Raw genomic sequence first — 143,593 nt, 5'->3', positions numbered from 1 at the left:
TGAAGAAATAGGTTTTAAGGAGGGTTTTGAACAAGTTGAGGAAAAGGTTGAGGTGGAGGGACTCTGGCGTGGAGCTCTAGAGAGCGGAGGGTGGGGTGGTGGTGCAGAATGGTGGACAAGCAAAGTAGGGTAAAATGGGCGGGGGCGTGAGACATCTCAACGATGTGATAAGATGCTATATCAAATGCAAGGATTATTATTATTATTAGAGGCAGAAACAACTGGAATGTTTAAAAAGGAGATTACTGTACTGGGGACAAAGGAGGGGTTGGGGAAGAGGGATGTAAAAGCTCTGCTATGATCTAATAAATTAGCGGAGTGGGCTGATGGGCTGAATGGCCTCCTCCCACTCCTATATTGCAAATTGAAATTCAGGACATGCAGCTCAGTTCTGTCAGCATTCGATATAGTGAAGCCAGACTGTGCAGAAACAAGGCAGACATTGTAGATGCAGCGAGTACAAAGGTTCAGATTAATCCCGAGTTCTGTTTAGGTTAAATTACCCTTTAAAGATGAAATCGAGATGCTGGAAAGTTACCGTATTTATTTCACCTCCAAGATCAACTGCACTTATTGATTTTTTCTGAACATAAACGTCTACTGGCAGCTGTGGATTGCTGAGACTCTAGTTACCAATCACTTGCCTGAATAGTCTCTCTTTTTCACTCTCTCTCTCATTCTGTCTCTCTTTCTCTTTCTCTACAGTTAATATCCCAGGAGTTCCGTATAATTGAATTAGTTGCACTCTCAGCTACCAGCTGAAATGCTAAATACTTCAACTTATAGTTCCTTCACGAAAAGCCAATATCCAGATCCTATTAGAATCTAACCATATTTTTCTGTTTTAAGTAGATTGCTTTGCTGTGCTCTGTACCTGTCACCCCTCGCTCCACTGCAATGTCCCGTTGACCTCAAGTGTATAGAGTTAAACTCAACCCAATTTCTTTCTTTCTCAGAACACTTTTCTTTTCAAAACATTTTTTTTGCTGGGGCGCCTAAACACAATAAGTCAGTGCGTTGGCCACTGCAGACGATCAGTGAAATGCAATTGCCATTGACCGCTGGAAGGTTGTGTGACCATGAACAAAGAAACTCAATAAAACAGGATTGAAAGAATGTGTCTGGGGCAGATTTTGTTTTGTCAAAGCAAATGTCATGACTATTATTGTGAAGGACACAGAGAGAGAGAGAGAGAGAGAGAGAAGATAGAACATAAGAACATAAGAATTGTTAGACGAATGCAGACCAAGTTCCGTCCAATTCGCCATTCACCATCTTGGCAGTCACTTGCAGATGCCATGTCCCAATCTATACACTGTGTCTCGAGATATTATTTCCTAAAACAAATCTTATCTAATTTGCTTTTGAAAGAATCAACACTTTCTTTTCCCACCATCTCCCAAGGGAGCCTGTTCCATACATTTACTACTCGCTCACTGAAATAGCACTTCCGCAGATTTGTTTTGAATTTACCCCCTTCAATTGCAGGCCATGTCCTCGCCGAGGTGGACTAGAAAGAAAGATTGGCAGGTAAAACAGCTAATGAGCAATGGGAAGCCTTCAAGGAGGAGATAGTTCGGGGACAGAATGATTGAGGGGATGGAGGAGTTGGATTATGAGGAGCGATTAAGTAAAGTGGACATGATCATGCTGGAAGAGAGAAGGTTGAGAGACGATATGATAGTGTTTTTTAAGATTCTAAAGGGACTGGAGAATGTAGACCATGATAAGCTGTTTTATTTTGTCCAGAACAGTAGAACCAGAGGACATGGCCTGCAATTGAACAGTTAAATTTCCCAAAAGAGGAAAGATAGAGGATCCAAACCTCCCTGGATGAGTAAGGAAATTGGAATTAAAATAAAACAGAAAAAGGAAGCTTATGATAAATGTCAGGTCCAAAATACAAAAGATAATCAAATAGAATATAGAAATCCGGGACAAAATACATTTTCACTTAGAAAAATATGGGTTAATAAAGGACAGTCAACACGGGTTTGTTAAAGGCAAATCACGTCTAACAAACCTGATAGAGTATTTTGATGAAGTAATGGAGAGGGTGGATGAAGGTAGTGCAGTTGATGTAGTCTATATGGATTTTCAAAAGGCATTTTGATAAAGTGCCATAAGAGAATTGTAAGCAAAATAGAAGCCAATGTTATTAAAGGGACAGTGGCAGCGGATACAGAACTGTCTGGGAGACAGAGAGCAGAGAGTGTGGGGAACAGTTTTTCTGACTGGAGGGAAGTGCAGTGGTGTCCCCCAGGGTTCGGTATTGGGACCACTGCTGTTTCTGATCTATATAAATGACCTGGACTTGGTATAGAGAGTACAATTTCCAAGTTTGTAGATGATACTAACCTAGGAAAAGCAGTAAACAGTGAGGAGGATAGTAACCGACTGTAAGGGGACATAGACAGACTGGTAACACGGGCAGACACGGGGCAGACATGAAGTTTAATGTGGAGAAATACAAAGTGATGCCTTTTGGGAGGAAGAGTGAGGAGAGGAATATAAGCTGATGGGACAATCTTAAAGGGGGTGAAGGGACAGAGAGACCTGGGGTTCATATCAGTAAATCTCTGAAGGTGGCCGGACAGGCAGATACAGCTGTTAAAAAAGCATCCGGGATACTGGGCTTTATAAATAGGGCATAGAATACACAAGTCAGGAAGTTATGATGAACCGTTATATAAAACACTGGTTAGGCCTCAGCGAGAGACTGGGTTCAGTTCTGGGCCCCACACTTTAGGAAGGATGTCAAGGCATTGGAGAGGGTGTGAAGGAGATTGACCAGAATGGTACCAGGAATGAGGGACTTCAGTTATCAGGAGAGACTGGAGAAACTCCTTGGAGCAGAGAAGGTTAAGAGGAGACTTAATAGAAGTTTTCAAAATTATGAGGGGATTCAATAGGGTGAACCAAGAGAAACTATTTCCCCTGGGGGGTGGGTCAGGAACCCGAGGACACCGATTTAAAATAGTTGTTAAAAGAAACAGGGGGAAGGTGAGGAGAAATGTTTTCACAGCGAGTTGTTGGGATCTGGAATGCATTGCCTGAAAGGCCGATGGGAACCGATTTGATAACTGTTAAGAGAGAAGTAGATAATTATTTGGGGAGGACAAGTTTGCAGGGCTCTGGGGAGAGAGCGGGGGAGTGGGGTTGATCAGGGCTATGGGAAGAGAGCGGGGGAGTGGGGTTGAATTGGAAGCTTTTTTCAAAGACTCAGCAAAGACATGATGGGCCGAATGGCCTCCTTCTGTACTGTATAATTCTATGATTCTATGAAGAGCAAGGAGGAATATCAGCTCTGAGTCACAGTGGGAGGTGAAGCTTGTTTGAATAAGAGCACAAGGATGAAACCAGTGGATTTGCAGTGAGAGCAGAGAGAGAGAGAGAGAGATGTGTCCAGATTTAGATTGAAACTGTTAAAGTAAATAGAAAGGCAAACTTTGAAACGTCCTTGTATTGTCTTGTGTTTAATATGTGTATTGCCAGTCCCATGAACGTTTGCTGCTGGTTCTTGCCTCATGTGGGAAGAGTGATGAATAGTAGTGGGGCTGACAGCGTTTATGTCCCTCTATGCTCGACTGACCTGGATATGATTTGTGCCAGGTAAAATGAACTAGCTGAAGTTATACCAAAGACAAGAAACCTTAACTCACATAGAACTCCATCTCCCATTTGCTCTTTCACATGCTCAGCTTCGCTTAGTAACAGACAGCACCGTAACCAGCTACTCCACATTGCTGTCTACAAAATACATACTCCATACACTTCACACTAAATCCTGTGAAGCGATTTGAGATGTCCTCCTGATGTGAATGGAGTTACACCAATTGCGAGGGTTATAATTATTTCTAAGATCAGTTAATACAGCAGGAGATCGAGCCCTGGGTTCAAAGGGATGTGGTGTGTGTGTGTGTGTGTGTGCATTCAATAGTGTTGAAAACAGAAAATTCATAAAGGTGTACAATTTTAAATGGGATCGAGATTATAGTAGAATAATAGGTTTACAAAAGGCAATTTCAGACAAGACATCAGGAGGTTTATTTTTCCCCCAAAGGGTAATTATGATTGGAAATCGGGAAGGGTGCTTGAGACAAGGATACTGGACTCAGTTCAAAAACTGCTTGATGCTGTGATGGGAGGGAGGATGGGTGTTCTGGAGGGATGAGATCAGATGAGCTGAAGGGCTTTCTTCATCCAAACCTCTTGTGATCTTGTGAGTGTATGTGCAACTGAGTGAACGAGAAGGTACATTTACACGAGAACGATTATTGAGTCTGTAAATTGTGTTTTAACACAAGATTGCAATTCAGATATCATTGAGGTGGTATGTGACCCTGTTGTGCTGAGCTGGCGGGGAGGACAGCCTGAAAAGGGATTAAGTGAGAATGTGACGCATATAACAAAAATTAGCTTTACATTTTCTGAAGCAACCAATTCCCTGTGTCAGAACCTCATTACCCTGCCTGGAGAACGTGTAAGCATTGCAGCTTGCAGAGAATCTCAATTTCCATTGTGCTGATCTCAAAGGTGTTTAACCTCACAAAGGCCTGTGGTGTGTTTTATTCCACAAACCCCAGTGACGATTATTAATAATAATAATTTTGCATTTGATGTAGCATCTTATCATGCCATTGAGACGTCTCAAAGGATATACTATAAAGTACAGTGACTGTGTGTATTTTGTGGGCGAATGCGGCAGCCAATGTTGCACACAGCAATGTGCCACAAACTGCCGTGGAGTAAGTGACGCATTGTATCTGGGGGATTGTTGGCCAGGACACTGGGAGAGAGAAACTCCCTTCTCTAATAGGAGCAAGTGCTGCACTTGCCCACAGACTGGGGACCATGTGGGGGTGCGCTGTGAATATGGAACAATAGCGAAACTGACACGGGAGTGGGGCACACTGTGCGAGCGAGGGCAGTGGGGGGAACATTTACGGGATTCCTAAGTGCCTTCTATTCCTCGTTTGAGAAATGTGTTTAGAAACACCAGACTGAAGTATTTCACTTTTAGTGTCACTCATAAAATATACAGTCAATTGGGGAGGACAAGTTTGCAGGACTATGGGGAGAGAGTGGGGAAGTGGGGTTGATTTGGATAGTTCTTTTAAAAGAGCCGGCACGGACACGATGGGCCGAATGGCCTCCTGTGCTGTATAATTCTATGAATGTATGATTCTATGAATTCACTTTACAGTGTAGTCGGTGCAGCGCTTTGAGGCATCTCGATGACACGTGATAAGGCGCTATATCAAATGCAAGGATTATTATCATTAACAAGTGGCAGAGAGAGTGAGGAAGATGGAAGCTTATTAATTACAGCAGAAACCCACAGGAGGGTAGAGTTCTCTGTTTCTCAGTCAGTGGGCTGTTTAAAGTAATTATAGTCATTACACCTTTAAAAGGCTGTGGTTAAGAGAGAGGCAGTGGAAAGTCTGTGAGCACTACTGTGGGAATCTCCCACTGAGGCTGGAGGTGAGGCACAATGGCGAAATAGTACGGCTATCATACTACAGGAAGTGAGGGCAGCCAGTCTAGTCTAGTCAAGCATACATAGAGAAACTGTACAGCGTAGAAATGATACAGTAATGAAAACATATACCACACAGATTGTCCAAATTCATGATCCTGGAACTCCCGAACTGAAACCCACAACACTCCACCTTCAAGGCCCATCTCAACACCTTCCTCTTCGAACGCCGCTTTGGGTCACCCTCATACCCCCACCCTCCTGCCCTCCACCCCTCCTGGATGCTGGATCCATGCAAATTTGCAAGACTGAGGTGGATATATATGTGTTAGGTCCAGGGATCAAGGGATATGGGGTAATTGGAGTTGAGGTGCAGGTCAGCCATGATCTTATAGAATGACGGAACAGGCTGAATGGCCAACTCCTGTTCCTACAAATTCTCCTAACCAGACAGCATCTCAGTCAATCGCTGCAAACCCAATATATGCAAAAAGACCATGATGGGAGGTATTGAGCCTCCGCATCTTTCATTGTTGTCTGTCAAAGAAACAATAAAGTAATTTTGGACCAACTACAGTGTCAATTAAAAGATAAGGTCTTGTGTCTAAACCTATTATGGTCAAGATTGTTTGATAAATACACTGAAGGTGTTCAGAAATGAATCAGCGCTGTGATATTGAGCAGTCTGCTATCGATCTCAATATCAGACCCAAAGATAGATTTACGCAGCTTCTCTCTGATTAAATGGTTGACCAATCTTCAAGTCTCCCAACAATTACATTGTCTTTATAGCTGGTCAATCTGAGAACTTTCATTTACTGCATCACTAACCCTCCCTCAACTAATCTGCCAGCGAGTATCTCTGCCATCCTGAACAGAAGCCTAAAGAGGAGGGTGGGGGTTGGTGGGGGGAAGAGACACACCGAGTAATACCTGGAAATGTAGGGAATATAACATGAAACATGTGGAGGGCGGTGGCTTCTGGCAAACTCTGTTCATGTGGGTACATATTTCACCCACAAAATATACAATTCACTTTACAGTATATTCTGTGAAGAGCTTTGAGTCATCTCGAAAACGTGATAAGGTGTGATATCAAATGCAAGGATTACTATTATTATTACAATACACAAAACTAGTCATCCCAGGAAGAAAGGAATTTCCCCGCACTTTCCAGCAGTCTAAGTGTTAAAGGTTTTACAGTGCCGTCGAGACTAATATATATGTTCACTGAAGGGTGTTTAGGAAACATTCTGTGCTTTGTAGGCCAATAAATTTGCAATCTTCAGAGCACCAACAGTTCTGAGCCATTTATTTCTGCTCTGTGGCAATTTCATATTAGTAATAAACTCAGATCATAAAAAATATTGCTGACCCAGTGTTTGCGCACAAACAAAAATTGGCAGCAAGCTTTGGAAGTGGTGCATGAGGACTGAGGAGATGGGACTGAACTGAGTTTGTCAGCCTCACCCAAGGCGACCTGTAAAGTGGAGTAGTCACCTTGGCTCAGTTGTTGGCATTCTTGACTCTGTGGCAGATGGTTGTGGGTTCGAGCCCCACCTTAGGGCTTGAGTTCAGTATATTCTGTGAAGCGCTTTGAGACGTTTTGAAGACGTGATAAGATGCTATCAGGGATTATTATTATTATATTATTCACAGTCTAGACTGATGCTCCAGTGAGGACTGCTGGGAGGAGAGTGACATCTTTGCATAAGACATTAAACTGAGTTTGAAAGAAGATTTATTTTCCAAGAGGGTAATTAACGTCTGGAACAGGTTGCCAGGAAGGGTGGTTGAGGCCAGGTAACTGGACACGTTAAAAAAAAGCTTGATGTTAAGATGGGAAGACAGTAGTATAGTGAGTATTCTGGAAGGATGAGATGAAATGGGCTGAAAGATCTTCTTCATCCAAAACAATCTTCTGATCTCTTGAGTTAGAGCTACCGAAAAGGGACTTTCATTTGGTGTTTTAGCCCAAAACCCCCAGTTTACAATCTACAGTATGGAAATAGGCCATTTGGCCCAACTCGTCTATGCAGTGTTAAACTCCACACAAGACCCCACCCAACCTAATCCCCCACTTCCTAGCTTTCAAGCGCTCTGGGACACTGCCCTGCGTGGCACTAAATAAATGCAAGTTGTTGGTCTTCTTCTGTACCTTCTCTATTCCCTTTGTATTCATGGCTGGTTCTAGGACTTCGCTGTGCACAAATTGACTGCTGCGTTGCCTACAAAAATTATAGTCCCCTCACATAACAGGAATTAGTTTGAGATATTAAGATGTTATTGCCACTGTATCAGATGCAAAGATTATCTATTATTCATCCAAAGGTTATCCAAGACTAATGGATCCGAGCTTCCCAAAGGAAACAACAGGCTTTGATCAGCGCAGTTGGAATGGAGATCTGATATTCCCTCCTGCACTCTGGCTATTGGCAGGGACAAGGCAGCAGCATATTGATACAGCATTTTATAAGTTCACAGACTTGGCAAAACAGATGTGTATGGAGTAAGGAAAGTTGGCCAAGGTTTTGTCCTGCCTGGGATTCGAACCTGGGTCCTCTAGCTTGCCAGAGGAGCTCTCTAACTCCTACGCTACAGGACTCTGCCAGATAAGCTAGGGCCTTGAAAAGAGGGGGATCTTTATAAATATATTAAATGGGATTCAGAACAACACTTTCAGATGTGCCGAGGCAGCAGAACAAAGGGGCATAGGTTCTTGATGATAAAAATTCTCTTTTGAAAGTTATCCTATTGGTGGGACTTGCTGTTTACATGGTTTCGACATGAAGTCTCCTCTTTAATATATTCAGTGGCTGTGAAGCCTGGAAGAACTGTCTGAAATATAGATGAAGCAAGCATAAATATTCAGCGACAATTCAGAGGAGACAGGGGTTGACTGAAACCCTCAGGAATCAAGTTTGTGTGATCCAATCAAATGAATATTCAACCAGCAGATCGTATTAACCACATCAACACCTTCCATCTGCTGAAAGCCTTTGCCTATTAAAATAACAACAAGAAAATAAGTCTTGCATTTGATCCAGTGCCTTTACCATCTCAAAGCATTTCACAGATAATTACCATCAAGTGTAACCACTGCATTTGAAGGCAAACGTGGCAGCCACTTTGTGCACAACAATGTCCCATTCATGACCAATTGATCTGGAGGATTGTTGACCAGGACAAGGGGAGAACATCTTTCTCATAATTACAACAGACATCTACAAAATACAAATCACTACACTTTATAGTAAAATCCTGCAAAGTGATTTGAGCCGTCCTCCCAACAGGAAAGACACAATATAAAGCGCAAAAACATTCTCTCTAATAGTGTAGTGTCCCGGGATCTTTAAGGTCCGGCAGGCAGGCCCACACCTCTGATAGTGCTGAACTCCCCCAGGACTGCACTGGAGCATCAGCCTGGAATGTGAGCTTTTAACATGGAACTTGACCCCAAATTTGTAAAACAAAGCTGAGAGGGGCTAATGACTGAGGCCTCCAGACACCTAACGTGGAAACAATAATAAAATGTTTTGAGGGAGAAGAGAAAATTCTACAGACAGTCATTAGTGAGTTTATGCCCAAATAAAATAAAAATAATATTTACATTTGACCAGTGCCTTTCACATTGGGAGGCCACTTCAAAGTGCTTCACAAGATATATTCTAAACTATAGTGACTGTGTATTTTGTAGGCAACGCAGAAGCCAATTTGCGCACAGCAATGCCCCACAAACAGCAATGAAGCGAGTGACTAACTTACCTGGGGTATATTTGGTTGGCACACTGGGAGGAACTCCCGTCACTTTTCGAATGCTGCCACGGAATCTTAACATCCTGAGCAGGCAGTCAGTTTAACATCTCAAAGAAGATCAGACGGAGGTTCAGGAGACAAGGCGAGTCTATATGAAACCAATCACTTTCCTGAAAGAAAGCCTTTCAGATTTTAACTGACAAAATCTCCTATTCTCCCCCTTACCCCCCACCCCCCCCCAAAAAAAAACACAAAAGTTTGGACCTTGACACAGGAATATTTTTACTCGTGAAAGTTTTTCCCAATTTGCACTTAATCTGGAAATCAAGCACTGAATCTAATCCTATCACCTGCATCGGTGGGTTTTACTGACAGACACTTGTGTACTGTAATCACCAGGAAATGTTAACCAAATCTGATAGAAACTCACAGCACTGTTTCATATATTCATTAGAAATATAACAAGGAAGCTCATACATTAGTCCTTTTCATTTTGGTTTAGCACAAATCCACATTTTAGCTGCAATGAGACAGGCAGAGGATATTTCTGGACCTGTTTCTGTTGCTGACACAGCAAGCTGGAGAGCGCGATTGCAACCGAATGTTTCACTGACTTTTAGTGTAAGCACTAAGAACATAAGAATTTGCTGGACAAAAGAAGCCCAAGGTCCATCCAGTTCACCTTCCATCATCCTGGCAGTCACTTGACATGTCATGTCCCCAAACTATATACTGTATCCCCAGATATTATTTTCTAGCAGAAATCTATCTGATTTGTTCTTGAAACAAACAACACTTTCTGCTTCCACCATCTGTCTCCCGATTCAAGACTGAGATTGATAGATTTCTTGTAGATAAAGGGATTAAGGCATATGGGGATAAGGCGGGAGGTGGAGTTAGAATAGATCAGCCATGATCTTATTGAATGGCGGGGCAGGGCTGGAGGGGCCGAATGGCCTACTCCTGCTCCTAATTCTTATGTTCTTATGTTCAATTTCAGGCTGTGTCCTCTGGTTCTATCGTTCAGGACAAGATAAAGCAGCTTATCATGGTCTACATTATCTATTCCTGTAGCTCAGTGGTTAGAGCACTCGCTTTGCAAGTGAGAGACCTGAGTTCAATTCCAGGCAGAGGGCCAAACCTTGGGCAAGTTTCCTTACTCCACACAGAGCCTAATAATAATCCCTCCTAAACAAAAACAATAATAAATTGGTAATTTTCAATCTACGACTGTTTGTGGGACATTGCTGTGCGCAATTGGCTGCCGCGTTCGCCCACAAATATACAGTCAATTCACTTTACAGTGTGTTCTGTGAATCGCTTTGGGACATCCTCCCGACGTGAAAAGCGCTATATCAAATGGCAAGGATTATTATTATTATTATTCCCTTCAGAATCTTAAAGGTGTATTATATAACTGCCCCACTGCAGTCTATGTCAAGCCTACATCACATTATACACCTCACACAACGGAGCTGTCACCACATCCTTGCCTTTCCCTGTCTTTTTAAATCTTTATTCTCCAAGTACAGTATTCCAAATGTCATGATTGTCAAGTGGTTTTCAGTCCCGTTCAGATCATCTTCCTCCCGTTCTGACGGACTGTAACGCTGCAGCCTGTGACAGCTGCGTTCAGAGGACATTGAAAAGCTGCTCAGTGTGTGCGTGTCCTACAAAGAGAAGAGTCACTTTCAGCTTCTCTTGTGCTCTTTCTGTCAGGCTGGATTTACAGATGGAGGCAGTCGAAGGTGTCAACCTGACACTCTCTGCCTCCACGCAGGTTCTGAAATAACTTGTATTCCCTGGCCAGAGACCAGATGACAACATGTGGCTCACTTTATACACATGTCATCTGACAGCTGCCCAGCAATACACTGAGTATTAGCCAGATACAAGTGAGATATTGCCACTCAAGACTGACTAGCAAATGATCAGCATTTCTGGTGGAGAACATCCATTCAGGTAACCTACTCGCCTTAGAGGGGGTGCAACGTAGGTTCACTAGGTTGGTTCCTGGGATGAGGGGGTTGACCTATGAGGAGAGGTTGAGTAGACTAGGCCTATATTCTCTACAATATAGAAGAATTAGAGGTTTTCTTATAGAAACCCAGAAGATTCTTAAGGGTCTTGACAGGGTAGAGAGTGTGAGACTGTTTCCCTGGTTGGAGAATCTAAAATTAGGGGTCATAGGCTCAGGGTTAAAGGTCAGCGCTTTGGAACTGAGTTGAAAAAACATTTTTCTCTCAGGTGGTAGTGAATTTATGGAATTCTCTACCCCAGAAGGCTGTGGATGCTCCATTCTTGAACATATTCAAGACTGAGATCAATAGATTTTAAAAAACTAAAGGGATTAAGGGATATGGGGATAGATAGGGCAAGTAAATGGAATTAGGTTAGAAGATCAGCCATGATCTTATTAAATGGGGGGGCAGGCTCGAGGGGCCGAATGGCCGACTCCTGCTCCTATTTCTTATATGTTCTTATATTTTCCAGGTTCAGTTTGAAGGTCTTGAAACAGATTTATTTTGCTTTCCTTTGTCTTTTTTAAACCTTTTTAAATCTCTTCCTAAATGTACGGTCGAAGAGATGGGCCTTAAGGCGGTTTTGAAGGTTGGGAGAGGCTGATGGTGGGGGAAGGGGTCATGGTGGAGAGTCTCCGGGATGGAGTTCCCGAAAGCTGGGGATAGAGTAGCTGAATTCTCGCCTGTTAAAACTGCGGTAATCAGATCGCAAAGGCAATTTGGGGTTGCTCATAAACAAAGCTTTTCTCATCCCTGGGTGTTCTGGCGTAAGTACACATTACATTCTACCTGGTGGGAAACTGCAGTGTAGAATTATTTAACTGTAATTAAACAGTCAGTGTCAGTGATCAACACTCAGCATGCGAAATTCTGATGTGAAATAGCGTGACTGGGAGCAGACCCACAGACATTATTAATACCAGAGTACAGCCATTAACAAGCACTTCACCACTCGCGCCCCCCTATTTACTCGGCTTTGCTGATCTGTAAATTGCTGCTTTACACAAAACTGAATTCCAGGAACTTTGGCCCCTTGTTATTGACCCAGAAATAGCGATAGAACTGCGTGTGTCTGCAACCACCCGCGCACTTTCTTTTGATGGAATTGCGCCCATTGACACTTGGATTCAGCAGGCGATGAGAAAGCACTTTTTGAGTGGGGATTCCTACCACCTGTGAGGTTTTCTTCTTCCCCTCGAACAGGGAGCACTTCGACCTGACCTACCCGCCTCACCATCAGCCAAGTGACCCTGGGGCAAATTCAGGTTAATAATAATAATAAGCCTTACATTTGATGCAGTGCCTTTCAACTCAGGAGGACACAAAGCACTTCACTTAGGGACCACAATACCTGCTCTCAAGCACAAGCAGGACTTGTGGTGAAAGCTGGGGTCCTGGTGTCTCGGTGCCTTTTAATCCTTCCCTACTTCAGATCTCGAGCACAGTCCTTTGTATTTTATAATAATCAGTGATGTACAGTGTAAAGCCTTTTCAGTGGAGTCAACCTGTGTTACTTATCGCTGCAGTCTTACCTGGCTGCTTTAAAGACGTTTAAATGAATAGATGTATCTCTGCTGTGAAATCTGTTTGAACTCATTTTACAGCTATAACTCTCTCAAGAGCCCCTGAGCTCGGAGTATGAATTAAATGACCGTCCTTATTTTACCATTTGTTCCTGCAAGTTTTGGTCCATTGGGGGGAGAACACAGAGATCACAGTTCAGCTGTCATGTCATTTCACCCACGGAACATAGTCACTCCATTTTACAATATATTCTTCCACAAAATATCACCCACAAAATACACAGTCCATTCACCTTACAGTATATTCTGTGAAGGGTTTTAAGACGTCTCAAAGGCGTGATAAGGCGCAATATCAAATGCAAGGATTATTATTGTTATTATTATGTGCTGCTCCTCACTTCTCTACAGTATTAAAAATCAATGCTAATGGGATCTAGAGCCTGGTAGCTATTATAACTGTTTGCTTTGTGCTGCACCAGCTCGCAGTGCAACTGCAGGACGTAACATGGGGTGTGAGGAGAGAGACTAACCCCTGTTGGTCATACACTGCACTGTTTAAAACAAATTGCCACCTTAAAGTGAGTCTAATCTGTGCTCATTCACTCCCTTCTAACCCTGTGGTGCTACAGTAGATGCTGCTGTATTGAGGGCCCAACACAGCTTTACAGGCCCTCAATCTGCTGTTAACTTGTGCTGATCTCTCTACCCACAGAGAAAACGCTACACATGGTTGGAATCAAACTGCATGTCGGGAGCATCGCTATCCTTTTGATCTGTTTTATCTGCTGTGGGTTGAATTTTAGAATGTTTGGCCATTCTCTGCCCATGAAGTTCCTCTCAAGCCAAACCCCCCAATGCAATAGACAAGCCATCTGGTAACTGCTGCTCGGAAGCCAGTAGCTCTGGTTTGGCAGGTTTAGTGCTGCCCTAAGGCTGAATGGCCTGACTTCACAGCGCACACAATACTTTACCGTCAGCTGTCCTTTCTCCAACCAATATCTTGCTGAGAGCTTAATATCCACAAGGGCTTTCAGGGAGCATACTCTTTAATGCATTTATTATTAAACCGTCTTAACACGCTCTCCAAAGCTTGGAAAATGATATAAATAAGTAGAACAGTGACAACTGAGAGAAGTTACAGGAAAAGAGGCCAATTTGTGCATCCAGCTATCCTCGTGCCAGCTCCTCCATAGGATATTCTGTGAGAAGTCCCAATTAATATCCTTTATAGTTGGAATTTTGGATCACAGAATTCTTCCTAACTGTCCCTCAGTAACAGCTCAGATCATATTCTGAATCACTAATCCAATAACATAGATGCAACTCTCTGAGTTGAAAAAAGAAACTTCAGATCACAAAGTGCATTGTCTAATCTACAATCTACCAGCTCAGGTCCCAGTCTCCGAGCAGCTTCACTTTATATTTCCGATGGGAAATTTCAGGTTCTGCAGGAAAGACAGAATTCTGTGTCCGTTCAAATGAAAACTGTTATTTGAACAAGTTCAACAGAAGTTTGATCTGTGGTGTCCCAGCTGAGGTGGAGAGCGACAAAAATTGTTTGTTCTCTAGTCTACTTCTGCTGCTTATCCCAACTATCAACCTCTCTGGAATCTGGGGGAACCAAACCGAACCAAACCAATAAAACCTAGTAATCCCATCACTATTTCATTCACTGCAACGTTCACACTGGCAAATCATTCTCCCGTCACATAAATAGTGCATAATTCTTGTCAGGCCTCAATTATCAGAGCAAATATCAGGGGCTTTGTGGCGGAGAGCAGCCTCCCATCTGCTGGCAGTCCACATCATTACTGAGGGAGCACGTGGGACACAAAGGGAGGTTTGTCAGACTAGAACTAGACCAGATGTACGGTGAAACACAGGCAGTTGTTTTGAGTCTGACAGGGAAGTGCATGCTTCTGTACTGGGCGGACAAGGATTCAGTTGTGTTTACAGAGTAACCAGCGCTCTGCCTATCAATAGGCTCTGTGCTGTCAGGTAGCTCTGCCTTTCCTCTCATCCCATTTTGAAAGCTTTCATCTCTCACTAAAATGCAGATTTTAATTCAATTTCAGGGCCACCTCTTCATCTCTCTCTTAGACCCTTTCATTATGTGGAGAATAATAGGATATCAGGACCTTCCTTTCCTCTGTGAATTGCATACTGCAATCCCCTGGAGGGTTTATGTGGTTTAGAATGTGTTGGTTTGGTTTCATGAGGTTGTTTTGCTCAGAGCTGAGCGATACGTGGAGCCAAACCAACACAGTCTAAACCGCATAAACTTAAGACTACAAGGAAGCGTGCTAAAAATGGTTGCCGGCCATAGGAACATAGGAACATAGGAACAGGAGTAGGCCATTCAGCCCCTCAAGCCTGTTCTACCATTCTATAAGATCATAGCTGATCTGTACCTCAACTCCAATTCCCTGCCCTTGCCCCATACCCCTTGATACCCTGACCTAACAAATATGTGGAAGGTAGTAATTTCCCTACACACACACACAAACACATGCGCACCGGCTAGGACCACTCTAGGGCTACAGGGCTTTTTGGCTTGCAGGGTTAACAGGAGCCATGTGGGAAGAATCCTTGCCTTCAATAAGACATTTTTATACAGGTTTAGCATTACCTAGAAAGGAGCAATGCTGAGAGCACACACTCCTTACCTGTCATCTCCTTAAGAACTTAAGTCAAGCTGTCATTGGAAGGCAATGAGCACATAATACAGAAGCCATTCTGGAGCTGTTTGGAGAGAGACATATCTAAGCACAGGGACTGACACAACACACACACACTGATGATGGGCATGGTCAGCCTCCTTTAATTAAAAAGAAACATCTCGGCAGTGGTGGCAAGCTATGTGCTGTCCATGCTCCCTGGGCAGACACCTCTACCTGGACATTTAATGATAGCTCCAGGGAGCCGAGCTCCTGACTGAATCGAAACTCACTGCTCTCCAACTTCACGCAGCAAACCAAACCCAGCTCCTCTGCACAGTCCCAACTGTGAAAAAGAAACTCATTTGAGTTCATCTCTGTTCCTGGGTCAGAGGTGATTCCCGGGCAGAGCGAAACATTGCTCAAGTTTCCTCACTCCACACGCCTTTGTTTACCTAGCAGTCAGTAGCAACCCGGTTGTCAGTTGATTGGCAGATCACTTTTCCGAGGGTAATAATCCCTTCACAAAAAAATTATAAATAAATAAATAAATAATAATTTGGTCACTCAATCCACGACTGTTTGTGAGACGCAAACAATTGGCTGCCATGTTTCGTCCACAAAATATACAGTCAATTCACTTTACAATAACAACAACAAGATTACATGTGTATAGCGCCTTTCATGTAGGGAGGACGTCCCAAGGCCCTGGACAGTGACAGCATTTCAGACCCGAGCTGGGGTCAGGGAGGGAGAAGGGAGGGGATGGGGTGGCCGATGGCATGGTCGAAGAGGAGGGTCTTGAGGCAGGACTTGAAGGAGGCTAAGGAGGTGGCGAGGCGGAGTGATTGAGGGATGGAACTCCAGAGGTTGGGGGCACAGTGGTTGAAGGCTCTCCCGCCAATGGTGGGGCGGGTGGGACGGGGGACGTGGAGTAGGCCAGAGCCGGCTGAGTGGAGGGAGCGGGCGGATTGGTAGGGGGTTAGGAGGTCGCAGAGGTAGGGTGGGGCGAGGCCATGGAGGGCTTTGTAGGTGAGGACCAGGATCTTGAACTGGATCCTCTGAAGGATAGGGAGCCAATGGAGTCGGGCGAGAATGGGGAAGATGGGATCGCGGAGTTTGGTGCGGGAGAGGACACGGACTGCAGAGTTCTGGATTATCTGCAGCTGTGGAGGGAGGAGTTGGGAAGACTCATATTGAGTCTGGAGGTGATGAAGGCATGAACAAGAGCTTCAGCGCCTGAGAGGTGAGGTAGTGCCGGAGTCGGGCAATGTTACGGAGGTGAGGGAAGGCAGAGCGAGTCATGGCTTGGATGTGGGCAAGTAAAGATAGTTTCCTGATAGTTTCACCGCTGGTTCCTGACTGGCGGTGAGTTGAAGTGTGCGACTATGGAGATTGACGCTGCCGGAGCCTGAGGTGCTGAGGCGCTGGTGTGAGCCAATCAGGAGGGCCTCAGTCTTGTTCACATTCAACTGTAGGAAATTTGCCCTCATCCAGGACTTGATGTCCGACAGACAGTCTGTCAGGACAGCAGTGGGTCTGGAGTTGAGGGTGGAGACAGAAAGATAGAGTTGGATCATGTCCATTATGTCATCCGCATACGTGTGGAAGTTGACCGTGTCACCAAGGGGGAGCATGTAGATTACAGCATATTCTGTGAAGCGCGTCTTCGAGACGTCTTAACCCCTTCACAGAATACACTATAAAGTGAAGTTAAAGGATCCCATGACACGAGTCGAAAAGAGAAGGAAGTTTCTCTCTCCCGTGTCATGGCCAACCATCCAACCGCCCACAAGTGTACGGTCAGTACAGTTTACAGAAAACTGTGAAGCGCTTGGAGCCATTTGGGGGGCGAGTTACAGTGAGGGGACATCGAGAGCTTGTTGTGGTGTGACTGAAGACAGAGTGTGAAGGTGCTTCCTGTCAGGGCTTCCACAGCAAAATGTTCACGTAAATGGGCAAAGCTGCTCCTGCCATGGCAGATAAACACTGTAACTTGATGCTTTGTGAGCCGAGCAGGATGTTTTACATGGTTTATCTATTAATAAGTGAGTCACAAATAATGCATGTTGTATTAGAGGGTTTTGTAATGTGTGTTTCTTGAATCTGTTAAGTTTATTATAGCTGTTTTCATTAACAAATGGGAGCAGTGAGTCCTTCCAGCTGGTCTCAGTGAAAGTGACGGAGACAGGTCTGATAGATTTCACAGAGAAAGTCCTTCACCGCATAAAGCCTCACTCGTGCTTTAATTGGAATTGTACCGTTAGACTCTTAACATTAAACCAAAGTGGAAATCTTAATTTGACAGATCATTTTTATTAGTGATTTAATGACTAATTGAATATTCAGTCAGATATCATCAGTTACTTGTCTTTTGCCCAATTATGACTATCTGGTTGCCTCCATTGAAAGCTGCATAACATAAGTAAATGAGTCACCTGCTGTTTAGTCCAGTGCAGAGAGACCAGGGCCTGGTTTAACATTGCGTGGCTGTTTGTGGGATATTCCTGGGTGCAATTTGGCTGTTGTGGTTGCCTACTAAATACACAGTCACTACACTTTGCAGTAAATTCTGCGAAGGATTTTGAGCATTGATATGAAGGGACTGAATCAAATGACCTGCTTCATGTCTCCTGACTTTCAGCCTATCGGCCCACACTCTCGGGAACACCATCCCAATGTCCGTCTGGCTCGCAGCTTCCCTCACCTCTTTCCGGGGGTAATAATCCCTTTTAAAAAAGTAATAATTTGGTCATTCAATCCACGATGGTTTGTGGACACTGCTGTGCGCAATTTGCTGCTGCATTTCGCCCACAAAATATACAGTTAATTCACCACTTTACAGTATATTCTGTGAAGCGCTTGGAGATATCTGAAAGATGTGATAAGGCGCTATATCGAATGCAAGGATTATTATTATTATTAAATGTGTCTCCGTGAGCTCCCTGACTACTTTACTTCTCACTGTTCTGTTTAACGTAATGAAAGCTAAACTGCCCAGTCACCTTCTGAGCTTGAGTCCGTGTCTGCTCGTTCTGTATTTGTTGATGGTGTTAAATGATATTAGGGTTTGGTTTTATTGTTGTCGTTTAGGGTTTGAACACCTCAGTAAGTTCTCCCCAGAGCCTTGTCTTTAATGTGAACATGGCATAACACTTAAATTATATGGCGCATTTCACATTTAGATTCGTAACACTTTTTATTGATTCTGGAAGACACGAGAGTGATGGCCTGCGTCGCTATATCATCAGTTAGCCTAAGTTTAGTTTTATGTTCCCCGATGGCAAATTTCTGCAGTGTAAACTGAACTTTAAAGATCAGGAAAGCCACTGGTCAAACCAGTGCTAATACTCATTATTTTTTTCAAGCGATTATTACCCCCAGAAAACCGATCTGCCAATCGACTAACAACCGGATTCCTACCTACTGCTCGGTAAACAGAGGGGTGTGGAGTAAGGAAACTTGCTTAATGTTTGGCTATGGCCAGGAATCGAACCCAGGTCCTCTTGCTTGCGAGGCGAGTGCTCTAAGTACTGAGCTACAGGACACCACGGCAGCTAATAGCTTCCAATTGCTCTACTGTGAATTTTAAAAATCACCAGCGGATGATATTGTGGAGTGAAGTCCTGGCTTGGCAACTGATTAAGTAATGCTACGTCCCATAGGGCACATGAGAGAACCTCTGCCGTGTGACCCTGGTGACTGAATTCAGAGGTGCCTGTGCAATTCCCAGCGATCCATTAAATGCAGTTTCACACGGACGCAATGAAATCAGCTCGGAGGAACCGAATAAAATGCGATCTCTGACTTTTCCTTTGTCGTTGTGCTGAGGTGCTGGGTGTTTAGCTCTGTACATCCACACAATGACATCGAAGGAGCTGCTTACACTTTTTATCACCTGATCCGTACTTGTTCCACATGCAGGAGTCTACCCATCTTCATTGGTCTCTCCTCTCAACACTCACCCCCCCCCCCCCTTTTCCTTTGTGTTTGATATAGCGACAATAACATCAATATATATATATAATACATATATTTATTTCATTGAACCCTTGTTGTGGATACATATATCATATATATATATATATCATAACCAGTGAGACATCTAATAGGGTGTTTAGGAGAAGCAACTTCATGCAGAATGTGGTGAGAATGTGATTGAAGCAAAAAGCATCAATGTAAGAAATGATTCACACACGAGGGAAAGGCAATAGAGGAGTGTAGGACAGGGGAATTGGATGGGTTTGGGCTGGTGTGGAGTATAAACATAAGTGAGGACGAGTTGTTTCCGTGCCTCATCACTCTGTGTAACTCTAAGTAACTCTGTCTCCCACCCGCCCTGGGGTTACAGCTCTCAAAACATCATTGAACACTTGTTGTGGATATCAAGAGGGAGGACAGAGAGTTCTGAAAGTCACTGTTTGCCAAAAATCATCTCCAACGGAAATTGTTTTATGTCTCAGAAGAGACCTTATAACAAAGACTTGCACTGTATAGAATGGTGTCGTCCTTCGTAAATATCAAGCTGTCTCAAAGGCACAAAAAGCAATAACAAGGTTCCCAGGACGGCTGGTTTGCTGAAGGCAGTTAAAGTGCTGCAATTGGCATCAGATCTCCTGGGCTGAGACAGGAAAAACAATAATCCCTGCACTTGACATAGTACTTTTCACATCAGGAGGACATATCCTGATTCCCGGCAGGGTGAAACCTTGGGCAAGTTTCCTCACTCCACACGCCTGATAATAATCCCTCAAGAAAAAAAGGAATAATAAATTGGTCACTTCAATCCATGACTGTTTGTGGGACGCTGCTGTGCAATATTAGCTGCCGCATTTCGCCCACAAATATACAGTCAGTTCACTTTACAGTATATTCTGTGAAGCGCTTTGAGATGTCTAGAAGACATGAAAAGCGCTATATCAAATGCAAAGATTATTATTATTATCTCAAAGCGATTCACAGGATTTTACTGTAAAGTGTAGTGACTGTGTGATTGAACACAGCAGCTAATTTGTGCACAGCAATGTCTCACAAACAGCAATGAAGTCAAACGATCAATTTTATCAGGAGGATTGTTGGCCACGACACTGGGAGGAACTCCCTTCTCTTCGAAATATTCCAGGTCTGGACAGCTTGAGCAAAGCCTCTTGAGATGTGAACTGAACAGTTTTGGCAACAAAGCAGGGACGGCTGTTTAATTTTGGAAGCCATTTATTTGATCGTGGAATCAGAGAGAGATTCAATTCATCTCCCTCATTGGATTGTACACAGGACAATTAATCCTCTCCGACCATGCATTGACCTCACAACCAGCAGAGGCTGTCAAATAAATAGAAGCAATCTGGTCTTTAATGAACCTCGGCCATTCATCAGAGCAGAGGAAAGGCTATGATTACAGGCTCAATGTAAGCGTCAAGGACAAAGCTGTCTCTTTCTATCTGGGAACGTTCATGTCTTGAGATGGTGGGACCCTGTACAGTTTTCCTGGGGCAAGTAGCAGCTCATCAATGCAACAACAACAACAACAACAACAACAAGATTCCATTTATAAAGCGCCTTTCACGTCAGGAGGACGTCCCAAGGCGCTGCACAGTTAAGGAGTCACACACTCAGTGCATCAGAGAAGCTGTCACGCACAATTGTACTAATTATAACAAGAATACATTGAGGTGCACATGGCAATAATATAACTGTCGGCTAATCCAATTTATCTTCACAACTTCTGTGTGCCCTCCCCCCCCCCGTCCCCCCACTCCCTCCTACCCTCTTAGAAGTATGATACCTTTAGCTTTAACTTAAGAGAGATGAATTTACCTCAAAACCCCCAGATCGACGTGGCACTTGCTGCAGCTTCACTCGTCTCAGTTTGCCAGTCAAGCATTCAAGACAAATCGCGTCTCCCAGAAATCTGCCGTCCTTGGCAGTCTGGCGCCCAAGGCAATTGCCGCCCTCAGCAGCTCCTAGTTTGCCCATAGCTAGGCCCCTGGACCCAGAGGCGAGAGTGCTAACAACTGAGTGAAGCTGACACCTCAGCTAAACCTCCATCTGTTAACTAACCACGATCTGCATTGGAAGCTTGAGTGCGTGTCTGGCTCACTGGCTCACTTTCACACCAAACAGTGTCTTTATGCCCTGAACTGTCCAAGGAAGAGCTGGACAGTTTGTGCTTATTTTGAACAACAGCTTATTAGCCTCAGACCAGAAGCTGGTACAGCGAGTGAATCACTTTAATAAGTTATGCAAACACGCAGAGGCTCAGAAATCTATCCTCTTATAAACATAAACAAGCTTTTTGCAATGACCTTGTTTGTTTGTTTAATGGATTTCTGAGGTAGACAGAAGGCTCTTTGTCAAGACATGAAGGTCAGTGCCAAAAGAGCCAGAGCAGTCAATATTACCTGTGGCTCCATGTAATCCCAGAGGCTGAGGGGCTGGTGTCTCAGAGGCAGCAAAGAATGGAGTCATTTGCGATGTTTCCTAAAGACTTCCTTGTGCTGATTATTTGAGCGGGAAATTGGGATTCGGAAGATGGCTTCATTCAAGGAGCAAAGTCTGGGATTGAGACAATGGAAATAGCATCAGATTGTACTCTGTAACTCACCCGCTCTGTCCTTGCTCCCAGCACTGATGTTCTCTCCATTGGCTCTGCTTGAATCTGCCACCCTAGACAGCAACTGTCATGGTAGCAAGAGGAGAAGACAACACACAATAGTCCTTTTAGGCATCAAGTCCGTATTAGTGTTTTTTTTCTCCCATGAGCCAATTATCTGCCATCCCTCACTTCAATCCCTCTGCCTCACTTCCTCTTTATCTCTCTTTAAATCCCACCTTCAGACCTGCTCTCCATTCTCTTTCATCTTGCACATTGCAGAACCTGTGTACTTGGCAGAAAATGGTCTTTGGTTACAAAGAGGTTATTATTTTGTTCTGTGGATGATTCACCTTTCTGGATTGGAATGCATGGAGGGACGCACCTTGCTTACCTAATTCTGGAGAGTACTGAGCATGGGTTAGCAAGAGCTTGTGGATCCCACATTGGGGTATTGTTGAAGTTCAACCAGATGTAACCGCCGTTGAGAGCGCTGTCTGGAAAGCTTCCCATTGCTTGTCAAGCTCGGACCACCCTACCCGTTAGACTTATTGTCGTGGTCTGAATGCTATCTAATCATCAGTTCCGAATTCCCCAAGCAGTCTCCAATGCAGGGTTATTATCACGTCAAGGGCATGTTAAAGATTCCCAACTCAATCCTTCCTCTGAATGATGCACAGGACAATGGAACCAAAGCTATTGAATCTCTAGTTTCCAAAAGCAAGCTCTTTATTCATCAGGCATCATGGCCAAGGCAAATCAGCAACATCATTTATCTACACGTCCATCAGTGAGCTCCATATTATGCAAATAGTGGAGGAGCTCTAGCAGAACAGCTGGTGTCCTGACAGCTGCTATCTAATAGGTACAAACTCAGTCTGAGGACCCAGGAAAGAAACAGTAATAGTGCCACTTTAATCCTCTTTGATCCATTATAGAAAACCATCACTGACTGAATGATAATACTTGGATGATTGTGGGCTATTATCTGTTCCAGTCAAGTCTTCTGTGGGGGATAAAAGACCAAATGAAACCCATTTCATTCCCTAATAAACAGTTAGAAAAATCACCACTGATAGGAGAGTGCCGTATATCTAGCAATACCTCAAGCCTTGGCTCTCACCAACCTGCACCTAATATAATATTCTCTGGAATTAGGTAAGCAGGTCAGCCCCTCCAGGGAGAGAGTTTGCGGTCAGTGCTTTCAATGGCAAGCTATGCTATCTGGTTACACTCCAGCAGTGCGCCAATGCATACTCTGAGGTCCCATAGCATTGGCTCTCACCAACCTGTGGCTAATACTCTCTGGAATTAGGTATGCAGAGTGTATTCCTCAAGGGAGATGGTGGGCATTCCGTTCCAGACACAGGGAAATGTCCATTTGTTGATGGCATATATAAGTGGAGCGCTCAGTCTGGTTTGGACATTCTTAGTATGGAATGTATCCATACTATATCAAATCCAAATCAATAATCCTGGCATTTGTTCTAGTCTTATCAAGTCTTCCATAACCCAGTTCCTCTCGCTTGTAAGCTGAGTGCTCTAACCAGTAAGCTGCAGGACTCCACAATCTAACCTTAAAGATCATTCTCACTGTGTAACAGGACCCAGATGCTTCCTCACCAATTAAGAAATTAACATTTGCGAAATTGAGAATTAAGTGCATGGATCATAAATTGGACCCAAAGCGAAAAAGGCTTCTTAAAATTATCATAACTAATAGCGGAGCCTGCGTCTGAAAATTCAGCAGTGGACCATTTTGGCTGGTGATGAAACATTAACGTTCATAAGGTAATGCAAGCATAATGCAGTTAGCTACAGCTATAGTGAGACTAGATCTGATCAATTCCCACCCACATGTTTAACCTGATCCTCAGTACTGCAGTAATTGAGTGCGAGTCACACCTAAAGCACAATAGCTACAGGTCTCACTCAGATTTCAGGGATATAATAAAGTTCTGCTCAGTAAATAGCCCTCTCACCTCTGAGTTAGAAGGCTCTGGGTTCATGCCCATGGCGGGACTTTGAAACTCACACAGTTTAGGCTGAAACTCCATTGCAGTGTTTCGGAAACACTACATTGCTGAACTTTGGATAAAATGTTAAACCGAGCTTCAGTCTGTTCAAGTGAAGGTTAATATGATGAATCATAGAATTGTTCAGCACAGATGGAGGCCATTCGGCCCAGAGTGTCCTTGCTGGCTCTTTGAAAAAATTCAACCCCACTCCCCCGCTCTCTCCCCATAGCCCTGCAAACTTGTCCTCCCAAAATAATTATCTACTTCTCTTTTAAAAGTTGTTATCGAATCAGTTTCCCAGCCAGTTCTGTATCCGCTGCCACTGTCCCTTTAATACCGTGGGCTTCTAAATTTTTCTTACAAGTCTCTTATGTGGCGCTTTATCAAATGCCTTTTGAAACCATATAAACTACATCAACTGCACTACCTTCATCCACCCTCTCCGTTACTTCATCAAAAACTCCATTTGTTAGACATGATTTGTCTTTAACAAATCCCTGATGCTATTTGAAAATAGAAGACACTGCACTTACACTACATCCTGTGAAGCTCTCTGAGATGTCATCCTGACATGAAAGGCGTTACACCAAATGTAAGGATTATTATTATTACTCTTCAAAAAGTGCAGCTCTGTAGCAGAAAGTGCTTCTTCCAGAATCTTTCATCAAATGACCTCTCCCAACAACCCTACATTTACATTTCAATCAAAACAGAAGATTAGCTAAAATCTCCATTTCAATTGGGCTGAAGCAGGGTTTGCTATTGACAATACCTCCTAATTGAATGATACTACTCGGCATAATTTTCTTGAAATGAACAATGAAGGGATCAGCGTTTATTCCCATCAGGACTGGCATTTTTTTTGCCATTTACATCACCCAAGTCAATTTCATTAGCTCCAATCCCCTTATGAATGCAGCTAAGGAATCATTCATCACAGACAATCCCTTACAGTTAAGTGACATTATTCGGCAATACATAAATGTTATGTTTCAAACATAGGAAAAGGAAGAGGCCATTCAGCCCTTTGAGTCTGTTTCTGCAGTTTATGAGATCACAGCAGATAATTGTTAAAGGTCCATGGCACTGTTTGTAAAGTGTTTCTTCCGGTGTCTCCCCAAATAAAATTGGTCACTCACTTCAATCTTCAATCTTCAGTCATGAGAAGATTTCTCAGCGTGGATCTTATCGAGGTGCATAACATTTTAAATAGGATTGAAAAAGTAAACTCAGAACAATACTTTAGGATGCACCAAACCAGAAGAACAAGAGAACATAAGGTTCAGTGTTGCAAAAGGACAATTTCAGAACAGACCCCAGGATTATTGACTTTGCGCAGGAGGTAATCAACTACCAGATCAAGTGGGGCTGGGAAACTAGGACTCATTTAGCAAACTGCTTGATGCTGTGATGGGAGGAAGGTAGGGTGAGCGGTTGCTCTGGAAAGATGAGATCAAATGGGCTGAAGGGCCTTCTTCATCCAAACCAATCTTGCGATCTTGTGCCTACCCCTTTAAGCAGATGGAGCGTGGGCAGGTCTCCCTAACGCCTGACGTTCCTCGCTTCACTAAAAACCCTTAAAGTGGCGTTATCAACTGCTCAGTTTCCCTCGATGCCTACTTTTTTTCTGCCTAATTGTAACCTGCCCAAATGTTTTAGTAAGCTTCTGACATGGAGACACCGAGTTCAGAGGGAGGTCACATTCTTTAGGCATTAAATGGAATGAATTTCCATTGTTTTCTGTGGAACTTTTAACCTAATATTCCGTTGGAGATTTGGAAACTGGTGATTTTTTTTTTGTCTCACTGCTTTCATCAATGTCTTGGCCGGTGCTGTGACTCTATGCCAAATATCGATCATATATCTGGTTCTGAATTAATCTCACCCGCAGTTCCTTAACCTGACATTTTCCGCGTTTCAGCTTTTAAGAATAGGCTATCAATACGCTCCAAGGCTTTGTTTCCGTGTCTCTCAGTCATTAATGGGTGATTAATGAGCCTGGGTAAGGGACCCAAGGTCTCACTGGATCACTGACGTGGACAAGAGTTGAATAACAAACTTGGGTCCAAACGCAATGTCTCTGAGCCTCAATTTAATGCTGCACTGTAGAGTCCAGAGCGGAGGGGGCATAGTCTTAAAATTTGAGCTGGGTCATTTGTGGAGTCCTGTAGCTCAGTGGTTAGAGCACTCGCTTTGCAAGCGAGAGACGTGAGTTCAATTCCAGGCAGAGGGCGAAACCTGGCAAGTTCCTTACTCCACACAGAGCCTAATAATATTCCCTCCAAACCCAAAACAATAATAAATTGTCATTTTCAATCCACGACTGTTTGTGGACATTGCTGTGCGCAATTGGCTGCCGCGTTCGCCCACAAATATACAGTCAATTCACTTTACAGTGTGTTCTGTGAAGCGCTTTGGGACGTCTCCGACGTGAAAAGCGCTATATCAAATGCAAGGATTATTATTATTATTATTATTATTATTTAGCAGTGAAACCAGGAGGCAGCTTTTCACCTAAAGGCGTCGGAAATCTGGAACTCTCTTCCCCCACCAAAAGGCTGTTGAATGGATGCTGAATCCATTCAAATTACCAAGACTGAGGTGGAGATGTTTGTTAGGTCAGGGGATCAAGGGATATGGGGCGAGGGCGGGTAATTGCAGTTGAGGTACAGATCAGCCATGATCTTATAGAATGGCAGAACAGGCTCGAGGAGTTGAAATGGCCTCCTCCTGTTCCTATGTTCCTAATGCACATGTGGAGCAGAGTCCTCTTCAGTTAGAGTTTATTTTAATAATAATAATAATAATTATATTGCTACTATTATTATAATACAAGAATAGCTTGTGTGAAAATAAATCAAATGAGGGAGTGTGTGTGTGTGTACTGCTACCTAGTGGTCATTTTAGCCGCCATAAATTAAAAGAAAGTTTTTATTAAAAAGAGCAAACTTTAGCCTAAAACTCAACTTATATAATAATAATCCTTGCACTTGATACAGCGCCTTATCACATTTTCAAGACATCTCAAAGCACTTCACAGAATATACTGTACAGTCAGTTGTCTGTCTGTTGGTGACATCATCCGCAGACATGGGCTCAACTTCCACATGTATGGGGATGACACCCAACTGTACCTCTGCCTCCACCCTCGACTGCAGGACAACTTCTGTCCTGACCGAATGTCTGTCAGACATCAAGTCCTGGATGAGAACTAACTTTCTTCAGTTGAACGTCAACAAGACCGAGGCTCTCCTGGAACTCCATCCCGCAGTCCCTCCGTCTCGCCCCCTCCCTCGCCACCTTCCAGATCCATCTCAAGACCCTCCTCTTTGACCGTGCGTTCGATCTCCCTTCGTCCGCCCCCGCCCTCCCCCTTCTACCACCCCGACCCCCAGCTCGCGCCCGTAACTCAGTCCGTCCAGCGCCTTGGGACGTCCTCCCGACATGAAAGGCGCTTTGCAAATGTAATTTTGCTGTTGTTGTTGTATATTTGTGGGCGAAACGCGGCAGCCAATTGCACACAGCAGTGTCCCACAAACAGTCGTGGAACGGGTGACCAAATTCTTATTTTTTTTTGAAGGGATTATTACCCCTGGAAAAGTAATCCCCCAATCAACTAACAACTGGGTTCCTACTTACTGCTCAGTAAACAGAGGGCTGCGGCCTAAGGAAACTTGCCCAACGTTTCACCTTGCCCGGGATTCTAACCAGGTCCCCTCACTTGGCGTTGAGGGTTCTAACCGCTGAGCTACAGGACTCCACACATCTGGCGAACGAATGGTCTGGAGACCGTTTTGACAATCATCTTTGATGCTTTACTCATTCTTCCAGCAAACACTTATGGAAAATAAGTCCTGTGAGAGATTGTTCATTTCTCACTGAGGGAACGTTCCCTGTTGAGCAGCAGGGTCAAAGCAATTTCTGAACTGGCTTTGCGTTCAGTGCTTGAGGGACAGTTTAGTCAGGTCTAGACTTACTCTATTTGCTCTCAGCAATTCGGAGCCTCCGGCACGTGGCAAATTGTTGAATTCAGTCTCAGCTTTGAAAGACATTTCGTGTTAATGCAATTTGAGGAGGAACCGGCTTCAAAATTGAGAACGCAGCTAACGGTTTTCAAAATTCCGCACGTTAAGAAAATAAAGTAAATTTATAATAATAATCCTGATCACCTTATCCCCGCCTTCGATGTTTTGTGGGTGAAACGCGGCAGCCCACTGCGCCCAGCAGCGAGTGGCCCACGCACAGTCGTGGAGAGAGTGACCCCCAATAGTTTTTTTTTGAAGGCAGATGATTTAATGACGGGAACGCGGAGAGTGGAGTTTCACCTCTGCTTTATGCGGAGGCAGTTGATAAAACTAAATAATGAAACTTGCGAGTGGTCCGTTTCTGGTTCCCGAGTGCTGGTTCGGATATGTTCAGTTATAAATGTTTCAAGCTCATGTGAAAGCTTTGCCCAGTGCTCCTCGTTTTAAGTTTATTAGCCCGAGCGTGAAATAGAAACCGAAGTGGCTGGGAACACTCAGCAGGTCAGGCAGCATCTATGGAGAGACCGGAAAAGTTAACCCACTTTCCTCTCTCCGTAGATGCGGCCTGACCTGCCGAGTGTTCCCAACCACTCTCTGTTTTTATGTCAGGTTTCCGGCATGTGCAGTATTCGGCTTTTTTTTTATTAAACCGAGCAGATCTTTTATTCCCCTTTCCCACCTTTGCTCCACGTTGCGTAACACCCTTCCAGCCCCAAGTATCTCCCTTTCGGACAACCTGCCCCACGCATTCCTCGTGAGAATGGAAGCCAGGCTGCTTGATGTTCTGGACGAGAGCTGGACGTTGGTCAGAGTTGGGACCCGGCTGCCCGGTGTGAGAGGTTTGCTTCATTGCAGATAAAAAGAGGAAGAACCAAGTACGTTGTCTGCTGAAAACACGTAGTCCTTGCTTGCAAGCGGACCTCCCCCGCGAGGAGACAGGGAAGCTGATGGCCTCTCATCTTCATTCGCTATTGTATAAAGGATTAATGGAAAAAAAAATGCAATAACACGAGGCCCAGAATCCAAGCTCGTACCTGGCCGGTCAGCAAACCCGGTGTCATTCGGCTTTTAGATAAAAGACTAAAGCTTCAAAAATTGCAGCTTCAGAAGTGCCCCAAAGTCAAAACATTTTGAGATGCTCTCGAGCACAGAATGAAGCTGCGCTTGAGGGGACGGTGTGGGTGGGGATCAGCGCAGTCAGAGGGACAGGTCACGAAAGGTTGATATGGAAATGTGTTTAAAGGTGATGTGGTAAATCCGCCCGACTCCGACTCTGCTCTGACGCCTGGTCCCCGGCAGCTCAGCGCAGCTCAGCTCAGCTCAGTGCAGCTCAGCTCAGCTCAGCGCAGCTCAGCTCAGTGCAGCTCAGCTCAGCTCAGCGCAGCTCAGCTCAGTGCAGCTCAGCTCAGTGCAGCTCAGCTCAGCGCAGCTCAGCTCAGCTCAGTGCAGCTCAGCTCAGCTCAGCTCAGCGCAGCTCAGCGCAGCTCAGCGCAGCTCAGCTCAGTGCAGCTCAGCTCAGCGCAGCTCAGCTCAGCTCAGCGCAGCTCAGCTCAGTGCAGCTCAGCTCAGTGCAGCTCAGCTCAGCGCAGCTCAGCTCAGCTCAGTGCAGCTCAGCTCAGCTCAGCTCAGCTCAGCGCAGCTCAGCGCAGCTCAGCTCAGCGCAGCTCAGCTCAGCGCAGCTCAGCTCAGCGCAGCTCAGCTCAGCTCAGCTCAGCTCAGCGCAGCTCAGCTCAGCGCAGCTCAGCTCAGCTCAGCTCAGCTCAGCGCAGCTCAGCTCAGCTCAGCCAGCTCAGCGCAGCTCAGCTCAGCTCAGCTCAGCCAGCTCAGCTCAGCCAGCGCAGCTCAGCTCAGCGCAGCTCAGCCAGCTCAGCTCAGCGCAGCTCAGCCAGCTCAGCCGCAGCTCAGCTCAGCTCAGCTCAGCGCAGCTCAGCTCAGCGCAGCTCAGCGCAGCTCAGCTCAGCGCAGCTCAGCTCAGCGCAGCTCAGCTCAGCTCAGCGCAGCTCAGCTCAGCGCAGCTCAGCGCAGCTCAGCTCAGCGCAGCTCAGCGCAGCTCAGCGCAGCTCAGCTCAGCTCAGCGCAGCTCAGCTCAGCTCAGCGCAGCTCAGCGCAGCGCAGCTCAGCTCAGCTCAGCGCAGCTCAGCGCAGCTCAGCTCAGCGCAGCGCAGCGCAGCTCAGCTCAGTTCAGCATTGTGTTCCCCCACATTATACACACACAGAGGGTACACAGCCCGGGGGCGGGGCTGAGGGGCGGGGCCTCGGATGAGGGGCGGGACCGAGGGGCCGAGGGTGGGGTCGGGGGAGGGCTGAGGGAGGGGTCGGGGGGAGGGGCCGAGGGAGGGGTCGGGGGGAGGGGCTGAGGGGAGGGGTCGGGGGGAGGGGCTGAGGGTGGGGTCGGGGGGAGGGGCTGAGGGGAGGGGTCGGGGGGAGGGGCTGAGGGTGGGGTCGGGGGGAGGGGCTGAGGGGAGGGGTCGGGGCGATGCAGGAGGTCAGGGCTGTGCCGGTGGAGTGGTGTCCCGGGAGCCGTTTATTCTGTGGGGGGGAGTGGGCTCCTGGTGCAGCTCTGTGGGGGGGAGTGGGCTCCTGGTGCAGGTGGTGGGGGAGTGGGCTCCTGGTGCAGCTCTGGGGGGGGAGTGGGCTCCTGGTGCAGCTCTGGGGGGGAGTGGGCTCCTGGTGCAGCTCTGGGGGGGGGGAGTGGACTCCTGGTGCAGCTCTGGGGGGGGGAGTGGGCTCCTGGTGCAGCTCTGGGGGGGGGAGTGGGCTCCTGGTGCAGCTCTGGGGGGGGGAGTGGGCTCCTGGTGTAGCTCTGAGGTGGGGAGTGGGCTCCTGGTGCAGCTCTGGGGGGGGAGTGGGCTCCTGGTGCAGCTCTGTGGGGGGAGTGGGCTCCTGGTGCAGCTCTGTGGGGGGGACCAGTCCTGTTGTCTCACACGGCATCGTGAAGGGCCGAGGGGTGTGTCGCTGACGGTGGGAGAGGAGGGCGGTGGGAGGAGGGCCTTCACCGTTGGACGCTCTTCCCTCTGGTTTCAGAGTCCCTTTGAGCAGATGAGCCGGAGGATGGAGGACCTCGCGGGTGACCGAGGTGCGCTGAAGGAGACGCTGAGATCCGGCTCTGGCCCCGTCGTTCCCGCCGACGCATTGGTGTCAGGTACCGAGGACCGCGCTCCGCCAGCGAGACCGCGCGGCGCCCGGCCGCTCGGAGCTCAGAGCCCTCTCCTCGCTCGCGAGAGGACCTGGGGGTGGGTTTCCCGGGCGGGGCCCCAACCTTCTGCAGGTTTCTTTACTCCGCATTGACCGGCGTTAGGCCGGAGCCCGGGTTTGCTGCTCGATCGGCCGACGGCTTTTCCCGGTGGTAGTAATCCCCCGGAAACAAACTCACCCACAAAGATACGGCCAATTCGCTTTACGGTCTAATTCTGTGAAGCGCTTTGAGGCGTCGAGATACGAAGGAGCGATATCGAACGTAAGGATTGTTGTTACGTACCTACGGCCAACGTTCTCTCCTTCCTCCGCGCCCCCTCCCCTCCCTCCCCTCACCCTGACCATCTCCCCCCTCCTCGCTCCCTCCCCTCCCTCCCCTCACCCTGACCATTCCCCCCCTCCTCACCCCCCCCCTTCCCTCCCCTCACCCTGACCCATTTCCCCCCAATGCTCGGGTCCCGACCCAACTGTCCAGCGCTTCGGGACGTCCTCCCGACGTGAAAGGCGCTCTATAAATGGCATCTTGTTGTTGTTGTGTTGTAAAGCCGGGAGTGTCCCTGATGGTTTTTCTCCCCCCCCCCCCCACCCCTCCCCCCCCTCACCCCCCCCCCCCCCCGCAGTTTATTACAGTGCTTATGTGGAACACGCCAACGAGCCGTTCGACTCCAACGTGCACAGGAAGGTTCCGGGCTTCATGAAGCTGGGCCGAGGTGAGAGCCGGACGGACCGCGTCGCCGGCGCCACAACGGCAACAACTTGCATTTTGCGGAGCGCGAAATAAAGTGTGGAGCGAGAGCGCCACCCGGCGGCCCGGCCCGGCATTGTAACGCCATCTTCTCAGCCCGACGGCAAGTACGGTGTCACTCGCTGTCCCTGGTGTCTGAGGTACCGCCCTGTGTTGCAGATATCACGCTGGTTGGCATGGAACTGGGGGTGCGGACCATGAGAGAAGGAGAGTTCGCCCGCTTTCTCCTGAAGCCGGAATATGCGTACGGGCGGCTCGGTTGCCCCCCTCGAATCCCGCCCAATGCCACAGTCCTCCTGGAGCTGGAGATGTTGGGTTTTCTGGATACTTCCATCTCAGATGAATATTTTGCCCTTTCACAGGCAAGTGGGAGGAATAATAATAATAATAATAATAATATTGATCCTTCGAGAACGTCTCAAAGCGCTTCACAGAATATACCGTAAAGTGAATTGACTGTATATTTTGTGGGCCAAACGCGGCAGCCAATTGTACTCAGCACCGTCCCACAAACAGTCGTGGATTGAGTGACCAAATTCTTTTTTTTGAAGGGCTTATTACCCCCGTAAAAGCCAATCACTGACAGCTAAGTTTCTACTTACTGCTCGGTCAACAGAGGTGTGTGGAGTAAGGAAACTTGCTCAACCCTCCCCTGCCCGGGAATCAAACCCTCGTCCTCTCGCTTGCGAGGCGAGTGCTCTTACCACTGAGTTACAGGACTCCACATGGTGGGGGGGGGGGGTGCAGGTTACCGGCAGAGCTGTGGGGGTCTGTATATGGGGATGTGAGGAGGGCTGGGGGCTGAGCTAATAGTCGATGGGGTGGAATGAGCAGGGAATTGGAATTGGGGTGGTAGAAACAATGGGCTGGTGCCGGCTGACTCCAGCTCAGGTCTCCTGTTCCAGGAGGACCAGACCAGGTTCCCGCTGGACAAGCTGCTGAGGGTGGCGGAGACGCAGCGGGAATTTGGGAATTACTACTTCAGAAAGCAGCGATTTGAGGACGCCAAGGATAAGTATAAGAAGGTACTTGAGGAGCTCCACCGGGGGTACGAAGTGTGCGGGGGAAGGGGGCAGCACAATGTCACCCCCCCCCCAACCCGCCCTGACCCCTCACCCTCTGCAATTGACAATCAACACAAGCTTTCCGCAGTGATGAGGGCGCGACTTCGTCATTAGGTCGAGGCTGACAACCCCACTTCCTGTTTGCTGCACCAGCGAGCAAGTGGGGTGGGTGGGGGTGTGGTGAGAGCCCTGGGGGGAGATGCTCAGCGCTGGGTGTGGTGGGCTCCATGCTCTTGTGTGTTTCAGGCCCTGGCTGTGTTCTCTCACCGACACCCGGAGAGCGAGCAGGAGTTGGAGAGAGTCCAGGCCTCGAAACTGCTGCTGTTCCTCAACATGTCCCTGGTGGGCCTGCGGCTGAACGCACCCAGACGTGCCCTGGTGTACGGAGAGCGGGCGCTGGACATCGACCAACATAACCCCAAAGCTTTGTTCCGCTGTGGCCAGGTCAGTGCAGGCTCCAGCTGTGTTAGTGACAGAGAAGCCCCTCGTGTTAATGAGCTCAGGCTCCTCTCCCCGTCGCGGAGTGAGAGGTCACCAGGCCGGTGAGTAACCGAGCCTCAGAATAGGAGTCCTGTAGCTCAATGGTGAGTGTTCCCGCCTCGCAAGTGAGAGGCCTGGGTCTGATTCCCATGGAGTCCTGTAGCTCAGTGGTTAGAGCACTCGCCTTGCAAGCGAGACACCTGGGTTCGATTCCCGGCAGGTCAGGACGTAACCTCGGGCAAGTTTCCTTACTCCACACGTCTAATGATAATCCCTCCAAAAAACAAAAACAATAATAAATTGGTCATTTTCAATCCACAACTGTTTGTGGGGACGCTGCTGTGTGCAATTGTCTGCCGGGTTTTGCCCACAAAATATTGTCGGTTCACTTTGCAGTATATTCTGTGAAGCGCTTTGAGACGTCTCGAAGACGTGATGAGACGCTGTATCAAATGCAAATATTACTATTAAGGCAGGTAAATGGGATTGAAAAATCTGGTGATGTGCTGAGCTCCCCTGCCTCCTGCCTCAAGCCTGGTGTCCTCTTTAATCCTGATCCAGGCCTGCTTCGAGATGCTGGAGTACAACAAAGCCAGAGTCTTCCTGCTCCGAGCACAGAAACGTCAGCCCTTCAACCCTGACATCAACCGTGCTTTGGTCAAGCTGGACAGGTAACTCAGGCAGCCAGAGGGGTGGAGGGCTCTACCCCTGCCTCCCCCCACCCAGGTCACTGTAAGTCCAGGCTACACACTCCCCATCACTGTGAGTCCTGGGTTTATGCTCCAGTAACTGCCCTCTTCACTCATTATCTACACCAGAATCGGCAGAGATGCTGCAGCCACCTGATCTCACTCTGACAGTAGGGGGCGCTCATGCTCTTCACCACCATCTGGGGCAGGAAGAGAATGTGGACAATATACCCTGTTCAGAACATTTGGTTTAAACTTGAACCAGAGTCTGCGTCATCTCCACGCAGAGCCGGACCTGTCCCTGCGCAGCCAAAGGAAACTGAGTGACTCGGAGACCACTCAGTCAGGTGGCCGTTTCCTGAGGTGGGGCAGGAGGGTCTGTGTGAGATTGTCGGCCAGTAATACTCTTGTCTCTTCAGCTCGTATCGGGATTGGAGCCAGAAGGAGAAGAACATGTGCAGCAAGATGTTTGGTTCCTCACAGGCACAGCACGTCCAGGATTAAGGTGAGGCCCGAGAAGAGTCTACTCTACAGTAACAATCTTTACATTAAACACACCATCTTTCACGCTGGGAGGTTGCCTCAAAGAACTTCACAGCATTCAACTGTAAAGTGTAGTGACTCTATGTTTTGTAGGCAAACCCAGCACACAGCAATGTCCCACACAGAGCCATGAAGTGAGTGACCAGTTCTATCCGGGGCACTGAGATGATTCTGGAACACCACTGGATCCCTTCCCAGCTTCCTCCTTTACAGCTCTGTCCCTGCAATGAAGCACATGTACTTTCTATATTTAATTCCTACATGCAGCTGTGTGTGTGTATGTGTGTGTCAGAGGAGGAGGAGGTGGAGGGGGTCATGAACTATAATATTTCCTATTTGAAAGATTTGATAAACTTGCTTGTGAACATCGGGACAGTTGGAGCTACTTTGGTTAAATATTTAGTTCTCGAACAAACCTCAGACTCTCCCTGTCTCTTTCTCTTTTTACGGATTGTAAATGATTATTGCCACATTTTTCCTTTGATCCTCAAGTGAGAAATACACAGGAGAAACAGTGCTTTCTATTCCAGGCGTCGAACTCTCCCAGTACTGCTGTCACGCGCTTAAATGGTTAGGGTTTAGTCTGTCAATCAAACTGTAATTCAACATGTGAGTGTAACAAGATGGGTAAACAATGCACACTCTGGGGTCCCAAAGCCTTGGCTATTGCCATCCTGTGCCTAATAGGCATTTGCCTGCAAATATACAGTCACTACACTTCACTGTAAATCTTGCAAAGTGTTGGGAGATGCTCAATGACGTGATGAGGTGCTGATTAGTTGACAGGAATCTAGGAAGAAGGGAAGGCATGACAGAGGAGGAAGATGATGTACAGTTTTGCTGTGTATATTAGTGTCTGATGTATATGGTCTCTTGTTAAGGCTGCAGGAATGACATCTCTGGACAATGGACAAGAGGAATGGAACCATATGAGCAAAATACTGAATCAGTTCCATACACGTGTTTAGCCCCAGTGTCCCTCTGTCACCTTAAACCCAGGACATCTAAGTTTCATCGTAGTACGTACTTTCATAGCACATTCACTCTATACTTGGGCCTATCGGAGCAATTGCTAACACGAGTTGTCTTTGTGTGAAGGAAGTGCAGGAATGAGCACTTCATGCTGTTTGCAGCTCTGTGTGGATGTGAGGCACAGGGTAACACAGTCTGCATCGTAAATATCAGGACCACAGGGAGGTACCGAGGCCGGACATCACCACTACAGCCACAGATGGGCAACTCCTTAAGGGTACTGGCCAAGAGCATGCTCCAGGGATACATTCCACCCATTACTTCAGTGACAGTGCAGTGTAAGTAGCCGATGCTGTCTGGCACGTTAGCCAATGATCAGCTTCTATAAGGTGTCAAGAAAAAGGGATACTGTGTGTGCAGGGAATATAGACCATATAGTCTTTGTTTTATACACATGTGCACCCCAAGACTGGTGTACACGTGTTGGTTTGGGCCAGGCATTGCTGGGACCCTTGTTCCTTTAGCATCTGTTCAATGTACAAGTGTTTATTGACTTGATATAAATGCCACAAATTGAGGGAATGTTCCTGTGCACTTCATGTTGGTGTTATCTGTCCGAGACCCGCACTCGTGTGGCCAGAGAGCGTGAACTCGGAGACGGGCGCGACGCTATCGTTCTCGCTTCTGTTTATTCCTTTTGGGAGAACGTTTGTGTTTGAGGTTTGAGTTTGAAATAAACGGTTGGCTGTTTAGACTGGTCTGGCTCGGCTAAATGTACTCATTCCAGGGTCTGCGTAACACGATGTTCCTGAGTGGTTTTAGCTGGTTAAACTCCAGCCCCCCCCCCCCGCCCCCACCCCCGCAGACACATAATAATAATAATCCTTGCATTTATTATATAGCGCCTCAACACATCCGCGAGGCGTCTCAAAAGCGTTTCACAGAACATACTGTAAAGTGAATTGACTGTATATTTTGTGGGCCAAATGTGTGGCAGCAGCCCACAAACATTATTATTAACAACACAAAACAGAAGACAGAAAGGGTCGTGGACCCGAAACGTTGACGCACTTTCCTTTCTCCGTAGATGCTGCCTGACCTGCTGAGGGTTCCCGGCCACTTCTGTTTTTGTTTCGGATTGCCAGCATCTGCAGCATTTTGCATTTTGTTTTATTATTATTATTATTCACAACTGAAAGGGTTAGCGAGTAAAAAAAAAAATTATTATTAGTTTCTCCCACTGCATAAAATAAACAATATTAAATAAAAGCTGTCGGAATGTGCGCAGAAGGCTACGATAAATCAGTTGTGAAATAAAATGCTTTCCCTCAGCCAGCTCTGTGATATCCTCAGACTTTATTTAGGAAAGTTATTTATGTAGGATATCCCACTTAAGCTGGGAAGCTGGGTTCTGGCGAAGGTTTGAAGAAGGATGACTGACAGGTAGACACAACATGGAGGGGTGCAGGCCTGGCGATATTACAGCTACAGTCGTTACCTTACACACACACAGTCACTACAGTCTACAGCAGCAGTGGACCACCTGTAGCCCGTGGGCTGGAAGTGGCCGGCAGAGCTGTCAGGAGAAGCACCCCCAACCCCAAACATTTGCGCACGTCTCGGTAAGTCCTATTGTTTCTTGCTTTATGCATATATCAACAAATATTCAATCAACAAGATTTATTTTGTTGGTGGACCATGAAGCTTAGCCACCATTGCTGTACAGTGAAACCCTCACAGTGAAGTGATTTGAGGCATATTGACAATCTGATAAGGAGCTATATCGAACACCGGAATTATTAATGTAACTTGTAATGTCATTTCATGGGTTTTCAGACACAGTCAACCACTGCCTGATTCTATTCCGTTATATACCTCCTGACATGACAACCAGTGATATTGGTTAGATTTGGAGTTTCTGAAGGTGGGCAGTGTATAAACTGAAAGTTTGTTTTGATCAGCCGGGCGTCTGACCCGTGTGGGAACCAGATCAAGCTTAACAGTATCGAAACCAGACTGAGAGTTCACATATCTACGCCACCCTACACATGAAATTGTCCCTGAATCTGGATTGGAATGCGCATTCTCCCTGGAAGGAAACACCTTCTGTATCTCGTTGCAGAGAGTATTAGGCCCAAGTTGCCAAGGTTTGGAGACTCCCAGAGCCTGCATTGGGATAACGTTCTGGGTTTTATCCATCTTACACTTGCATAGCTTGCTATTGTGAGCACTGCCTGGCAAACCTTTCCCACATCCGCGCCATGACCGGCACTGCCTATCACCACCTCCGCAACATTGCCAGACTCCGCCACTGCCTCACCCCTCAGGCTGCCCCAAACCCTCACTCACGCATTTGTCACCTCAAGGCTCGATTACGGGAACTCCCTCCTCATTGTCCTTCCCCTCTTTCACAAGCTGCAGATCATCCAAACCTCTGCAGCTCGTGTACTCTCGCGCACCAGGCTCCGCGACCCCATCACTCCCACCCTCGCCCGACTCCACTGGCTCCCCATCCCCCAGAGGATCGAGTTCAAGGCCATCCATGGCCTCACACCCTCCTACCTCTCTGACCTGCTGACTCCCTACCAACCTGCCTGCTCCCTCCGTTCATTGGGCTCTGGGCTGCTCCATGTCTCCCACCCTACCATTGGTGGCCGGGCTTTCAGCCGCTCTGCCCCCACACTCTGGAATTCCATCCCACGGTCCCTTCCCCTCGCTTCCTCCCTTTCCTCCTTCACGGCCGGTCTCAAGACCCTTCTCTTCGACCGTGCCTTTGGTCTCCCTCCCACCTCTCTGCCTTCCCTCACTCCTACACCACCCCTCCCCCATGCTCGGGCCCCGACACCTGACTGTTCAACATGAAAGGCGTTCTATAAATGTAATTTTGTTGTTGCTTGTCTAGCTGGGACCATCCTACACATTGCTGCTGGGCAGAATCCCTGTCCCCTGTGCCTGTATGGTCTGCCCAGCACGGGAAGCAGAGTGAGAGGCTTTCATTGCTCACCTGAACCCCTGTTGTATCACAGATAGTGACGGCAATCATTGTTTTGGATTGCAGTGCGGATACTCACACCGGGAGGTGTTGACAGTGCAGTGATCTGATGAGTTTGTGTCTGTGAGCAACTCCAGCTGTGGCTTTAGCTCCAGCTGTGTGTTAGTGCTTGGCAGTACCTTGTGCCAAAAGGTTTCCGGCTGTAATAAAAGCCACAATAAAAGCTTTGCTCCCAGTTTGTTATTTCTGAATGTAAATTGATTACTCTCTTGGACTGGGTTCAGATGCTCAGAGTTAAACAGTATCATTCACAAGATGTGAAAGAGCTGGAGGTGGCAACCCAGAGATTCTATAATAATAACAATCTTTGCATTTGATATAGCGCCTTATCACGTCATCAAGACGCCTCAAAGCGCTTCACAGAATATATTGTAAAGTGAATTGACTACATTTTTTGTGGGCAAAACGCGGCAGCCAATTGCGCACAGCAGTGTCCCACAAACACAGTCGTGGATTGAGTGACCAAATTATTATTATTATTTTTTTTGAAGGGATTATTACCCCCAGAAAAGCGATCCGCCAATCGAGTAACAATCGGGTTCCTGCCTACTGCAGGGTAAACCGAGGGGTGTATGTGTGTGGAGTAAGGAAATTTGCCTAAGGTTTCGCCCTGCCCGCCTGGGAATCAAACCCAGGTCCTCTCACTTGCGAGGCAAGTGCTCTGACCACTGAGCTACAGGACTCCACATTATTGTAGAAGACTGGACTGGAGTAAATCTCTCAAATTTTCCTCCCGCAATTTGAAATTAACTGAGCCCCCGCTCCCCCTCCTCCGGTCACTGGGCGTCACGTGTCTGTATGTCATTCACACGTTGATGGTCTGTGAGAGAAAAGAGAAGCTTGTGAACTCTTGATGTGAAGCTATTCCATGACTCATTGGAAGGGAGATGGAGTAGATCCCAGCACACCTCTCTCCAACCTGGGAGTGTAGAGTGTGACTGTAGAGAGAGAAAGCTTTATGGAGTGTAGAGGGAGCTTTACTCTGCATCTAACCCACGCTGTAGCTGACCTGGGAGAGCTGGATGGACAGTAGAAGCCTGTAATGGAAAGTCTCCCATTCCCCATCACTGCAATCTCTCACCTTGAGGCACACACAGTTCTGGTGAGTATGTCCATGTCCATGGTTAAGAGCAATAACCAAGGATTCTGTCCACAGTTAAGCGTTTAGATGTATTGACGTTAACCTCAGAGATCTGCATTGGGCTTCACACTCCCAGGAACACCCAAGTTGCTCCCAGAACAACTATTTTAAGACTTCACAGCATCGCTCCAGGTTTACTTTCAACCCTGCTGATGTTTTCATTAGGTTCCCTTTAATTTTCTAATGTCTTTGTATGCCCGCCAGTAAGCTTAATAAACACACTGCCTGCGTTTTGCTGTCGCACTCCCTGTAACTGTGTGTAAGTTACATCAAAGAGAACAGAAATAACAGGCAGATCAGGTCACTTGAAACAGCCCCGATAATATATACAAGTCATTGTGTTTGTCCGTTTTGACACAATCCTGAAAGATATTTCTGTGAATAAGAGCAGAAGCTGCTGAATGGAAAGTCTTCTCTGTGGGAAGTCGGAGCCTTTTCCCTCTAGCAGCCTTCCTATTAGATAGTCTTGTGTTATAACAGGAGCTTCTTTTAGGTGTGGTTGATGGCATCATCTGAGCTTTTCTACTCCAGCTCCCAAGTATTTCGGTGTCAGCTCAGTCGGTAGTACTCTCACCTCTGGGCACAAGTTTGCAGGTTCAAGCCCCAGTGATGGGTTGTCAGAGGTGCCGCCCCTTCAGATGAGATGTTGAAGCAAGGTCTCTTCTGCCTGTTCGGTGGATTTTAAAGACCCCATGACACTATTTAATAATAATGCTTGCATTTGATATAGTGTCTTATTACAGTGTTGAGACATCTCAAAGCGCTTCACAGGGTATTCTGTAAAGTCGTGACTGTGTTTTGTGGGCCAAAAGAAAACAGACTTCTCCTTGTGTCCTGGCCCCAGATAAAATTAGTCATTCACGAGGCAGTTTGTGGGATATTGCTGTGTGCAAATTGGCTGCTGTGATTGCCCACAAAAATACTCAGTCACTACACTTTACAGTAAATCCTGTGAAACATGTTGGACATCCTGACGTGAAAGACCCTGTATCAAACACAATGATTATGAAGGGGGCTGGGACAAAAGGCTTGATCTAGTAAAAAGAGCAAAGCAAATACCATGGACTGAATGGCCTCCTTCTGTTCCCGTGTTGCTAACCACCGAGAGGAGATGAAGTCACAACTTACATTCTCTGAGGGAGAACTATAACATTCTTGTCAACTTTTCTTTATTAAAATAGGATGCGGGTGGGTGCCAGCACAAACACCACACGTGGAATGCTGAATGGTCGAGGCTGCAGCAACCCACAAAAATTAATAACATTCCAAACATCTGCCGAGCTGGTGAGGACTGTGCAGAACCTCCCGCCTGCGTGTGCATGGCTGGAATAAGGGTGGCCAGAATAGATAGATAGATAGATTTCTGATAGAAAATAATATCTTGGGATACAGTACATAGTTTGGGACACGACATGTCAAGCAACTCCCAGCGGTGGAAGGAGAACTTGATGGATCTTGGTCTCCTTTCGCTGAGCTGTTTTTATGTTCTAATAGGATCACGGTTACGAATGGGGATAGGTGAGTGGGGTCACCTTGGAGCTTACCTGGCTAACCTGGCTCCGAGGTGATGTGCTTGGCATCAGAATTGAATCAATCCTCTATGGCGGTCTTGCTATTCTAACGCCCTACAGATGGCAACCCAGCCAGCCTGGCTCATCGGCAAAGCTTGGAGAGATAGGAATTCTTCCCACTCAGCTCCTGTTAACCCTGCAAGCCAATGTCCCAATGGGTAGGGTAGGGTGGTCCTAGCTGGACAAGCAGTGGGATTCCCCTCCCGCCCACCTTGAAAAACTCTGTATCAAATGCAAGGATTATTATTGTTATTAAATTAACGTCAGGGCAAAGACTTTGGTTTGAAAGTGTACCATCCCATTTTGAACTCGAAGAGGAACATTATTGTTGGTTTCTGGGTAATCTGTGGGGGAGAAAGTGATTAAAAATTGTTTCTGCAACTTCTGGGGCACATCAGGAATAAGCTAAGCAGATAACAAGAGCTCGCTTTGAAATAGCCAAACCCGATGTGACAGAGTGATGCGGAACTGAACGTGTAGCAAAGCCTTTCTGTTGTCAGTGTGCAGTTAGTTAGACATGATGTCCTTTACTGTATGTTCACTCTACATCGCCTTTGGTTACAACAACTTGCATTTTTCTTGTCACCCAACATCTGAATTAGCGCGCAATATTTGGAGATCCATTTCAATAATAATAATAATAATCCTTGCATTTGATATAGCGCTTTTCACGTCGGGAGGACGTCCCAAAGCGCTTTCACAGAATATACTGTAAAGTTAATTGACTGCATATTTGTGGGCGAACGCGGCAGCCAATTGCGCACAGCAATGTCCCACAAACAGTCATGGATTGAAAATGACCAATTTATTATTGTTTTTGGTTTTGGAGGGATTATTATTATTAGGCTCTGTGCGGAGTAAGGAAACTTGTCCAAGGTTTCGCCCTCTGCCTGGAATTGAACTCAGGTCTCTCACTTGCAAAGCGAGTGCTCTAACCACTGAGCTACAGGACTCCTTTCAAGGAAAAGAAAGAGGAATAAGATTTCCAACAAATGTTCTCTCACCCAGAGAGCAAGAGGTTTCCTTTCCTAAGTCTTCAGTCACATATTGGAGAGCATTCTGATATCCCGACCCTCCGGCCTCATGTATTCAGTTGTTGGCCAGACTGTGAAGGTTGCCTCAAGACGAGCAACTGCAACAAACGCCTCAGTTCCTGGTAACCAAGTCTTTCATTGGCATCAGGGTTTTCAGAGATTAATTGAGTTACTTTGGTCCCAGATGGGATACCTTATCCAGAGTGTTGGGTTACAAAATCCTATTGCAATCAGTACTCAAGAGTCGTGCATCTCACTGGAGACCGAGGTCACAGGGTAGCTTCTCCATGTTGGAGTCAAAAACTCAATAAAATAAGGCACAATGTCAAAAGGCAATATTACCAGCTAGATCCACTCTATTGCCATTGCCAGCAATGACTCAGACACTCAGCAGAGGACTCGGTTGAAAAAGCTCCTGTAGAGTCCTGTAGCTCAGTGGTTGGAGCACTCGCCTCGCAAGCGAGAGGACCTGGGTTCGATTCCCAGGCAAGGTGAAACGCTGGGCAAGTTTCCTTGCTCCACACACCTCTGTTTACCCAACAGCAAGTAGGAATTTGGTTGTTAGTCGATTATCGGATCACTTTTCCCTTAAAAAAAATAGTAATTTGGTCCCTCAATCCACAACCTTTTGTAGGACACTGCTGTGCGCGATTGGCTGCCGCAACAACTTGCATTTACATAGTGCCCTTCACATGGGGCAGCGTCTCGGAGCGCTAAACAGTGGTAGAGCCTGACGGGAAGCTGGGGGGAGAGAGGAGGTGGCCACAGTCAAAGAGGAAGTTCTTCAGTTGTGATCTAAAAGAAGGAAAAGGGGGGGAAAGGAGGAGGGTTTGGGGGAGAGAGTGCCAAAGCTTTGCGGCTTAGTAGCTAAAAGCACGGCCAGTGATGGTGGAGCCGAGGGGTGAGGGACAAGCCAGAGCCGCTAGGAAGTGAATGAGCGGTTCAGCAGCAAAGCAGACTTTGATTTTAGAAGAACTCAAAGTGAAATCAGAAGGAAAAAAATCGGGCTGGACTGTGAGCAAGAAATTTAAAGGGGTTTAATGTTCCTTGTTCTTTTGGCTTGTTTTTGGTGTTTGCCAGACCGCGGCCTGTCCTGGCCTGGGGCTGAATGTGTTAGCTGTTCCCGCTGCCGTGCCCTGTGTACAGTACAGTAACAGAGACGGCTATTCTCCACAGAAAATTCCACAAGAAATGTCTGGGTGCTTTCTGCACAATAAGAGCAGGTTGTGAATGTGGGATGACATCTGGCTGGGAGGGAGCAGGCAGAGAGATGAGGAGTTTGATTGAAAAACCTTTGTGGAGCCTCCATGATGGTTATCAGAAGCTGAAATCTTTCCTCCACGTAGCACCAGCACATCAGCTGGTACAATAACTATCAATGTGAAAGCAGCCTGTGTACAGGGTTGAAGCATCACGTGTGTGTAGATATGTGTACACACAGACAGATCCCATCAGATATCTATATTCAGGACAAAGGCCTGAATCTCTCATTCTTCACATCCACCTGAAAAGACATGACAACATGGGTGGGAATTGAATTAAATTGAAAAAAAAACTCCCCATGTTTTTTGTTTGGTGGCTTGAAATTTACAGCCTTGAAATTGAAAGGCTGAAAGCTCTATCACGGCACGAATCTACCTCATCATCCATCAACAGCACGGCCCCGGGAGGTGAGACACAGCAGCACTTGGTCTCTAGGGGAAACAGCACAATATTTGGCTCTGGAATTCATCTCTGCACCTCAATGAAAAGATACTTTCTATACATTGTGTTAATTGCTTTGGCCTCAAGTTTGGTTTCATTTCCTTTATCTCCTGAAGGTCCCATCTGCCATCACCAAGTCTGTTCTCGCATCCTCCTCTGGATTCTCAAGACCCTTCTCTTCAACTGCGCCTTCAGCCACTCTCCTACACCACCCTTCCTGCCCTCCACCCCTCCTGATCCCAACCCCCAGCTCCACGTCCAAACCACTGATTGTCCAGCGCCTTGGGATGTCCTCCCAATGTGAAAGGTGCTGTGAAAACATAATTTGTTGTTGTTGATACAAGACACACAAAGGTCTGAAACTCCCTCTAGTTTTTGCCCACAAGTCCAAGATTTTACTTCAAGTCTAAGATCGCGCAGAATTGTGGAAAATCTCATCCTTTGCATGAGACGTTAAACCAAGTCTACCTGTTCAGCTGGATGTTAAAGATCCCATGGTACTGTTTTCTCTTTCCCAGTCATGTGTATGCGTGTGTGTGCCCTGCTGATTCTATTCACACCTTAAACATATTAATCTTTCTGTTCCAGAGTTTTTAATATTTGTTTAATTTTTTTTAAAAAGAGCCCAAAGCTGTGCTGTTTACACAGAAAGTGACTCCTTTCATGAGGAAGCTGGCCGTGTTTCTGTTTTCGCAAAGGGAGCCAGTCTGTGTCAGCCTGTCTCCCGCAGTGATCCTCCAACACAACCCAGCACCTTGAGCCGGCTTTGAAACCGTGTGCTGGGAGGCGACCAAGATTAACCGCTGGTATGAGCCTTAAATATAACCGCACCTCATCACTCACCCCCACCCTGTGATACTAGTGATCGAGCACTCACCCCGCAAAGCAATCCTTCAATCGAATAACAACCGGGTTCCTACTTGCTGCTGGTAAACAGAGGCGTGTGTGTGTGTGTCTGTGGAGTAAGGAAACTTGCCTAAGGATTCACCCCACCCAGGAATTGAACCTGGGTCCTCTCGCTTGCGAGCGCTCTTAACCACTACACCACAGGACTCCAATATTCACCCAGCGCTGCCGAGTGGCAGTTATTAGCAGTATTATTCGGTGTTGAGTGAGTGTTTATTACCGAGATTGCCAATAAAATCTTTCCTGCTGAACCCTGGGATGACTTTAGCTGTAAGTTAAACATTGGCAGCCACCGTCACAATAAGTGTTGAAATGGAGACAAGATGGGATTGCGATCCCGACTCTCTACGTTACACCTGGATTGGGAGCGAGCGATGTGTCCTGTGAGGACATGCTGAGGAAGGGCTCAAAAGCCTGAAGCCCTTCTCTTCACACAAAGCCCTCGCTGTCTCAATCGAACAACCCACAGCTTCTCGGGACCAAAACAATCGCTCTGTTCGACCATCGCTTGGGCCTCAGATCACAAACACTTCCGCTCGGAATGTTTTCAAAGGAGAAGTGAGTGTGGAAACATTCTACCCTCAAATCTGTTTTGAATTACACAGCAGATCCAGTAACACATTCTCTTCCCTTTATTAAAGCCTTCCCAGGCAAAAACACATCCTTTTCAAAGCCTTCTCCTCCATTTCTCTTGTGTTTAACTATAGACTAAGTATAACAATCGCCACTGCCAAATCGGAAGCAATATAATCAGATTGGAAACACTTCCAGTTGGGTTGGACTTGAAACTTCTATTCACTATCAGAACATGTCACCATTAGAAGGCCTCTGAGCAGGCAAGGGACTCAGAAAACTGCTGGGATGTGTAAAAAAAACTCTTTAATTCAGAAATTGACTTTGGAACGTATCACACCTCTTATGAGCCTGGTGTTAAACTCAATACCTTGCTTCCATTCCCCCCCCACACCCTCCCAGGATTACTTGGAGAGTCAAAGCCAAGTGTCTGCATGAATAAGGACACAGCCTTGGGTTACACGCTCAATCCCAGATCAGGGCAGGGCAGGGAGCCATTAACATTACCAAGAGTGTAAAGCCATCTTCATCACATCAGCCAAAAGCAATCTTCATTGTTGAAGGAGGAAAAGCTGTTTTACATTTTTTACATTTTTTGGGAGTGGGTTTGAGGAGAGAACGGGTGATATAGTAACACAGGATTGTACATCGCCATTGCAATCAACCTCACTGGCCCCAGAGTAAAAAAATAACTCCTGCACCATCTCTCGCGTCCCTCTGATCATTTCTTGCCATGTAGCTATGTAATTCCCTTTTATGATAATAATAATAATAATCCTTGCATTTGATATAGCGCCTTATCACAATGTTGAGACGTCTCAAAGCGCTTCACAGATTATACTGCAAAGTGTATATTGTGGGCGAAATGCGGCAGCTAATTGCGTACAGCAGTGTCCCACAAACAGTCATGGATCCAGTGACCAAATGATTATTTTTTTTCAAAAGGAATTATTACGCCCAGAAAGTGATCCGCCAATCGACTAACAACCGTGAATTTCTACTTATTGCTAGGTAAACAGAGGCGTGTGGAGTAAGGAAACTTGCCCTAACGTTTCGCCCGGCCCGGGAATCGAGCCCGGATCCTCTTGCTTGCCAGGCGAGTGCTGTAACCGTGGAGCTACAGGACTCCAGATGAGGGAAGGGATTATCGTGCTCCAAGTCTCTGTCCAGCGACAATACTGCTGAACAGTCCACATGAACTGACGCCAGGTAAGGACAGGAGGGGACCTGGCTGTGAAAACCCCAGTGATTGCCCAGCCTTCTGACACTCACTGTCACACGTGAACAATACCCACGGTGTGAGGTAGCAGTGGTGACTGTGGAATTCCATTCCAGCAGAAAGGAAACAGAAGTCAACCGCCTCTGAGGGGGATTTTGGCAAGAAAGACGATCGAACGGAAGGCATTAAAAATAATATTATTCCTTGCATATGCTACGGCTTCTCCAGAAAAGTTGGAACGGCTCAAAGTGCTTCACAGTAATGACTTAAGTGTAGTGACTGAATTTGCCAATATGCCTTCGGACGCACGCGCCTACACAAGCAGGGCTCGCGTTTGCTTTTGAACGAGCTCTGGATAGTGTCATTCCAGGTCGTGCTAACAGCACCCAGTGCCAGAGGGCCTCCTGCACTCCTTATCTCACCGCCTCGCAGAGTCTGAGGCACATTCACTCTATGCGCTTCAATACCATTTGTCACTAAATTGGCATTCTCACTTAAAGCTTGAGTAATGAGCACTGGCCGGTGAAGTGGAAACCTTTCACAGTGAGGGGTGATTTTCTTTCTGAGATTGAACCATATTTGCTCAGATCCAATGAAAGGGAGACTGACTGAGAATGTACTCTGTGCGCAACCTGTGTTGTGCCCGTCTTGAGAGCCCTTTGCTGACTGCAAGTCCCTTGCCAGCGATTTTAACCACTGAGAAAGAAGATTTCACCCAAAATCTCATCTTTCAATATTAATAATAATCCTTGCATTTGATATAGCGTCTTATCAGGTTTTCAAGATGTCTGTAAGCGCTTCAGAGAATATATTGTAAAGTGAATTGGCTGTAAATTTTGGGCAAAACGGGGCAGCCAATTGCACACAGGAGTGTCGTGGATTGAGTGACCAAATTATTTTTTTTAAGGGATTATTACCCCCAGAAAAGCGATCCGCCAATCGACTAACAACCGGGTTCCTACTTACAGCTAAGTAAACAGAGGGGTGTGGAGTAAGGAAACTTGTAAACTTTGCACCCTTCCTGGGAATCAAACCCAAGTCTCCAGCTTGCGAGGTGAGTGCACCTTATTAAAACACCTTGATGTTTTGTAAACACTCCCCAGCAATCCTCCACACCCCCCCCCCCCCCACCACCACCAGCGGCACCCTGAGTGAAGGATGTTGCACTCAGACACGAACCTCCTCACACTGATATCTCCTTCCTAAATTGTGCTCAAATTGCACTTGTTTTAACTTAATAATCGGCCCAACGTGGAAGTTAACCATTAACCTGCAGAGTGACCCTCTGCTTTTTGCACTCTCTGAAGCGATTCTGACAACGATTTACGTCCACTTCCTTCAAACGTGCCATGTGCAGAGTTGGACGGATCCCAACAACTAGATATGTAATATTTGATACAGGACCTCGCAACTTTCTACTTGAGTGCTTGCTGTGAAAGAAGCTTGCAATGTGGTCACTGTTAATGAATAGCTACAGTTCTCTAACTCCCCTGAGTCTCTTATACATCAGCGTATCAATCAGGCACTGGCTCACTTATATTGGTGTATTCCTCTCACCCAAACAATGAACTGAAGCCTCAAATTATTAATAATAATCCTTAGATTTGGTATAGCACCTTTCACATCAGGAGGATGTCTCAAAGCGCTTCACAGGATATACCGGATAGGTATAGGAAAGTGTGTCCTCCTGACGTGAAAGATGCTATAACAATGCAAGGATTTTATTATTATACTGTAGAGCGATTGTGTGTTTTGTGAGCAAATGCAGCAGAGAATTTGCACAGCAATGTCCCACAAACAGCCATGAAGTGAGTGAGGGTGATTGTTGGCCAGGACACTGGAAGAAACTCCCTTTTATGGAGTTTAACGTCCAGTTGACCAGACAGATGAGACCTCGATTTAACATCTCCTATGAAGAATGGCACCTCCAGCACTGCATTGGAGTGTCAGCTGAGATATGAGTTCCAAGTCGTGACATGGGGCTTGAACCCACAACCTTCTAACTCGGAGGTTAGAGTGCTGCCACTGAGCCGGGTTGACACACAATTGGGCACGTGTTTACTGTTTCTGAACTTAACGTCCTGCCGTGGGATTGTTGGTTTAATTGGTGATTTTCTCCTTGGCTGCTAACCGTTCATGCCTGCAATTAATTGGTGATTTTCGGCAAGGCTGGTAATCTTTTCCATCTGCAGTGAATTCACAACGGAAACTTGAAACTGAGCCGTGTGGTTAGAAACGCTGCCTTCAACACCTCCAGACAAAGCCATGTCTTGAGCAAGCACTATTAATATTCTCAGATCATTAACCCAGTTGTTGTTGTTGTTGTTGTCACTATTTAATAATTATAATAATATTAATGCTAGCATTTGATATCACACCTCTCACCTCAGGAATCGGATGTCTCAACGTTCTTCACAGGAGTTACTGTAAAGTTTAGCGACTGTGTATTTTGCAGGCGGAGCCAGCAGCCAATTTGCACAGAGCGATGTCCCACAAAACAGCTCCGAAATGATTGACCAATTTTATTTTGAACCAAGGCTGGAGCAGGCAGGTGACCTCACTGTGACTGTCTGTCTGCAATGGCTGTCCAATAGGTGGAGCAAGTGGCAGTGTCCCCGGGGCGGGGGGTGCGAGGCATGGCGAGGGGTTGTGGTTTGAGTTGCGAGCTCGCGCCCGTGCTGGGAGCGAATGGAGTTGGGACCTCGGGCTCGGGTTGCAGTTCAGGTTACAGACAAGAGGAGAAACTCTCTTTTCTTTGCCTTTGAAGCATCGGAGGAAGCCGCAGAGGCTCGGGTGTCAGCCCTCAGCGCTTCTCAGACAGCAGATAAACACCTCTCAAAACAACTTCAATGAGCAAGAGCGCTTGGCACCCGTCAGTGCTGGTAGGAGCAGCCACTTGGCACATGCGGTGGCCTTGCCCCTATCTTCCTTACGCATTCCAAGCACAGAATGTGTCAGGTCACTGGATTCAGATCTAAACTTAGTGCCGCTCCTTTTAGTTTCTCACTCGGAGCCTGAATAATAAGTCAAATGAGCAAGAGCTTTGATCTTGGTCTCCATAAAAATAAGGAATGTTTAGTGAGTGAGCTCTGGGAGAAAGATTGAGCTACACAAAACAGCCCAAATCAGAATTGTGGACATGTTAGAGTGAATGTAATAATAATAATCCTTCCATTTGATATAGCGCCTTACCATGTCTTCAAGTCGTCCCAAAGCACTATATCAAATGCTATATTGAATGTGTGGCCAGTGACCCAGGACCATTGGGCCAGCTCGCTCCAGCACTTGTGTTCAATGGAATCCGCTGAGCAACACAGTGAAATCCTGGGGAACACTAACCCTAACCCTAAGACATTTCGCTGATGTGATACAGAGCTACATCAGCTGTAAGGATTATTACTATTTTTTATCCCATGCAATATCCCTGCCCTTGTGGAATGAGGTTAGAGCAGTTAGCTCAGCAGGTGAGCTAACACCACCTTAACTCAAACAGCTGAACAGTTACAGGTGTCATCCTTCAGATAAGGCGTTAACACTGAGGTCCTGTTCAGACATCAAATATCTCATGACAGTCTTGGAAAACAGAAGGAAGTTTTTCCCGGTGTCCAGCGGCTGATGAATTGATCATTTATCTTGTGGCTGAAGCACTGTAAAGATGTGAAAGGCGCTATCTAAAGAAAGTGCAAGTCGTTGGCAGTAGCTGTTTGTTTGAACACTTGCTGGTACAAATGGCTGCCACATTTGCCTGCAAACAGCCACCAGACTGGATAGCAATTAAGTGTGAAGAGGTTAGTGTTGTTTTGATGTGATAAATACAACTTTGAGGCTGTTTCTCTGTGAGATTCTCGGGGCAGCCGTTTAACTGGAGTTCAATTCCTTTCATGGTTTCTGTCTCCCCTTCCCCGCTGGGTGTCTGCCATTCCTCACATGACAACCTCCACAACCATTTACTGCCCAACAGGGAAGCACATCCTGTCCTGTTGACCCCAGTGAATGGAAAGTGCGCTTGTTTTCTGTCGTAACTCTAGATAGGACAGCAGTCATCGGAATACTGTTGGAGTCCTGTAGCTGGTGGCTAGCGGGCTCGCCTGGGCAAATCGCGGCAGCCAATTGCGCACAGCCACAAACAGTCATGGATTGAGTGACCAAATTATTATTATTATTTTTTAAATCGACTAATAACTGGGTTCGTATTTACTGCTCGGTAAACAGAGGCATGTGGAGTAAGGAAACTTGCTCAACGTTCTGCCCCGCCCAGGAATTGAACACAGGTCCTCTCGCTTACATTCATAGCCTGACTCCTGTCTGAAATATTTCCATTTACACTTACCGTTTGTTTCCTTTCTAAGCAAATTCCAGTGTCTTACTGACCCACTTGATCCATTGCCTGATCTGTTGCCATTGTGTGGACCTGCAGAGAGGTAACTCCTTTGAGACAGACCAACAATTAACATAGCTATGCCATGGAGGTGCCAATTGGAAGATGTGTTAATTTTCTGATCCAATAACAACTGCAATTGTTAAGGTTATACGCTGCAGAATGCCTCACCGGAGGAGCAAAGCAGCCCGTTGGGATTTTATATGTTGGTAGTGAATAGGATGTGATTTAGCCCATTGGAATTCCATGCAATAGAAGCTATTCCAGTGAATACAATTCCAATGAATTAAAACTTTTCCCTTTCATTTTCTATTTAAAGGATGTGAAAGCGATTGAGATTCTAATGTTTTGACTGATTGTTCCACGGTGAAAAGTCTCTAGCGGGAGTTACAAACTGGGAAGTTAGGAGGGAAAAGGGAAGCAGTGAAGAATGTTTAAGATGCAGTGTTCCTATTTACTGCCAGGTAAACATAGGTGTGTGTAGTAAGGAAACTTGACTAAGGTAATAGAGATGGTTCCATTGGATAAGGAATGACTGTTCGCACTTGTGAATTCAACTTCAGATAAATTCATCCCTGGTCTCAGCCGTATCGTGCTCCAGATACAGAATATTCAAATCCACATGACACTCACCCTCACATTCCTGAATCGTGAAGCACACGTGTCAATCCTGGGCGAGGGGCAAAATCTTCCCAATCATCCGCGTGTTGGGATTGAGTGATTGAGCCAGTCAGTGGCCAATCACTAGCCGTCAAACCCCTTCACCCACAGAGATACTTTCAGCCTCTCAGTCGGAGTTAGTCTCTGGTATGTTGTGCTGTGCTACTTGGGTTGGATTGTTGAATGAGTGACTAAACTGGCTGCAATGCTGAGGTTTCTCAATCGGGTGACTCCATCCATGGAAATCCTGATCTAAAGACAGTCCTGATCTCAGCATGTTCCCAGTCCAAGCATAACACTTGCTGGCAGAGGGATCTTTGGGTTTATCAGGATTTGACCAGATCACCGCTGATCCAATTGAAAAACATTGGGTTCCCAACCAGAGTGTACATTAATGATAAGGTCAGATTCCTCGTTAATCATTTAATTGCAAAAACATCTTATTTGGCATGTTTGTACACAGCTTTATATTCAGTCACTCTGCTCCTAATCTCTGTACTTGCTCCATGCTTCCCTCCACCTCAGCCCCTCTTGATCTATCTTTAAATTCTTCCTGAAGACTTACCTGTTCGCCTATGGTCACCTCCCCTCTCCCCTTTCGTTCCCTCAGAGTCCAACCCCGCCATTGTGCAGTGCTCCAAGGCTCGATCTTGTGTGAAAGGCGTTGTATAAATGCAGGTTTATGAATTTTCCACAGTTCTGCACAATCATTAATTTTAAGGCAAAATGGATTTACAGCCTAAGGCTAGGTGGAATTTTGGGCTGTGGTCCATGGCTGATGGTTTATGCCTATACCTGGCAGACATCCCCCTTGTGTAAAGTCCGCTCACTGCTTGTTCACACTGGTTGTGATATGCCTTTGGCAGAGCTTAAATAAACCACGTTCTCTGCTTAATGTCATCTAAGCTGACAGGTATGAGAGACTCTCTGAATGGATGATACTCTTTCAGTAAACATCTGCAAGTCAAGTCTGTGCTTCAGGAAGGGAATTTCTTGATCCTCAAACACAGGGCCTCCCCAGTCCATCTATCAGGGCTGTGTCTGTAGAGAGGAAATCCAGTTTATGATAGAGTAGCAACAGTGCCAGGCATCCAGAGCGAAACCTCCAGTGACAGAGGGCTGGAGGGCAGATATAATAATAATCCTTGGATTCAATGAAACACCTTATCACGTTGTTGAGACGTATCAAAGTGGATTGACTGTGTATTTAGTGTACGAAACGCGACAGTCAATAAAGCACCTTATCATGCCGTTGAGACGTCTCAAAGCGCTTCGCAGGATTTATTACACAGTGTAGTGAGTGTGTATTTTGTAGGTCAAAGTGGTAGCCAATTTGGACACAGCGATGTGCCACAAACAGCTATGAAGTGAATGAGCAGTTTTATTCTGGTGACTGTTGGCCAGGTTCCAGCAGTGGAAAACTCTTAACTTTATTGTTAAATTGGAAGCCAATTTTCTGCAGTTCTTAAAAAAACACAGCTTCCAAAATCAAACAGTCATGGATTGTGTGACCAATTGCGAATCAGATATACACATAGATGAGGATTTATGCTTCTCGATGTCCTAGTATCTCACCCAAAATGTAGAATCACATCCTGTTTTCTCACTTCAAGACATGAGGGTTCAAGTCTCTTCGCTGTGATGGCTATTAAAGGTTTCAGCCATCATTGAGCTCACACTCTAGGCTGACATTCCTGCGTAGTACTGGGGGAACGCTGCACTGTAAAAGGCACCATCCTTCAGTTGAAACCAGAGATACGATGGAACTATTGGAAAAGAGAAGAGAATTTTCTCAAAGTCTCGGCCAACAATCCTCGAAATAAATCAATCAATCATTCACTTCACGGATGTTTATGGGAGTTTCCTGTGCACAAATTAGCTGACAGATTAGATGACAGAATATATACTCGCTGCACTTGACAGAACATTCACAACATTTTGATATTATAGCCACGATACCATAAACAAGCATTGCTATTATCAGGCTGACTAGGCCTGGGTGGCAAGTCAAAGGCTCTCCTATGCGATGAGAGATTGAATGAAAGTTGAGTTGTTCAGGATCAGAGGTTAGACCAAATGGGCCGTGTGATGCATTGTGGTGGAAAGCACCAGCACAGACTTGATTGGCCAAATGGCTTGTTTCCAAGCTTTAACGTTCTTCGATTCTAAGTGAGCTTTCTTTCCTCCACGCACATGCCTCTGTTTGTCTAGTGGTAAGTCAATTGGCGGATCACTTTTCCGGGGATTTAAAATCCCTTCCAAAAAAAAATAATAATAATAATTTAGCCACTGAATCCCTGACTGTTTGTGGGACGCTGCTGTTCGCAATTGGTTGCTGTGTTTCGCCCACAAAATATACAGTCAATTCACTTTACGGTATATTTTGTCAAGCGCTTTGAGACCTGCCCGCTCCCTCCGTTCAGCGGGCTCCGGCCTGCTCCATGTCTCCCGCCCGACCCGCCCTACCATCGGTGGCCGGGCTTTCAGCCTCGCTGCCCCCACACTCTGGAAATCCATCCCACATTTCCTTTGCCTCGCTTCCTCCCTCACCTCCTTCAAGGCCAGTCTCCAAACCCTCCTCCGATCGTCATCCTCCTACCTCTGCCTTCCCTCACCCCTCCCCCATGCTCGGATCCTGACCCCTGACTGTCCAGCGCCTTGGTCCTCCCGACGTGAAAGGCGCTCTATAAATGTCATGTTGTTGTTGTTGTCTCGAAGACGTGATAAGCCGCGATATCAAATGCAAGGATTATTATTAATATCTCGTCCCAGCCCAGGCTCATTGCGAATGCTCTGGACTCCAAAGCCCAGGCTCACAGGGTGTCCTCACTCCCCAGCCCAGTGTGCCTCCAAAGATCTCTAATGAGCGTTGGCTTGTGCAGGGCAAGTTCCTGCGTACAGCACGCCAAAGAAAATGAAGTCTCGACGAGTCAAAAATATCAAGCAAGTAATTTTTTTTATATGTGGGGAGTGGGGGGGGATAGTTTGTCAACATCCCGAGTATCACGAGAGAGATGGGAATGTGGGGAAAGGTTGGAGTAGCTTGAATGTTTCCAGGGATACCTCCCCCCAAAAGGTCAGATGTTAAACAAGCACAAATTAATATCACCCAAAAATGATCAGAAATGTTCACTGAGACCCCCCATCCCCCACCCCCCCCCCCCACGCACCTTTGCCGCCTTCCCAATTTCCACATTTCCACCGATAGAGTGATAAACACGAGCAGATTGGCTCTGGGATAATTTTCCAGTCTCCTGAAAAGACATAAAGGAATTCTTTCAGTTGGAGCCAGGCTCCTGCTCCTAGTCTCTGTTATTTTTGGCCTCTGATGTTTGCTCCATTGCTGCTCAGACCTCCTGTGTCATTTCAAAGCCCTTTTTTTTTGTTCGCTGCCTTATATAGAGGTTCGTGTGATGATTAAATTGCAGCAATTTAACTGTAACTCGTTGGATTTCAAGGCCTGTTTCAATCTTTCTTTGGCTAAACAGGCTGCCATATAATGTCCTAATTCTTCCAAACGTGAAAACTCATGAACTGGTACATTGGCTGATGTGAACGGGTGGATACAATATACCTCCTTGTTCTCTGGAAGGGGATAGCTTTACTGGGGCCGACTTTCCACAAACTCTATGGAAAAGCTTGCCTTTGCTTCACACAGCTCTACTTACAGGGTGAAATGTCTCCAATGTCAAGAATATTAGGTCAAATTGAACAATAAATAAAACCAACTATTCCTATGACTTTTTGCCAGAAAAACTGCGCAGGTATTCTGGAAGGCTGGCGTCAAATGGACCAAAAGATCTTCTTCATCCAAACCACTCTCATGTTCTTGGTGAACATGGAAGTATCTTCTGGTGATGGTAGCAGTTAAAACACACTCCTTTAGAGAATAAGAGATCCAAGATTCAACCTAGTCTTAGTCTTAAACGTTAAGATCCTGATGGATTATGGAAAATTCTTAATTTTTAATTTGAATCTTAATCTCTGTTCGCCCACAAATATACCGTCAATTCACTTTACAGTCTATTCTGTGAAGCGCTTTAAGACGTCTAGAAGACGTGAAAAGCGCTATCTCAAATGTAAGGATTATTATTATTATTATTATTATGATTATTATTACCTAGCAGTAAGTAGGAGCAAAGGTGTTCAGTAAGCAGGCCTTTTGAGGGCCTGCATCCACTAGGAAAGAGAAAGGAATTGAACTCCCTTCACTTTTTAAATCGTGCCGTGGGATCTTTAATGTCCACCTGGATATGCAGATGCGAGGAATGGCATTAGTGCTACCAACAGAGCGAGCCTACACACAAAGGCTCAAGACTGAGCCACCTGCCTCCTTTCTCTGCCTGAATGATTGTGTTTCAGGAGCTGGCAACGAGGGTATCTGGCCGCTGTATATAATGCAGTTTTTCACCCAAAAGCTAATGGAAATCTGGAACTCTCTCCCCCAAAAGACGGTGGATGTTGAATCCATTTAAATTTTCAAGACTGAGGTGGAGATGTTTGTTAGGTCAGGGTATCAAGGGATATGGGGCGAGGGCGGGTAATTGGAGTTGAGGTACAGATCAGCCATGATCTTATAGATGACGGAGCAGGCTGGAGGGGCTGAATGGCCTCCTCCTGTTCCTATGCAGTGTCTGACCGCTGTATAGAGTAGTTATTTGGGGTTTCTGTGCTGACAGACTCTGATTGCAGTGTTTTTGAAGCCTGGCCCCAGTCACTCCCTCACTCACACACACCTTATTTTTAATCTGGGGAAACTGCAGGCTGCTGCTCCCAGCTCTGCACAGGCAAGGTTGACTGCCGAGTATTCACAGGTAGGAGTCTGTTCAGGCGAGACTTTAATTCACTGAAATGTTACCAACACCAAATGCCCTATTCCAGCTTCCCAAGCACTGGCTGAACAATCCCCCTCTTTCAATACCCGCTCGCCCTGCAGACTCACAGTGGATTAAATTTCGACCACATGGAGACAGGATGAGCGATGCTGGGTCCAACGCACACTCCCAAGTTCTCTCTTTCTTTCTGCTGTTTCTCAGCCTGACTGAACGACTAACTGAGGCGTATCTGTGACACAACTGTCAGATGTGTGAGGCCAATTGCTGGTCTCCTTTCCCTGTTTCCCTGAATTAGCTGCAGGATTAGACTAGAGCACGCTCCATCTCTGGATTCACTTTAGTTCCAGTTACTGATTAGACTGAGAGCACAGCCAGCCTGGCTCATTGGCAGGACCTGGAAGGGCCGACCAGTCTCTGGGGGCAGGGAGTCCTCCCACTCAGCTCCTGTTCACCCTGAAGCCAAAGCCCTAACGGGTAGGGTGGTCCTAGCTGGGCAAGCAGTGAGAAAACTTGGTCAGATAGCGCTATCAATGGCCAAGCGATGTGGGTTTAGCTGGTTAGACTCCAGCAGTTACCCCAATGCACGCACAGGGGCCCCCCAAGTCTTGGCTCTTGCCAACCTGCGCCTAATACTTTCCGGAATTAGGTAAGCAGGAAGCATCCCTCCAGGGAGAGACCGTGGGCATTCCATTCCAACAATCTATCTCTGGCATTTCCATGTGTAGGTGGGATGTGTGGAAATCTCAGCTTGGCCCAGGAGACATGTAATGCAGTTCTCCTCCAGCACGGGGCAATGGCACCCACTTTCACTCAGTTTTAGCCTAAAGGGCATTTGGGTCTGAAACGATTCCTCGTTATTTTCTTTCCCTTAAGATTTAACAATCATCGAAAATTCTTAACTCGAGTCTTGCGTTGGCAGCTGCTTTCTGATGTTCTCAAAAGCAAACCGACTTTTAAATGAAGTGGCGTCCCTATAGCGTATTGGCTGTAAATAATTTAGTCAATCCACGACTGTTTGTGGGGACGCTGCTGTGTGCAATTGGCTGCTGCGTTTCGCCCACAAATATACAGACAATTCGCTTTACAGTATATTCTGTGAAGCGCTTTGAGATAAGGCACGATATCACATGCAAGGATTAATATTATTGTTTAGAGTGAATGTAAGATTGTTTCTGTATACAGGGGTTCAGATACCCACATTACAGACAGGGCTTAGATTGCCTCATCTCTAGGTACTTTGCTGGAAGCTGCTCAGAACGTTACGATGGCACTGAATCCTGGTAGTGCCACGGCTGATGTGTGTATGATGGTGGCAGCTGCCTGGGTCCGTGATCCTCCATCTGTGAGGCCGCAGTGATTGGCACATTATCCCAGGCTCTGTACAAAGACCTCTCTGTTCCGAACCACTGAGCAAACCTGTCACTGAGTCACTGAGTTGGTGTCAGACTCCTGATTTCCATGTTTGAACCCCGTATCAGTGGAGCTCGCCACTCCATAGGTTTCAGCAGCTCCACAGCCATTCCCACCAACTCTGTTTAATGCCTACAATTTCCAATCTTCGCTGTTCTGCCATTGTACAGGGGATCTTTACTCCGTATCTACCCACCCTGACCAGGGAGTGCTGGATTGGACAGTGTTGAGGGAGCTTTACTCTGTATGTTACCCAAGCTGTAGCTGATCTGGGAGCACTTCACAGAATATACTGTAAAATGAATTGACTGTTGATTTTGTGAATGAAACGCAGCAGCCAATTGCCCACAGACATTCGTGGATTGAGTGACCAAATTCTTCTTATTATTATTATTGTTTTTTTGATGACCCTGGAATAGCAATCGACCAATCAACTAACAGCCAGGTTCAACAACAACAACTTGCACTTATATAGCGCCCTCCATGCAGGGCAGCATCTCAAAGCGCTTCACAGTGGCGGAGCCTGACTCCGAGTCGGCGGTGGGGTGGGGGGGAGGTGACCATAAGCACAGTCGAAGAGGAAGGTTTTCAGGCGGGACTTGAAAGAGTGGAGAGATGGGGGAAGACGGAGGGATTGAGGGAGAGTGTTTCAGAGTTTTGTTGCGGTCAGGACAGCAGTTGTCCTGGACTTGAGGGTGGAGACAGAGAGGTACAATTGGTTACACCCATATAGATTTGGAAGTTGACCCCATGTTTGCGGATGATGTCACGAAGAGAGAGCGTATAGATATTGAAGAGGCCCACCCTCGAGTGAGATGGTGACATCAGGAAACTCCATTCATGGAAGAACGTTAGCCCTGGTCACTGGAGTGCGTCATCCTTGATTTTTTTTTCCGTAATTATTTTTTATCAAAGACAAAAGTGAGATCAAAGGCATCCAGCGGAGTGTGGCCCAAAATAAATTCAATGGATATATTGAAAATGCTCTTGCCAATTTGCTAGTGTTTTACTGAGTACTAAGCTACTCCTTCTCTAAAGGCAGAGTGTAACAGCACCACTACATTATTAATCAGATACTTCTTACAGGGCTGAACTCCTTTATTATTTAAACTTGGATATTTAATGAGGGGCATTAACATGAGCTCTTGGCGGAGAGAGCGGGATAGCCGGCTACCGAGCTGTGTGTAGGAAGGAGCAGTTCTGTTGCGTGATGTATGATAGTTACCCTCATTGTCTTTCAAGTGCTTATTAAAATCTGCCCTTTATCTGATCATGGAGAATCGCACGCTCGCCTCAAAAGCGAGAGGACCAGGGTTCGATTCCTGGGCAGCCGCATAATGTTGGATAAACTTCCTTACTCCGTACGTCTCTGCTTATCTAGCTGTAAGTAAGAACCCAATTGTCTGATTGCTTTCCAGGGGTAATAATCCCTTCCCCACTAAAATAATCAATCCATGACTGTTTGTGGGACACTGCTGTGTGCAATCGGCTGCCACGTTTCACCAACAAAATACTCAGTCACTACATTTTGCAGTACAGCCTGTGAAGCGCTTTGAGACGTCTCGAAGACATGATAAGGCGCTGTATCAAATGCAAGGATTATTATTATTATTACTGTTCCTTGCTTTATGGCTCGGTGCCTTCTGTGAAGCACTTTGAGATGCTCAACCCACGTGGATGGCGCTGTATAAATGCAACTTGTTGTTCCTCTTATTGGGCTGATTGCAGATTCAGTGTATCAGCAGTAAATGCCCACAGTTACCAGCAGAAATGAATCCGAAACACATTGCCACCCACCCCTCCTAACATCCATCCCGAGACACTTACAATGAAGATTTGTTCTCTTCCTTTGAACTTGCTGTTGAGTTCATGTTGGGAACCGTGACAATGAAATCGGGCTCCTTTAACTATGTCAGGCATTCGTTAGATAAATAAAGTTTCTCAGAGTACACTCGGTTCTCTCTCAATCTGTCCAACCCCAGCAGTGTAAATAGGCTTCGGAAATTACAGTAACCGTAGAACCATAGGACTTGCTTCTAAACTCTTTGATTGTATTCATTTTAGGTTCTGTCTGCCTCATAGTCCAGCTTTGCCCCTTGCTGGTCTGATTTCAAAGAAACTCGGAGTCTTTCTCTCCGTTTATTCTGGAAGAAAGATTCCAAGACGCTACTCAAAAAGAGAAGGGAGAGAAACTCCATAGCATCTTTAATGTCCACCCGAATAGGTAGTCAGGACCTCGGTTTAATGCCTCATCCGAAGGACAGCACCTCCGACAATGCAGCACATCCCCAGCACTGCACTGGGGCATCAGCTTAGACTATGTGAGTTCAAGTCCCAACGTGGGGGTTGAACACACAACCTTCTGACTCTGAGGCGAGAGCGCTACCATCTGAGCCAGCCTGAGGCACTAAATACAAGGATTATTACGTTATTAAATATTGCTTTCTGCGGAAAGGGCTGTGTGAACGCAGGTTATTATTGCTATCCTAAGTGCGGCAGGTAGGAATGGTGTAAATCAGGTTAGGGAGACTCACAGACCCCTCTAAAGTGTGTCAGGTCTGTTTAGTCTATCCTCGAGGGACATTAAAGATTCAGATATATGCAGCCAGTCCCACTTAAAGCAAACATCAAAGAGCTTTTCTCTGAACAAGCAAAATGCCCGTGTGATGTTCACGCACAGGAATCGTTCTTGTTAACTGAGTGGAGTCTGTATCTGAGTGTAGCTCAGTGGTTAGAGCACTTGCCTCGCAAGCGAGAGGAACTGGGTTCAATTCCTGGGCAGGGCGAACCGTTGGACGAGTTTCCTTACTCCACACGTCTCTGTTTGCCAGCAGTAAGAAGGAACCCGATTGGTGGTTCGCTTTTCCGGGGGTAATAATCCCTTCAAAAAATAATAATAATAATTTAGTCACTCAATCCATGACAGTTTGCGGGACGCTGCTGTGTATAATTGGCTGCCGGTTTCACCCACAAATATATAGTCAATTCACCCGATAGTGTATTCTGTGAAGCGCTTTGAGGCCATTTATCACGAAGACGTGGTAAAGGCATTATATCAAATGCAAGGATTATTATGATGATTTATTTATCTCGGTCTGGACATTCCTGATCACAGGTGAGCTGTTTTTGCTGTGACCACTTTACCAGCCTGTGCTCGGCATCATTTCCCGAGGCTCGGCTGCGCTGTGTTTTTCTCTCTTGTGCCAACTCTCAGGGAGCAGGAGTTAGGGTTGGGGCCGAGAGCAGCTTTGGAGGGTCGGCTTGTGGGGAAACAGGACTTGAGCTGAGGACAGGGAGAGGTGTGAGGAGATGTGAGGAGCCTGGGTTTCTCCTGAACCAGATGAGAACAGAAAAGCACTGTTCTTAGAGTCTCTCCATCCCCCTCCACCCACCCACCCACTCCTCACCTCAACAAGCTCAACACTGGCACATGGCAGTTGAGGCTGAACTGTGAACGAACTTTGATAGGAAGTGTAGTTAAGCCCAGAATATGCTATTTGGAATACACAGTAATTAATTTCATTTCTTGCACTTAGGTCATACATAGCCAGTTGTGATTTCCTGGTAATGAGTAGATATTGATGGCAAGTGAAGGAAAATAAAAGGTTGTTGGACTTAACGTGGTGGTGACTGTCACTATGTTATACGTCCCCAAGTTGTGGTGCTGTGGTCAGTGGGAAGGTTGTACATGGGCAGTGGGTGGAAAAATTCAACTGAATTCTAATCGCCCAAAGTTACCACTGGAAATGAGTAGGAACACTGAGCAAATACACCTGAGGAAGCGGCTTTGTACAAACACGTCGAGAGGAAATACTGAGTCAGACTGCAACTGATCAGCAGCAGAAAGCACCCACTAATGTGCATTAATAGGGCCAGGCAGCACACCACAAACACATGTGGATTTATGAGGATAATTTGAATCAGACTAAAATAATTGAGCTTCCCCTAATGGCCTAGACTGAGGGTAAGGGGCCTGCCCTGTGCACACAGCGCTAGGCTAATCACACCGGAAGGTTGCAGGGTCAAATTCTAGCAGTAAGTAGGAACCCAGTTGTTAGTCGATTGGGGGAATCGCTTTTCCAGAGGTAATAATCCCATCAGAAAAAAAATAATAATGATTTGGTCACTCAAACCACAGCTGTTTGTGGGACGCTGCTGTGCGCAATTGGCCGGCTGTAATTCGCCCACAAAATATCCAGTCGGTTCACTTTACAGTACATTCTGTGAAGCGCTTTGAGACGTCTCGAAGACGTGGTAAGGCGCTGTATTAAATGCCAGGATTATTATTATTATTATTATTAACTCAGAGGCGAGATTCTACCAACTGAGCTGTGCGGACAGTCCCAGCAACATCGGGAAGAAGCTGCTGTGTCTGTGGATGTCTTGCAATAACATTGTTCAACACTTGGGGGCACTAGAATCCAAATCCCCCCCCAACTACAATGGGACGTGTTGGACAAAGCTCCAGCGTCCTCTGTGAGGCCACTCGCTCGCTCGCTCGCTCGTCCCCGCAGCAGCCGACCGTGTTCGATCTCAACCACAGCCACAGCTCACACACACACACACACATAATAATCGATAATAATAATCCCGGCGTTTGACATAGCGCTTTTCACGTCTTCTCGACGTCTCGAAGCGCTTCACAGAATAGACGGTAAAAGTGAATTGACTGTATAGTTGGTGCAAAGCGCGGCAGCCGATTGCGCACAGCAGCGTCCCCGCAAACAGTGGTGGATTGAAATGACCAATTTATTATTGTTTTCCTTTCCTTGAGGGATTATTATCAGGTGTGTGGAGTAAGGAAACTCGCCCTGCCAGGAACTGAACTCGGGTCTCTCGCTTGGGAGGTAAATGCTCTAAACCACTGAGCCACAGGACACTGTATATCTAACAGCTTACATTTATATATAAATATAAATAACGCTATTCACATCAAGAGCACAAATCAAAGAGTTTAACAACAACTGATTGGGAGCCAGATTTAAAAAAATGTTTTTGAAGGGGTTACTACTCCTTGTTAAAGTAATCCCCCAATCGACATTTACTCCAGGTTGCTCTAAGTGCAGACAGTAACTGCACTGGGACGGGCTATTATCTTGTTTCATGATTAAGTTCACAACGCTGACCCTCTCTGACCCTCCCTTTAATTATTTCTGCCTTTGATATTCACGCGCTGCCCGGTAGCTTGTGATAATGACCTGTTGGTGCTTGAGCTGTGCAAGGCCGTTTGCTTTCTGCTGCACTGAAAGGATGGAATGGTTAACAGGGAGAGCGAGCGTAACTGAGAGCTCGGTCTTGTGGAAGCCACACACCTGCTCCTGCACCCTGGCCTCTCTTATCGGAAGGTTATAAAGGCTTGTGATCATGTAAATAGTTTCTGTGAATTTGCACACATGCTCCTCCACCTGTACCCTGGAGGCAGGAGGCTTTGTCTAGCAGTTACCTTGCCAGCAATCTGTACCCTTGTTAGCAGTCAAACCCTCCCCCCGCACATCTCGGGAATTAACCCTTAGAGTGACTCAAGCTTCCTCTTAACAATAATCCTTGCATTTGATAATAGAGCCTTATCACGTCTTCCAGACGCGTAAAAGCGCTTCACAGAATATACTGTAAAGTGAATTGACTGTACATTTTGTGGGCGAAACACGGAAGTCAATTGCGCACAGCAGTGTCCCCACAAACATTATAATATAGGAGAAGGACGTAAAGTGTAGGAGCAAAACTCGCTGACCTCGACAAGATTGTCATTGTGGATATCCCTGTTCGAGGGAGTGGATACCAACCATAATCCCTGCTCCTAATCCCTGCTCTCACATGTAGCCAGGCCAGGGCTGGGAGCACTCTCTTGTGATGAGCTTTGAGACTGAAGGGTTAAGATCAGATTTCATGCCATGGCTTTTGGTTACCTCTGGGATTGTGGAGTTTGGTGTCCACTTGTGTGTTTGCCAGATACTTATCACTACATCTGAACACGTGGTGAGTGAACAGCACAGCAACATGCAAAGTGCTGACTGCATCTCAGTCACAGCGCTGACTGCATCACACGACTGCGTGGGACGCTGCTGTGCGCAATTGGCTGTCGCGTTTTGCCCACAAAATATACAGTTAGTTCTCTTTACACTATATCCTGTGAAGCGCTTTGAGACGTCCCGAAGATGTGAAAAGGTGCAATATCAAATACAAGGATTATTATTATTTCAGGCCTGGAATTCCACCTACTCTCAGTCCGAAGAACTGTTCCTTTAGACGTAAGATTGAACACAATTATGGCAAAAAAATTAATTTGGAAGCCTTCATTTTTTGGGGTAAGAACTGCAGAAAAATGGGTTCTGAATTAAGAGTGAAATTAAGAACTTTTTCCCTGTAGGATAAACATCTTGAAGCACTTAACAAATACTGTAATGACAGGGAGCAGCGATCAGCAGAGGAAGAAGGGAGTTCTGTTTGTAGGAGCTTTTGAACACAGTGAGAGAGAGAGAGAGAGGTGTGAGGAGATTCAGAGAGATCTGGAGGACATGGGCAATCCACACTGATGCTATTGAACGCCATTTGGTGTTTTTGGCTCACTGGGTAGCACTCTCACCTCTGAGTCAGAAGGTTATGGGTTTAAGCCCCGTGTCAGGACTTTGAACTCACAGTTTAGGAGTGTTTCACAGTCTTGAAGCACTTCACAGAATTTTGGGTTTTATAATGGATGGGGCACCAAATGCCTTTGTTGGCAATCTACTGCTGGTTTTCACCAGTCAGTGGGGAGAACCGTAATCCTTGAACTGAATAGGAAACAGGGTAAGAGTGAGGGAGATAGACGCACACACACACACATACAGCGAGGCACAGAAAGAGTTAAATACGATTATATCAAAGAGAGAGGGAGGGGGAGAGACAGTGAGAGACAGGGCCAGAGACAGAGAAAACCCTTTTATATTCAATATGTTTGTTAAACCAGCCTCTCCCCCCCCCCCCCCCCCCCACCCACCACCACCAATAAAAAAAGCCATGGTATTGTTTCAATGAAAGGCAACACAGAGCCTGAGAACAGAGGCACTCAGAAAGAGGAAGGCTGACAAATGGAAACCGTGCTAAAGATATGGCCCCCAAAAACTCCCAGCTCCATCCTCACTCCCTCTCTCCCTCTCTCCCTCTCTCTGGGGTTCCATCCTTTTGTCATTGTCTCAATCGGCTCTTTTTTGTGCCATTTGCTAAGAGGTGAAAAGACTTTTGGGGAAAGCGAGTTAATTGCATTCACAGCTTCCCCTTTTTTACTCTATAAAAGGGCCGTCGCCTGAGTAACATGGATTCAAAGGGGAGATTTCAGAGGCTGATGCATTGTGACAGAGTGGAAATCAACACTGACACATGGATTGTGCTCGAACTATCAGCAAACGTTTTTTTTATTACCGACTCAGTGTAGCGTCATGTCCAGCCAGCCCGATGCAGGAAGGAAACCTGAGAGAAAAATCATTAAAATACTCTACTGTAGAGGGATTCTTTTTATTTAAAAAAAATACTTTTCATTAACTAATTTTGAAAAAACTTGTTTCAATCCCGCATTTTTTTTTAAAAAAAAAAGGTCAGGTTTGGTTTAGTTAATGATCATTTGTAAATCATTCACATTGTTCCCTCATCGCCCCACTTAACTTAGTATTAATAATAATAATCCTTGCAACTATTCTACCACGTCTTCGGGTTGTCTCAAAGCGTTTCACAGGATACACTGTAGAGTGAATTAACTGTATATTTTGTGGGCAAAATATAACTTTAAAATATCCCAGATCGGATTAAGGGCAATTCATCCCCTTTAACTGACTGACTATCCATATATTTTCCCTCTACGTTTATAAAGGAGGGGGGAGGTTTGTAACGTGCAAAAACTTGCGTCTGTGTTCTTTTATATATCATTTTCTGAACTCTCAAGCCAACTGGATCTTTTCCTGTGGGAAGGAAAGTTTGTGGATTCCACACAGTGACACAAAAGCTTGCTTGTCTCGCTGGTGTGTGGTGTGAAGCTTTGGTTTTAGTCAGAATGCAATGTTTAGAAACCAACTCCAGGTTTGTTCCACGTAAAACCCACAACATCCTGTGTGTATGTATAATCTGTGTGTGTGTGTGTATATATATATATACACACACATATACATATACATAATAATAATAATAATAATAATCCTTGCATTTGATATAGCGCTTTTCACGTCGGGAGGACGTCCCAAAGCGCTTCACAGAATAGACTGTAAAGTGAATTGACTGTATATTTGTGGGCGAACGCGGCAGCCAATTGCGCACAGCAATGTCCCACAAACAGTCGTAGATTGAAAATGACCAATTTATTATTGTTTTGGGTTTTGGAGGGATTATTATTAGGCTCTGTGTGGAGTAAGGAAACTTGCCCAAGGTTTCGCCCTCTGCCTGGAATTGAACTCAGGTCTCTCACTTGCAAAGCGAGTGCTCTAACCACTGAGCTACAGGACTCCATGTGTGTCCTGGGGATGTGTTTGTGTTTTGCTAAAGGGAAGTTCAACATTCTGGGTCCAAAATATGCACTTTTTCTTTCAAAATAAAAAGTAGCACTGCCCTAAAACCGTCAACCGTCAAGTTGTAAAGGCGAGTCTGTTCTCCCCGGCCAGTCTCTGCCATCTATCCGGTTGTTTTCTCTTCGACCGAGCCTTCAGCTCCCCTCTCGACTCTCTACCCCCTCCTCGCTCTCTCCCTTCCCTCCCCTCCCCCTGACCATCTCCCCCCTCCTCCCTCCTTCCCCTCCCCCTGACCATCTCCCCCCTCCTCCCTCCTTCCCCTCCCCCTGACCATCTCCCCCCTCCTCTCTCCCTCCCCTCCCCTGACCATCTCCCCCCTCCTCGCTCCCTCCCCTCCCCCTGACCATCTCCCCCCTCCTCGCTCCCTCCCCTCCCCCTGACCATTCCCCGCCTCCTCGCTCCCTCTCTCCCCTCCCCGACCATCTCCCCCCTCCTCCCTCTCTCCCCGACCATCTCCCCCCTCCTCCCTCCCCTCCCCCTGACCATCTCCCCCCTCCTCCCTCCCTCCCCTCCCCCTGACCATCTCCCCCCTCCTCCCTCCCTCCCTCCCCTCCCCCTGACCATCTTCCCCTCCCTCCCTCCCTCCCTCCCTCCCCTCACCCTGACCATCTCCCCCTCCTCCCTCCCTCCCCTCACCCTGACCATCTCCCCCCTCCTCGCTCCCTCCCTCCTCTCTCACTGACCACTGCTCGGGTCCCGACCCAACTGCCCAGTGCCTCGGGACGTCCTCCCGACGTGAAAGGCGCTCTATACATGGAATCTTGTTGTCGTTGTTAGTGCATTGATGGGTTGTTTTTCGGGCGTTATAATTCCTGCAAAAAAACCAATAATAATTTGACCACACGACCCCCGGGGCTCTGTGGGGACGTCTCCGCCGCCTTTCGCCCACAAAACACACGGTCACCACACATTACAGCGTATCCCGTGAAGCGCTTTGTGGCGTCTCGAAGGCGCTGTATGAGGATTGTTGTTGTTGTTGTTGTTGTTATTGTTGTTGTGATCGAGGAGCGCCTTCGGGCGCTGTTGTGGGTGCGACCAGACCCACCCCTCCCCCCCCCCGGGAGTGTCAGTGATTGACAGCAGCGCGAACCAATCAGCAGCGCCGGTGGGATGATCCCGCGGCCGCTGCCGCTGTACGAGCCAATGAGGAGCGGAGAGGCGGAGGGGGGGCGGGACCAGCGGGACAGGACTTGGTGGGTTCAGGCGATTTGTGGTCTCAGTTACAGCTGAGAGAGGGGCAGAGGGGCAGAGGCTCGGACCAGACCCCCCCCACCCCACCCCACCCGACCCGACCAGACCCCACAGACCCCACAGACCAGACACAGACACAGACACAGCGCAGCTCAGGGGCTTCTGTGCACAGTGTATAATAACAGTCACCGGGAGGTACAGACCGACCATCGCCTTCAGCAAAGCGAAGCCACGATCCATCATCTCCCAACTTCCCAACAAAGGACAGACACAGAGACAGAGACAGAGAGACAGAGACAGAGACACAGACACAGACACAGAGACAGAGACAGAGACAGAGAGACAGAGACACAGACACAGAGACAGAGATACAGACAGAGACAGAGAGACACAGACCGACAGAGAGAGACAGACATACAGACAGAGACACAGAGACTGAGACACAGAGATACAGACACAGACAGAGACCGACACAGAGAGACAGAGACAGAGAGACACATTGACACAGAGACAGAGGAGGAATCAGATCCACAGCTTTTTTTTTGCACCACCAGAAGATTCTCTTCTTTTTTAAAATCTCTTTCATTCTCTTTTTTTTAAAAACTCAGTCGAAGACCCTCACATCCCCTCACCCCCCCTACCCTCACCCCCACCCCCTCACCCCCTCACCCCCTCACCCCTACCCTCACCCCCTCCCCCCCTCACCCCCCCCCCCCCCCTCACCCCCCCCCCCCCCTACCCTCACCCCCACCCCCTCACCCCCTCACCCCCTCACCCCTACCCTCACCCCCTCCCCCCCTCACCCCCCCCCCTACCCTCACCCCCCCCCCACCCCCTCACCCCCCCCACCCCCTCACCCCTACCCTCACCCCCCCCCCCCACCCCCTCACCCCCCACCCGGATCCCCGGACCTGGAGAGGTGTTGTGTTATGTTCGTTGGCGTTCAGCAACAATCCGGTAACAAGTGCTGTGTTTATCGGCACTGCCGCAAAGGCTGCGACTGACGGGGATTTCTGCAAAAGATTGGTTCCCGGAAAGGATCGGATCGGATCGGCTGAAGCGGAGGAGAGAGGAGAGGAGGAGAGGAGAGAAGAGAGGAGAGGAGGAGAGGAGAGGAGAAGAGAGGAGGAGAGGAGAGGAGAGAGGAGGAGAGGAGAGAGGAGGAGAGGAGAGGAGAGAGGAGGAGAGGAGAGAGGAGGAGAGGAGAGAGGAGGAGAGGAGAGAGGAGGAGAGGAGAGGAGAGAGGAGGAGAAGAGAGAGGAGAGGAGGAGAGGAGAGAAGAGGAGGAGAAGAGGAGAGGAGAGAAGAGGAGGAGAAGAGGAGAGAGGAGGAGAAGAGGAGAGGAGAGGAGGAGAGAAGAGGAGAAGAGGAGAGAGGAGGAGAGGAGGAGGAGAACCACCAGCGAACCCTTTAAAGAGCCACAGACCCCGAGAGCCGCTTCAGTGGCTTCACTGCTCTGATCCCCTTCTCTGCAAACATCGTCGACCCCTTAACCGCTCGTGTCGGGGAATCGTGTGGAGGGGAACATGGTGGTGATCACAGGGGTCCCAACGCAACGCGTCCGAATGTGAAAAGGACTCGGGGGGGAATAGAAGAGTCTTCCGTCTGTGTCTCTCTGTGTGTTGTGTGTGTCTGTGTTGTGTGTGTCTGTGTTGTGTGTGTCTGTCTGTGTGTGTGTGTCTGTGTGTGTGTGTCTGTGTCCGTGTGTGTGTGTGTCTGTGTTGTGTGTGTCTGTGTGGTCTGTGTTGTGTCTGTGTGTGTGTGTCTGTCTGTCTGTGTGTGTGTCTGTCTATCTGTGTGTGTGTCTGTCTGTCTGTGTGTGTGTCTGTGTGTGTGTGTGTGTCTGTCTGTCTGTCTGTGTGTCTGTGTGTGTGTGTGTGTGTGTGTGTCTGTGTTGTGATTTGGGCAAGAAAAATGAAGCCATTTACGTGCCTGTTCCCGTTTGCTCTCCTCTCCCACTTTGCTCTGGGCATCGGCTCCATCGACCACCACGAGCGAGGCAGGGAAGCCAAGTGCGAGCCCATCGAGATCCCCATGTGCCTGGGGATCGGCTATAACCTGACCAGGATGCCCAACTACATGGGCCACGAGAACCAGCGAGAAGCAGCCATCAAACTGCACGAATTCGCTCCCTTGGTGGAATATGGCTGTCACGTCCACCTCAGGCTATTCCTCTGCTCACTCTATGCCCCCATGTGCACCGACCAGGTCTCTACCTCCATCCCAGCCTGCAGGCCCATGTGTGAGCAAGCCAGGCAGCTTTGTGCCCCTATCATGGCGCAGTTCAACTTCGGATGGCCCGAGTCCCTGGACTGCAGCAAACTGCCCACACGGAACGACCCCAACGCTCTGTGCATGGAAGCCCCTCAAGAGAACGTTACCGTGGAGTCACAGAAGGGGCAGGGGATGCTCCCAGTGGCTCCCAGACCCCGGCCGCCCGGAGCAGGGGACGGGAGGAACCAAGGCACCCTGGGATCATGTCCCAATCCCGATAAATTCCAGTACGTGGAGAAAAGCCTGACCTGCGCCCCCAAGTGCGCGGCTGGAGTGGACGTCTACTGGTCCAAGGAGGACAAGGAGTTTGCTTTCATCTGGATGGCCGTGTGGTCCACCCTGTGTTTTATCTCCACCGCCTTCACCGTCTTGACCTTCCTATTGGACCCTCATCGTTTCCAATACCCAGAGAGACCCATCATCTTCCTCTCCATGTGCTACAATGTCTACTCGGTGGCCTTCATCATTAGGTCTGTGGCCGGGGCGGAGAACATCGCCTGTGACCGGGAGAACGGGGAGCTGTACGTCATCCAGGAGGGCCTGGAGAGCACAGGTTGCACCATAGTCTTTCTCATCCTCTATTACTTTGGGATGGCCAGCTCCCTGTGGTGGGTCATCCTCACCCTGACATGGTTCCTGGCAGCCGGGAAGAAATGGGGGCATGAAGCCATCGAAGCTCACAGCAGTTACTTCCACATGGCGGCCTGGGGGGTGCCGGCCATGAAGACAATCATCATCCTCACCATGAGGAAGGTTGCGGGGGACGAACTGACCGGCCTGTGTTATGTGGGCAGTATGGACGTCAGTGCCCTGACTGGCTTTGTCCTGATCCCACTCTCCTGCTACCTGGTGATCGGCACCTCCTTCATCCTCACCGGCTTTGTGGCTCTCTTCCACATCAGGAGGATCATGAAGACGGGCGGCACCAACACGGAGAAGCTGGAGAAGCTCATGGTGAAGATCGGGGTCTTCTCTATCCTCTACACCGTCCCCGCCACCTGCGTCATCGTCTGCTACTTCTATGAGCGTTTGAACATGAATGTTTGGAAGCTCCTGGCCGCAGAGAGACCCTGCGAGAGCTTCTCCGGGAGGAGGACACTGGACTGCACCCTGGACAGCTCAGTGCCCACCGTGGCCGTCTTCATGCTGAAGATCTTCATGTCTCTGGTGGTTGGCATCACCAGTGGTATCTGGGTCTGGAGCTCCAAGACCCTGCAGACCTGGCAGAGCCTGTGCAGCAGGAAGCTGGCCGTCAGGACACGAGGGAAGCCCTGCAGTGGGGTCAACTGCTCGGCCAGTCACTGCCACTACAAAGCTCCCACTGTCATGGTCCACATGGGCAAGACAGACCCTTACCTTGACAACCCGGCCCATGTATAGCCAGCCCAGCCCACAGGTAAAACACCCGTCACAAACAGCTCCAGCCGGGCACACAGCCAGCCATCAGAGGAGTCCGTCACAGCTCCCAGAGGTTTAATGCCCCCCCATTAATAACTTGACTCTTGATGCACAGGTGTGCGTGTGCGTGGGGGGGGGGGGGGGGGTTGTACAATTCTGTCACAGTTAGAAACAGTTTAGAGATCATTCTTCCTCTGTAAGGGCAGGTGTAGCGCAGATCAGAAAGCGATTTTAGTGTCTTCTTGTGAACTCGGCTTCAGATCAGCTTCAAAACGCTCTTCGTAGAATCCATCTGAATCCCTTTTGAAAACTTATCATCGAATCTGCTTCCACCTCCCTTTCCCTTTCAGACAGACGGTGCAGTCCAAACGGTAACAACTCTCCGGGTTAAAAAAAAATATTCTCGTCTCCCCTCCGGTACTTGTACCAATTGTCTTAAATCTGTGTCCTCTAGTTACTGACCCACCCGCCAGAGGAGACGGTTTCTCCCTTTCTCCCCACCTGCGCTTGTCGGCCAGTCGTTTCTGGTAGCTGGGAAGGGAAGTGCGGGGCTGATGTTCAGCGCTACAGAGGGGAAGACAAACTTCTGCACCCTCAGTCTGTGCTGCCGTTCGCAATCCTTTCAATCTCGATTTCAAACAACCGGATGTAAAATATCAAAAGTGTTAAGACAGCAAATAACTTTTAAAGTCTATTCTACCTTTTTTTTTATTCAGTAAAATGTCCTCGGAACGCGCGCACAGCGAATTTCAAGCCGCCTTTTTTTTCCCCCCCCCAAAGATAATTATTAAAAATGCATTTCTCTCTTAATTAATTTATTGGGAGCGCTGTAGCTTAGTGATTAGAGCGCTCGCCTCGCAAGCAAGAGGACCTGGGTTTGATTCCTAGTCAGGGCGAAACGTTAGGCAAATTTCCTTACTCCACGCTCCTGTTTACCTCGGAGTTAGTAGGAAACCGGTTGTTAGTCGATTGGCAGATCGTTTTTCCTGGGGTTAATAATCCCTTAAAAAAAATGTGGTCACTCAATCCCTGACTGTCTGTGGGACGCTACTGTGCGCAGTCGGCTGCCGCGATTCACCCACCAAATATACATTCAATTCACTTTACAGTGTATCCTGTGAAGCGCTTTGAGACGTCTCGAAGACGTGATAAGGCGCCGTATCAAATGCAAGGATTAGTATTATAATTGCCTCCAGCAAAAAAAAAAGACCCTTAACGGTACCCCCAAGACGTGTGTTCTTTTTCCGGGGGTTGTTATTCGGATCCACTGGGCCTGGCGACACCCACTCATTCACTCACATAAAAGATCAAGTTTTCTCTCTCGGTTAACTTTTTCCGTATAAACATGCATTGAGTCCAAAGAAAACTTTTAATAACTCGTGTTTGCGTTTCAGCACAACAGAGCTTTGTACAATTCTGTCCTACAAAGTGTTGTTTTTTATATTAAAAAATATTTTTTTAACCCGTTCATTTACTGAAACAAATTCATTCAATGTCCTGTATCTTGGTGGTTAGACCGTTCGCCTCGCAAGCGAGAGGAAAAAATAATATTAATAATTTTGTCACTGAATCCACGCCTGTGGGACCCTGTTGTGCGCAATTGGCTGCCACGTTTCACCCACAAAATATAGTCAATTCACTTTACAGTATATTCTGTGAAGCGCTTTGAGATGTCTCGAAGATGTGGTAAGGCGCTGTATTAAATGCAAGGATTATTATTATTATTAAAGGATGGATTTCTCCTGCATTAAACAGGTGAAGAATTCGACCCTCAGTTCAAACTTTTTTTTATATTGCCAAAACGATTAAAGACTTAACAACTGTACATTAATTATTTCCAAATTCAAATGTGTTTAACAGCAAAGATCTGAACGATACTTAATAAAGTCCAATACAATATTGTTGTATAATATAACGTGTGACTACTAAAGGTTTGGATTCTCTGCATCCTTTTAATTTGAAAGTGTTTTGAGAAAGCTACACTTGCGACACACCGACTGGTGTTGGTGTGTGTGTTAGACACTGCCCTCTGCAAACCCAACCCAAACTCCAGTCATCGCACATCGATGCGGGGTGAAATGTAAATTTTCTCCCAGGGGCAGTAGGGTGCGCTCTCCTGAGTTTGGAGTTGATGAGCTTTAAGGTCAGAGTACAGAGCTGGATGGACAGTGTAGAGGGAGCTTTACAAATGCAATTTGTTGTTGTTGTTGTTGGCTCACGCGATATGCCACGTTATACCACGCGATAACAGACTCCGCTCCACTGGGGTCATCACTCGTAACACAAAGTAGAGGATTAATCAGGACTATTAATTAATCTGTGCTCTAATCCCTCCCCAAGTATCCGAGTGTGCAATATACTTCCCTTTGAAGGAAGTACGGTCCTTTGCGTTTGTCTTGTTGCTCTGACCCTCTCTGTATGTATCTCATTGGGTCTTAGGTGTATTTCTTTTTGGAGACTGTTAGTCAAGTTAATTTGCTTCATATATATATGTGTTGTCACGGGGTTGGGTAGGGGAAGGGGAAGGGAAGAAGGGGTTGACTTCTGACCACGTACTGAAGGGGAATGTGAGGAGGTGATGGGGGGGTGATGGGGGGAGGTCGGAATGGGTTTCGCGGGCAGACTGGACCTCCCCCTCGCCCCCAACCTTGCCGGCCTCACTGTCAATCATGCACACACCACACCGTGCCTTTAAATCCTCCACGTATAAAGCCTCCCATTTTTAGTTTTTAAAGAGGCACTTCCTTTTAAATACAAAGCGCACAATCGAGTGCGTATAACTTTTTCCTTAACCCTTCGAGTGCCTTTGCACGTAACGTGGATTCTGTGTGAGAGATCTGTGCTGAGCCAGAGAGCCACAGACTTGGTGAATTATAATGGCCTCCTAACCTTCCGAGCACAAGGGCTGCTGAGACCAATTGTAGCCCCAACCGTTGCTCTGCCTGAGATCTGTTAAGATCACAGATCAAACCAGTGACCTCCTGGCCCGTACACTGGGCAGTCAACTAACCCATGAAACTGCTCATCAACAAAGGGTGATAATGGTTCTCTTGAGAGTTCCTTTGGGTCTGTGAGCATTCAGGATGGACTATCCATGGGCCTCGTGTTCCCCTTCACCCATCGTTGCTCTGCCTGTGACAGTGAGTTACCATGTCTGTAATCCCTTCTCTTCTTCCACTCAATGATTGTAGATTATTAATTTATGGTAAGCCAAAATGATAGATTATCAATTTTTTTTGTATATGTTTACGATAGTTCAAATGCAAATATATATTTTTGTTTTTTTTTGTAACCTTGTGTCTGACTTTTATTTCCGCACCACACTCTCCGCGCACGACCAGCGAGGAAGGTGCTGGATGTGTTGCGTCCCAACAACAAACACAAAAAAAAATGGTTACTCAATCCACAGCTGTTTGTGGGACCACTGCTGTGCGCAACTGGCTGTTACGTTTCGCCCACAAAATATCTTTACAGTTTATCCTGTGAAGCGCTTTATTATTATTCACCAGGGCTATCAAAGAGATATTTTCCCCCCAGGTTTTGAATTTATTTTCCCTCCAATGCATTGCATGGGTGCAATGAACATCAACCGCCATAGATTTCGAACAGGAACTGGGGTGAAAGTCGCTTCTCTTTTCAATGTATTCTGTGAAGCGCTTTGAAACGTCAAAATACGTGATAAGGCATTATATCAAATGCAAGGATTATTATTATTATAGTAAGCAACCACCTAACAGCAGAACCGCCCCACCCCACCCCAACCCCAGGCGCTTCTTGGTGAGGTGTGTGGGCGTGGGGAGGTAAGAGGTCATTTTTGTTGGCAAAATAAAAAAAGGAAACTGTACAAAGAGCTTTGATTAAAGAGATCATTATAGATGAGGTTTCTCTCTCGCTCTCTTTGAGGCGAACTCATTATGATCCAGCCCCGGGCATCAAGTGTCGCCTTTTTTAATGTGTAAATTGGAGCAGCTTCGAGTACCATTGAGAACTGACAGGCAGAAACTGCCGAGTCCCAGCGCCTGCCCTAATCAGCTTAGATATTAACGTGAAGCATAGCAGAGATGTCACACAGCGGGTCTGTCCCCAAAATCCATCCCAGTTGTGGGAGACAAAACTGCTTTCCTGCCTGTTTCTCCTTTGTGAGGCCACGATGGTTATGCTAAGTTTGTGTGTGGGTGGGGTGGGGGGGGGTTGTGCAGAGTAAAGTTGACAGAATGAGGGATCTTTGTGAAGCTCTTGACAATATCTTTAAGTTTTGCCTGATGCTGCTTTGAAACAACCAATTAAAGCCACAGATAGTTTCAAGTGCTGCTTTAATCCCCTGTAGCTGTGCTGATGTCTGATCTCTCTCCCATTCTCCTCTTGTCCTGACTTGCCCAGCGTCTTAACAGAAGAGGTTTTAACTTGAAGGTTTCTTTTTGGTGTGGTGATTTTTGTGCTCATCAGAACGATCGTGCTGGGAACAAAACGCTTTCCCCTTCGGGACATCCCATGTCACCATCCATCTAGCATTCCCTGTTCAGCTCCAGCACGGGTTAGAAGCAGAGTAAAGTTCCCTCTACACTGCGTCCACACGCCCAGGTCAGCGACAACATGGGTTAGATAAAGAGTACATGTATGGGCCATTCCCTGTAGTGCACACAAAGCCTGGTATTCCCTGTACTTTTCCCATGATAGCACAGTGTGTGTATGTGTGACTGAATGGCTTCAGGATAAACAGCCATCACTGTGTGTGCGTGAGTGTGTGAGACTGACTGACCCCAGTGATAGACAGCCCTGTCACTGTGTGTGCGTGTGTGTGTGAGACTTAACTCCAGGGCAGGACAGGGATGTCACTGACAGAACCAAAGTCTGGTTCAGGGTGAGTTTGAGTAAGTGGAGGCTCGAGGGAGGATTTAGTGCAATGTGGAGAGTGCAGAGAACTGAAGCCACTGTTTACCCAAAAGTGGTGCCGGCTTCAATAACACCTTTAATAAAGCACCTTGTGTCGCTGACTAGCACATACACACAGTTCTCTTTATGCTTTATCCCTGCCCTGAAACAGCCATCTTGTAACATGAAGTATAATAATCCTTGCATTTAATATCATGCCTCTAACATCAGACCACTTCACAGGGAATCACTGTCATGCGTAGTAACTACATTTGTAGGCAAATGCAGCAGCCATTTTGCACACAGCAAACTCCCACAAACAGCCGTGAAGTGAATGACTAATTTTATTCAGGAGAATGTTGGCCAAGAAACTAGGAGGGAGAAACTCCCTTCTCTTTTCAATCAGTATCATGGGATCTTTACCATCCACAAAACACAGGTAGTTGGGTGGAAACCTCTGTTTAATGTCTCATTACGGCACCTCTGACAATGCAGCACAGCCCCAGAAATACACTAAAGAATCAGCTTCGACTGAAAGCTGAAAGGTCCAATGTTGGATTTGGACCCACAACCTTCTAACCCAGAGACGAGTATTACCAATTGAGCTAAGCCGATACCATATTGAGCAGTAATAAGGTCATTAGGGAGGACGGTAAAAGGCAGGTTGAGGTGGGGATGATTGAGCTATTTCACAGTCAGTCTCACACGCACACACACACACTGTTTATCCTGGATTCAGTCAGTCTCACACTGTAATCTGGTGATTGTTTTGCTAAATGTGCTTTGTGCTCACACTTAGTGTATTTTAACAGAAAGAGAAGTATAGTCACCTGATCTATGTATCCCCCCCCCCGGTACCTGATGTGATGTAGAGCTCGGGGATGGATGGCTGGCTGGCCCGTCAGTGGCTCCCAACTCTGCTTTATTTCCAATTTAATAACCTTGACGTCTCCGAGTGAAGCCTTTTGTCCAGACACAATGGCCCAGCGAGAGCCCTGGACACGCCAAGAGGCTTTCAGAGCACATTTCTGCTTCGGTCAACTCCAGAGAGAGGCCAGGACAGTGCGTGACCAAACGCATCCCAGTCTGTTTGCCGGTTTGGCCACACTCTGAAATCACATTATTTGCAAAACAAAAAACCCTCACATTTTCACATTTAGATGTTTTCAAAGTCAAATGATACGGCAAGCGCATTCTCAAGCCCTAGATTCCACCAATCTCAGCTGTGTGAGACCTTACAATTTAGCATACTGCAGCCATGTGGAAACCTCCTAAATTCACAATCTTAACCCAAAGGCTATGTGTGTGTGTGTATGTTGGTGTGTATGTTGGTGCATGTGTGAGTGTATGTTGGTGTACGTGTGACTGAACGTGATAAAGCGCAGGAAAAAGAGCTCCCACCGCGAAAGGTAATTGCTGACTCACGTGTGATGATCAGACAAGCTCCAGGAGGCAGAATTTCGACCTATTTAACCCAAACTCTCTCCAGGAAATGATCAAAAGAGGGTTCCACGTGCAATGGGAGCTGAGACTGGCCTGGTGATCACACAGTTGATTTGTAGATGCTGTGGACTTTGGAGTTCCGTGGTTCGATATCAAAGCAAGAACCTGAAAACAGAAAGTCCAATTCTAACACTACTGAACGGACAGGAAGTCATCTTTAGCTCCAGCTCGGCCTCCTCCCCTCCATGCGCCATCAAAGGCTAATGAGACAAATTTCAACTGTAGCCAGCAGATCTAGTGAATATTGGTCATTCACTATATCACTAACTGTTTGTGGGACGTTGCTGTGTGCAAATTGGCTGCTGTGTTCGCCTAGAAAAATGCAGTCACTACACTTTGCAGTCAATCCTGTGAAGCACTTTTATGACAATTTGCACTGATCAGGGAGTCAGGAGGATACAGATTGAGGAGCTCCAGTGGGCAAGCAAGCACCAGCACAAACACGATGGGGAGAGAACAGGGAATGGGGTAACCGAGCTCGGGAGGGGCGGGGGAGCTGATCATGGTGATCAGAGCAGACACGGTGGGCTGAATGGCCTTCTGAGCTGTAAACCTTCTGTAAACAGAATCAAGTGCACAAAGGGTTAAAAGACCCCTCGTTTTGCTCCCCGCCTTCTCCGACTGATCCCCGACAGACAGACAGACAGACAGGAACCATATTGTGGCAAGATTGGTTACTAGCCTTGGGTGTCGAATTAACAAAGAGAAGATCAAATCAAACGCGCACATACCTAAATAATCAAACTCTGCCCAAGGACGTCAGGGAGACTGCATCTATTGAGAGAATAATTCCGACCTTCCACAGTGATCACACACACACACACACACACTCTGGGCACACAGCACAGCCAGACCCAGGCACGAAGAGCTTGCATGTGAATAGCGAACTGCCATTGCCTTTGAAGGCAGGGTAATGTTTCATTCATTGCGATCGCCTCCAGTGCTAGACAGAAAATTACAGCATTTAGAAGAACACAAAGCACAGGGAGGACAGTGCCTGGACTTTAAAGGGGAACTGATGTCTCCCAGCTTTGCCACCGAGGCCATTAAAGCATCCCAGGGAGCAATGAATATCCTGGAACCGGTTAAGGATTGAAAGTATCTGAATAATAACAATAATCCCCGCACCTGATATAGCGCCTTATCACATCTTCGAGACGATTCAAAGCTCTTCACAGAATATACTGTAAAGTGAATTGACTGCGTATTTTGTGAGCAAAACTCAGCAGCCAACAACCCAGTCCACGCAGCACACTGGTGTCCCACAAACAGTCGTTACCAAATTATTATTTTTAAGGAATTATTACGCCCAGAAAGCGAACCACCAATCGACTAACAACCGGATTCCTACTTACTGCTCGTAAACAGGCGTGTGTGCGGAGTAAGGAAACTTGCCCAGCATTTTGCCCCGCCCGGGAATCGAACCCGGGTCCTCTCGCTTGCGAGGCGAGTGCTCTAACCACTGAGCTACAGGACTCTACAATGTGATGGGGACTCATCTTCAGGACCCATATATATTGGTCTAGTATATTACCATAGACCAATATACATATGGGTCCTGCGTTGTCCTATATATTGCCTGAGCTGCTCACTTCAGTGCGTGTCAGGTGGTCAGGAGTGTGACTGTCCGAGAGCCGGGCAAGGTGAATGGTAAAAAAAACTCCTTCACTTCTGACATAAACAGACGGATTGATGAAAGTGCTGAGATCAAAGCGACTCTGTCCTGGGGCTCTGTTATTCTAACTGTCCAGACCTGCGTGTGTTACATTCCTATAGAAACATCCCTTAGCTTTTTTGAAACGGGAGTGACTGTAGCACAAAGCGTGGGCGGGAATCCGAGGCACATTGTTGCGTTCTCAGTCGTGGTGCTGTCACACTCTACGTCACAGGCTCCTGCGGTTCAACAACAAATGACACTTACACAGCACCTTTCATGTCGGGAGGACATCCCAAGGTGCTGGACAGTCAGGGGTTTGGACCCGAGCTGGGGTTTGGGATCAGGAGGGGTGGAGGGCAGGGGTAGGAGGGTGGCCGAAATGCGGTGGAAGAGGAGGGTCTTGAGACGGACCTTGAAGCAGGTGAGGGAGGGAGCAAAGTGAGGGGAAATGAAATGGAGTTCCAAAGGGTTCAATGTGTTTACACCATGTTTACACCATGTAGCTGCTGTAATTGATATAGGTCTATTCGTATATGCGTATACACAGAACAGTATGAGATCCTGATGTTGAATACATTCAATACATTCAACAACAACTTGCATTTACACCCGTGCCCTTCACAGGGGGCAGTATCCCGGAGCGCTTAACAGTTGCGGAGCCTGACACGGAGCCGGGGGAGGGAGGGAGGGAGGGAGGTGACCGTAAGCACGGTCGAAGCGGAAGATCTTGAGTCGTGATCTAAAAGAGAGGGAGGGGGCAAGATGGAGGGATTGAGAGAGAATTCGGAAGCAAACACTGGATGTATTGGTGACAAGATTTTTGTTCACAACTTTCTGAATCAGAGGTGAGAGTGCTACTGATTGAGCCAGGCTGACACACACAGAAGCCAGACACTTGAGTATTCCCTCATAACTTAGTCCTTTAAGGTCTAAATTATCCTTGTTGAACCCTTTCCAATACCTCTACATCCTTTCTGAAATATGGTGGTGAGCACTGCTCCGTGTTTCAGAATCTGCCTCGACATTGATCTTTCTATACGATGTTACTATAATTTATACTCATTTCTTTATGGAATTTCTTGATAAGATGCAACGGTTTAAAGGTTTGGGCATCGCTCAAGTATTAAGGTTTAGAATGTCAGTAATTGCACATGGATTAAGAAACAACTTGTTAGTACAACTTGTTTTGATTACTGAAGTGCTCTGATATTTGCCTTTCCTATTGACTGCTGTACATTAATTAGTTGTATGTAGTAAGGGAATGATCAGTACTCAGAACCAAAATGCTTTTGCTTATCTACCTCCACTAAAGGCCACCCTTCCGCTATATACATGTGGTTACTATTTCCTTTTCCTAAATCTATTAAACTCCATCTGGTATTTTCAGGCCCTCTGCTTAATTGGTCCAGATGCCGTTGATCATCAAACTCCTGGCTACTCATTACCTGATCACAATTCCTCCTCATCTTGTGTTAATAATAATAATAAACCTTGCATTTAATATAGCGCCTTATCACGTCTTTGAGACGTCTCAAAGCGCTTCACAGGATGTACTGTAACACTTTATAGTTGACTGTATATTTTGTGGGTGGGACACGACAGCCAATTGCGCACAGCGGTGTCCCACAAACAGTCGTGGGTTGAGTGACCGGTTGTGTGTGTGTTAAACGTGACACAGAACGAACCATGATTCTTGTGCAAGACAAGAGAGCACAGAAGGACATGAAAGTCTGTGAGGAATGAATGGTGATGGATGGACGTGCCATTTAAAGTTACCTGCTGTCTGTCTCAGTTTGTCTGACGGCAGGAATGTGCGGCTTGTGTTATGAGCAGGCACCCCCAGGGCACGATGCAGAAAACAATCCTCCGAGTGTCTGAAGGTACAACTCCTGCCAAGATCTGTAACACTAAATGAGCTGCCAATCACACAAGCCATGAACACACTTTAATAAGGAGCTGATTTTGCACCAGCAAAGGGTTTGGAGTCAGTCAATAGCAGGAGACACAGGAGGCTGGTGAGTGAGAGAGGGTTGCTGCATCCACAACTTAATGATAATAATAATAATCCTTGCATTTGATACAGCGCCTTATCACGTCTTCGAGACGTCTCAAAGCTCTTCACAGGACATACTTAAAGTGAATTGACTGCATATTTGTTGGGTGAAACGATGGCAGCCAATTGCGCACAGCAGCGTCCCAAACAGTCATGGAGTGAGCGACCAAATTATTATATATTTTTTTGAAGGGATTATTACCACCGGAAAGCGACTAACATCTGAGTTCCTACTTAAGGCTGAGTAGATAGAGGAGTGTGGAATAAGGAAACTTGCCTAACTTTGTCATTAAGAGTTTAGATGATTCATACGTTCGCAGAACCAAAGCTGCTCTCTCACGCAGGCCCAGCCAGAAGGACTTCCTTAAGCAGCAGGGAACACAATAAAAACAATATCCTGTCATTTGATGAATGACTATAACGCCAACATGTCTCAAAGTGCTTCACAGAGAATTACCGTCAAGAGTAGTGGTTGTAAAATTTGCAGGTTTGAACACAGCAATGTCCCACAAACAGCTATAAATGATCAACATACCTGAGGATTGCTGGCCAGGACACCTCTTTTCATTTAGTTTCATGGGATCTTTAACGTGCACCTGAGCAAGCAGGCGGGAGTTCGTTTTTAATCGACAATCCAAAGGACAATCTACCTCTGCCCCAGTGCTGCACAGGAGCATCAGCCTAAGCTGTCAAAGTCCCAATGTGGGGCTTGAGCCCACAGCCTTCTGACCTCGAGACGAGAGCTTCCAACTGAGCCAAGCTTAGAGACTGCAAGGCTAATACTTGGTGGGATTTTGGAGTTTCTGGTACCTTCTGACAGGGGACAGAGCTTGAAGGGATCACCAGTGAGCTGTTGCTTATAGTTCCAGCAACTGCCTGAATGCTGGTCTTGGTGAAGGCCGGACACTGGTGATCGAGCCCCAGGAAGGTTGGCTGTGGTTGTGCTGAGAAGAGGAACCACCTGTAGAGAGAAGCCCCAGACAGTGAATTCTGTCAAAGTCTAAAAATATCATAATCTTTACTTTTGACACAGCGCCTTATGATGTCTTTGAGACAACTCAAAGTGCTTCACAGGATACACTGTAAAGTGTAGTGACTGTATATTTTGTGGGCGAAACATTTCTGGGATATTAATGTATGCAAATTGGCTGCCGTGTTCACCTGCAAATAGTCATTCAACTTGATAGCAATTCCCCGTGAGGTTATGACGTGACTTGTTGATGTTAGGGACGTTATATCAAATGCAAGGATCGTTATCCTGTAAATCCCTTGTGATTCGCTCAGTCGCCCAGCCGGCAATCCTCACCCTACGTGACTGGCCCTTTAAGACTGAACCTTTCGGGCCAGGTTTTCCCTCTGTTTGTTTGGCAATAAATGGAGCTGTTGGGACAATGTTTTTTTTATTAGAATAAATTCAGCCAGAGTCTATAATATGGAAAGAATGCATGCAAATGTTGGGCACGGACCCTGGATCAGTTTGAGTTCATGGGGTGTGTAAATAAGATACACGAGTCCCATAAATTTACAGTCACATTATCAATGCTGGTGTCTGCTCAGCCCAAGCTGAATGCACAGTGTCCTTATCTCAGGAATAACAGCGGTCACAAACGTAACTGTATTTTGTGGGCGAAACGTGGCAGCAGTGTCCCACAAACAATCATGGATTTGAGTGAATACATGGTTTTAAAAATCCCTTATGATTCCCTCAGACTCCTTGTGGGGACTGGACACAGAGACGTATCCGGGTTCACTGTTCTGCTTTCTTCTGGTCTTTGTTTAAGTTGTTTTCCTGGCAATTCACATCCTGTCCGGTCAAAGATTCAAACCCGAATAGCAGGAAGTCATTCCGCCTTCGAGCGGGGAGCACAGAGTGTCTGACACGACAACGGGGAGGAACACAAGTGCCACTCACAGTAAATGGTCCAAACCGCTCCACTCACCCCAACTTTCCCACCCCACCCCCAGGTAGCTCACACCCCACCCTCTGAGCAAAGCTGGGAGCAAAATGGGATTTTCCTTCTGTAAAATCATGTTTCCGTTGGAACAACTGCTTCTGAGGTTCCAGTGGGACGTGTACCAAGGCTAGAGAGACTGATTAGATCACGCCTGCTGTAGGAACAAAGGCAGATCTTTCCTTTAGCTGTGGGAGTTATCGCATTTTGCTCTGCGTTCAATGTTTTCCTCAAGGGGAGATTCATGTCCGTGATAAAAGGCTTTGATGTGAAGAAATCAAACAAGGAGAGAGAGAGCTGCCATTTCATCGCAACAAGTCTCCACTATGCAACCTCCCGCACCCTAAACCCACAGCCCTGGGTCTGGCTCAAAGGGCATAGTCTTTCTAAAGATAGAGAAAGAAAGAGAGAGAGAACATCAGACAGAAACAGCCAAGGAAACAAAGACAGAACAGAAACAAGCAGATTGTTTGAAAATAATAATAATCTCTGCATTTGATATAGCACCTTATCATGTAGTTGAGAGGTCTCAAAGCGCTTCACAGAATATACTGTAAAGTGGAGGGACTGTATATTTTGTGGGCGAAAAGCGGAAAATACACAAATAGGCAGAGATAGAAATAGAACTCACTCTTTCTTAAGACACCCGGCACTCCCAGGTCAGCTACAGCATGAGTTAGACAAAGAGTAAACCTCCCTCCACACTGTCTATCCATCATTCCCAGCCAACTACATACAGCGTGGATTAGATGCAGAATAAACAACATCAGCACAGACTCGATGGGACCAATATCCTGTCCGTGCACTGTGACGTTGTGGGGATCTTACAAGTTAAATATTTGGACTCTTTTTTCCAAAGTTATTGCTGTGGATTCTTGGCTGGAAGATCAACTTGTCATTAAAAATAGATCAAAGGTCAGGGTGAAGGGAAGTGGTGAAACTAACGCATTAGGCTGCTCATTCCTGGAGTACTGTAGCTCAGTGGTTAGAAAATTTGCCTTGCAAGTGAGAGGACCTGGGTTCAATTCCCAGACAGGACAAAACCTTAGGCAAGTTACCTTAGTCCACACAGATGCCTCTGTTTACCAGCACCAAGTAGGAACCCAACTTCCATTCCAACAATCTATCACTGAGATTTCCATGTGTAGGTGGGATGCATGGAAATCTCAGCTTGGTTTGGAGACTCCCAAAGCACGGTGATGGGTTTCCGCATGTGTCAGACACCCAGCTGGGCAAAAAAGCAATGGTTACAAGTGCCCCAGTGATTCCTTCCATTCACAAAGATGCAGCCAGTCTGCATTTACAACACAAGCCCCTGTTGTGTGGGGTAATGAAATCAGCTCCATTTTAGTGCCACATCAGTGGCAGGCAATAGAGTTGCTCAGTAGACTGGGAAACAGCAACACTGTCTCTGAGGTTAAGACATAAAGAGAAAACAGCCTCCAATAAAACTGAGAGGCCCTCTCTACTCTACAGGCAAATAAGGACTGATTTCCTCAGTCCCTCTGCAGGTGGTTCGAAGGGGGAGGGGGGTCATTACATAGTAACAGGAGGAAGCCATTCAGCCCCTCCAACCTGTTCCGCCATTCTAGAAGATCATACCTGATCTGTACCTTGACTACAATTACCCACCCTTGCCCCATATCCCTTGATACTCTTCACCTAACAAATGTCTATCCACCTCAGTACTTGCCTGCCCTTCCTCCCGCCTCACCATGAAGTCTATTACAGTGAGGATTCCAGCTCTCTGTCTGTGTCTGTCTGTCAGAGGTTTGATGGATTGGCTTCTCTGCTCTTCCACAGCCACAAAGGGATGGCTGATTGCCTTTAGCACAGCCTCAAAAAGGCCGAGGTCTAATCTGCAGTGTGTGTGGATTGTCCCACTTCCTGCAGTATCTGTGCACTTCAAGGTCTTTATCCTCTTTGCGGTTTCCGTAACATTAAACTCCAGCCCAGGCAGATCCCAGCACTCAATCTCTCCCAGATGTGACTAGTTTTCTGTGGGCTGTTTGGATGAGATATGAGGAGTGTTTTACACAAAGTTAAACACTTTTTATAATAATGATAATCCTTGCATTTGATATAGTGAATTATCACGTCTTCGAGACGTTTCAAAGCGGTTCACAGACTATACTATTAAGTGAATTGACTGTGTATTTTGTGGGTGAAACACGGCGGCCAATTTTTCACAGCAGTGTCCCACAAACAGTCGTGGATTGAGTGACTAAATTATTAGCTCCAGTAAAGCGATCCGCCAATCAACTAACAACCAGGTCCCTACTTACTGCCAGGTAAACAGGAGTGGGGAGTAAGTAATGAAACTTGCCCAACGTTTCGCCCTGCCCAGGAAGCAAACCCATGTCTTTTGGCTTGCGAGGCGAGTGCTTGAACCACTAAGCTACAAGACTCCACAAGGGGATTGAGGAGTTGAGGAGATTCAAATCTGAAGATGGTGAAAAGATTATTGTAACTGTGGTCCCACAGGTTTGCTGTGCAACACCCTTTCTCTCACAGACCACCCAGCCTGCGGTACACTGAACACATCCAGTCTGATACTCAGAGAGATGCTAACAGCGCTTCCCCAGCGTCTGATCAGCCAATCTTCCTCCACATTTACTGTAAATAATAACTGGCTCCAGCCTCCTGCATGTCCCTTGTGCCCTCTCTTCCACCACCGGTGGTCGTGCTTTCAGCCACTATGCCCCGAAACTCTGGAACTCTACCTCTATCCCTCCATCTTGCTCCTTCCTTCCCCATCTTCAAGTCGCGCCTGAAGACCTTCCTCTTCGACTGTGCCTGTGGTCACCTCCCCCTCCCCCTAGCTTGGCATCTTGCTCTGCCACTATCAGGAGCTCTGGGTCGCTACCCTGATGAGTGAGCTGCGCTGTGTAAATGTAAGTTGTTGTTGTAAATAGCCAAATTGTTCCACATACTGGTATTTGTCACAGCCCCCCACCCCCCATTTCCCTTTACTTCATGTCAGAGCCTAGACAGCGAGAGCTCGCGGACTATTCTATTAATTACTACCAAGTCTGGTCCTGTCCTCGTCCATTCCACACACACCTTCCATCCAGCCGAGACTTGCCTCCACTTTCCTGGTGTTCAAATTTAATAATAATAATAATCCTGGCATTTTATACAGCGCCTTATCACGTCCTTGAAACGTCTCAAAGCGCTTCACAGAATACACTGCAAAGTGAATTGACTGTATTTTTGTGGGCGAAACGCGGCAGCCAATTGCGCACAGCAGCGTCCCCACAAACAGTCGTGGATTGATATTTAAAATGTCTGTGCTTTTAGCCAGTTGGGGTGTGTGTGTGTGTGAGCAAGCCATTACTGGCTGCCCTGTTGGTTCTCGTCCTCTGCACCCCTTTTTTTTTTGCTAACTTTTATGTGGACATTAGTTGTCCATGTGAAGAAAGCATTAGATTGGCCAAGTCCCAGACACGAGCTGCTGAGACGCAGCAGCACCAGACCTAACCAGTCCCCTCTAGAGGCCCATACTGGTAAAGCAGGACATGTGGGCTTAAACCTTGCACTGACCGCCAGTTTCTGTGCTGCGTCACTGGCTCTTATAACCGTGTCTATTTATTTGGCGTCAAAGGTGCTGTGTAAATGCAAGTTAATCTTATGAGCACCGGTGCATTGGGACAGCCGCTCGCCTAGTCCCCTGCCTCGCAATACAACTGCTCCCTCAATAACACAAGGACCTTGGAGCTGTGCTGCAGTAAACACCACCCACTGTACAAACACGAGCTGTGGGGGGGGGGGGGGGGGGGTCTGTCGAGCTGTATCACACATCTGAGGTTGTCCTCCTCCCCTGGAAATCGCTGGGTGCCTCTCACAACCCAGCAGGGCCATTTGCTGTGAGTCAAATTGCTGTCAACAGGCAACCAGCCAGGGAACATGGGCAGATTTCAGCACCACAGTGACAATTGGTGCGAGCAGATGTTTCCTAGCTGGTTGGTGAAATACAGTATATTATTGCAGGGGCACCTCTACCTCAGCAATCAAATCCCCATTAACTCCCGCACTGTTACATTGCCTTGGGTCCAGAACAAACTTACATTCCATCTCAACTGCTCTTCAAAGAGGAAATGATCCCACACATTGCTCAAAGCTACAAGAGCGTTCCCAGGCTCGCTCTCTGCCTGGTTTTGCTCAGAAGGAAGAGAATTCCCCTAGCTTGGTGGGAAGTGAGTTCTTATAACTCAGTGGTGAGCGCGCTCGATTACTCCACACTTGTTTACCTAGGAGTAAGTAGGAACCCGGTTGTTAGTCAATTGGCAGATCGCTTTTCCGGGGTAATAATCACTCAAAAATAATAATTTATTATTATTATAATCAAATAATAATTTGGTCACTCAATCCATGACTGTTTGTAGGACACAGCTGTGTGGAATTGGCTGCTGCATTTTGCCCACAAAAATAGTCAATTCAGTTTACAATATATTGTGTGAAGAGCTTTTGAGACTTGAAGACCTGATAAGGCGCCATATCAAATGAAAGGATTATTATTAAAATTGTCTCTTTATGTATTGTTCTGTAGCAGCCACAAAATCTGACCCCTGAGCTGTGGCCAGTGACTATCTTGTTTGCTCAGCATATTCCCTGCGGGGAAAGGAAAACAAAACCTATTTTTATTTTGATTTTCCTTTAGCACAAGAAATACAAGTGCAGTGTTGAAATGATTAAGGAGCTGGAGTAGGAGCGCTGACCTGCAATAGCAAATCACTCAGCCTCTGTTCCACACATATTGGCTGTTGGCGGGCGGGAGAGCAGGAGGGAGGGAGGACGGGCAATGAATGGAGATTTATTGGAAACTGGGCTCAGCTGGTAGACCTGGTGGGACTGTTCCAGATTTATAGTCCTATAATGTTTAGCAAACTCAACTTCACGTGGCTTTCATTAGTGGTGCTGCGGAGTTCAATTGAATATTGGTGCAGCGGTGTTCAGCTGTATGCTCCTCAGTCTGAAAGGATTGAGGGGTCTGGCTGGGACCAGAGGCTTTGAAACCCTCCCTGTGTCACTTACTGATAATAAATATAATAACCCTTGCATTTGTATAACGCCTGCTAGGTAAACAGAGGCATGTGAGGTAAGGAAACGTGCCTGAGGTTTCGCCCTGCTGGGGAATCGAACCCAGCTCCTCTCGCTTGTGTGACGGGCGCTCTAACCACTAAGCTACAAGTCTCCAGGTTATTAGAACATGGAATTAATTGCCAGGGTTGGTTGTTGGGAGTGCAGTTGATAGGGGGTTTAAAGAGGGAATAAGATCAGCACAATCAGAGGGAGAGCATTAGATGGTAGAGATAGAACAGGAACCAGGGATTGGAATAGATGGCTTCATTGGAGCAGCAACCAAGAACATGAATACGATGGGTCGAGTGGCCCGCTACAGTAGGTTTGTGTATCTTCGTAAGTGCTGTGCACGTATAGCAATGTAAACAAACACCGCGCTCGTCTCCAGTGCTGCAGGAAGCATCTGCATCACACAGATAATAGCAACCCAAGTAACTCGATTCAATGGAGTGTGCAGCAGACAGATAGTCTCCTCCCGACCCAAATACACTTGTTTTTTGCTCCCAAGAATAGATTTGTGCTGAGGTGCTGATCCAAGGATGCCAGCTGTCCTCCTCTGGCTTGTAGGTGAGACTGGCCAGGTAGTGTTGGCATCTGGTTAGCTGTCTGTCATCTTATTGTGGTTAGCAGCACGAGCACCGACTGATGTTTGCTTCCCTGACCAGAAGCTCTCATGTCAAACATCCATCCCAACTGAACATGGGAACTGCAATGAGGGGAGTGCAGGAGGCAAAGAGTCGTTTACAATTCTGATTTGTAAATAATTTGGTCACTTCAATCGACGACTGTTTGTGGGACACTGCTGTGCGCAATTCGCTGCCGTGTTAGTCAATTCATTTTACAGTATATTCTGTGAAGCGTTTTGAGACATCTCGAAGAAGTGATAAGGCGCTGTGTCAAATGAGGGGATTATTATTATTATTATTTGCAGGACTGACCTTCTGCAACGCTCACATTCGTGACTGCAATGCCTCAGTTTCACTACAGCGCCTAAACCACATGTACTTATTAAGCTTAAGTGAAATGTAACTGCCTGAATGGTCTTGGCTTTGTAGTGGTGGGATTACCCAGTGACTGAGGAACGCACAGCTGGCCTGATCAAAGTACACGCACATTAAAGCATGGTTGCTAGGACAAGTTTACATTTTTTTTACAAAAGATTATAGTTTGTGAGAGTGTGAATGGAGCATTGAGGGCGTGTGTGGAGCTGTAAATCTGTGAACACTGCCCTCCCTTCCACAGGATACACACTGATATCAGCAACAGCTTGGCTCTGATCCTCAACATGCTCATTTCACACATCACCTTCCCCAGTATCATATAAACTGTGAGCACAGACACCGCACACAACTGTACCCTGCCCATAATAATAATAATAATCCTTGCATTTGATATTATCACATCTTTGAGACGTCTCAAAGTGCTTCACAGAATATACTGCAAAGTGTAGCGACTGTATATTTTGTGGGTAAAACTTGGCAGCCAATTGCACACAGTAGTGCCCGACAAACAATCGTATATTGAGTGACCAAATGATTATTTTAAATTTATTTTATGAAGGATTATTACCTGGAAAAGCTATCCACCAATCACCTAACAACCAGGTTCCTACTTACTGCTAGGTGAACAGAGTTGTGGAGTAAGGAAACTTGCCCAACGTTTCGCTCTGCCCGAGAATCGAACCCAGGTCCTCTTGCTTGTGAGGCGAGTGCTCTAACCACTGAGCTACAGGACTCCATGACTGGGAACAAGGGAAATAAGTAAGAATAAGTGAAGAATAAGAGCAAAGAAGGAAAGATGGAAAAAAAAATGGCTAAATAAAGTGACTAAATACAGGAGTGTGCTCAAATCCAGCCAAAAAGAAATTAATGTCATCATGTAACTGACCCATCTAAAACATGTCTTGGGCACATCTCAACTCATCTTCTAATGATTGTGAGCTCAAAGCAATCCTAACCTGAGTTCAGCACTAATTTGACAATAATGATCATATCAATTTTCATCCTTCTGTTTCATCAGCTGCTCCCTCATGATGAATAGGAAATACTTCCTCCCAAAGTAATAATAAGTAATAAATTAAGAACAATAAAGAACAACAGAAAGAATGAAGTGGGAGGGCAGTGAGCCACTGAGAGCTGCAGCTCAAGCATTTGTTCATTCCTCCCCCAGCAGCAGCCAGCAACCGCTCAACATGTTGCCTTTGTTTAGTTTACAGCAAGGAATGCGGTGGGATGCGTTGAGGAATTCTTTGCACTTGTAAATATGAGAGAAAGAAAAGGTACTTGTGCAGCTAAAGGTGTTGCCTCCGCGTGGGAGACGGGTCTCGGAGCGCAAAGTTAACCCTTTGGTCTTTAACCCTTCTGCTGCCGGGAAGTTACCGCTTCTGCCCTTATTGAGTCGTCAAAAGTTTAAGAACAACAACAAAATTACATTTATAGAGCGCCTTTCACGTCGGGAGGACATCTCAAAGCTCTAAGATAAATAGTATTTATGGTTTGCTCACAGAATGCACAGTCACTGCACTTTACATTATATCCTGTGAAGCACTTTGAGGCGTCTCAATGACATAAGGTGCTATATAAAAAATGAAAGGATTATTATTACTATTATTATTTCCTGGTTTCCACATTTGTCAATTACCTGTGAAGGGCTTTGAGATATTTTGGCCATTACAGAATATCAAATTCAAGTCTTATTAAACAGGAGACCGTTGGTCTAAGTTAAAAGAAGAAACATCACACAAACCGATCTACAGTGATAAGTAGCACTGGCTCCGAGTCAGATCCCGGCAGTTGGCTATCTGCACAAGAGCTGAAAATAGCAGATTTATGACCATAATCGGAGGAAGCGAATGCTCCAGGTGCATTGCTATCACAATGTGCGATTACACTTGGTGGAGGCTGGAGTGGGTTTATCCCAGCAGCTATGCAAACCTATTGTGTTCAGACTGAAGTGAGCCATGATGGTGTAGGCAAGATGACTCGGCGGCTGAAACACCACATTACATGTGTACAGCGCCTTTCACGTTGAGAGGACGTCCCAAGGTGCTGGACAGTCAGGGATTTGGACCCAAGCTGGGGGTTGGGTTTAGGAGGGGTGGAGGGTAGGGGTAGGAGGGTGGCAGATTCTCTTTAATACCTGGAAAAACTAAGACCACATCTAAGAATGTTCCTTCCACCGTTTTAAGTTTTAATATAAAACAGTCTGACGGATGGGAAGTCCAGGCCTCAACTGCAGTTGACAAAGAGAGTGAAAGTCAGGTCAGAAAGCAGCTCACTCACCCCCGGAATCATCTCCAGCTTCTCCCAATATCAATACTAGGAGATTTCCGCAGCTCCTTGTTCTGCAATTAACAGATACATAATAAACAGAACCCACTTTTTAGTCAATTGGTGAATCACTTTCCGGGGGTAATCCTTTTAAAAAAAACACTAATAATTTGGTCACTCAATCCCTGACTGTTTGTGGGACGCTGCTGTGTGCAATTGGCTGCCGCGTTGCGCCCACAAAATATACAGTCAATTCACTTTACAGTACATCCTGTGAAGCGCTTTGAGACGCTCGAAGACGCGATGAGGCACTGTATCAAATGCAAGGATTATTATAATAATCACTACAACCACTAGTGGCAGGTGTATGAGGGAGGTTCCAAGCTTCAGCCAAGTGCCAGATTGATCTTCTCCAGTTAGCCAGAGACAACCAGCCACCTCGGTGTCTCAGCTTAGCTGACAGCGAGTGAGATCACACACCATCACCATACCATGCATTGATTGAACTACCAGTCTTTTAAAAGTGTTCAAGTGTTGACTTCAGCCTTCGTGCCAGTACAAGCTCGTTATGGCTGTAATTTAGGTGCCTGTTTATTGTTCTTTCGGTCCCGATATATTCTGCCCTTTTGTAAGTGCTTACACTGCCCCTGTGTTCAGCAAACACAGTGTTTGACCCAGTGCTCCAGGAAGCATCTGTATCACCCAGATAATAGCAACACAAACAAGAACAGTATCAGAAAACACTGCACACACTTACTACCCTTTCAACTACAGAAACTTGCCCTGAGTGACACATTCTCCCCATCTCGGCTTTAATAATCGCCTTAAAGTGATACCTTCTAGGTTCTGATTTATCAACCAATTAAAATAGTTTCTATTGGAAAATACATTTAATAGCCTCTTCCTTTTCACCTTGTAAAAACCCTTCCAAACATGCATCTGGTCTCTCAACCTTCTCTGTTCCAGTGAAACAGACCCATCTGCCTAGTCTCTCCTCATCAGCAAATCCTCTGTCTTGCCATCATCCTGATGAATCAGAATAGGAAAGAAACATCAGTCAACAAGTGAAGAGGCTTCTAAGTGCGAGCAGTAATCAGGCTCAGTAACCGATTGAGAGAACTTCAGGACCCATCATTAAACTCAGTATTGTGGCCTGAGAACAAGGAGCTGAGGAAGGGGAACACTGAAGTACTGAGGCTCAGTCCTGTGCAGTGTAATACAATTGGCATCAAAGCCTTTGGAGCCTCGCTGGATGGCAGCCATCACTGAGATCTTTGTCGTAAGCAGGTCTATAAATAAACCTGGTGCTCAATTTAGTATATAGATGACTTACTGTTCCTGGTCCTGCTCTGTCTCATTAAGAGCATGATACAAGGGGAGTGTTCACTTTCTGTAGTTTATTGTTTGCTCAGGGTCACATCCTCCAGTCAAAAAGTAGGGACGAGACCAGGGGATGTAGGAAACAAGGACATTATAACAGGAGCAGCCGTACTCTAAAAATTCCCAACACCAACACTGGAGCTGCCAGTCACTGGACTGTTTCAGTCTCACCAAGTTCCCACCCACCCCCCACACAGAACAACCTTGGGGTAGAATTCAGGAGCCAAACTGTGATAAGCTGTGGAGTCCTGTAGCTCAGTGGTTAGGGCACGCACGTCGCAAGCGAGAGGACCTGGGTTTGATTCCTGGGCAGTTCGAAACGTTGGGTAAGTTTCTGTGAAGCGCTTTGAGACGTCTCAGAGACGTGATAAGGTGCTATATTATTATTAATTATATTATAAGCTACTTGGGAAGACACGGCCCAAGAGGGATGCCACAATTTTAAACATTATTGTTTTATTTTTAAAATTCCAAAAATGTTTTAATACAAGTATCGCCCTCCCCGAACAACTACCACAGACACTTTAAAAAAAAATATACAATGTCAAATTCCACAGTCTTATTCTACAGCACTTACCTACACAACAGTGTGCCATTGGGAGGGGGGTGGGGGGAAAGGAAGAGATAAAACGCCAAATGCGAGAGAGAAAGAAAGGAAGGGAGGGAGGAAATCCACATAAAGAGAAAGAAAATGTAGATCAGTGCTTTTCGTTTCCCCCTCTCCATAAAAATCGCAGGTCTGAAAAGGGACTTTGAAAGACATCAAATACTCAAATAATAAGAGTTATTTACACAAACTACAGGGATAAAGAAGGTGGACGAACGAACCCAAGTTAGCGTCGCGCAGCGATTGTATTCTGACACAACTTGAGGAAGTTCAAGAGCCTGGTTAGATCTACACATTGGATGTACTGTACAATTCTCCGCATAAATATGGAGTATTTTACAATTCTCTTTTCTTCGTTTTAAAAATCCAATTGCAGTTCACAAAGACTTTTTAAAGGACAGCACATGTGAGTAAACCATTGCTAGCCCGTCACTGCCAAACAGGGAGAAGCAACTTGCGGCCTGGCAGCCTTTGCTGGGTAATGGGCAAGACCCTCTTCCCCCTGGTCATAAACAAACAAGAGACCACTCAACAAGCGGACTGGTAAACTGGTCCAGCTCAGGTAGGCACCATCTGCCCTGGTTGCTACATCAAACAATGCAGGGTAGATGTAAGGGTCCCCAGCCACATGCATCTGATCAGAAAATAATGATGATCCTTGCATTTGACACAGCGCCTTATCACGTCTTCGAAACGTCTCAAAGTGCTTCACAGAATATACTGTAAAGTGGATTGATTGTATGTATATTTATGGGTGAAATGTACCAGCCAATTCCACACAGCAGTGTCCCACAAACAGTCATGGATTGAAATGATCATGGATTGAATTTATTATTTTTTTAAAAAAATTGAAGGGATTAATATCTCCGGAAAAGCATTCCGCCAATTGACTAAAAAAACCAGGTTCCTACTTACTGCTTGGTAAACAGAGACGTGTGGAGTAGGGAAACTTGCCCAACATTTCGCCCTGCTGGGAGTCAAACCCAGGTCCTCTCTCTTGCGAGGCGAGTGCTCTAACCACTGAGCCACAGGTTCCACAACCCTGACTAGCCTTCAATATTCAACCTCAAGCAGAGCAGCCAACATTGCTGTGCGAAAAACTGTCCGTTTTAGCTCAACATTGAGGAGCCGTGGTGTCAGGCTCCGCCACTCTGAAACGCTCTGGGACGCTACCTGACATGAAGGGGGCTATATCAATGCAAGTTGCTGTTGAGCCTTGCTTAGGCACAGAGCCAGGAAATACAGTCACCGGGCTACCTCAGTCCGTGTGAAAGGCCTGCTCTGCTCAGTGACTTTCCTCTCAGGATGTGGGCAGACACAAAGATTCTCCTCCTTGAGGCTGGAAGGACATATACCCGACTCTAGCAATACTGCTCTGAAGTACACAAAGGGACCATGTTTTACATATCCCTGTGTAAAGAGAGACCCAATAACAAACACAACTAGATGCTGGTGATGCAGTAGATTTGACCTGGCGTTTCGCCTGTAAAATAACCTGGCCTGGGGTCAGTCTTATAACCCTTCCCCAAGGTACAGCAATTGTTAATTAAAATGGCTGAGAACACACGAGCCCATCCAGCGTGGCCGTTTCAATACCAAAGAGGAACGATATGCAATAGGAGCAAAGTTACGTTGACTGTACAGTTGTGATGTTAAGTTAAAACCTCATCTAAGAGGAGAAACAGAGAGCTTCCCACAGTCATGTCATCCAACTTTCACAGCTATTCTCAGGTAATAAAACCCTTCCCAGCCCAGCCAGCCAGAGCCCCACAAGTTCTCCCGCCCCACGAGGAATATGTCCTGATAAAAATCTATAAGAGCTTTTGATTCTGACCCTCTTCTTCCTATGAAACACCTGGGTCAGGATGAACAGGTGCATTTGATCCAGTATTTAAAATCAGTCAGCGTAAACATTAAGTACAAATGCGTTCTGCAGGAAATTACTACGTCCATCATTATTCCGAAAACTCTGCTCCCCCGGCGCCCATTCACTTCCGGCGTTTGCGTGGTGGGGTGGAATGTTCACTTGATTCTGCGTCACTGTCATAATAATCCTCATCATCATCCTCCTCCATCAGATCGATCTCCACCAGTTTCACCCGTTTGCGGGTCCCTCTCCTCCGCGGCTTGCCCCGTTTGTAGGTGTAGCCGGGTAGGCGTTTCTGCAACATGCTCGCGAAGCAACGCTCTGTCTTTTCCAGGCAGACGAGGACTTGGCTGCCCTCCTCATTGTACTGTTCTGCGTTGCCAAACACCAGCATAATGTCCTCCAGAAAGTCCTCCACCGATTTGTAGCCACCCCACGTGCACTTGCTCTGCATGGTCTGCAGGTCCATGGGGTTGCTGATGATTTCGAGATAATCTTCGGCTTCAGCACTCGTGACCGGCTCTCTGAGAAATGGAGAGACAATGCATTAACTTCAAGTCTCGATGGGAAAGAACCATGAGTAGCATTATATCCAGGAGCTCACGACTGAACACACACACACACACACACACACACAGCTATGCAAACTGTTAGTATAACAGGACAAATATATTCTTAATCAAAAAAAGTCACTCAATCCACGACTGTTTGTGGGACACTGCTCTGTGCAATTGGCTACCACGTTTTAGAGAGATAGATTTCTTATTGCAAAAGGGATTAAGGGATATGGGGATAAGGCAGTGTCAGGTTATTAGCTGGAGTTAGATTAGAAGATCAGCCATGATTGAGTGGCGGGGCAGGCTCGAAGGGCCGAATGGTCTACTCCTGCTCCTACATGTTATGTACGTTTTTCCCCACAAAATATAGTCAATTCACTTTACAGTATACTCTGTGAAGTATTTTGAGACGTCTTGAAGACGTGATAAGGCGCTTTATCAAACGCAAGAATTACTATTATTAGTCCTCTAAACTTAATCCATGGGCAGAGGAGATTGCCACCATGGTTTCAACATTAGCTCAATTGTAGCAATGGAACCCAAATAAAGTCTACTCCACCTTGATACCAGACTGCTCTGGGAGCTGGCAGAACAGCGCTGGTTATAAAGGGAGGTGAACAGCACCACCAGCCTCTCTGGTCTTGTTCATATGCAGTGCCCTAGTGAGGTGCAGCATGTTGGATAAGAGGGAGGCTACACAAAGGCCATGAGTCTGGCAGCGCAGTTTAAAATGTTTTGCTTGCCAAGAATTGTTGCTCCTATACAAATTAATACGAACAGCCAAGGTTACAGCCATGGGAGACATACAAGAACTTTTGAGGAACAAATGGAGACAGGCTTCCTCGAGATCAGGGAGATGAAAGGAGAGAATGCTCAGGGGAGCAGGAGCTGCTGAGTTCAATAGTGTGAGCACAACTATATGAATGGGACAGCTGGAGCTGCATTAGTGGCCGACATTACTGCTACCGTGAAGCAGCTTCATGTTTCTGGGCTGAGAAGCTGGGTGAGCGAGCACACTGTGTTACAACAGCCTGTTGGAGCCAGGCCTGGTTCCGCCAGCACTAACCTGGCTCTGTTGGTATCACTCCAGCCTAAAATCCTACTTCTATAAACAAAGCTTGGCCACCCACTCCTCCCCATCGCTCAGTGGCCAGCCCAGCTCAGCCCTCTAAAGTTGTCCTAGATGTTACTCTTTATGAAGGGCACGACATAAATGCAAATAGTTTTCATCGAGTCAGAGGTTGTGGGTTTAATTCCATGTGTGGACTTTGAAATCACAGTCTAAAGCTGACACTCCAATACAGTACTGGTGAAGTGTTTCATTGTCAGAGGTCCTCCCAATGAGATGTTAAATCAAGGTCCTATCTGCCTGTTCAGGTGGACATTAAAGATCTCCCATGACACGATTCAAAAAGAGAAGGGAGTTTCTCCTGGTGTGCTGGCCAACAATCTGATCACCTGGCCAACGTACCACAGTTAGCCTGTAGAACATCAAAGGAAGGAGGAAATTGGCAAGATTTCATTTTTTTAAAAATAATCCAAAGGAAAGATACAGTGACGGACATCAATGAAGAGGAAACAGCTTTGACAAGCATTTAGTGATAGTAAAAGCTAATCAGATACATAAAACATCAGACAAGGATCAAGATGTTCCTGTTATACAAGCACAAGGACACAGATTTAAACACATACAAACACAAGAAGTCTAGAAGCAGGAAGTGGGAAACTGCGCTCAGTAACACAGTGAGTGGGCCAGCCACAGAGTACTGCTGAAAGCAAAGATCCCAATCACAGCAGTGTACCGCCTCATGGATGACCATGTACAGAGTGGAACAAAGGTGCAATCTTTTACCTGAAGGGCCAGCTGTATCTAGATCGGATCAACTTGTTCAGAATCTCTTCACATTTCGCCAGCTCCATGTTCTGTCGCCGTGACCCGTGTCGCACCTTTGGGCACAAGATCAGAGTTGAGCGGAGACAGAAAACTGGCATCTAGACCAGCAGCTAGCACAGAAGCAGGTTGGTTGGCAGTGTGGGTGAAGATCATCATTATTATATATAACCTATTTCTTCAGCCACTTTTCCTTTCTGAATCTCTCTCCCTAAATCCTCTGTCTCATACCCTCTTTGCCGGCTTGCATCGAGCTAGATCCTTGCACCTCACCCCCCCCAACCACCTAGTAAAGGCTTCCACCCCATCTCTGAAGCGCTTTGATATACTTTCCTACTTGTAAGGTGTGCAAGTTATTGTTGAATACAAAAAGACACTACTAAATTTCAAGCATTCTTCTTAAATTGGCTGCCACATTTCACCCACACAGTAGTCTAACAATACACACTTTACAGTATTATCTGTGAAGCACTTTTAGACGTCTCGAAGACGTCGAATGTAAGGATTATTATTATTACTACTGCGGTACGTTCACAACTCAGCACATTATACTCTAAGCAGTGCTGGGCGACCGTATCACAATCCCACTATTACTTCCTGTAACTGAAGCTATATCCTCTGTGTTATACTCCACAAATCACAGCTCAGCAACACAAACAATGTCATTCCTTGCCTATTGGCAAACTCTGAAGGCAGCGCTGAAGAAAACCAATATCAAATCAAACATGGATATCAAATGTTTCTATTATAACACCCTCCCTTTACCTAACAACCGCAACAAGCCATTTCGAACGCAAACTGGACTGGTTTATCCAGCTGAATCAGCCTGTGACAAATGAGGTTGGATTATCAGGTCAGGCCTGTACATACTGTTTATTTGCTCTCTTGATAATCGTTGCCAGTGAAAGATGACCCCACTTCTGTTTGGCTGAGGTACAGCAGGACAGCTGGCACAGCGCGGTGACTCTCAGCCACCCCAGTGGGCCAGCAGCAACTGTCAGCAGTACAAACACTCCCAGCGAGTTGTGGTCACGGCCTTGGAATTCTGATACTAATTGGACCCCCCAGTCTACAGATACTTTTATTCTATTTAAAACCCTTTAACAAGCTATGAATCATCTTGCAATAATCCATCGGGTGCAATAGTTCAGGAGTGTGGCTGCCGAGAGAAGAACCGTAGTACGTTGGGGCTCCTGTAGGACCCATTCTGTGTGTGTGTGTGTGTGGGGGGGGGGGGGGAGGCGGGGGGGGGGATAAAGGAAGCCTGAGAGCATTGCTGAGATACCAGCACTAGATGTTCACAAAGGAGGACTCGGTGACCCTGGGCGGAGGGAACAAAGCTTATGGGAGAGGGCGGGAAGAGGAGAATTGTAATCCTCCACATTGATCGCATATTTTCAAAACAGATTCTTACATTAAGGCAGACAGGAGCCATCTGCAGTGTCCCTGCCACGTAGTTAGTCTCTGACTCCATTGCAAAGCCAGATCCCAATGGATACACACTCCACATTCCAGGAAGTAGGATATTTACTTCCATAAAAGCGAAGCTCACTTAAAAGAAGGCCAGATTTGAAGCTGGAAAATAAAACAGTTTCCTGAAGAGACGATTATTTTTAATCCCTGATTGTTTGAGCTACGGTTCAGTATTTTTAAAGTGTTTTTAAAAATAGTCTGAAGAATTGGCAGCGTTTCACAGCGACGATAGTGTTGCTTCAGAACGAAGGAAACGGAGGAAAGCATCCGCTGACGTTCAAACATTTCCAAAGCGTCGTTTTGCAAAACTGCGTGAATCCTGGCCAAAAATCCTCCAGATGAATTGGTCGTTCACTTCAAGGTGGATTGTGAGAACATACTGTGAGCAAATTGGCTGCCGCAATGTCTACCCAAACGCTCTCTACACCAATTAAATGTAAAGACGTCTCAATGCTACAAGGTGCTAGAATACATCAGGTCATATATTATCTGTAAAGCCACAGGAGTCCAATTTGGGCAGAGCCAAGCTGCTGGTCAAACCGGAGACATGCTGCAGCGGTGGTAGGTAATAATAATAATAATCCTTGCATTTGATACAGCGCTTTATCAGGTCATTCAGATGACTCAAAAGCGCTTCACACAATACACTGTAAAGTTGATTGACTTGTATATTTTGTGGGCGAAATGTGGCAGCCAAATGCACTGGTATATATAGGTGTTGAATGAGAGAAAGCCCTCACACAGACAGGATTTGAGGACCTATTAGCTGAGCGAAGCAGTACAATCTTTGGGTGTGTGAGTAGGTGGGGGAGTGGGGACAAGGTGAAGTAGAAGGGGGAGAGGTATAACCCAGCAGTAAATAATAAAATGAAAATATTCTAGAGGAGCAGATGATAAATGATCGGCCCTTCTCATCAAGATCACAGTATAGCTATTTTCACTTGCAGACTCCACATCCAAGACCAATTGACTAGCGACAGTGAACAAAGGCATACATCTCCTGAGTACTTCTATTCCTCACTCATGCCAGCTAAGCAGGGTAGCCGTGTATTCCTTTCACGCTGCAGTTATTCTGTTGAGGCTGCTCGATAAGTGAACAAAGACGGAACAAAACCAGCTTCTGTATCCAAACGTGTTTGCTTAATGTCACTGAATGTTGAACACAATGCCAAGATTGTATTGGCTGTGAACATGAGTCTCCATCTGTACAACTGGCTGTTACTCTTCAACAAATTGCACCTGGGAATACAATGGCCTTGTACTTGAGATATGGCTGCAAGGATTTGTTTTAATTGCGCTCAATGAACATCCAGAGGTTCTGAGAGCCAAAGATTTGGGGGGTGGAGGGGGGGGGGGGAAGAGAGAGATTCACATAGCCAAACCCTGACAATGGAGTGAGGGGATGGGGGGGTGAGAAACGGACTCTGAATTGACAGACGTTCACCCAGGAATTGCCCTCATGGGGTCAAATAACAAAAAAACAATTTCTATACAGGTGCCGGTGGCCACTATAAAGTAGACTGACTGTGTATTTTGTGGGGGAAACACTGCAGCCAATTGTGCACAAATTGGTCAGTGGTCAATTAATAAAACAGCAGTCTATAGATTCTCCAATGAAAGAAAAGTCGGGGAAGAAATAGAAACTCATTTGAAATAAGTGAACAGCTGAAAAATAAATGTACTGGGTGGGTGGAGAGGTAGGGAGGAGAGACAAGACATGCAGAGATTCTTCTGTTGGAATAAAACACCCATCACATCATAAGGTCTGCTTGAGAATCTGCAAATTGCATCCTCTGTCTCTGTGGGGCTCTATATCTGTTTTCTCGAGTCTGCATTGCATTACATCGCAGTACAATACAAGATCAAATACTTGTCGCCAGACACCTGTTGGTTTTAGAGCACTCACTGCCAGGCCTGGGCTCTGGCACTGAGCACACTGCCACTCACCAGCTCATCGATGTCCAACTCATTGACAGGCGATGCCTTGTGCCGGGTGTTCCTGACGTGGGTTTGAGTGGACTTTTTCTTTCCCGGGGGCCTGCCCCTCCGCGGAGCCACAGTTTGCACGACTGGTTTTGCTTTGATAACTTTCCTTGGTCTCACTGTAAAAGCATTCACATGTAGTCACTGAGCTGCCGAGCACACCTCTCCTCAACCCCTCCCACAGCCTTGTCAATCATAGAACCCTACAGCACAGGAGGAGGCCATTCTCTGGGTAAAAGAAATAACTCTGTGAGTAAAAAGTAAATTCTCCCCTTTCTCTCCCCTAAACTAGTTTTTCAAATATAACAGTAAATTAATTTGCATTAAAAGCACGTTCCTCTCAAATCAATCTGATCCAATCAGCCTGAGCACCGGCTACAGGCCAGAGAGCTGTTGGCAGCGCTCACACACACAGCCCCGGTTCCAATCTATCTTGTAGCATGAAGCAACCGTCACAACTTACATCTCGGTCCAGCCGTCACTGCTTGTTCCTCATAGTCTTCATCATCGTCCTCCTCCTCTTCTTCCTCTTCATCTTCCTCCTCATCTTTGTCTTCATCCTCCTCCTCCTCAGCATAGTTTCTGCCAGGAAACAAAAGTGAGCGAGTAGTAAACATAGGGAACAGGCTCCCTCGGGAGACAGACAGAGGAAGTAGAAAGTGTTGTTTGGTTCAAGAACAAATTAGGTAGATTTCTGCTAGAAAATAATATCTGGGGATACAGTATATAGTTTGGAGACATGACATCTCAAGCGACTGCCAGGATTGTGGAAGGAGAACTAGATTGGTCTTCTTTCTAGCAAATTCTTGTGTTCTTTATGTTCTAACAGTTGGACTCGGGTGCAATGGAGGTAAGACTTAACCCGATTATACCTCACCTTTGTCAGTTATTATCATTATGATTAAGTTCAGCAACAGCAGTAAGGTGTGGGTGGAAGTTGTCTGGTTATGTTGAGGCAGAGAGAGAGAGAGCTACCTGTCTCGAGTGCCCCGTCGGGCTGTGGCTGGTTGACAAGCAGGACAGAGCCATTCTCCGTCAGGGATCACATAGAGAGCCGGTCTGAGGCAGAACAAGTGGAAAGCCTTGTTACACTCATCACATCGGATCAGTGTGTCATCTTCACCTGGGAGGCAACACGGAGGGAAAGTCAACAATAATAACTTGCACGTACATAGTGCCCTTCACACAGGGTAGTGTTCCAGAGCTCTTGACAGTAGGGGAGTCTGACATCGAGCCAGGGGAAGAGGGAGGTGACCGTAAGTACAATCAAAAAGGAAGGACTTTAGGGAGGGGGTAAGGCGGAGGGACTAAGGGAGAGAGTTCCAGACTTTCGGGGCACAGCCACCGATGGTGGAGTGGAGGGGATGACGGACTAAAAGGAGGCCAGAGCCAGCCGAGCGGAGGCAGCGGGTGGTGGAGTTGGGGGGGGGGTTAGCAGATCAGATAGGTAAGGACATGTGAGGGCAAGGAGAGAGACAGCGAGAGAGAACAATTGAGTTTGAGTCAGTAAATGAGTGAGAAAAGAGAAAACATGAACGAAAGTTGTGGAGAGAAAGACAAAGCCAAGCATGGTTCGTGGAATGAGGAAATAAAATCTGGGCGAAATGGGATCCTTATGTAGAGAGGATACAAGGAAAGAATGAAGTGACAAGAGTTCTACTTCTTGCAGTTTGAAACAAGTTGATGATGGAGTGAGTCCCCACCTTTTTTCCGGCACACTTTACACCTGGCGTTCTCCGCAGACATGTCCCATTTGATACAAGCATCCAGCATTCCCAGCAGCACGTGCATCCGAGAGAAGGTCTGAGCCTCGTGGATCGCGCTCTTCCATTTCTCCACGGCGGAGGCAACCTGGGGGCAATAGGAAGGGCACAGATTAATCTTCAACTCAAAAATCAACCATGATTCACAAGTGGGCAGAGTGAAAGCTGTGACAAAAGTTCAAATACTTCATCAGCTTCCACATCAATGTTTCACCCACAAAATGCAGACAATTCACTTTACAGTATATTCTGCGAAGCACTTTGAGACGTCTCAACGACTTGATAAGGCGCTATATCAAATGCAAGGATTTTTATTATTATTAATAAACACTACACTAGGTAAAGAGCTTCAGCAAAAATCACTCGATCTGTATGAGAAATAAACATAATGAGGATAAAATTCTTCTCTCCACCCCATCCACGTTAGGAGTCTTTCACATCTACCCAGATGTTAGTGCCTGGGTGTCTACTCCATTCAGTGCTCACGTTCCCCACAGGGAGATCCTCCAGAACAGACTTGAATGTCAATGCTGCCAAAGAAAGTCTTGATCCCAAAGGCAACTCCACTGACTAACCAGCTCACGAGAAGCCATACATGAAGGAGAAATAAAGTGACAGCTTCAATTTAATCTCACACGAGGAGAGGTAGTTTTTAAACAAATTGCACAGTAGAGAGGAGAGTATTCGACACCGAAAACAATCCCCGTGAGGTTTCTCTTCCCCTTCAACTTAATGAAAATGGGAATAGCTGGAAGCAGCCAACACACGGCTCCCCAAAGCAGACTGTAGTTTTAACCACAATGTACATAGGTTTATTGCTAAGTAGTAACTGACCTTGAGGGAGCAGTAATTTTTCGAGCAGTGACCACGATCACTTCACTGAAGGGAGGTGAATGTCTGATGGATTAGGAAGGGAATTAAGTGGGAAGGTGTGTGAAAAAAAAATCAGGAGAAACCCATTTTTATTTCTAACGAAAGTCTCAATACAAATCTCAGAACACAATCAACCACCATAAATCTAGGATGACACGCTCCTCAAGTCTCTCTCATAAAAGAATCAAAAGTGTTATGTGATTTTGAACTGTGTAATGAATCGTCAACTTCAGACTCCATATGATTAGAATACTTGAGCAGGGTTGATGCTCCCCTGGCTCCCAGCACATTTTTCATGCTTTTCCTACCATTTTAAGTCACATTTTCCAGAACAGAGTCAATTTGACTGGATTCAAAATCCTTTTTGTCCGACTCTACGAGTTTGGCAGCCGTTTCAGAACCCAGCGGCCAATTACAGCACAGAAAGTTTGTTATACCTAGAAAAACCTTCAAACGCTCTTTGTAGAAAAGAGAAAGAACACAAAACCTGAAGTGATATTCAATATGGTACAGAGGTTGGGAAAGTTATTATTTAAAAAAAACCTTATAATTAACTGGAGGAAGAATTTCAGTCACTCTTTACATTAGTAATCCCTGTGACCGTCCCCTTGTGGCCCTGGAGGATTCATGCCTACAGAATCATCCCAGATACATCAAGTACCTGAGCTCTTTTCCCTTGGAGTGACAATAGATGAGTAGTTTACTGTATCAGAGTGAAAGATCTCAGTGATCGCAGGGTAACAAGATCAAAGCAGTCGAATAACGTTTGAATCCAAAAGTGAAATAACTAATTTGAAATCACCCTGGAGTGAGCTTAATTCTGTTCTCTTATGGACACAAGTCATCACTTAATACTGATTAAACTAAACGCTCTGAGCTGCTACCCAGCGTGGAAGGCACTATATAAGTGCAAGTTGTTGTTAAACACACCGGCCACAAGTGTAGCACACACCACACTATAATCACTTATCAGACAAGGCGCTTACAGCTACTAACACAATACATCACTTCATTAAAGGTGAACTGATGTCTTATTACAATGGTTTTCTGGAGTTACACTGAGAAGCACAAACACATGCAGCTGTATTGCACTAACTGACACTGCCCTCTGCTGATGCACACCTCACAGTGCAGCTACAGTTTGCATTTGAGCAGCGTTGAAACAGGAAAGGTTTGTGATCAGACTCTGTAACTAACTAACAATGCCTTTAATTTCCTTATTCCCAAACCTGCAGAAAGGCAGGGGGAAAAAATGAGAGAAAATAGAGAAGACAGATTACAATAAAATAAATGTGGAGTCCTGTAGCTCAGTGGTTAGAGCCCTCGCCTTGCAAGTGAGAGGACCTGGGTTCGATTCCTGGGCGGGGTGAAACATTGGGCAAGTTTCCTTACTCCACACACCTCTGATTTACCTCCCAGTAAGTAGGAACCCAGTTATTAGTTGATTGGCGGATCGCTTTTCCAGGGATAAGACCCTAATAATTTGGTCATTCAATCCATGACTGTTTGTGGGACACTGCTGTGCACAACTGGCTGCCGGGTTTCACCTGCAAAATATCACAGTACATTCTGTGGAGCGCTTTGGGGCATTTTATCTCGAAGATGTGATAAGGTGCTATATCAAATGCGAGGATTATTATTATTATGATGCAACCTATTGACAATTGTGCTCAGAGTGGACCACAATGTACCTTGGCTTCTTCAACCAGTTTCTTCTCCTCATCCACTTCCTCCACCTTCACCTCCTCGCCCGCTTTCTTCCTCTTCTGTTTGGGGGCCATGAATCCCTGCAGGAATTTCTTGATGATGCACTCCTGCAGGGTGATCACACACTCGCCAAAGTCCTTCAGGCTCTCCATCGAGCGCACCTGACAAACAGCAGCAAGCAAAGAGTGAGTTTGTGCAACCCAGAAACCTGCAGCACCCTCATACACATATTGTTACTGAACCGTACAGTAATGGCTGACATATCAGCAGTCAACCAGGAGTCACCAAGGGAGCAGGAGTTAGCTTGTTTGTCAGCTTTGTCTAAGCCACAGGTCAGGAAGACAACATCAACAGTAGGTAACCTCATTCATCTTTTGCGAGACATTCAATTCACTTGTGCACGCAATGCCTTGAACATGTCTCCAGTGCTGTACAGCAAAAAGCAACAGCAAAAGCACCGAAACAAACAGCGAAGCAGCTCCAGGTCACACCGGATTAGGGGGAAACAAGAGGGGCTTTGTACGTGAATGTCAAACTTCTTTTAATGAACAAGGATAACCGAATCCAAGGTAAGTAATATAAAGGTTTGTATTGGCTGGGGCAGCCCTTCCCAGAACACTCGGTCAAGCTCCAGTCATGGTTTTATTAAAGCTCTCAAAGGCTGTCGGCATCCGCTCACCGTGAAATACTCCCGACCAAGAAAATGATAGATCTGGCGTCTCAGTTTGGATCAGACGATAAAGAAATGATGGAGGAGACAATGTCAGAAGCAGCCTGGCTTCCTGGCTCCTAAGCAGATGTCTACAGCCAATTGCTGAAATAGCTCAGCTATAAGCTACCACACACTACCTGACTTCCAGCTGTGGCAAGAATGTGTTGACTTGTTGAATGAATCAACCATGACAACATTTTGCACTTGCATCCAGACCCTTCTCCTATGTTCCCAGTGCTTAAACTCTTCGAATAAATCTCTCAAACCCTACATCTAAGATCAGTCACTTAGTTACCCTCACATCGGCAACATCACCCACCTCCACCATCCTTCTTCTGGTTGGCCAAGACTCTCATTCACACCTTCATCGACCAATAATCGGGTTCCTACTTAGTACTACATGAACAGAAGCATGTGGAGGAAGCAAACTTGCCTGACATTATGTCCTGCCCAGGAATCGAACCCAGGCCCTCTCGCTTGCGAGGCAATTGTGCTAACTAGACCTAAAGGTGCACATGGATCCAAAATTGAGCCCCATGGTCTTTCAACAAAACGATTATTGCTTCGCCCTCTCATGCTGAGTAAATGTTACCCAATTATAGCAGACAGCCAGCGTACACAGCATGGAGAAGCATTACTGTACCATATAGGGAAACAATTCCTTAAAGAACTTGTGTCCTTGGGTACATTCCCTTGAGATGACAGCTTTACCCTATTCCGCCTTGAACGTGTGTAACAGTTTACACAAAATGAGCCCAGAGGACAATCATTACGAGTTGTTTTTCTTAAACTGAAAAAAAGTAGCTGGTGGTAAGCACTCAGCGAGGAGTGTGGACAAACGTTTATCAGAACTGCAGTGGTGTGTTAGGATTGTGCTTTGCTAGGCTGGGGTTCAGCTAGCTTTATTTTCTCTGCCCCATTTCAATTGGTAAAAGGAAAATTGAAGTCGAGCCAAGTCTTCATTTTGACATTAAATTGGAAATGGGAGCGGTGATTTGAGCTGGTGGGAGCCAGTTCACAGGCCCAAGTAACCGCTCGGTAACAAAGAGACACTGTGCTAACTGAACCCATGTTTAATTCAGCTGCTAGCTGTGTAAATACAGGCACCCCTCTCTCCAATGTGAACATAGGCACTTCTCTCTTAGGTCACTTACCCTCTCCTCAAACTCATCACAGTTGTCCATGTAGCCCAGGCCTCCCTTCTGTAGCCTTGTGGCCACCTCAATCAGGTCAGTTCGCAGGTAGTTCAGCAGCTCCTGATGTCCATTACAAGACTTGAGGCCAAGGTTTGGTTTCCGTGCAAAGTAGATCGAATGCAGAATATCTTGATACCTGAGAATGGGAACGCAAAAACAGGTTGCTTAAAAAAAAAATTAAATTGACTTTTCTTTTTTAAAATCAAATAAAAAATAATAATTTGGTCACTCAATCCGCGACTGTTTGTGGGGCGCTGCTGTGCGCAATTGGCTGCCACGTTTCGCCCACAAAATATACAGTCAATTCACTTTACAATATATTCTGTGAAGCGGTTTGAGACATCTCGAAAACGTGATAAGGCACTATGTCATGGATTATTATTTTAACGGGAATTAATTCCTACTAGAGAAAATAGACACCTATTGGTTAACAAGAATGGGCCAGTGTGAGACCAATGCTAAAATCCGGCTACATTTACACATCGATAATCTGCACAAACACGAGCCCTGGAGCCGTTCTCAAGTTTTAGGGCAACATGGGATCTGCAAGAGATGTGGCTCCAGAAACTTCCTAATCCCCTAAAAAAGTCTCACTTTGCAATAATAGTTGGAGCATTAAGTAACGGTGGAAATAGTTTGGCCATTTAATTTTTTTTTAATGTTTCAAACGTGAGATCTAATGGCAGAGACTGAAGCTGGAAGGAGTGAAGCCCAACAATAACTTGCATTTAAATAGATTTATTTCATGTAAAATAAATGTTCTCAAAACGCTTTAAGCCCATTAGTGCAAGGGGACAGAATTATCAGTCAGTGCAGACATTTAACTCAGGGTGTTTTCTGAGAATGTGCCATTTTAACTGTTTATCAGCTCCCCTTCACTATCAGACTAACTAACTCCACTGATCCAGCCAGTTGTTCAGACGAGGTCCTCAGTGCTGTGTTTTAACAAAGAGACACTGTACTAACCTATGCCATGTAGAGCATGCCTGGTAGCTGTAAAAACACACGCACAGCTCTCTGACTAAGAACACAAGCACATCCTAGGTCACTGCAGGACCTGAAAGAATTCAAATGATTAAGGATGTGATGTACATATGGTGACACTCCTCCAATCGATTTTAAGATGATAATAAATGCATGGCTTTCTGTTCTAAGCCCATAAGCACTGCTTGGAAATTTGGTAAACAACTGTTGCGGGACACTGCTATGCGCAATTGGCTGCCGTGCTTCTCCCAAAACATATACAGTCAATTCACTTTATAGTATATTCTGTGAAGTGTTTTGAGACGTCAGATGTAGCAGAGTAGCAAAGAAATGATGGGGCAAACAGCCTCCGGTTTGCTGAGGATTTCTAGTGGGCATCTGGACGTTTGGAGTTGCCGTGGTGAGACTCTCTTCTTAAAAAGGGTGTTTGAATTACTTTAAAGGGGGAAAAGAGGGGAAAATGCAACACTTACTTTTTCTGAAGGCGTTCCTTGAGCGCACTCTCTCGGAACCCCTGGGGATGAAGGCAATCCAGGAGCTCATCCAGTTCTTTCTGGGTGTCGCACAAAAACCTGTGGAAGAATTTGCAGTGTTATTGCCCGGGATTCCCAGCCAGCAGGAAAGTAGTCTCTGCAGCGATCTGGACATGGTGGGGACTTGACAAACATTGAGAACATTGAACACTAACCAGCCAGCCCGAATCAGCCAGGCCGACCAAGGAGAAGGTTAAGATTCAGGGTACATTCAAAATACAATACTACAGATCCTGGTTTTAGGTTTAGGGGTCTTTCAGTGGCCTAATAGTTTCAATAAAACATATTCACCCACTTGGCTGGAAACACATACAAGATGTTGGGGATGAGAAAAGACAAGAGGAACTTTACTAACAGAGCAGAATAAAATTGCTTTCTGAATGTGTGCATTTGATTAATTAATTTGGAATTCTGCGATCACAAGTTTAAAAGATTCAGATGGAATTTAGGACACAGATTTATTTGAGGAAGATTTTAAACTAAAGTCGTTCCTGAAGCAGATATTTAATGTTCAGAGAACCAATCTGTTCATCAAGGAGTAACTACACTGCTTGGAGATTGGGAAACAGACAGGATTTGTACTTAAAACAATCTGGTTTTGGATAGGTTCACAAACCTATTCTCCTCGTTACACAGCCCTGTCTCTACATCTAAGCTGTGTGATTTATGTGTAAAATTAGAAGATAGACAACCTATAGTATAAATAATATTTTGTAAATAAATAACTAATAAAGGTTACCACAGGTTCTGTCCCTGTTTAGGGACAGAGATTTCAATGCATGCTTCTGAGGTTTGTAAGGACCCCTGGTGGCCACAGTCGTTCAGGCTGCTCTCAGCAATGCTGTCTTCATCATTGCCTGAAACATTCAAAAAACATTAAACCAAGTAGATCAGCAAAAGATCCCTACGTAACCAAAACAACCCACAAAATACACAGCCACTACTCGTCACAATAAAGTCCTGTGAAACTCTTAGATGTTTCTGTGACATAAGGCGCTATATCAAATGTCAGAATTAATATTATTACAACGACAAATTACATACGTATAACACCTTTCACATTGGGAGGACGGCCTTGAAGCAATTTGTAAAGATAAATCATCAGTTGCGGGACACATTGCTCATTTATCAATGAAGATCTTCCCCTCCAAAGGGAACATACTGTTTGGTCTGATTTAGTCCATCTGCTGTCTGTTTCAACAATGGTTTGTGGCAGAGAAGTTTTACAATAAAACCACCCTCTCCATAGGTTTTTTTTAATTAAAAAAACTCCCCTTTAATTCCTTTTTTAAGTGACAATTGCATAAACAAAGAGCAGATTGTGCCTCAATCTTACTTTTAGAGTGTCGGTCCTCTTCATGCTGTAGGTACGCTTCAGGCAGAGTAAAGCTGTAATCAACGCTGTCGTGGACCCAACCCTTCTCCACGTACAGACCAGGTACCAGATCACAAAACAGCCAGTACCTGCGGAGGACATGAATATGTTCAGACTTATTTACACCCGTCACATGCGCACTTCATGCCCAGAATGTAGAGCAACACTCGTCGACTATACAGCTCTGTACCTGGGCCACTGTATAAATACCCTAAAATGAAGAACAAAATAACTGCAGGGAGGTTTCCCCTCAACCACAAGGGACCGATATCAGGTGGCAAATCATTAAAATAGTTTGTGATCTGGACTGAAATGAAATCAATAGAATGCTCTCCTGAGAAGGAGGTAAAGCTCACATACCTGTTGTGGTTGCGGTCTGTACCAATGGGTAATCTGCGCAGCACCAGTTTGGACTTTGCGATTCCCTCCTGGAACACCTTCTCAGCGGCTGCTTTATGCTTCCTCGCCTTCTCCTCTTCTACCTCCTTCTCCAGCCTCTCTTTCTCCTGTTTTTCCCTCACTTCTTTCTCTCGCTTGGCTTGCTGGGCCAGCAGACGCCGGCTTTTGATGGCGCTGATTAAGTCCTCGCTGCCGTTGACGTCCGTCAGCAGGTCACTCCCGCCTTTGTCCACTTCCATCTTTTTATCAAATTCCTTCTTTTTCTCCGGCTTTTTCTTCTCCACCAGTTTGGTGTTCTCTGGTTCTCGTTTCTTCGCCTCCCCCAATTCTTTCCTCTTCAGCTTCTCTGCCTTCTTCCGGTCGTTCTCCTCCTTCTGCATGGCCAGCCTCTCCTTCCACAGCTCCGCTGACTTGTGGTGTGAAGCCTCCATGTGGTCCTGCACAGAGTAGGTCATCAGAATACGGTGACACAATGCCGTCAGCAACATCACCTTCTCCTCTGGGCTCAACTCAAAGAACTCCGCAGTTTCCAGCTTCTCCAGGAATTCATCCTCCACCTCGTTGTCATCGAACCCTATGGTCTCTTTGCTCTCGTCGTTGGTGACCGAAGTTTGGCTCTCTTCCTGCACATCAGACTTGCGCATGCACAGCCGAACGAGCTCTGAGGCCGAGTGCAGGGTGAGCGGGATTTCCGAGAGCTTCATACCCAGCTCTCGGTAATCCTCGGCAATCTCGTCCTGGAGCAGGGTCTGGAGGAGGATCACCAGGACTCGGTTCAGATAGAGGAAACCTCCCTTTTCCGAGGTCAACGCTTCCATTAGGGACACGGCTGTAATCGGATACTGATCGTCCGGCATCAAAAGGCCTGCGTAGCAGCTGAGAAACTCGACGACCATCGCAACGTCACCAAATAGGGTGTTAGGGAGACCTTCTGGGGTGTCCACCAGCTTCAGAGGAGGCAGGTTCTTTCCCGCAAGAGCCTGGTCTTCATATCTTCTCTGCTTTTCCAGCTTTAACTGCATCTCCTTCTCCCGGCGCTCTTTGGCTTTCTCCTTCAGCTTTTCCTTTAGCTCCTCGCGCTTCTTCTTCAGATAATCTGCCCGCTGCTCCTGAGACATCAATGCCCACTTCCTCTTGTGCTCCAGCATCTCGTATCGCTTCTGTACCAGGTTGCCAATTTCCTCAGGCATGCGAGCGCGGTCCTCGGCAGACAGCACTTTGGCGACCCTGGTGATGAAGGCGGACACCGCACTCTTCTTCTCCTCCTTGCCTTTGTTGTCTTTGTAATAACGGATAAGCTGCAGCGCCAGGGGCGGGAGATGTTTCTGAGGTTTGGACGCAGACCTCGGCGTCCCTCCCACCCCCTTCGAGGTCTTTGCCGTCTTCGAAGTGCCCGATTTGGCCATTTCAAACAGCGTCATTTGTTTCATCTTCGTCTTTGGGGTCTTTAGACCTTTCTTGGGGGATTTACTCTTCGATGGAGACTTCTGCCCATTGAGCAGCTTACTCTTTGGTCCACTTTTGTTCTTCAACTTTACTTTCTGCAAGCTGCCCTTGTCGTTTCTCTTCATCTTGTCCTTCTTCATCTTATCTTTCAAGCTGCGAGATGGCGTCCCGCTCCCTGAGTGGGAGCCCTTTTTGGGAATGTGAAAGTTGGTGTTGAGCTTGGTTGGAGTCACAATCTTCATGACTTCTTCCAGTTCTTGTTCCGGAGACCTTTTGGGTGTATGTGGTATTCCCGAATTCATCTTTACTGGAGTTCCCAGTTTCCCAGTGCCATTGATGGCCTTTTTGACGTGCACATGACCCCATAGCGTGGGACTCAGAGGGGGGCTGAGAGGGATTTTCTTATCCTTGTACTTCTTTTTGGTTTTCTCTTTGCCGTCCTCACCTTTTGCTTTCTTTGAGCTTTTCCCTTCAGGGGTGCCGGTGCCTTTTCTTTTCCCCAATTGTACAATAGGATTATGGATCATGTACTGAAACAGATGCAAAAAAACAAGTACATTGGTTCCAGATTTACTATTTTATGTTTGATTTACTATTTGATTTACCAATTTCACCCCTAAATCCTTTTTGCTCTGTTTACTACTGCATCACACTGTCTAGACACAACAAGCAACAAGAAAACTAACACTCTGAGCTCTCTCTCTGAAAGTTTGCACTAAGTTTGCAAATCCAGAGCATTTCTGTACACAAGGAACTGGAAGGGTCTGAGCATGGATGCCTAAGGCTCCACTCAATAACTCCCCCATCTAACCCTCCGACCCCTTTACAGTTACTCTACTTTTTAAACCAAAGATGAAAAAAAAAAGCAGGACCTTCCAAGTGAAATATTGGCCTGTACAGAAAAACAGAACCACAGTATTTTGTTTCCACCATCGTTAGAGGCCTGTTTTCTAGAGGGAAGAAAATGGGTTAACAGCCTCAGTTCAGACCTAAATTCAGGCATCGGGATTAAAGATATAGCAGGCAGCGTCAGCAAAGCTCATCACAGGCTACGGATGCTACATTTCATTGTCATTAAGGAACCTCAAATGAAATGCAGCTATTACTTAAGTAACACCCACCCTCAGCACTGGAATCGCCAGCCTCAATTAACTCCTGCCTGCCCTCAGCTGAGCACAGAGCTTCTCTGAGGCTCATCCCACAAACTACCAACTAGAATCCTTACTTTAAACTCCTTGTGTGAGATTCTGCAATGGGAGAGAAGCCAGAAGAGGAATGTGATGTGATCATAATTTTTAGGCCAGCACCTCCAGAGAGAAGGTGTAGGAATGAGTTACGGAGCCTAGGCCTAAATATTCCAGACAATTAGCAGCAGTATTCACATACAGTTACATGTGCAAGAAATACATGATAGATTTTCTGGTATGTAAGGTTACCAGATGAGGGATAAATGAATTAAAAGAGGTCCATTACAATTTAACTTGTGTTCACAACAACAACTTGCATTTATATAGTGCCCTTCACGCCGGCCGGCATGAAGGGCGATATATATAGTTCTTGGTTCCTCAAACATACTCATTATGAGTTTTTTCCCCCTTCCTGTTTTTACTACCCTTTTAAAGGAATATGGGCTTTCCCCACGCGAAAAAAAGTTTTCCATCAATAATCAGGTGTCAACAGAATGACAAGCATGTAAGGGTGTAGCTGATGTGTGGACAGAATAAGGCACGAGCGCACACCCACCCACACACATACACAAAAAATCCAGAACCATAATCATTGACTCTTGATAGGCCTTGTGAAAGGAGAAGCAATAAATACTAACTACACAGTGACCTAAATTCAGATGCTCAACGCAAGCACCGTCTGCCTGCAATGTCTCTAAGCAGCAGCTCGTTCACAGCCAGGGAAGACGGCACATTTTATTGGGATCTAAAGCTTCGCAGAGTATGTTCGCTCCTGAAGCATCGTAGCAGCTTCTGCCAAAACAGCCTCTTCAGTCCCCATTCTCCCAGCCTCCACTCACTTGCCACTGCACACAGCTAAACACCGACACTCGAGGTTCTCTGACACCTACACATGGAATCTCCATGTAAAATCATTACCTTAACCCTCTCGAAGACATTCAGTGCACGATTTACAGAAGACAACCTCAGGTGCTCCATCACTGTGGCTGGCGTCAGTGCCCGGATTCACAGGAGCAACAGTCGGAGATGCTCCTACGTACTGACTGTCAGGCCTCAGCCAATGAGGTCATCAGGGAAGGCCATGACATCAGTGCTGCTCTGAATAACTGTTCTCATCTCAAACAGCACCAGGAACCACCACGAGCCGTGAAAAATATTTCCCAAAACACAGCGTTTAGAGCTTATTGGTTTGCCTACAAGTTAATAATAAAAAACCTATTTGCATTGATTTTGATCCGTTCCCCTGCAGAAATCTCGCAATCGATGCAAGCTCCACCTCGCTCAATCCTTCACCTCGAAGTCATGTGCTTTCATATCTGGCCCACCCCAGTCCTTTCGCCTCCCTCCCTCGCTTCCTTCAAGGCCCTTCTCAAAATGCTCCTCTTCGACCGTGTCTTCAGCCAGCCAGCCACCCACCTACCCCTACCCTCCACCCCTCCTGATCCCAACCCCCAGCTCGGGTCCCGTCCCTGGCTGTCCAACATCGTGGGATGTCCTCCTGACGTGAAAGGCGCCGGGTAAATGTAATTTGCTGTTGTATTTGCGTCTGCCATTCTTGTATCCAAAGTGGACTTTCGCACATGTTGCAACAATGAACTCTGCCCACTTGCTTAATCTGCCCATTTTCCTTTACAATTCTGTACACATATTGGGAGTGAAAAGCTGTAGTCCCAGAACCGATCATTGACGAACACCAGGCAATGCCTCTTTTATTCCAGCTCTGCCTTCTACCTTCCAACCAAGTTCCTATCCTTCCACCACCAGGTCGTCCCCAATTCCACACGCACTTTCATTCTAGTCAGTAATCTCCTGTGTGGAATTACGAAACTCCGTCTGAAAAGTCCATGTAAACATCCATCCTTCACCACCTCAGTTGTAATCCTTGCATTTGATATAGCACCTTATAACGTCTGAGAAACGTCTCAAAGCGCTTCACAGAATATACTGCACAGTAAATTGACTGTGCATTTTATGGGCGAAATGCAGCAGCAAATTGCGCAGCGTCTCACAAACAGTCGTTACTTGAGAGACCACATTATTACTATTTTTTTTAGGGGAATATTATCCCAGGAAAAGGGACTCGCCAATCAACCAATAACCGGTTCCTACTTATTGCTCGGTAAACTGAGGCGTGTGGAGTACCGAGCTTGCCCAATGTTTTGCCCTGCCCGGGTGCTGTCAAAGGACTTACTTGTTAAGCAATCCATCTTTATGAAGCCAGATTCTGCTTGATCAGCTCACAGGTTAACACTCGTGTGCAACTCAGTTCTGATGCATGTCTACTAACCCACTTTGCCAATTCAGATGCTGATCAACTGATTTATCTTTCGCTTTACAAGAAAACGGTTGTTGTCGCTGATGAAGTCTGGCGAGCAGCAGCACCCAAACAGGAAATACCAATAGTCAAGGGTACGTTACGACAACGCTTCTAAAACCAGACTAAACGACACACTTTTTATCTGGAGGCACTGCTACAAAAGCAAAGAGACAATTTTGAACTTGCACAAGTCTTTAGATAAGCGATCACCAAGTTAAGGGAAGGGAAGCTAAAACCCCAAATTTTCCAGTTGCAATTTAATTGATGCGAGTGTAGCTGGGAGCTGAGGTGGAGGGAGAAACTCAGAAGTAAATTGGATTATCCACTTTCCTGATTCAAGGCAGATAAATCAGAGTATCTGCATTGGGTATCTTTATTTCCAGAGGAGTCACATCAAAGTATTTCTTGCCCTCATTACTGGGCCAGTGATCAGTAACACTTCACATTCTATACAATAGAACAATGTCTCTTTTCTCTCTCGCTCTCTCCCCCCACCCCCAACAAATCATCAAACATTAGTTTCTAACATTTCTCAAGTGTTGCAAATGATACTTGACATAAAAAAAATCATCTTGCATTTAGAAATGTGGGGGAAAAAAACATGAAAAATAAGCACAAATGTTTCACGCTGACAAATGGATTTTCATTAGCTATTTTGGTTGCATCACTAGAAGGGATGTCTTATCATCCTTCTCGCATATTTAAAGAGGAACTCTGGTGCAGAGTATAAAATCATTCCATGATCCATCTACCTCCTGCCTGAAGGCTCATGCAACAGAGGATCCTTGAAAGCACAGAGGGGGAAATGGAGATGAATATTCTGGGTGAACACCACACTGCAAGCTAACACTGACAGTACCAGGGCTCATGCAGATAAAATCCTACCTCGTCATCTTCCGTCCATTTAAGGGTCTGCATTAACAGCCAAAAACAATGCATATTAAAATCTCAGCACACGTGGAGAGATTGTAAAATAGCAGATCAACTCACAACAAAGTCTCCTATTCCTCCTCTCAAAACAACAGTAAGGTTGATTGCTCAATATTCAAAGTAGATAATAGACCCACATCCTGTATGATCCTGGCTTACAGCACACAGGACTGACACCCTCAGTTACATACAACACTTAATAGATGACAAACAGATTGCGTTTAAATGTGCTTCTAACCGTGCGCTGGAAATGAGTACTACTGCCGATGCCTTAAAGAAATAAAGGCCCACAAACAGCACGTTCAGAGCATCAACGGCCATGCATGGCAGGACAACATACAACTTCAATTTGAATTTCTACCCCAAGTCTCCATGCTGTGCAATAAACTGTAACCGCAGTAGCCAACATCACACAATGAGAATACACCTCGAGACTTGGATTAACATTGTCCCACATTCCCAGGAGACTTCCTCTGAGGGTACAATGATAGACTAAAGATGCTTTGGAGAATATAGAAAGTGCTTACCTTATATGGGGAAAGTAGGAAGTCATTGAATTTACTGGGCAGTGAGTATTTCTCGACCAGCAAATCCTCCACCACCCAGGGTACATTTTCTCCCATTCCCATCCGCAGCGAGTTGTGCCGGATGAAATAGCGCAGGATCTCCTTGTTGGGGGGCCGCTCGGAGCGAACGAGGCTGTCAGCTGGTACGTTACTGATTATCTAGAGCCACGGGAGACACGGTTAGTTTGTAGGAACTATTATTTTAAAGTAAAAAATAAAAACACAAGAGTTCAGATGGATACTTAATGCAATGTTTGGCGTAAGTGCTGAAACATCTAGAAGGGATCGTATACCCAATGCTCCTCCCAATGGACTCGAAGCTCATATACAAAAGCAACAACGCCAAACGGGGCCTGGCTACCGAAATTCAAACGTTTTACATTATAAATCATCCCCACGGGCAGACTTGTCTGAGAACTGTAAATCTGAGTTCATATATCTGTATTGTTTGTGGATCAAAGTGTAGAGTTTTTCATAGGATTTCAGACCCAAACTCTTCTCACCTTGTCTTCCTTCTCGAGTTTCACATCATACTTGTAGGGCAGGAATTTTGGAGGCACCCACTTCCTTTCTTCTTTCTTGAGGCTTGTGGGCAGCTTCCGTGGCGATCGTCGAGCTCGGTCACCTGATGATTGCAACATAAGCAGTTTTATTTTTTTTAAATGAATACACAGCACCCCAGTTTACTTTCTACACTATTCTATGAGAACCACTTGTACAATCAGCCATCGAGTGCTAACTTTTAGCTAACAATGAGTGCATGCAATCAAAATAACAAGAGGATAGAATACAATCTAGTTGAGTTACACAGTAAACCAAGAGCCAGGTTGTAATCCAATAAAATAATAATAATCCTTGCATTTGATATAGAGCCTCATCACGTCTTCGAGATGTCTCAAAGCGCTTCATAGAATGTACTGTTAAGTGAATTGACTGTATATTTTGTGGGCAAAATGCGGCAGCCAATAGCGCTCAGCAGCGTCCCACAAACAGTCGTGAATGTCATAGTATATAAAATCTATAGTATAAGCAGATAAATGTCCACAGCCATAATCAAAGCCACCAGTTATCCTCCTGGTAAGACAATTTGCGTCCCCCCACCCCCACTTGCCCACGCAACATTACAAATAGTAACACACCCAGACACGTACTGGCATTACAATCTCGCTTGTTCTCCTCAACCTTGTTGGAGACATCCAGGCCACAGCTGTTCTGTGCTGCTTGACTGGAATTCTCCTTATCACTGGAAGGAGAGTCACATGTGCCATCAGTTTTCTTTTCACAAGATTCCTCTTCCTTTGGTTCCAAAGGATGTACTTTCACCACCTTCACTTGAAGGATCTTGTTTTCCCCGACCTATTCAACAAGGAGCACAAAAAAAGTTTATACCTCATTGGGTTACCACTCATTAGCTTGTTCTTCACTTAGAACCATGAACTGTATGGACTTGTCCAATTGTACCACCATCACTTTAGCTGACACAGAGGCAATCATAGCACATCACTGTCAAGCCAGGTAAGACAGTCAACAGAGGCTGGGGATTGAACCATTGACATTCCTCTCTATATGCTCACGGCATCTCCAGATAACACAGTTACTGAGCCAATGGACAAACGTCTGAGTCTTACCTGGAATTCGCACTGCTCTCCAACAGCAAACTTGGTCATGATCTCCATCCACGTTTTGTCAACGAGCTTGTCCAGCGAGATTGTGTTGTGATGAACCATTTCTAACACAGGCTTCTCGAACCAAACTGGATACTCCTCCTTCAGTCTGTCAAACACAATGCAGAGAATCAATTACAATCAGTCATTCAGTGTGGAGAGTATTTTCAGTGTACGTCTGCAAGGCACATACAATCCCCTTCACCCCTCACAATCCGAGTGACCTCGGCTACACCCAAAAGCTAATTAGCAACAACAAACAAAATATATGCCCCTCATTGACTGTAATTTGGAAGAAAGATGCCGAGTTAAACTTTCCACCTAGTTCACTTGAAAGAATATTTTGACATCAGTCATTTTCTGTGGTTTTAAACACACAGCATGTGTCAGACATCCCTCCCCCCCCAAAAAAAGCTGCAACTTTTGTCTCCTGAACATCCCCGAGGGCCAGTATTTGTACGCGCTGCACAGAATTGCAGCACATCAAGAATAAATGTTAAAAACCCTGAGCTACCTTTTAATGTGTGTGGAAAACAGCCCCTTTCTCCCCCACCTAAAATTTGTGATAATTCAGGATCAACGTGTCTAAGTTTTCTCCGGTCCTGAACTTTCTTTTCCATACTGTATCTGTCCTGTGGTGCGTCTGGTAAACGCTTGGCTGGTCAGCGTTTGAAATAATCATACCCCACTCCTCCACGAGGTGGCACCTAACCAGCAAAACCCATCACACTTCAGTCAAACTGTTTCACACGACCTCACACCAGGACTTTATCCTTCAGGTGTAAACTCAGATAGTCCCACAAATAAGAGCCCCCAATCCTCTGCAGCTCTCATTAAGTTTCAAACCCATAAATTGCAAGCGGATATGCTGGTTGCAATTTGGGGCTGAATGAGGGGGAAATACAGAAACAAAAGTGGCCATCAGGAGCCCAACACAAAGACTTTTTCTGTTTCAATGGGAACGCCTGAGTGGGAAGGGAGGCGGACAAACTGCAAAGCGCTTAAAATCATCTCTATCAAAAATGTATGTTACAAGCGAGAGAAATTTCTTATCGGAGGAGCAGCCACACACAGCAGAGTCTGTTTCTGAAGGCTGTGTGGAGGTCTGCCCAGCTGGACCTGATCTAGAACTTCCAAGATGTTAGTCATATGGTGCCAAAAACTCCATTCTCAAACACCAACCACAAACAGCACAAACAAAACACTAAACACCGTTAAAAACATTAGTTGTATGTGGGAAATTGTTGTTGTTGTTGTTGAAATGATACACGAATAGGGAGAGAAAGTACTTGGGATTAGAAATACTTCCACTTCGCCAACTGCACTAAAGAATAATAATCCTTGCATTTGATATAGCGTATTGAGTATTTCTATAAACAAATAAGTAACTCCTTCACTATCGATAACTGTGCCAAGAGCTATCATCCACACTGACATGAAGATACTGACAGTTGTTGTCAAACAAATACTAACACAAAACAACACACAGCACCACCAGGGAGCGCCTGTACCCTAACACACATCTAACTGCAGGGGCTGTATGGTTTAAAATAAATCCAATGGTTCTTCAAGGTATTTTAACCAACTTAACCGATCACAGCTTGAAATCACTCCCAATTTTCAATAAAGACCTTGTACAAAGTTTCACACTACGCCATGAACAGATTGATCACAACATTCCTGCTCCTTAATTCTCTTTTATGCTGCGCTGGGAGGGGGGGGAAAGAGAGGAAGAAAAGAGAAGGGCAGAGTGGCATTTTCCCTCTGAATGGTGAACTATGCTCACTTCAGACCTAGGTATTCAATTTATCCCACTTTGAAGGATATCAACAGATCCTGTTTGTACAACTGTGATTTAGGGATCAGCGCTATTTTGGGGAGTTTTACTTCCCTGTGTTTTTTCCTATATTCTGGTCTATGTATGATTGAATGACGTACGAGTCACATTACTGGCCTTAGCAAAAAAAACAGTTGGACTGGAATGTTTAAAGGAAACTGGAAAACCCGGGCTTACTCCGCTAACCTGCTTGTGTTGACACTCTGTGGACTGAACTACTATTTCAACAACAACGACAACTTGCATTTATATAGCGCCCTTCACGCGGGTAACATCCCGGAGCATCATCATTCGATCAACTGGTATCCTGACTCAGTTGACAGCACAATTGGCTGCCTACAAAATATAGTCAATTCACTTTACTGTATATTCTGTGAAGCGCTTTGAGACAACAACAACAAATTGTCTCGAAGATCTGATAAGGCACTATATCAGATTCAAGGATTATTATTATTCTGTGAAGAGTTTTGAGACATCTTGGAGATATAAGGCGCTATATCATATTATTATGATTATTTATTATTCTCACCTCATTAGATTCAAGACACACGTCTGAATTTGAGGTTATCATCTGGAATGCCACAAAGTGAAATGCTGAGCAAGAAACAATGCATTTACATGGTGACGTGCAATGGGCCAGTAAACCATTTGCAATAAACCAGAAGCAGAACTTCCCAGCAATGAGCTAACCAACCATTCCTCTTATTTTTAAACTGCTTGGTTGAGGCATTCAGCCAGTACCAGGTAAACAGATTCCAAATGACTCAGTAGGTCATGTACACTGTACTTTAGAAACTGACAGTTACTCACAGTTCGGTCACTTCCTGCTCCTCCTCCCAGGCCTCTTTGTGTGTGAGCTGACTGCTGCCTGTGCTTTTACACGTCCAGATTCGCTCCTCGTACCTGGCCAGTCGAATGTCATATTCTCTGAAGAAAAGTAGTGGCTCAGGAAAATAATCAACTTGGGGTTTAGACAAAAGGATATAAATAGTCATTTATATGCCACATCTATAAAGCAGGGTCACACTCTCATTCCTTGTCAATCCACCACAGGATTTAGCCCAATATTGCCACCTTAGCTGGAAACACAGGATGGGGAATTATGAGAAAAGACGGGCCGCATTTTTAATAATAATCCTTGTATTTGATATAGCGGATCATCAGTTCATCGAGACATCTCAAAGCATCTCACAGGATATACTGTAGTGGAATGACAGTATTTTGTGAGTGAAATGCAGGAGCCAGTTGTGCACAGCAGTGTCCTACAAATAGCTAAGGAGTGAGTGACCCATTTTATTAGAGGGAACAAAGGATACCACGAGTGCCATGGGATCTTTAACATTCACCTGACCATTAGATGGGACCTTGGTTTAACGTCTAATCCAGCGCCTTGAGACGTCCTCCCGACGTGAAAGGCGCTATACAAATGTAATCTTGTTGTTGTTGTAGTCCAAAGAATGGCACCTCCAACAATGCAACACCCCACCCCAGCACCGGAGTGTCATCTTAGACTATGCGATTCCAAGTCCCAACACTAAAAATTATTGAAATAAAAATACCAGCACATCATCATCAACAACAAGAGTACATTTGTAAAGCGCCTTTCGTGGCATGAATACAAATTGAATAATTATTTATGGAATAAATCCTTTTTCGGAAATACTTTCTGTAAAGCTGTTATTGGTGCCTGCACAACACACGTCAACAGCTTCTAAGGACAATAGAAGTATTCCGCAAAGCACACAAACAATCTGTCTCTGGAAGATTTGCAAGTTCGATAAATCAAGTCACTTCACCGAACTTCGTCTTGTTCAAACACAAAATTGTATTTTAGGAACTTTTCAAAGATCACAATAATTGATGGAAGATAAAATCAGTTCAATCAATCTTAAAATGAAATTTAATATGCATCATATTTATTACATGAAGAAACCTACCTAGCCTCTCCACAGATGTCTGAACTGCTAATAACGTTTTATCTGCATGAAATTTGAGGACCAACAACATCTTGCATTTATACAGCGCCCTTCACGCCGGGTGGCGTCTCAGAGCACTTAACAATGGCGGAGCCTGAGGCCGAGCCAGTGGGAGGGGGAAGGTGGCCGTAGGTGTGCTTAAAGGCACACTGAGTAAGTGCTTAAAAATAGAGAACCTTTACATGTGCCAACGTGGCTCAGTTGAAAAAACTCATGCTTCTAAGTCAAAGCTTGTGGTTCAAGTCGCACTTCAGGACTAGAGGCCAGTCTTGACTGACACTCCAGTGCAGCACTGGGAGACAGTGGAGCCTGGCGAGTACTGGGGTGATTGGTTTGCAGAGTTTGGTGCAGGTAAGGTGGAGTTTTGAATTAGCTACAGCCAAAAGTAAAACTAATAATCAGTCTCACCTCATGCATTTTACAGCATGGTTGTTTGAGTGGTTCTGCTGTGCGTAAAATGGCTTGTGAGCTTGTCTACGAAATGCCACTTCAGATAACAGTAAGCACTTTCACATTATAGGGGTTGTAAAGCTCCTCCCAGCACATGCTGCGCATGTAGACAGAGAATCTCCTTTTTCAGTACTGCTCAAGCACAGGTCTCCCTGTGGTGTATGACCCAGACTGTGTGCCTCTCGCTTAAACCCAAATAAAATGTTGCCTTTTTAAAAGCCAAGATTCAGTTCTGGAACACGATTACAGGAGCGCTGCTAAAACACTCAATATACCACAACTATCAATTCCTAAGGGACATTGTACATGGCTCCATGAACTACAAATGACACACAAAAAAACACCCAAGGGTCAGGGGCTGTTACCCTAGTCTATCACAATGGACAGGAAGCCAATGCAAGTCCTCGTGCTGAACTTCATCCCAAAACAAATATTCTTCCAACTTCCATAATGTTACTCACACCTCATGATTAAACTAGATGTATCAAAACAGTTAACACAGAGAACTGGGTACTTTTGCAGAGAACAATAAAAACAAAACAGAGAATATTCTAAAAGTTATCAAATTCAAATATCAGGCAAACCTCCCAACACTGGACAACTATAATAATAATCCTTGCATTTGATACAGCGCTTTATCATGCCTTTGAGATGTCTCAAAGTGCTTAGCAGAATATACTGTAAAATGACTGTATATTTTGTGTATACACTGCCCCTGAGCTCTAAAATCTTAACATTAAAAACTTTCTTATCAGATCCCTACAAACAGAAACACCAGCCTCAGAAGCAGGTTTGCTGATGCAGTTCACACAGACAGTACTTTGTTCTAGTTGATTCCATAAATAACAGTGAAACCTATACATAGGCTTAAAGTCTGCCAGAGGGCATGTTGTTCAAACCTATATATAACTTGAGCCATGGAAGGGGTTAACATTGGTAGGCCATGGTCGCAGTGACCAGCTGAGACGCAACAATAAATAAAGAGGAAAATGGAAATTTAGAGACTAAATTTAACAAGGCTTTTTTGCTGAGGTTATGATAAAACAAGCAGCAATGAACTGGCACTTATGCAAGGATTTCATCTTGTACGTATGCTTTGTTGAAGATCAGACAGTAGCAATCGCTTTACGCGTTGCCCAAACACGACAATCCCTTAAACAGGCTTACACACAGAGACATTGGTAAATGCAGCCTCCTTCAGTGAAGGCCAAAAGGACAAGTGTGATAAACAGCTACCTGCAGTGTTGCAGATGCACTGGAAGGGACGATGCCAATCTCCAACACCTTACACATGCGAGCATACTAAATATATAGAGAAAAATCATTTTTTTAAAGAAAGCAAGCAACTGCTTGAATTGATAGGAAATCCGAAAGTTACTGAAACATCCACTTGTACAAAGTGAAGAACTGTACAGTGGCCAGCCCTGGCTGTTAAGCTCTTTACCCCAAATTCAACTTCAGGTTGAAAATATTCCCCCTTAAATCAAAAATGTTCCTGTCAAAGTGAAAACTCGGTGTAAGTGTTTTCATAAATAATAATTTGGTCACTCAATCCACAACGGTCTGTGGGGACACTGCTGTGCGCAATTGGCTGCCGCGCTTCGCCCACAAACATACAGTCAAATCACCTTACAGTCTAATTCTGTGAAGCGCTTTGAGACGTCTGGAAGACTTGATGAGGCACAACATCAAATGCAAGGATTATTATTGTAAGAAGAAACGCACCCAGCCTGCCCGTGTCACTGGTTAGGATGCCAAACAAAACCTGACAGCTCCAAAGGACCTCTCAGGGTGTGGAAGGGGTTAAATATGAATCGGGATGCGGTGATTCCTGGACTTTCTTTGTAAAGTGAACTTCAAATCTGGAGCTGCGAGTCAGATCCGCCTCTCGCACTCGCTCTCCGCTGTCCGGGGGTTCAGGAGCAGAGGCCCATCCCTGGCGGGGACCAGCCTCCCCTCCCCACAATGGCTAAACTTGGCGAGTGTCCGGGACATTGTCTGACACCGAGCGATGACAACCCGTCCCGGACTGAGGGGGGAAACTGCCGTCTCCTCGACCTGGAGCATCTCAGTCAGTCAGTCAGTCAGTGCCACAGTGCAGTCGGCGGCAGAGTCAGGCCAAGGGCTGACTGTCTGACTGAATAAACTACCGACTCCAAGTGAGGACGGGCGGGCGGGCGGGGCCTGGCGCTAAAGGCTGACTGGGCCTTGTCCCTCGGGGGGAGGACCAGAACCCCGAGTCCCCGCTCTCTCCCCCCCGCCCCCCGCTAACCCCAGTCCCGGCCCGTGGCGAGGGTGAGGGTGAGAGGATACTCCTGACTCCTGAAGCACTCTCCGCTGTGCTCGATCACGAAGACGGTTTCTCCTGGCGCCAAGTCCGCGAGAGGCTTCAGCAGCGGGAAAGGTTTCCTGCCGAGCAGCGGCGCCATCGCTGGTGAAGGGCCGACTCCCCCCCCGGGGGGCTCCGGCCGCTGACGGCGACAGTAGTTGACGGGCCGAAGCGCCTATCGGCTCCGCCTGTCCGCGGCTTCACCTCACGAGTTTAAAAATGGCGGGATTCGGCCGCGGCCCCCGCTCTCGAGATACCGGCTGCTCCGCTCCGCCGTCGCGCGCGCCCCCTCCCTCTCGTCCGCCCCGCACCGGACGTACCCGCCCCTCGCGCTCGCCTATTGGCTCCCTCGGCGCCTGTCCACCTCCCTATTGGCTGCTCTGCCCTTCACTCCCGCTCTGCGGGTTCCGGACACCGAAAGCTGCCTTCCGATTGGCTGACTGCTTGTCAATCTCCCACAGCTCGTAAAGCCCGCCCCCGAGCGCTGTTGCTCGCTCGCCCGAGCCCCGCCTCCCCGGCCTGTCGCTCACTCGGCACGGCGCCCGCCCACTGCTCGGCACGGCGCCCGCCCATTGACCGGCGGCCCTGTCAGTTATGACCGACTTCCGCTCGCCGAGCGCGGGGTTTCTGTCTGGAAAGCAATGCTGACAAAAAAAAGCATCGCCGGCGCGGGAGGTGAGGCGAGGCCGGGGGATGGCCCTTTTGTACCGAATGGGCGCCGTGTGATGCGCTTACGGTCCCACGTTCCCATCGAATTCGAATGACTTTACATTTTTTTAAAAAAATTCAAAAACCGTTCTCTGCGGCGTGTAATGGCGCAACCTAACTTGCTGAGGGGGGGCGGGGCCCGCTGAGCATCAGCCTATCCGGTGGCGGGCGAGTGGGTGGGAGGGGGTGTGTCAGTGAGCCGCTGGTGCTGATTGGCCGCCTGAGCTGTCATTCATTCGAAGAGGCGCAGCGGCTCAGCACGTGCGGTTGCGCCGCACGGAGCGGCGGTTTAACGGTCACCACAGCAGTGACTGAGGGCTCCCACACACCCTGATGGAGGGGAGGGGGGGGGTACCGCGGGCCCTGAGCTAATGAGGGGGAAGCTCAGGTCAGGAATAATCTGCTCTCAAAGCGACAGTGGAAGCCTGTAGTGTGCAATGATTAATAATAATAATGATGATGATGATGATCCTCGCATTGGATATACAGCGCCTTATCACCATCTTCGAAACGTCTCCCAAGTGCTTCACAGGACACTCCGTAAAGTGCGGCCACTTGTTTTGTTTTGTGGGTGCAACGCGGCGGCCGATGGCGCAGGGCAGCGACCCCCCCACCGCCGCACCCCCACCGCCACCGCGCAAACGAGATCGAGATTCAAACCTCTCACAGGAAAGCACTACGCGGGTAACCAGATCGGTGCGAATACAGATTTTATACACATTAAAATACAAATTACAGAAGTGTGGCTCCAATACAAAACACAGGACAAAGCTATACAGGTCACAGTGCAACTACGCGCAGCAGCAGCAGCAGCAGCAGCGAGGAAGCTGATCACTGCAGTAACTGACAGCTGTGAGGTGGGCTGTCCATCGCCCTTATCTTGGTTTGAAAGGACAGACGTTCGGACGTGAGCAGCCAAAAGCGTTCAGAAATGTGACCGGTTCCAAGGCAAGAACTGTAGAAAGACTGAACGGTTTAAGCCAGAAAATGGGAAAGATTACAGAAGACACACTGGACCCTTCACGCGGTTTCTTGACTGCACCCAGCAATTGCCATATGCTTTTTAAGACTGTTGAATGACGCAGTACTGCAAGCCCATGATGTTAAATCAGTTGTCAATTACTTGCTGGGGCCAGACTGACTGCCTGGTCACTACAGAGCGAGCACGAGCCTCACCCTATCAGAACAGGCTGGTGGCCGGCACAGAGAAACGGGTCCTGCCTGATTATCACTCAAGATGGAGTCCCACAAAAGCTAGATTGTAGGGGACACAGACAAGAGTGACCAGGGAATGCTTCCAGCCTTCAGGAAACCCAGTGCATGCACCCCGCTTGCTGTGAGGTGGGATTGTCTGCCGCTGCCTGCTTCTCGCAACGGGAACTAAAACACAGTGGAAACAGATGTGCTAATCAAGTCTTTGGGAAGATTCTCTCGTGCTGCCTGCATTCGGCGCTGAGCTTTCTGGAAGGCCTCTGTGTGAGGGAGAGATTGTGAGACAGTCAAGGTGGGCAACTGGCCACAGAGCTTCCTACAATGACGTAGGTGATCAAACAGGAGCTGAATTTCCCTCTCCCACCCCCCACCCCCCCTTCGTTTTTGGTGATTTTCATCTTTGCTGATAAGATTTAAGTTTGATTTCCACTTCCAGGTCCTTATCCATTTATTCCTCTCATCAATCCCATCCTACCATCTCCCAGTCTGATCAGGGTACACCCAATTGCCAATCTCAACTCACTAGAGAAGCAACTCCACTCTTCCTCTCTCCCTCCCCCTACCTCCATCCCCTCCCTCACCCCCCCTCTCTCACCCCCCTCTCTCTCACCCCCTCTCTCTCATCCCCTTCTCCACAATGGGGTGCGACAATCACTAGGTGAGAGAGTGACAGACGTACCCAGCACAGCCTGGACAGAGGTCTGTTGTGTGGAGGATCCCAGACGCTCCAGAATATTCTGTCGCCGCTCCCTCATTGTGCTCAGACTTACAAAGTCTCTGTGAAGAGAGGACACAAACGTCAACACATGTTACGCATACAGTCCCACACAGTTACACACAATGAATCACTGACCTGGATTGCTGGATGCAGTTTAACTTGAAGGTAACACTTCCTGTGGTTTGTGTTCTGAAACCAAATCGACTCAGTCGTTCTCCCTGAAATTCAGCAAATTAAAATGTCATTAAAAGTGTGTCTGATGCTTGACAACAGTCCCTGTTTTGTAATAGATTTACAACACTGGGGTTGAATGGAGAGGTTAGTGAATGGGGAGTTCAGGCCCACCTTGAAGGTGCTGGGCACCCGAACGTAGGTCATGTCCTCCAACTCAGGGGAACCTCCAATAAAAAATCGCCGGAGTTCTGATGTCCCGGGCTGCACCGGTCTCCAGGTCTGGCACGTCAGCGTGTGACAACCTGCTCAAATAATAATAATCCTTGAACTTGATATAGGGCCTTATCACATCTTTGAGCCGTCTCAAAGCGCTTCACAGAATATACTGCAAAGTGAATTATATATTATTCGGGTGAAACGGGGTCATTTATTACACAGTGCGGCAATGCTTGTGTTGCTATGATTGAGGTCAGTAGAATTTACTCACCAGGACTGATGGGAATGTTGACGTAGCCGTAACCCTCAGTACGGTATCGCTGCCAGAAATCCAGTGACAGAACCTCAAAGTACAGCACCGGCCAATGTGGCAGCCAATCTACAAATATAGACCTCAACTGAACTCAGAGAAAAACTGACTCTCCCCTCTCACACTCTCCTCGCTCATTCACTCCTACCCCATCATGATCATGCGCCCCACCCCTCCCCACGCTCGCTTGCTTACTGACTCTCACGCTACAGGGAAGCAAACACAGGCCGTGTGTGTACTGCTCTGGGTGTATACGGTTCACAGTGGCCGCAACACAGTAACACGCGGCTTTTTTATGGTCATCTCAGGTCCGAATCCAACAGGACACTGAGCAATGTGGAGCTGGACTCCAGTGCACACCTAGCCTGACACTCACCCTCAGGCTGATCGTCATTCCTGTAGCCCACTTCAAAGCTGAATGGGTATGAAAAGTACGCCACACTGGCCTGTAAAAGACAAGAGCACTTACACCTGCTCAGCTCGGCGTTAACAATCCCAGATTATCTAATAGTGTTTATAACAGTATAAAAGGATTTGATAAGGTTAGCATGATTAGGCTGTTTCCCCTGGTTGGGGAGTCTGTAACAGGGTCACAAGTATAAGACAGCGACGAGGAGATCTAGAAGAGAATTTAGGTGAAGTTGTGACCTTCAGCCGGAGGCCAGTGTGAGGGTTACAAAACCGTAAACCTTGGCTCCTGAGCTCCTTACCTGGCCCTCGACTTTGGTAGAGCAAGTCTGAGTCACTCCAGAGAGCTGCTGATTGTTAGGGTTCCACCATTCTGTAGACAAATACATGACATCATTTTAGATTCCTCAAACAACAGGTCATATCTGTGTCAGACAGCACCAGCCGTGTATGTTACAGTAACCTTTTGTGACCTGGGAGAGACTAGGGCAGAGGGGCAGAGAGGGGGTTAAGAGAAGAGGGGAGAGAGAGAGAGTGTGGGGTAAAGGTAGTGAGAGAGGGCTGTACCCACTGTAACATACTCACTGGTTGGAAGCTCGAGGAAGAAGTGCACATATAGATTGTCGTAGTCATAGTCCTGTGCGGAGACTGAAAAAACCCAGTGGTCAGCGCACCCTTAACAGAGCCACCCGCAGCCCAGCGCCCTCGTGCTCTCAACTCAGCCCTCCCTGAAACCCACTCTCTCCATTCCCTTCAGGTGCCTCATCTCCCATCCCTACCTTCCCCCCGCTAGTCAGCCACAAACACTCCCAGATTCAGGCCATCCTGCACACACACCCTCCTTCACACAGTGCTCTCAGAAAAGCACAGTAGAAGGGAATCCTCCCTGACTCACTGTGTAAACCTCATTGCCAGTCCTGTGACAAAACTTCCCACTCACTTCTCACCCGAGCCCCTGAAGCTTGGTCAGCGCAGCACAGACAGACCTGGGACCTATTTGTCCAGGAATAGCAACACATGTTGTGTCGGATGCATCACTGGAGTCGTGTACCCCAGCAGGAGGGTATACACTGAGTCAACCTGCAATCTTTCCTACTTGGTTTCAGTAACACCATAGGCAACGAGTAAAAGCAAACTTTAAATCTCATCCAGAGCCAGGCCTTAGTTCTGAGAGGACACAGAGAATAGCTTGTAGAGAGTAATGTGAAGGGCACAGATACCCACATGAACTAAAATGGACTTACCAATTTCACCATTTATTATTAGCTGAAGAATGCCAAGTGGAGGCTGCAAGAGTAATGAGTGAATCAGTCAAATGAGAGCAATTAACTTACATTTTTACAAAATCACTGGCAAACACTATCTCTTAAAAAAGCTTCACAAGTAATTGCTGTCAAATGTAGTGGCTGTGTTTGTAGGAAAACATGACAGCAAAATCCAACAAACAGCAATGAGGGGAACCACCAATTAATCTGGACAATCGTTGGCCAGGAAAATAACAATTACATTTAGATAGTGCCTTTCATATCGTAAGGACGTCCCAAGCAAGGACACCAAGAAAAACTTCTCTTTTTTTGATTGGTGTTGTGGGCTCTGTAACACCCAGCTGAACAGGTAGACAGGATCTCAGTTTAAACACATCCTCTGAAAGACAAGCTCTGAGAACACAGTGCATTTACTGTAGAGGAGCTACATGCTGCACACAAACTCATGTACGAGTATCTTTGTAGACTCTTAAGTATGGTGATCGGTTTCCGCACGTACCAGACACCCGGCTCAGCATAACATATGTAATGATGTGAGCTCTGAAATAAGGTGGATATTCAACAACAACTTGTATTTATATAACGCTCCTCATGCTGGGTTATGTCCCAGGACACTATTCAAAAGCATACTTACAGTTTCAAACTCTATCCCCACCAAAGTGGTGAGATATTCTTTGTGTCTGCTGTAAAGCTACAGAAACAAGAGACTTCATGAAAACAGACGTTTTCAAAGCATTGAAAATGCAGGTGAGTTATCATTGTCAGCCTGACTGATTATGTGAGATTACTTCAAGCACAGTGACTCTGGCTATTGTATAACTAGTTTACAGACAGCTATAACTAGCATAAACTGGTCATATACAAGCTTTTTGTAATACATGTTTTACACCCCCCAGAAAGTGAAACTAGATTATGTATCAAAGTCGAGGATACGATAAAGTAATCAAGTCAATTAATCAGTCCACAGACAGTCAGCTTTAAGAAAGCAATGTAACAATAATAATCCCTGCATTTGATATAGCGCCTTATCACGTCTTCCAGGCGTCTCAAAGCGCTTCACAGAATATACTGTAAAGTGTAGTGACTATGCTGTGGGCGAAAATAAAGATGAGGCAAACACACAGAAGATTGCGGTGTTACTTCTTACATCTTTGTAAAGGTTCTGCTCCTTCTCCTGCTCCTCGCGTGCGGCTGTGACCGACACGTCGTTGATGGTGTACAGCCACAGGTCCCGCTTCTCTCCCTCAGTCTCCAAGCTGCTCATAAACATCAACGCTGTACATAAGTAGGAGATGGCAAACCGGAGACCAGTCACTTTAGGTTTATGCGGGTGTAATGCCGGACCGTCTCATGGTGTATTCATAATGCATTCATAATATTAATAATCCTTGCATCTGATACAGCACCTTATCATGTCTTCGAGTCTCAAAGCGCTTCACAGGATATACTGTAAAGTGAACTGGCTGTATATTTTGGGGGCGAAATGCAGCAGCCAATTGCGCACAGGAGCGTCCCACAAACAGTCGTGGATTACGTGATAAAAGTTTTTTGGGGGGGGGATTATTACCTCCGGAAAGTGATCCGCCAATCGACTAATAAGCAGGTTCCTACTTATGCTAGGTAAACAGACATGTGGAGTAAGGAAGCTTGCCTAACATTTCGCTCTGTCCAGGAATCAAACCCAGGTCCTCTCCCTTGTGAGACAAACGCACTAAACACTGGGCTGCGGACTCCACACCGTATTGTAACAGTGGCCTGGCGGTTCAGGGCAGGGGCGTTGTTGGGGCAGAGAGCAAGCTGACCTGTATGGCACTTTGCTGCCACTGAAGTCCGGCTTCACAATGATCACCCCGTTGTTATCCACTTTGATGGTGCACAGGACGTACTCGTGCTCCCGGTGTCCCAGCCTGAAGACAACGGAAAAACACCATGATCAATGGAGCTTTACCCCAACATAAGAACATAATAATTTGCTCAGTGAAAGAAGAGGAAGATCCATTTTGTTCGCCTTCCAAGAAACCTCCAGAGGTGAAGAGCTGGGCTGGGATTCACTCACTTGCCGTAGGGTCCCAGATCTCCCATAATGTACATGGTTTGCATGGGCGTGTTTAGCACATGGCTGTTCCTCATAAAGTCCTTGGAGGGCTCCCAGGTGATGATGCGTGATTTGGGAATGCTGCCTTCCCTAGAGAGGAACAGAAAGGTTACAGACATTCTCCCACAGATTATACAATGTATGGCAACTTCGAGCAACAACAAATAACATTTATACAGCGCCTTTCAAGTCACGAGGATGTCCGAAGGTGCTGCACAGTCAGGGAATTGGACCCGAGCTGGAGGTTGGGATCAGGAGGTGTGGGAGGGTGACAGCGGCATCTTGAGACCCAGATCAAAATGATATCATTTATTGTGGATTGTGTCTGGCTGGGAAGCTACACTCACGTGGTCCTACGATCATGCCTCCGACGGCGAACCTGTGCCATCCTCTCCACCAGGTACAGTGGCTCCTCTCTGCTAGATGTGGTCACGGATTGAGAGTGCTAGAAAACAAGAGATGTGCTGATCCCTGGCTTCAAGACTAAGGTGGTTAGATATTTGTTAGGTCAGGGTATCAAAGGATATGGGGCAAGGGCGGGTAATTGGAGTTGAGGTACAGATCAGCTATGATCTTATAGAATGGTGGAACAGGCTCAAGGAGCTGAATAGCCCCCTCCTGTTTTGATGTTCCCCCCACCCTCGATTCCTGTGTCCCTGCCTCTCACTGTGGAGGAGCGAGCTCTCTTACCTCCTCGGTGTTAGTGTAGCGGTCGAAGTCTGTGTAGGTGAAGATTCTCTGGTTCTTCCTGTACCCGGTGCTCTCCAGCCCGAGGATCTCGTTATGGTACTGCAGGTCCAGGGGGCTCTGACACGCAGCCTGGCTCCTGAACAGGTCAATCTCAAACTGCAACAGCAAGAAATGGGTCACAGCCATCCGTCACACTGAAGCCGTCCTGGAGAACAATCTTACAACAAAGACAACTTTGTGACAACAACAACAAAATTGCATTTATAGAGTGCCTTTCACATCAGGAGGACGTCCCAAAGCGCTGAACAGTCAGGTGTCGGGGCCCGAGCATGGGGGAGAGGTGGTGTAGGGGTGAGAGAAGGCAGAGAAATGGGAGGGAGACCAAAGGCACCATCAAAGAGAAGGGTCTTGACACTGGCCTTGAAGGAGGCAAGAGAGGAGGCGAGGCGAAGGGACTGTGGGATGGAGTTCCAGACAGCGCCTTTCACATCGGGAGGATGTCCCAACGTGCTGGACAGTCAAGCTACGTGGAGCAGGCCGGAGCCTGCTGAGTGAAGGGAGCAGACAGGTTGACAATTACTCATCAATCTGGAGAATTCTTTGTCCAACACTGAGAGACATTCCCTTCCCTTTTCGAACACTGGTCATGGGAACTTTAAAGTCAGATAGATGGGAACTTGGTTTAACATCTCATTCCATGGACAGAAATGGTGGAAAGATTGAGCGACTGGTAGTTACCTGGCTGAATAGTTTCTCCTGCCAGCCCACCACAACCTCCTCCTGATCATCGGGCCGGAAACCACCTGACAGAAAAAGCAACAAACAATTGTAGACCAGAAACAGCTCAAATAACTATTGATCAGAGATTAGTTATCAGTACAGTATCTCAAACGTACTCGAATAGCCGGAATATTGAATGAGTGACTCGTTAACTACTTATCCCACAGGCTAGTTATCAGAGTTTCACTATAGACAGATGCTTATAGGGGAGGAATATTGAAAGGTAGAGGGAGTGAGCAGCTGAGTGGGTTTTACCCAATTGTTTGTTTATTTATTTATTAATCCATCTGTGTGGAGAAAAATACGAGTATAGCTTTAATGGCAAAATGGCCAGGTTCTGTGCTGCGTCAGGCTACAACGTAATAGTGCAAGCTGTATTCTATACTAAAGGTAGCATTTTGCTAAGTAAGGGTATCAAGAGATATTGAGCAAAGGCAGATTAAATGGAGTTGAGGTACAGATCAGCCATGATCTAACAGAATGGAGGATCAGGCTCGAGGGGCTGAATGACCTGCTCCGGTTACGATGTTCCTAGAGTAGACCTGGAAGCGCGGCAGTGAGGTGGGTTGGGTGTGACAGACCTGAATCTTACCTGAAGCTTCAAATTCACTTGCGCTCTTGAATGTCGCCATTTCCGTGCTACTCTGTTCAGGCTGAGTTGCTGTGCGCTCAACTTTGTGAGAGAAGACTGTAGAGGGAGTTATCCGTTGAATCCACACTCTGGCAGTTAAAACGTTCAAAAATGAGATTGAAAACACTTACAATTTCTCCAAGGCAGACCAGTCACCGAGGGCAGGGAATCCCCCCACTCAGCTCCTGGTACCCTGCAAGCCAAAGCCCTAACGGGTTGGGTGGTCCGAGCAACAGGCAGCGGGAAAGCTTGCCAGACAGCAATATCAATGGCAAACGATAATAATAATCCTTGCATTCGATATAGCGCTTTTCACGTCTTCTCGACGTCTCAAAGCGCTTCACAGAATAGACGGTAAAGTGAATTGACTGTATATTTGTGGGCGAAACGCGGCGGCCAATTGCGCACAGCAGCGTCCCCACAAACAGTCATGGATTGAAGTGACCAAATTGTTATTACTTCTTTTTCTTGAGGGATTACTATCAGCAGTGTGGGGTAAGGAAACTTGCCCGAGGTCTCCCCCTGAGTGGCCGGGGATCCAACCCGGGTCTCTCGCTTGTGAGGCGAGTGCTCCAACCACTGAGCTACAGGACTCCACGATGTGGGTTTAGTCGGTTGGACAACGCACACTCGGGGCTCCCCCCGAGCCTCGGCCCCCACTAACCTGCGCCTCGTACCCTCCGGATGGGGTAAGCGGGAACCGTCAACCCCCCACTCCCCCCCACATTCCCTCCACTCCCTCTCCCCCACTCCATTTCCCCCCCACACTCCCTCTCCTCCCCCACACTCCCCCTCCTCCCCCACACTCCCTCTCCTCCCCCACACTCCCCCCACACTCCCCCTCCTCCCCCCACACTCCCCCCACACTCCCCCTCCTCCCCCCACACTCCCCCCACACTCCCCTCTCCTCCCCCACACTCCCTCTCCTCCCCCCACACTCCCCCCTCCTCCCCCCACACTCCCCCTCTCCTCCCCCCACACTCCCCTCCTCCCCCCCACACTCCCCCCCCCCCCGCTCCCCTCCCCTCTCACCGGATTTTCAGGTGTTTGAGCGGGTCCCGGCTCCTGTACACGGCGGGGCCGGTGTCAGTGCTCCAGTTTGCCGCCATCTGCCTCCTCTCCGCGGGCCCGGGGCGGGCGCTGGGGGTCACCCCCGGGGCCGAGGGCAGTAACTGAGCCGCGGGGCCTCAGGCGCGGCCTTTAGTAAGTGCTGCTTTGCGACAGTGCCGTAGAGCAGTCCGGCGTCCCGAGCCGTTTCCCTGACAACAGGGCGGCCCTCAGCCCCGCCCCCACCGGTCACCAATAACAATGATAATAGTAATGATAATAATAATGATAATAATAATGATAATGATAATAATGATAATAACGATGATAATGATAATGATAATAACAATGATAATAACGATAATAACGATAATAACGATAATAATAATGATAATAACAATGATAATAATGATAATAATAATAATAATAATGATAATAATAATGATAATAATGATAATAATAATAATAATGATAATAATAATGATAATAATGATAATAATAATGATAATAATAATGATGATAATAATGATAATAATAATAATAATAAAAAATATGATAATGATAAAATGATAATAATGATAATGATAATAATAATAATAACATAATAATAATGATAAAATAATAATGATAATAACGATAACGATAATAATAATAATAATAATGATAATAATAATATAATAATGATAATAATAATGATAATAATGATAATAATAATAATGATAATAATAATAATAATAATGATAATAATGATAATAATAATAATGATAATAATGATAATAATAATGATAATAATGATAATAATAATAATGATAATAATAATAATAATAATGATGATAATGATGATAATAATATGATAATGATAATCCTGGCATTTGATACCGCGCCCCATCGCGTCACCGAGAGCCGTCTCCAAGCGCTTCACAGGATACACCGTAAAGTGAAGCGACTGTGCATTTTGCGGGTGAAACGCAGCAGCCGATCGCGAACCCAGAAACACGATACAAAAATCGCCGACATCGGGGGATTTCTTCGTCGCAACAGTTTATTTCGATTATTTGCACAAGAACAATCCTTCCAAACAAGTCAGTTTTTACAGTAAGAAAGGCATCTGTCCAGCCTCTGAGGTAATAAAAAAATATTTTTCGACATTATGATTTTCAGCTTCAATCAAATCAAGTTACATTTTGAGACACGTACCAGTGACTTGAAACTTCCCATTGCCCACTCCTCGCCTCAGCAGCGGATATAATCAGGAGGCAGCTTTGTTCAGCTAATACCGTAATATTATAGGGACTGGGTCAGAGCTCGCTCTGGTGTGTTTCAGCAATCGTCAGAAAAGAACACTTTACTAAGTACTTTCTCCCCCAAATAAAAAGTGCACTTGTAACTACAATACTTTGGGTACATTAAAAAGCAGGTACATTAAAAAGCAGACATTAAGATCGGAGTCACCTTTTAAAATGCTTACTTAACAAGAAGTAAAAAATAGGAAGAGCAACTTAAATCAAAAAGCAGAATTAAAAATCTAGTAAAATTTGTCTGGAAAGAAACCATTGTTCAGAATGTAGTCGTGAAATGGAACTGATCACGGGAAAGCACACTCTATTTGTACAGTCGCTAAATGGTCCTGTTCCTACACGCAACATTTACAATGTCAAAGAGGCTATGGTAGGAACTTTGTGTTTGCTTTTCACTGACTAGAGATGTTTTACTTAGAACATAAAAGGAAGGAGTCACTATTTACAAATATATGCTTGGTTCTATTAAGCGCGTATATAAATGTTCTTAATAAATGTAAATAAAAAGGTTGGGGCGAGCTCACATTTTAAAAATTTAAATCCTCAAGATATTTCACACGTGTGATTTATTTAATATCGGCTTCTAAGCATACAGACAGAACAACTAGTGTACATGCAGCTCATTGACTGACTGAACTCACTGCTCTAATGGACAGTCACAGCTTCAAATGGCCCCTCACACACACACATACATTATTCACCTGCATACATTTTCAGTTCTGTTTGAAATGAACTAAGATTAATGGTAAAGCTTTCAAATGATCAATCCAAAGAATGCATCAGACTTGCAAGGCCATGAGGTCCACTGCCACACCAATAGCTTGGTGCCAAGCCTTACCATGGACAGACAGGTATGAGCTTGATTTGAAACATGCATTAAAACTACAGCTGGGCTCGATTAGCATTGCACAATCCTGTGTGTACACAACACACTCACTCCCTATGTAATGCTTTAGGCCATAAAGAACATAACTAAACAACCTTCTCCCCAATGGAATTGGTGGTAAAGAAACCACTACACAGGCCAGGTCACAGGTTCAATTCCCAGACTGACCATGGCTGGACATTGGGCAAGGACAAGATTGAACTTGGCTGTAATGCCCTCCACAGAAACAAGCCCGTCATCACTCACACACAATGAACGGACACTTGGCTGATATACCCAGTGTCATGTGTCTGTGGAATCGTACCCCGGTAGGAATCAACACCCCTACAGGAGAGGAGGAGGGGAGAAAATTGGCAAACACAACTAGTAATCTTCAAAAGCGCGCAGGAAGTGCAATCAGAAAGAAAAATATTAAACTTCAAACTGAATATTCAACTTCTGTTCAGCTCTTTTGTATTCAAAAATATATCTCTTCTGCATTTTCTTTAGAAAATACAATCGGAAATGTTTTCACATATTCCTGGCTTCACTTCCATTGAAAGTTCTGTAGGGATAAGATTTTTATTCCCCTATTATTATTATTATTAATATTATGACTTCTCAGCTCTCAGAAACCTAACCAAAGGACCCAGTGGTTTAAAATCTAGAGTCTACAGCAAGATGCAGTGAGATACCTCCCCCTGAGGAGGGAAAACGTGTAGGAGGGCAGAAAAAGCCAATTGTAAAATGGATATTGAAAGCTGTAGTTTTTCATAAACTGTAAAGGATTTCTATGTTTCATTACATTATTTTGCATTTCTAACCATTTAAAATTCCCCTCTGTGGAAACTTGGTTAACAAACCACCTAGGAAGAGTTTTATTGGCACCAACTAGCCAGTTTCAATTAACTACTGAACCCAGAGTGAATGGTTGTATGTGGAGCAAGGCAAGACTTAGTTTTCATGTCAGACAGAATAGGTACTGCTTACGAAGAAGAGGCACTAACTGAGAGAAACTTCTGTTAGGGAAGGTATGCCTCAATGTGCATAGCTTCAATCCTGTTGATTTCACACAGAATATTATCTTATTATCGGCCAAAGGAGCCAAATAAGATCTCCTAACATGGGGTGAGGGCACAGAAACTAAATCAGAGAATCAGCACCTGAATTAGCTATCCTCAGCGGAGAGTACTAACTGCTGATAAACCTTCACGTTGGTAAATTGTCCAATCAGTTAACCAATCCCCTTTATAAACCCCAATGTAGATTTACTGACAGCATAATTGTGATGATTAAACACAGCCTTTCTGAACAAATACTGCATTGCTTCTCCACAAAGCAATTGCAGCATCTGTTATGTGCTATGAGGCTTTCAATTCATAACTCACTGACTGGAACCACATGTTTGACTTCATTTTTGTTTCCAAATCCACAGTGCGTGGGTCTGGGAAGAAACCTAAAGGTCTGACAGGATGACTTAATCCTTTCAACGTGCTGCTTTGAGTGTGCTACCACAGTCTTGGAGAGACTGACACACTCTTCATGCGGTCCACAATCCCAGGGTAAAGTCATGGGTGTAAACGTAAAGTTGCCCCTCACCCACAAAGTTTAGTGTTTATTTCAGGAGTATTTATTACAATTGAGAGCTCCTGAAAAGGAAAACACACAAAAAAAAATTCTGATGAGGTACAAGGTGTCCTAAGTGCACCTTACTTTGGGCCACTGATTGTGCCAATCTTGGCTGAAGGCAACAATGCCTAATTTTACATTAAATGTATGGCTAGGAGTTGACGACAAACACTATGCATTCATGGGTGAAGTCCAAAGCCGTTCTTCAGCACAAACACATCTCGGTCAGCTCGCTAGAACTGGAGGCACTTCAGTGTCAAATAAGAGGCCCACTGGGGCCATGTTTTAAACCCAACCCCTTGAGTTACAAAAGGACACAATCCCACATTACAGAAATTCAATGGTTCTACGCCAAAATTCCTAATCTTTTCCATCACAAGCTAATCCAAACTACAAAATAAATATCATTCTTCCATGCGTCAGTCACTTGACGGTAAGTCAGAGGGAACCAAACATGAGCCAGCTTGACAGAGCGGTGAGGATGAATACCGCTGGGCTAACTCTCAGTTACAGGCTGGACCACTGAGTTCTGTCCGGTGCAAATCCTCTTCAGTGGAGGTGCTCCAGAACATTCATCATCTTCTTCCACAACCTGTTACCAAACCATGAATGATTTAAATATAAATTAGGAGTTTGCAAAGATGTGCTCCAGTCTGTGATTACTATCATATTCTTCACACAATTCAATTAACCTATAGACTGTGAGCAAGTCCAGAACAAGGGGAATAATCTTAGAATAAAATTAGAGCCAGCCCACTTACGAGTGAAATCAGGAGGCGGTTTTTTACCCAAAGAGTAAACTGCCTGGATCCATTCCAATTTCCAAGACTGAGGTGGATAGATATGTTTTAGGTCAGGGTATCAAGGGATATGAGTCAAGGGTGGGTAATTGGAGTTGAAGTACAGATTAGCCATGATCTTATAGAATGTTGGAACAGGCTCGAGAGGCTGAGTTGCCTACTCCTGTTCTTATGAAAGATAAGACCAGGCAAATACCCAGAGAGGCCAAATAAGAGGCGGGTGGGGTCACAGTTCAAAATGGGTTTGCTGGTCACCCACCCCCGACCGCACTCACCTCCGCACACATACTGACCTCACGCCGCTCTAAGTGTACACACTCCTGGCCTACCTGAGGCTGCTGGGGCACCGGCTCCTCCTTTGTGAGCATTGGTGGGTCATCTCCTACTTCTGAGGAAGGAAGGGAAGGTTCTGTGAGAGAGAATTGAGAAATTACTACTGCTATAGCCCCTATGACAATGCTTCCACTTGCCGTTTGACTGACTGAAAGAAATATTGGAGGCATCAGCAGGAGCAAAGAAGTGACATTCACCAGTTTAACTGAAAATTAGGACTTGTAGCCCACTCGGCAACTGTCTGCCCCATACACCACTATTCTGATAGGTCAACCCACCATTCCATAGCCCAGAACACAGCATCGAATCCCTACCCTACCCTCCCTGCCCTCTTCCTGATCCCAACCCCCTGCTCGGGTCCAAATCCCTGACTGTCTGGCGCCTTGGGACGTCCCCCAATGTGAAAGGCACTGAGTAAATGTCATTTGTTGTTGTTGTTGTTGTTGTTGTCATGTTGCTGGCTATACCTTCCATACTCTCCTGTCCCAGCATGGGGGGCTGGGAATCATCTGCTTTGAAGTCAGACAGAATCGCCGGGCTGACAGGCTCACTCTGCTCAGGACTGGGGCTGGGGCTGGTGCTGCTGTCCACTTTTACCTGGTAGGCATCTGACAGCGAGCTCTGGTTACTATTCTCATCTGGAGTATAGAAAACACACAAACACATCATCATTGTGGAGTCCTGTAGCTCAGTGGTTAGAGCACTCGCCTTGCAAACGAGAGACCTGGGTTCAATTCCAGACAGGGCGAAGCCTTGGCCAAGTTTCCTTACTCCACACAGAGCCTAATAATAATCCCTCAAAAACAAAAAATAATAAATTGGTCATTTTCAATCCACGACTGTTTGTAGGACACTGCTGTGCGCAATTGGCTGCCGCGTTTTGCCCACAAATATACGGTCAATTCACTTTGCAGCATATTCTGTAAAGCACTTTGGGAAGTCTAGAAGACGTGAAAAGCGCTATATCAAATGCAAGGATTATTATTATTATTATCATCGCTTCAATTTCTTATCCATTTTCTTCTTCCTTCTACTCAACCGTTGAAAAGAATTTGGTTTGATTTGATGAAAGAAAATTTTGGATCCAATGAAGTCAAAGGAGAACAGTTTGACAAATTGAAACAGAAAGTGGTGGTTAGACACACACACACACACACACACGTGGCCACTCACACAAAATTGACTGTATATTTGTAGGAGAAACACAACAACCAATTGAGCACAGCAGTGTCTCAGAAACGGTCGTAACCAAATTATTATTTTACTTACTTTTTTTGAAGGGATTATTACCCATGGAAAAGCAATTCACCAATTGACTAACTAAAATAATAGGGTTCCTATTTACTGTTAGGTAAACAGAGGCACGTGTGGAGTAAGGAACTAAGGTTTCACTCTGCCCGGGAATCGAACACAGGTTTGTGAGGCGAGTGCTCTAATCACAAAGCTAAAGGACTCCACTGAACAAAAACAATTTTGATGAAACTTGCCAGTCTAGATTGAACAATTGAATGCCGTTCAGTTATGCGCTGCTTACACTTAGAGCAACCTGCAAGAGGTTAAAGGCACACTCACCATTCATTTCCAGCAGGATGGGTGATGAGCTGTTGTCAGACACTGGCAACTGGGGAAATCCTTTGTCTCCCTTTGTACCTTTTGATTCAAGATTATTCTTTGATTTGGATTTGTCCTGGAAAGGGGTAGCAAAATAAAAAGAGAACATTTTAAAAGCTCACTGGTACCAAGAACGAGGGCATCGTCATAGTATTCTGCAGGATTTCTTCAGGAAGATTTACAAAGGCAATAGGCTCTGAAATGTCAAAATAAAGATCAACAATAGTTTATTCTAATATTTTATGTGGTTACAAATTTCACCCACCTCTTTGGGGTCGGTCACTGGGACCCACTTAAATATCCGGAGCGATGTGTCTCCTACTGTCACCCATTTCTTCTCCCTGTGAAAATGCAGCTCTGATGAGTGATTGTACAAGCTCTCAAAATTACTTTTACTCTGGGAATTCAACAACAACCACAACTTGCACTTCAGGCGTCGAAACAGAACTGTAACAGAAAACTTTATGTAAGTGTCATCTTTTCTCAGTTGGCAGCAACTGCCACGTCTTGGTCAGAAGGTCGTGAGATCAAACCCTATATCAGGACCTCAGCTCATCATCAAGGCTGACACTACATGGTATAGTTGGGGAATGCTGCACTGCCTGAGGCGCTTTGGATAAGACATTAAACAGAGATTCCCCGCTGTAACAACAATAGGTTTGCTGTCCCCACTGTCATTGTTGTATTTCTAAAGGGATTATTACTCGGAAAGTGATCCGCCATTCGACTAACAGCGTAAAAAAAACAGTTACTACACTGTTACTGGGGTGTCTTGTGCCC

At 46.2% G+C, this 143,593-nt stretch overlaps 5 protein-coding genes and 1 non-coding gene across 10 annotated transcripts; 2 read left to right on the top strand and 4 right to left on the bottom strand.

Moving 5' to 3' along the window:
* Positions 1–30,511: 30,511 nt before the first annotated feature.
* Positions 30,512–36,506, top strand: fkbp6 (FKBP prolyl isomerase 6). Of its 2 annotated transcripts, none has more exons than XM_042345596.1 (9): positions 30,512–30,568; positions 31,093–31,210; positions 31,884–31,973; positions 32,168–32,370; positions 32,914–33,033; positions 33,319–33,516; positions 34,114–34,223; positions 34,661–34,746; positions 35,673–36,506. In XM_042345596.1, exons 1-8 carry the CDS (start codon positions 30,545–30,547, stop codon positions 34,743–34,745), a joined length of 948 nt encoding a protein of 315 aa, XP_042201530.1. In that variant the 5' UTR covers positions 30,512–30,544; the 3' UTR covers position 34,746; positions 35,673–36,506. The 2 variants fall into 2 exon arrangements, with proteins under 2 accessions (XP_042201530.1, XP_042201529.1); XM_042345595.1 differs by having other exon boundaries at positions 35,666–36,506.
* A 33,310-nt stretch (positions 36,507–69,816) lies between these two features.
* LOC103180513 (frizzled-9) lies at positions 69,817–71,769 on the top strand. Its single transcript, XM_007896434.2, has one exon. It carries the CDS (start codon positions 69,876–69,878, stop codon positions 71,613–71,615), a length of 1,740 nt encoding a protein of 579 aa, XP_007894625.1. The 5' UTR covers positions 69,817–69,875; the 3' UTR covers positions 71,616–71,769.
* Positions 71,770–79,411: 7,642 nt separating this feature from the next.
* trnaa-cgc lies at positions 79,412–79,485 on the bottom strand. Its single transcript has one exon. It is a non-coding gene; the product is annotated as a tRNA-Ala (tRNA).
* Positions 79,486–93,838: 14,353 nt separating this feature from the next.
* baz1b (bromodomain adjacent to zinc finger domain, 1B) lies at positions 93,839–126,329 on the bottom strand. Of its 3 annotated transcripts, XM_042345593.1 has the most exons (19): positions 126,008–126,329; positions 122,079–122,195; positions 119,396–119,540; positions 118,919–119,123; positions 118,271–118,392; positions 117,729–117,926; positions 117,157–117,183; positions 111,283–113,297; positions 110,884–111,011; positions 110,287–110,404; positions 109,488–109,586; positions 107,989–108,166; positions 106,107–106,283; positions 103,483–103,630; positions 102,755–102,902; positions 102,243–102,361; positions 101,744–101,898; positions 98,285–98,379; positions 93,839–96,399 (listed from the first exon to the last, which is right to left on the bottom strand). In XM_042345593.1, the coding sequence occupies exons 1-19, from the start codon at positions 126,121–126,123 to the stop codon at positions 95,997–95,999; spliced, it is 4,713 nt and encodes a 1,570-aa protein (XP_042201527.1). In that variant the 5' UTR covers positions 126,124–126,329; the 3' UTR covers positions 93,839–95,996. The 3 variants fall into 3 exon arrangements, with proteins under 3 accessions (XP_042201527.1, XP_007894624.1, XP_042201528.1); XM_007896433.2 differs by lacking the exon at positions 117,157–117,183; XM_042345594.1 differs by lacking the exons at positions 117,157–117,183; positions 117,729–117,926; positions 118,271–118,392; ... (2 more) ...; positions 122,079–122,195; positions 126,008–126,329 and adding an exon at positions 114,873–114,947.
* A 1,099-nt stretch (positions 126,330–127,428) lies between these two features.
* Positions 127,429–136,430, bottom strand: mks1 (MKS transition zone complex subunit 1). Its single transcript, XM_042345597.1, has 18 exons — positions 136,263–136,430; positions 135,192–135,319; positions 134,558–134,622; positions 133,820–133,975; positions 133,477–133,574; positions 133,091–133,219; positions 132,837–132,941; positions 132,182–132,290; positions 131,669–131,725; positions 131,014–131,056; positions 130,355–130,417; positions 130,072–130,142; positions 129,738–129,807; positions 129,323–129,430; positions 129,007–129,137; positions 128,797–128,879; positions 128,623–128,720; positions 127,429–128,203 (listed from the first exon to the last, which is right to left on the bottom strand). Exons 1-18 carry the CDS (start codon positions 136,337–136,339, stop codon positions 128,112–128,114), a joined length of 1,683 nt encoding a protein of 560 aa, XP_042201531.1. The 5' UTR covers positions 136,340–136,430; the 3' UTR covers positions 127,429–128,111.
* Positions 136,431–138,697: 2,267 nt separating this feature from the next.
* Positions 138,698–143,144, bottom strand: LOC121851591 (B-cell CLL/lymphoma 7 protein family member B-like; the record flags this gene model as incomplete). Of its 2 annotated transcripts, none has more annotated exon segments than XM_042345598.1 (5): positions 138,698–140,661; positions 141,199–141,278; positions 141,670–141,840; positions 142,775–142,889; positions 143,079–143,144. In XM_042345598.1, coding segments are annotated over 5 exon segments (528 nt in total), but the record flags the coding sequence as incomplete, so codon positions are not given.
* Between the last annotated feature and the right edge of the window lie 449 nt (positions 143,145–143,593).

This window comes from Callorhinchus milii, unplaced genomic scaffold (genome assembly GCF_018977255.1).
Source record: "Callorhinchus milii isolate IMCB2004 unplaced genomic scaffold, IMCB_Cmil_1.0 Scaffold65, whole genome shotgun sequence".
Lineage (NCBI taxonomy): Eukaryota > Metazoa > Chordata > Chondrichthyes > Chimaeriformes > Callorhinchidae > Callorhinchus > Callorhinchus milii.
The sequence above is the reverse complement of the archived record's forward strand: the minus strand, read 5'-3'. Positions and strand labels throughout refer to the sequence as shown.

Bases quoted from the DNA above. Each gene is read 5' to 3' on its own strand.
- fkbp6 (XM_042345596.1), top strand. From the start codon at position 30,545: ATGCAGGAGGTCAGGGCTGTGCCG. The intron at 31,211-31,883 runs GTACCGAGGACC...CCCCCCCCGCAG, and splicing joins CGCCGACGCATTGGTGTCAG to TTTATTACAGTGCTTATGTG. The intron at 33,517-34,113 runs GTCAGTGCAGGC...ATCCTGATCCAG, and splicing joins CTTTGTTCCGCTGTGGCCAG to GCCTGCTTCGAGATGCTGGA.
- LOC103180513 (XM_007896434.2), top strand. From the start codon at position 69,876: ATGAAGCCATTTACGTGCCTGTTCCCGTTTGCTCTCCTCTCCCACTTT.
- baz1b (XM_042345593.1), bottom strand. From the start codon at position 126,123: ATGGCGCCGCTGCTCGGCAGGAAACCTTTCCCGCTGCTGAAGCCTCTC. The intron at 119,124-119,395 runs GTAAGACTCAGA...CTTGTTGAATAG, and splicing joins GAGAGCAGTGCGAATTCCAG to GTCGGGGAAAACAAGATCCT. The intron at 103,631-106,106 runs GTACATTGTGGT...TATTGCCCCCAG, and splicing joins AACTGGTTGAAGAAGCCAAG to GTTGCCTCCGCCGTGGAGAA.
- mks1 (XM_042345597.1), bottom strand. From the start codon at position 136,339: ATGGCGGCAAACTGGAGCACTGACACCGGCCCCGCCGTGTACAGGAGC. The intron at 133,220-133,476 runs GTGAGTGTAGCT...GTTCCTCTCTAG, and splicing joins AGGCATGATCGTAGGACCAC to GGAAGGCAGCATTCCCAAAT. The intron at 132,942-133,090 runs GTGAGTGAATCC...CGTTGTCTTCAG, and splicing joins GATCTGGGACCCTACGGCAA to GCTGGGACACCGGGAGCACG.